Source organism: Pseudorasbora parva, chromosome 12, assembly GCF_024679245.1.
Source record: "Pseudorasbora parva isolate DD20220531a chromosome 12, ASM2467924v1, whole genome shotgun sequence".
Classification (NCBI taxonomy): Eukaryota; Metazoa; Chordata; class Actinopteri; order Cypriniformes; family Gobionidae; genus Pseudorasbora; species Pseudorasbora parva.
In genome coordinates, this window is record NC_090183.1 from 30,702,565 (window position 1) to 30,846,743 (window position 144,179).

Consider the following 144,179-nt stretch of genomic DNA (forward strand, 5'->3'; position numbering starts at 1 on the left):
ATTGACGAGAACTTTTTGAAGGAATTTGGTTTACTTATTTGGTTTTATCTTTTTGTGCACTTAAGCTTAACTGAGACATTGTAGATGCTTAAGGATGCTTTGTAGAGGCTGTTTCGTCGACCTTGATTTATTGCAATATTGCAATTTTTAGAAAATAAACTTGATTTCTCATCTTACAAATCAATAGTTTCTTATTTTCACTAGTATATCTGTCAGGTGTCTAGGTTTAGTGCATCGTTGAGCCTATATTTAGTGCAGGTAAAATACTTAAGTACTGTTAAAATCAGATACTTGGAATTGGTGACTTATAAATTGTAATGGAGTCATTTTCTCTGTAAGGAATCTGTACTTTTACTCAAGTATGATTTTCAGGTACTTTTTAAACCTCTGAACACAGGATGTTTCAGCAACGAGGGAGACAGAAATGTTGTGTTGGATCTAAACACAACGAAAGACATTTGTTAACAAACAGGTAAATCCAGGAAAAAGGAGGATACTTCGGCAAAACCAGAGTAAATCCAGAAAATACATAGTTGTCCTTTAACACAAAACACGGAAATGAGACAGGATTTTTTAACAAAGCAGGAGAGAGAGAGAGAGAGAGAGAGAGAGAGAGAGAGAGAGAGAGAGAGAGAGAGAGAGAGAGAGAGAGAGAGAGAGAGAGAGAGAGAGAGAGAGAGAGAGAGAGAGAGAGAGAGAGAGAGAGAGAGAGAGAGAGAGAGAGAGAGCTTGTTTTTGTATAAGAACTTCAGGGATAGCTTTAGGGCTGTGACGGGTCATGGAAAGTTCAGAGACACCCTTTCACTATGTAGGCAGAGGGTTCTGTGGTTTAAATTGGACAGTTCATCAAAATACGATCTGGTATCGATTCTCATTGCCCTTAAGTCACACATGAGATTAGTAATGGTGAAATATTATGATGACATGACAACAGTCAAGAAAGTCTTTCAGGCTTCTGTGCTAAATGTTCAGTGTGTAAAATCTAGTGAAATCCTCATTAGGAAACAACAAAAATGATGTACTCCAGTTGTAGAAAAAAAAAGGGAAAAATAAATATAAAAAGAATATTAAATCGATACCATATAGAGTCTGAATTTTGCCGTGGGTATTACGCATAATTTTACTCATTCTCACAGGTTTTGCGTTTATAAATTGGGAAGTTTCAGCAAATGTTTATTAGTAAAATTTACTAATCAAATTAGTTTTCAGTAATTTAAAAACTTTCTTGTGAGAAGAAATTTCAGCAATACTGCATCTCCCCTCTCTATCTCTGAAAATGAACAAATTACTGCCGGCTTCAAAAGACATTGTGTCTGTACTGTAAGCAGGCTGCGTGCTGTGATGTAACATTTTTGCTTGTTTTTTTTTTTTTGGACAGCTGACAGAAATCACTTGCCCACGTCTTTTTAAACCTTGCCAATTTAACATCCAAGCAATTTTATGTAATTCAGTAGTACTTTGGATCTCTTTGAGAGACGGTTTCCTTTGTGCTCACACCAGCAACAAACAAATAAGTCACCTGTAAAGAACTTGCGCATTGCAAATTCGATTGTTCTTCCTTAATTGGTCAAATATATACAAAATTATGTAAAAATGGGGTTTTTGAACCCAGTGAATGGACCCATTCAAGCGACCCAATTTCTGGGTTTGTCCATTTTTAACCCAACTTGGGTTGTTTTTAAACCAGCATTTTTTAGAGTGTAAGGATTTATTTGCCTGTTACGATAACCATGGTTCCCAGAGAAAAGGAAAGAGAATTGATGGAATTGATAATATGGGAATGCTCCTCATGAGCCAGTGTCAGAGTGCTACAACAGTCAGGTGATGTCACAGGCATCCCAGCAGAGTATATAAGGGCACCTAGAAAGAACATCATCAGCTTCTTTGTCTGAAGAAAGACATACAGGCATGCCGGAAGTATGAAAATGCTACACAGTGTCTTATTCCCCTTCTCTGGGAACCATTGTTACAGTCATAACCTGAGACATTCCCTTTCCAAGTGGAATTATACACTGTGTCTCTGCTCACTGTGCTGTGAAATCACAAGCAAACTAAGCCTTAGCCAAAGATTGCCATACAGCTCAACTAGTGTCCCAGAACTACCAGCCTGAGGCAATGTCTGCAGCTCAACTTAGGTTTCAATGAGAGTGCACACGTTGGTGGTAATGCACAGATGGACAAAGATTTGCAGAGTGTCAAAATAAAGGCTCTTATAGAAGTGTTTTTTTACATGTTGTACGTTGATACATCTTATGTGTTCTTACTGTTAGTCATTTGATTGATCGTATAAATCAGTATCGATGTATTTGTAGCAGGTGACATCTAGCAAGTAAAGTCATGAATTGAGAGGGTGTGGTTAGCGAGGTATAAAGGTCAGTGATAGGAATGAGAAGAGTAGGTGTGTTTGTTTCTGGCCGACAGGAAATGATCGACACTCGGTGGTTCGCATTTGGGTTCTCTTGGATTGCGGAGATAGGTATGAGTTTATGTGAACTCCTAAAAGTGTTTTAATATATGTTGTTTGTTTTAGGAATAACAATAAAGGTGTTTTAATGCGTGCATTTCAGCTCTACGGAGCCCATGGTTCATATTGGAAGAGATTTGCATGTGTTGTCTTTTGGACCTTCTGACATAAGGTACAAGTTGTTTGATGCACTAAAACATTTGAATAGGTGGTGTTTGTTATGATATAAATAATAAAGATATTTTATTGTGTCTCAGTTTTACTGAGCCTATATGTTGCTCTTGTTGTTATTTGAGTTTTTGTTTTTTTGTTTTAAATGTTGTTGTTTTTGTTTTTTTGTATATAGTCTGCTCTGGTAATTGAGCCGAATGAGATCGGAATGGCCCTTTGGGTGGACTAGACTTTTTCCTTTTTTTTCTTGTTGTTTCCCCCATTGCGTTTGAGGGAATTTAAGAATGTAAGGAGGTGTGTGTTTAAGGATGCTATGCTTGGTGTTTAAGCAGAGTTGGGTTATTTTCGCATGAAACACACTTTTTGGTGATTTGTGTGTTTATTTTCTGAATTCTGAATTTATTTAATGGCTTTATTTGTGATTTTTGTTTTGGTTTTGATGGTTTGATGCCCAACTCTTCATTGGTTAACTGGTCTGTAGAGCATCCTGTGTATGTATATCTTTAACTGCTCTGTAAAGCCACCAATAAATCTTGAGGATTTTGTATTTAAAATGAACCTGTGTTGTTTATTTCAAGGAGGGCCTTGTTAAATATTGTTACACCCCAAGTTCAGAGACAGCCTCCATGGCAATGACAGGACAGGCAGAGGGTTCAGAGACGGCCTCTTTAGTCGTAAAAGAGCAGATTCGAGAGTTCAGGAGTGCAAACTGAGCACAGCAGACAGTGGGAAGACCTCCAGGTTCAGACTTGGAACCACAGGACTTGGGAGTGATGAGTGTTTGGGCCACTGGACTAAGCAGCAAATACTCACAACACAACCGGTCCGAAACCTTTGCTGCTGGTACCAATTTTCTTGGTTTCCCATGCTGTGTTGGTGCATGATCCCAGACCCTGGGCTAAAGTGTGCTGAGACTGCCGGGCTTGAGCATTCATTCTGTTCAACCATTTTTCATCTTCGAAATAAAATGCTATTTTTGAAGCCCTTTCATTTTTTTTGTATCAACCATTGGAATAAAACCATTTATATTATTTTGAATCAGTCCAACTACTGGGGTTTTGCACAGCTTTTCATAGGGGTAGAAGACCCCTGCTCAGAGGCCATATGTACAGTTCTGGAGTGTGGTCGAGTGCTCACTGTTGGTGGCACTGTTTGAAACATAACTGGATGAGGGGAGACCAAAGCATGATGAAATTAAAGTCTATAATGTACTGACATCAGCATGTTCATACAGTATATACCTTCATTCACTCAATTGCTCAGTGCGTAGATCACTATGGCAACTTCAGCAAGGTCTCCTGTCTGTTGACTTGATTGTGAATGTGAACAGAATGCCCTTAAATGGAGAACTCATCATGCAATAGCTGTTCTTTATATTTGATACCAACATCTTTTTTTTATTAAAGGTAAGGATAAAAGAAACATTTTCTAGAGCATTTGATGCTCCAAGAGACTTGTCCATTTTTTAAACATCAATACACTATCATTTATACAAGCTTCTGTTTTGCTTGTTATAAAATCACAATACGAATTTCCAATTGCTGTAAAGTCAACATGAATTCAAAATGTATTCCATCGTATTGGTGCATTATTCATCAGTGCATGTTAAAAAAAGAAAGACAAATTACTTATTTTTAGGTATTACCTAGGTATTGAGCTGTCTAATACATTTTCACACACACACACGCATGCACGCATTCACGCACGCACATGTCGCACGCACACACACACACAAAAGGTCTCTTGACTGGCAATCATGGTTGAAATGTAGAAACTGTAAAGTGCCTCAGGGGAGGAATTATGTGAAAGTGACTCCACATTTCAGCCTAGTTTAAATGTCCTCAGAGGTTGGTATATTTGTGTAATTGCATTTGCACAAATGACTCCTTGTCCAAAGACATTTAAAAATTAGTGTTGTGGTAGCCCAATTATAGTATCTTGTCTGGCTATCACCAGACCAAGCTCAATTTAAGATTAAACATTGGTCTGGGGAGTCTGCTATGTATTTTTTTACTGCACAAGAGGCAACCCCCGTGGTCAGTTGATGTGTTTTGGAGACCTCTCCTTTCCAGGCAACCTTAAAAGACCTACCTGTGAGATAAGACTCAAACCAGTGTAGTGGAGTCACTGTGATGCCCAGTGATGAGAGGGTGGACAGAAGAAAGAGGGTGGCAGATAGATCAAGGAGGATGAGGACTGATGATTTGGATGCAGCTTTAGCCAGCCGCAGGGCTTCAGTAACTGACAATAATGCCGTCTCCCGACTGTTTTACGTCCAGTTGATTAGACTGTGAGAGGAAAGATGAGAACTGGTTGAAAAAACCTCTTTCAAGTGTTTTCGCAATTAATGGTAGGAGAGAAACAGGTCTAGTTCTCTACAAGTGATGTGTCTAATGTGTTTTTTTATGCAGTGGGGTTACCCGAGCCTGCTTGAATGTGGTAGGGAAGATGCCGGTGCAGTGAGATGTGTTGATAATGTGTGTGAGTGCTGGTAAGAGTGTAGGGGAGATGGCTTGTAGAAAGTGTGAGGGGATGGGATCTAGAGGGCAGGTAGTGGGATGGCGGGAGAGGAGAAGTTTAGATACTTCAGCCTCAGTGAGTGTAGAGAACGAGGAGAGAAAATGTTTGGCTGTGAATGGGGCTGATTATATCAGTTGATCATGATAAATTTGCAGTTTTGTTTTAGTACACTGTAAAAAAATATATATTTTAAAAATAACTTACCTGGTTGCCCTAAAATTTTGAGTTAATTGAAATTAAAAATTTGAGTTAATACAATGAACATTTTTGTGATTCGACAACCTTTATTCAAATATTATTCAAATATTTTGTAGGCATATTGGGTAATTGTGTGAGGACAGAGACGGAGGGAATCTTATGCAAGTAAAAGTTTATTAAAATAAATAGCGAGAAAGAGAGGGAAAGAGTCAAAATCCACAATGGGTCTCAGGAACTGTGATGTTGATGCTCAATCCAGACGGATCTCAGGAACACAGATGATGCTCAATCCAGAACGGATCTCAGATGTTGATGCTCAGTAAGAACAAATCTCAGGTACTCAGATGTAGATGCTCAGTCAGAACAAATCTCAGGAACTCAGATGTTCATGCTCAGTCAGAACGGATCTTCAGGAACTCAGATGTTGATACATAATCCAGAACAGGTCTCAGGAATTCAGATGTTGATGAACAGTCCAGAACGGTGAGGAGCACCGTAATCGCCCAAACGGATCTTGTCTAAAAACGAGACACACCGAAGAGCAGAGGAAAAACATCAATAGTTCACAGATGAGTACAGTACCAAGTTCAAGGTGTAGTCAGCCCCAGTCTAAAAACGAGACTCGTTGACAGTAGAAGAATCCGACTAGTCCACAAGGAAATAATCCACAAGAAAGCGTTGCACAGTGTACTCACAAAAATACCGGGAGAGGGAGCAGAAGCCAAAGGAATTAACAAATTCCCACCGAGTCCTGGAGGAAAAACACAGTGGAAAACAAGAAAACCCGATCAAAGACCAACAATGGTCACACACAGCATGGCAGCAAACACCCAGGAGAAACACAACGAACGCGCACAGAACACAGCACACCTGGACCTTAAATAGAGGGAAACACACAACAGCTGTGGAAAACAATCAGGGATAACGAGAAGGGAGGAGACAGAGAGTGCACACAGGAACACAAAAGGTAAACACACAAAAAGAACAACCAATCACACTGGGATCCTGACAGTACCCCCCTCCCCACGGCCGGCACTGGACGGGCCAGGGAGGGACTCACCCTGTCGTCGACGGAGATCCTCGATCAAACCGGGGTCCAGAATGTCCCGAGCCGGTACCCAACACCTCTCCTCCGGACCGTACCCCTCCCAGTCCACAAGATACTGAAAACCTCTACCCCTGCGGCGAACATCTAGTAATCTCCTGACTGAGTAGGCAGGAGAACCATCCACTAGTTGGGGGGCGGGGGGTTTGGGGGTAGAGACAGGGGGATTAATGGAGGCAAAAATCACTGGTTTAACCCTGGATACATGAAAAACAGGGTGAACCCGACCAAGAGAAAGAGGTAACTTAAGCTTAACTGCCACTGGGCTGACGACCTTGACAATACTGAATGGCCCAAGGAATCTCGGAGCCAGCTTACGAGATGACTCGCGAAGAGGCAGATCCCTGGAAGAAAGCCAAACCTTTTGTCCACAGATATAAAGAGGAGGAGGTCGCCGGTGACGGTCAGCCGCAGCCTTGGTTCGTCTGGAGCTTTGTAATAATAGGGTTCTAGCTCTTTTCCAAGTGCGTTTGCACCTTCGGACAAAAGCTAAAGCAGACGGAACCGCTGCATCGGGTTCTTGTGATGGAAATAAGGGAGGCTGAAAACCGGTAGCGGCTTCAAACGGAGACAGATTGGTCGAGGAAACGGGAAGAGAGTTATGGGAGTACTCGACCCAGGGGAGCTGTTGGCACCAGGAGTTCGGATAGCGAGACGACAGACAGCGGAGCGTACGACCGAGATCCTGATTAGCCCGTTCACATTGACCGTTGGTCTGCGGATGATAACCAGAAGACAAGCTGGCGGTGGCGCCGATCTGTCTACAAAACTCCTGCCAGAAACGGGAGATGAACTGAGGACCCCTATCTGAAACCACGTCAGTAGGAAGACCATGTAACCTAAAAACGTGGTTAATCAGAACCTGAGCCATCTCTTTGGCAGAAGGGAGTTTGGGCAGGGGAATGAAATGGACCGCTTTAGAAAAGCGATCCACCACCGTCAGTATAACAGTGTTACCATCAGACGCCGGTAAGCCAGTGACAAAATCAAGAGCTATATGTGACCAGGGGCGGGAGGGCACGGGCAAAGGTTTAAGCAGACCAAAGGGTGGTTGATGAGAGGCCTTATTACAAGCACAAACCTGACAGGCTAATACAAACTGTCTGACGTCAGGACCCATAGCGGGCCACCAAAAACGTTGACGGACGGCTGCCAACGTTCTCCGAACACCAGGATGGCCGACAAACTTAGATTCATGACACCACCGGATGACATCAGAACGCAATGCCTCGGGAACCCACAGACGACCCACCGGGCACCCCTCTGGGACCTCCACCCCTCGTCCTGCCTCCCTCACCCGCTGCTCGATGCCCCAGGTGACCGCTCCGACCACCGTCCCTTCCGGGAGAACGGTCTCGGGCCGATCGGGTTCCGAGCCGCCGAACAGACGGGAGAGAGCATCTGGCTTAACGTTCTTAGAACCCGGCCGGTACGAAAGGGTGAAGTTAAGACGGTCAAAGAAGAGCGCCCAGCGAGCCTGCCTGGATGTTAACCTCCTGGCCGAACGGATGTACTCTAAGTTTTTGTGATCCGTCCAGACCAGGAAGGGCTCCGAGGCTCCCTCCAACCAGTGACGCCACTCACCCAAAGCAAGTCTAACCGCCAGCAACTCCCGGTTACCTATGTCGTAATTACGTTCTGCTGGGTTTAACCGGTGAGAAAAAAAGGCGCACGGGTGCACTTTCCCGTCAATGGGTGACCGCTGGGACAAAACGGCGCCTACCCCGACATCAGAAGCATCTACCTCAACTATAAACTGGTAAGCCGGATCAGGAATAGAAAGAACAGGCGCAGAGATGAAACGGGACTTTAATTCATCAAAGGCTTTCTGAGCTTCGTTATTCCAACGGAAACCTACTTTAGTGGAGGTAAGAGCAGTAAGAGGTTTAGCGATTTGACCAAAATTTCTGATAAAACGCCGATAAAAATTGGCGAATCCCAGAAAACGCTGTAACTCCTTACGTGTGTCGGGTACTGGCCAATCAGCGACCGCTCTGATCTTAGCGGAATCGGGGGAAATCTTCCCAGCGGCTATAACAAAACCCAAGAACGTAACCGACTGTTTGTGGAATTCGCACTTCTCCGCCTTGACAAATAACTGATTCTCTAATAGCCGTTGTAAGACTAGGCGAACATGCTGGGTGTGTATCTGCATAGAAGGGGAGAAGATGAGAATGTCATCTAGATACACAAAGACAAATTTGTTGATCATGTCTCCCAACACTTCATTAACCATAGTCTGGAAGACAGCGGGTGCGTTCGCAAGACCGAACGGTAGAACGGAATATTCCCAGTGCCCCGAAGGTGTATTAAATGCTGTCTTCCACTCATCGCCCTCCCTTATGCGAACCAAGTGATAAGCGTTGCGCAGATCTAACTTGGTGAAGACACAAGCTCCCTGTAATAATTCAAAGGCAGTCGACATTAAAGGTAAGGGGTATTTATTCTTAACAGTAATGTCGTTTAAACCTCTATAATCAATACACGGGCGGAGGGAGCCGTCTTTCTTCTTAACAAAGAAAAAACCTGCCCCAGCAGGGGAGGTGGAGCGGCGAATGAGACCGGCGGCAAGGGCTTCATTAATGTATTTGTCCATGGCCTCTCTTTCTGGACCCGAAAGGGAAAAAACGCGACCCTTCGGCGGAAAAGTACCTGGGAGGAGATCGATGGCACAATCATACGACCGGTGAGGAGGCAGGGACGTAGCTCGAGCCTTACTGAACACCCGATCCAGATCAGAATACTCCGCCGGGACCCCCGAGAGATCGGCCGCAGGAATCTGTAAAACGGAACAAACGGGATCAGAAGGAGCAGGACCAAGACAAAACACATGACAAGACGGTGACCAAGACAATACGAGACTATTCTGCCAATCAACGTGAGGATTATGTTTAATCAACCAGTCATGCCCTAAAATGATGGGTGACTGGGAAGAATGTAACAAGAAAAATTTAAAATCCTCACGATGATTGCCAGAAACAAAAAGACTTACAGAGGGTGTGCAATGAGTGATCTCTGCCATGTGTTGCCCTTTTAAAGTTAAAGCAGACAGATAGTCAGTTAGGGTTACCGCAGGAATTCCCCAAGACTCAGCAAGAGAAGCGTCCATAAAACTCGCCTCAGCACCGGAGTCCAACAAGGCCTGAGAGTGGAACACAGAGTTATTATAGCTGATAGAGACCATCAACATGGTACGAGACCCAGGAGAAGAGCCAAGATGAGAAACGCCCACCGATACTCCCGGGATCACCGGCGGGCGGAACCTTTTGCTGGGCAGGTGAGAGCCTTATGCCCCGGCTTACCACAGTACAGACAGAGACCATTGGTGAAACGATGCTGTTTCTCCTCTGCGGTCAGTCGGAGCCGACCCAGTTGCATAGGCTCCACCGAGGAGGAAGATGGAGAAATATTGTCGCTCACCCTCAGTGACGGATCGGAGAAAAGATGGTGAAACGAGCGGCGAACCCTCCGCTGTCTGTGGCGAGCCTCGACTCTGAGAGCCAAATCGATAACTCCTTCTAGAGATGTGGGAAGATCATGTGACGCAATCTCATCTTGAATGCTTTCATTGAGACCCCTTAAGAACTGTGCTTTCTGGGCTGTATCGTTCCACTCACTGGATACGGCGAGGGTCCTGAACTCAATCGCATAATCAGTAACAGTAGACTTATCTTGAGTGAGACGGGTCAATGCGGCAGCAGCTAGGTCTCCTTGAACACTGCGATCAAAAAGCTTGGTCATCTTGGAGCGCAAGGTCTCAAATGTAACAACAAGGGTCCTTGGCTCCCCAGACCGCCATTCCCCAGTCTCGCGCTCTGCCTGTTAGCAGTGTAAGGACATAAGCAACCTTTGACACCTCAGACGCGAACCTCCGAGGCTGGAGTGCAAAGACTAGTGAGCATTGGTCAAGAAAAGCCTTACAAGACTTAATATCCCCGTCGTAGGTGGGTGGATTAATCACTTGGGGTTCTGGTCCAGAGACGCTCAGAATCTCAGCTGGTGGTATATGAGCTTCTCTTTCTCCGACTGCCTGTGCCACCTGTTCCAACCTGTTGTGGATCTCAGTGAGACGGCCTGAAAGTAACTGAAAGTCATGTGAAGCTGAGTTGAGTAGGGAAGAGTGCTGGTCTAATCTCGCCCCCTGCTGGGCCAAGGCCGCTTGGAAAGAGTCTCCACTCGCCTGACTTGCAGACTCCATTTCTGGCGCGTTCGTCCTGTGAGGACAGAGACGGAGGGAATCTTATGCAAGTAAAAGTTTATTAAAATAAATAGCGAGAAAGAGAGGGAAAGAGTCAAAATCCACAATGGGTCTCAGGAACTGTGATGTTGATGCTCAATCCAGACGGATCTCAGGAACACAGATGATGCTCAATCCAGAACGGATCTCAGATGTTGATGCTCAGTAAGAACAAATCTCAGGTACTCAGATGTAGATGCTCAGTCAGAACAAATCTCAGGAACTCAGATGTTCATGCTCAGTCAGAACGGATCTTCAGGAACTCAGATGTTGATACATAATCCAGAACAGGTCTCAGGAATTCAGATGTTGATGAACAGTCCAGAACGGTGAGGAGCACCGTAATCGCCCAAACGGATCTTGTCTAAAAACGAGACACACCGAAGAGCAGAGGAAAAACATCAATAGTTCACAGATGAGTACAGTACCAAGTTCAAGGTGTAGTCAGCCCCAGTCTAAAAACGAGACTCGTTGACAGTAGAAGAATCCGACTAGTCCACAAGGAAATAATCCACAAGAAAGCGTTGCACAGTGTACTCACAAAAATACCGGGAGAGGGAGCAGAAGCCAAAGGAATTAACAAATTCCCACCGAGTCCTGGAGGAAAAACACAGTGGAAAACAAGAAAACCCGATCAAAGACCAACAATGGTCACACACAGCATGGCAGCAAACACCCAGGAGAAACACAACGAACGCGCACAGAACACAGCACACCTGGACCTTAAATAGAGGGAAACACACAACAGCTGTGGAAAACAATCAGGGATAACGAGAACGGAGGAGACAGAGAGTGCACACAGGAACACAAAAGGTAAACACACAAAAAGAACAACCAATCACACTGGGATCCTGACAAATTGTGTGTTTTATTTGTGGTGATGCAGTGAAACATATATATATATAGGCCTATATATATATATATATATATATATATATATATATATATATATATATATATATATATATATATATATATATAATGATTATCTCTTCTATTGTAGCTCAAACTATATATATATATACATAAAAAAATAAAAATAAAAATAAGGGACATATTAGTAAGTGGTCAAATTAAAATTGTTAGTTGACTAATGTAATAAACTTAAAGTTCACCCAAAAATGAAAGTTATGTGATTAATGACTCCCCTTAATGTTGTTCCCGTAAGACCTCCGTTCATCTTCGGAACACAGTTTAAGATATTTTATATTTACTCCAAGAGCGTATGCAAGTGTATGCACTATACTGTCCATCTCCAGAAAGGGAATAAAAACATCATCAAAGTAGATATGTGACATCAGTTAGTTGGTTAGAATCTGTTGAAGCATCGAAACTACAATTTGGTCCAAAAATAACAAAAAATACGACTTTATTCAGCATTTTCATCTCTGTTTGTTTTCAATCTGTTTGTTATTTGTTTTCAAGCCTCAAATAAAGATTCAAACAGTTATGAATCAGCGTATTGATCCATGATTCGGATCGCGTGTCAAACTGCTGAAATCACGTGACATTAGCAATCTAAATCATGAATATATACATTGGTTTTTATGAGAAAGCATATTTAGAGAGCAAATGCTTTTGTAAACACTTATTCTGCTTTTAGCCATAGTGTCAGTATGGCAGCATTTTGCCCTTCGACATGTGTCTCCAAGTGGCCCCTCTCAAACTGCCAGTCACTAGCAGGAAAAGCCAGGCAGGGCAATGTAGCAGTCAGACCCCCTCTCTCACCGGCAGCTGATCGTCTGTCAGCCAGCAGCATGCTAACACGAGGGAGGGAGGGAGGGAGGGAGGGAGAGAGAGAGAGAGAGAGAGAGAGAGAGAGAGAGAGAGAGAGAGAGAGAGAGAGAGAGAGAGAGAGAGAGAGAGAGAGAGAGAGAGAGAGAGAGAGAGAGAGAGAGAGAGAGAGAGACTGATAAATCCATGCACACAAAAATACAGATTATTTCAAACATGTGTAAAAGCAATGGATGGCATTTTAAATAAATATTGCATACCTTATTATTAAATACTATCAATGTTTGCACTGCGATAAATAAATAAAAAATAAAAAACTGCAGGACTCATTAGGTTTCTATAGAAACCTACAATATAATGCAAGAATATAATACAAACCACAGATATATATACATATCTATGATACAGACTCCATACAAATTCAAAAATAAATAAATTTAAAAAATCACTTTTCTTTATTTTAATTTTGTTTTAACCAACAGCACCAAATTCCAACTCTCACACTCAGGCTAAGCAGTTTACTTTAGTGTTTCTTTTTTTAAACGGTGATGTTTAAGATTTTTTTATTATTATTATTTTTATTATTGACTGTTTTATTTTATTTATTTACTATTTTATATTAAGAAATATATTGAACAATGCAAAGACATGCTGCCCTCTAGTGTTACTTTGGGTAATATTTGACTCCTGGTAACAGGCATGTTAAAGGCACATATGAACCACTAAAACAATGTTATATAATTTGTTGACTTGTGTACTTACATTATCCCAATTCCAAGAATGTTTAAATCCAGAGAAAGAATACAATTTAACCAGGACACAGACAATATCCATGTGTCGCCTATCAGAATCAGTGACATCATGCGGATTACCCTTGATTTCCATAGTTTTGTAGAAACCATAGAAAAACCAAAGACGCTTTAATATATTATGCGTTTTATTTGACAGGTGAGAAACTGTTTGGATACATTTATTGACAGGAAACTAATCATTGTTATATAGCTCAAGTCTTGTTATTAAAAAAAAAAAAAATCTTGATTTACTGCAATTTTACCGATGTAGCTTACTGCAGTGTGCAACAAGTGTTTCATGTTAGCATTAGAATGTAACTTCAACACACTCAAATATGTCTAATATGTTAAACAGCGCTCCGTTACCCCACATACGCATGACCGGAAGAAGTGGAAATGGTCATCTGCACCATAAAAACATACAATAAAAGCTCTGCTAAATCAAGGTGTCATCAAGCTACCCCTTTGTTTTGAATAAGTGACCTCTGTGTAATTTTGTCTGTTAAAATGCTATCTAATCTACTACTTATCATATCCTAATATCCCAGCTTAAATCTACACTATGTATGTCTTTTCCGTCTGCTATAGGGTGCGCCTATTCAAAACAAAGGCATAGCTTGACGACGCCAAGTTTGAGCTCAGAATATTGGGACATGTGGTCTTCGCTTCACAGCCGGTGGAAAAGAATCGGGATAGGACTTGGGCAGAAATCATGTTCTTTGACGTGATTATTAACATTACTGTATGAAGCAGAGCAGGACCGAGTGTTGAGGGAGCTGAGCAAGGCCGCTGCACCTTTAATAAGCACAGTCACTGTATGGATTTATATAAACTTTAGGTGACTATATTGGCCCCCGTTTATGTATTTATTTGTTATTTTATTGCCTCCAATTCACTCCATTCACATTTTTTTTTTTTTTTTTTTTTTTGTGTATGTGCTTCAAATCTGGATTCCAGGTCACTTTAAGAGGTACACAACTTTATTTTCCTTCCACCTCACCAGTATAGTAAACCAGCCAAGTATAGCATAGAAATGCACTTCTGTGTCAGGTCCTTCAAGGTCTGGAGAATGTACACTAGAAAGTCTGTTTGTGATAGGCCAGACACAAACCAGGACATGCGATCCTTGAGGCGACAGCTCCAAGGACCCAACATTATGAGATGCCATTTTCACTTAATTTTCCCTTGGCCAGGAGTTGCTCTGGAGAACAGTGTCTGTGATGCCTATGACAATATGTTAAAAAAAAAAAAACTACCCACTGCATTTAAACAAAAGGTCATATAATATACAGAGACTAAATAAATAAATAAATAAATAAATAAATAAATAAATAAATAAATAAATAAATAAATAAATAAATACAGAATTGACCTTTGAGTAATACACTTTACGGGAATGCCATTCTATCTACCAGGTTGGACATTTAACTTTTGGTCATCTTGGATTACAAAGATATTTTTTCCATGTTTTGGGTGCATTATTTGTTTATACAGAGAAATGCTTAGCATTTGTAAAAGTGTGCAGCATTCTGAAATATCAATATGCCTATTTATTGTTGTTGACTACTTTAATGTTAAATTAGTTGCATTATTTCACGGCATGTCCATAAAATGTTTCTCAGGTAGATGCTTGTAAAAGCTACTTAAATGTCTTAATTGAACTAAGGCCTAATCTGTGAAACCAGGCCTATATGTGTATTACGAACTAGCATTAAACATTTTTCATACCTTTATTACCTTTTATTGAGCATTTAGTATCTTGGTTAATGATGGTTTAAAAATATCCTATTGTTCATTGATCTGAATGGAGCCTCCCCAGCATAGCCTGTTGAGTTAGCATCATTTACTGAGAAGCAAAGGGAAAAGTGCTCACCCCTGAAGTGCTGTCTGCTGTTAAGCCAGATCTCCAGACAGGCAGGGGGCATGTCTGAGTGAGAGGACAGAAGGTTAGAGGTGGGGGAGCAGGAATGAATTATTCTAAATAGCTGTCCATGCTGGGGGAATCTCTATTTGGAAACTAATCCTACATACTGTACTGTCACATTAGATTTAGCACCCCAAACATCATTAATACCAAACCACATTGCGTCCCTTTGTGATCTAGTGAGATGTGACACATTTTGCTGCGAGTTAAATTCAAGCTTTGAAAGACTTTAAATCAAGTGCACGAGTTGTATGGACTACTTCTTGCAGTATGAATCACTGTCCAGTTTTATTATTTATAAAGGAAAACACCAATGTTTTGTGACTTTAGCTTATTCACCATATCCCCCAGAGTTAGATAAGTCTACATCAGGTGCAATGATATTACGCAGTGCCTGAAAATAATCCCCAGCATGACAGGTTGTCATGTTGTTACGTTGATGGAAGTTAGCCTATTTTCAGGCACTGCGTAATATCATTGTGCCACTGCACCCATGGTACGACAGCAAAGTTCCCCTGATTATTACACAGGAATATAGTATAGTATAGTTACTAGACATATCGGTCTAGAAAATCGCAACTTTTCATTTTCCGTAGGTCTTAGTACACAGTGTGACTATACACATCACAACATGTAAATAGAACAATATTGGTGTTATTTTGTCACTCATTGAGCAGTAGGCTAGAAGGAGCTGTTTACCTCCCGTTTTTGTGTTAATCTAGGTTAGCACTTGGTGCGTCAAACAGAGTTATGGCACGCACTGAGCTGAAAATGGTATACAGACTTCTCTAACTCTGGGGAATACGAATAGTCCCAAAAAGTCAGTGTGTTCTTTTAAGAGGTTTAGCCAAATATACTTTGAAAGTAAAACTTTACAATTTGCATAGGTCTAAGATGTTGAGTCTGAGAAGTTTAAAAATCAGTTATTGTTTAAAAATGGCCATGTATAATCTTTGAACTGAAAACAGACTGAAGTACATATTAAAATGCATTTATTTATAATACAATTTCATGTAACACATTTTACAATTATAACTTAAAACACTCCAATACAGTCTTTATTCATCTATCATATTGCCCATGACTCACTTTATGAAGCACAGTGACTGTTTTCTGTCTTTAAAAATATTGTGTGTATCTGATAACATCCACATTTAGAATGTGGAATGTTCAGCTGCCAGGATTTTGTTGCTTGTTTAACAAATTGTCCATCTCCATCCAGGGTAGATCCCACTGGATTTCAGTCACGTCCTGCTTGGTTTCAGGCATTTCCTGCTGGACCCTTTCTCTTCTAAATGCCCCATTTGGACAGACACACAATTTCTCCCTGAAAAGCATTGGTAAACATGGTAGATATTTGATACAGAGAGCAATGCGCCACATAAGAGGTCAATGAAATGAATTGACTTGAAGAATGAATTGAAGAAAAAAATACACTAAGTCATCATTATTGAGTAACTCACAAGGGAATAAGGTTGAATAAATATTGACACAATTTTTCATTGAACTGTTCCCATAAGAGAACAACATTTTTAGTTATTGTATGAGTTCATATGATTTGATTTGTCCTAAAACATAAAAAAAAACTATGCATGAAGGTCCACCACTAAACCCTAAACCTACCCCCCCCCCCCCCCACCGATGGTTTTAAGCAGATACAAACATGTAAGAATTCATACAAATTCACCACCAATTCGCCAAAATAGTAAATATTAAATAGCAAATAGTAAATAGCCTTACCTGAAACTTGGACACATCAGCCAGAGCATAGGAAGAAGCACCAGAAGAACCAAGATGATACAGAGCCCCGACACCCAGGCCAAAAATCCTGCATTATAGAGTTTATAAGGACAGCTATATCATAGAATCCCAAATTCAATCACAGATACTCTGGATCTCATTCCTGTATATTGGTCTTTATCTTCTGAATAAGCTGTAGAGTTCTCTAAAGACACAAAGTGACTGAACTGATAATATTATGCACAGTATGTATAAAAAGACATAGACTGACACATCTAACTGAAAACTTAACAGCCAGTTAAGTTACTGAGTTACTGACTCACCCTTAATTCCTGGATGAACTGTGCTCACTTTACCATCTGGGAACAGAGATTATATAAACATATGCTTATACATCATATATATATATATATATATATATATATATATATATATATATATATATATATATATATATATATATATATATATATATATATATATATATATATATATATATATATATATATGCACCCTGTTTACGTAGGTGAGATTTACAAAAGTAAAAAAGTCTAAATACAATTATGTTGATATATATCCATCAGACATAACATTGTGACAGGTGAAGTGAATAACACTGATTATCTCTTCTATTGTAGTTCAAACTGCCCAAAAGTCATAATCATAATGTAATGCCTGATTAGTGTGTGTGTGTGTGTGTGTGTGTGTGTGTGTGTGTGTGTGTGTGTGTGTGTGTGTGTGTGTGTGTGTATATCCCAGCAATTAATACAATTATATTACACATAGTCCTATTAATAAAAAATAAAAAAATATTTAAAAACAGTGATTTGAATCATTTTGCCACTGATATTCTTACAGACCACGGTGATATTAATGGTGTTGCTTCTCTTGTTTTCAGCAGTATTCTCACACCAGTAAAGTCCACTGTTCTTATGGTCAATGTCAATGAAATGACATTCTTCAGGTTTGTCTATAGATTCTGTGCCATTTAACTGCAAACATCCAGACTTAATTTCAGCTTCTTGAAGCCTCTTCAGTATCCAGCCTGTTGAATTTCCACCATTTAATTTGCAGCGAAGGGTGAACTCTTCCCCGCTGTGGTGTTGTCCGTTGTCAGGCCAGACCACTAGAGAAGTGTTAAAATTTTTGGCTGATTTATGCTGATTCACACTTTCAAATGCTCCATGTGTGAACAAGGAGGAAAGCAGCACTGAAAAGTTATATAATACAACAACATGTTAATATTTGTTTCTCCATATAAATGAGAGTTTTGTTGACTTTATTAAACCACTAGGACGTATATGAAATAAACATTGACAAAACAGATCTGTGGGTCTAGTAATTATTGAGCAGTCAATTGTTTTATATTAAAAAGAGTTCATAAAAATTATATTAAGAAGAAAAGCTCACCAAAGTAACCAGCATCTGACAGAAGTCCCATGTTTTCCTTTAGTGCTGGGTATTTTTGAAGATAAAACGTTTGCAAGAGAGACATAATAACAGTGCATCAACCATGCAAGCATTTATTTACCCCACCTTTTCCGCTATAGAGGCGATCTGATAAATCTGTTCACACGGGTTGTAAACTGGGAACTGGACATTTCTTCTTTGCACATTAACCAGCAAAATAATAGTAATGAAAAAAGAACATCTGTTTGAATCTGTTTGCACATCTGTTTGAATAAAATACAACCTATAAAATAAAATAAAATAAAATAAAATAAAATAAAATAAAATAAAATAAAATAAAATAAAATAAAATAAAATAAAATAAAATAAAATAAAATAAAATAAAATAAAATAAGGCAAGACAAGACAAGGTCCTGCTGACATTGTGAAAACACAAATATCCTATATGTTCACTTCTGGCATATGTCAATAATTCTCAAAATAATATTTTTGTTATGCACTTTCAACCCCAAATCAGGCAAATCAGACCCTGCAAATCAACCCCCCTCTATATGAGTTTAGAAACATTATTTGTTCAATTGTTTCTTGCTTAGTACGTTTTGTACTGTTAATTAAATCATGAAAGTGCATGTCAGGTCTACATTAGTCATTTTGTTTAGTCGATATGTTCTTTAAAAGGCTATTTTAAGACAAATGACACTGTTTTCAGCTAATTCTCATCATTTATTTAATATTTTTAAAACTTTTGTGGTTACTTCCATATTTTAGTTTTTAGTGATTTATTTTTTATCAGGAACAACAACTAAATAAGAAAAGGGGGCTTTTATTTTGAAAAGCGAACAAGTGGCGCTGTCCTGCAATCTGGCTTCACATTCACAATGCTCATTACCTGCAGATGGCCAAACGTTACTAGACCCGACATAAACTAAATTACAGACATTTATTCTGGAGAGGTGGGATGTTGTTTCCGTTCAACATAACATGCTGCTGAGGTAAATGGACAGTGACATTTATTCTGTGAAGCGTTGCAATCAACAGAAATACCAATGTCAACAGAAATGCTTTTTGCCATAATTTCAGCTGTTGTGGTCAGATAGCTAAGGTTACCATCTGCAATAGTCACTATTAATAATTCGATTCATATTACCAACTCAAGAAATGTTACTAATGCAATTTAGCAGTGCTTGTTTTAGCTGCTCATCCAGCATTTGTGATAACCGACATTAAAGTTGTGTCACCTGCATTATATTTTAACAATGCAAAGAAGATTTGAGCAGTATTTATGTTCATTATTTATTTGATTAATTAAGATTGCACCGTGCTGTGTAGATGATGAGGACGTGACGCAGGGTTTGTCATAGGTGTTGTGGTCAGGAGCAGTGGGCAGGACTGCAGGTATGGACGCGTGGACACCCAATCCAAGAGCCAAACCCTTCATCCCCCGCCAGCAGCGCAGCCTCTACCTCACCTGGAAATACAGACTCACCAACAAAAGAGCAGTTCGACGAATCTGTCAGGTCAGCATTCATTTTATTGCCTATACAACCTAATTTAATAATAATTAACAATTATATCCAACGTATAAAGCGGTATGTTTAAAAATAGTATTAATAAATATAATTCATTTTTTTCATTGTTGTATTTTTCCCAATAAACTGAATTTATTATGCATTTAAATTAGTGTTGTGCAAATGAACAAAAGTTCAAAAGGCACAATGTGTAAGATTTTTGGTTTAAGATATCCACATTCCACAAGCCACTAGAACAATGCTATATCTTTTTGTGGACTTGTGTAATGTTTCCAAGAATGTTTAAATCGAGAGAAATAAGCAATTTTAACCAAAATACTGATGTCGCCTGTCAATGACATCATACCCGTGTTACCCTCGATTTCCAGTTTTATTTTGTAGAAACCTTGGAAACACCAAATACGCTTTAATATATTATGTGTTTTATTAGACAGGTCAGCAACTGTTTGGATACATTCATCGACAAAATATCACCTTTGTTATGTAGCTCAACACAATTAGTCTTATTGTTTAAATCTCATTTTCTTGATTTACAGCGAGTACCATGTTTTACCATGCCTAATATCCAGTGTTGGGAACGTTACTTTAAAAAAGTAATTAGTTATAGGTACTCACTACTTGTTCCAAAAAGTAACTGAGTTAGTAACTGAATTACTCTATAATAAAAGTAACTCGTTACCAGGGAAAGTAACTATTTTTGTTACTGTACAAAAAAAAGTTGCTATAAGTCATATAATTTTGATTTTTTTTAACCAGTTTTCACAAGTCAGTTGAAATGAGTAGAACAAGTGTTTATAACTTTTTTTAAATGTTCAAATATGTAAAATAACTTGGATGCCCCAATATTAAATGTTAAATGAATGAAATGGACACTAAATAGAATAAATTATTATTATAAAACATTGTACACTAATCTACACTATTTTAATGCTGCTGTGGGACAATGTGGGGACACCTATCAAATTCAATACATTATTGTAAATATCAGTACAATAGTAGCGTAGAAATCTAGACGCACCCTAGCGGCAGCAAATTTAATCTGCCCGCAAGTGTCGTACCCTTCTGAATACCCTTCTGAGCTGTATTCCCCTCACTCTGGACGGGCCAATCACATCGTGTATAGAGTCGGCGGGCGGGGCCATAATGACGACGGCCGAATTGCGTTTGCGTGCTTCTAGTAAACACAGAAACTGGCGAACGGCGGCGGTCTTTTTTCCAATCAGCTTTGACCGCGACTCTGGAAGACTTGTCTCTGAGAAAAGAACAAAGAACGGCACTGAAGTCATTCTTAAAAAGGGAAGATGTGTTCGGAGTTTAGCCGACCGGATATGGTGACTGTTTAATCTATCAACAAGCTTTGTTTCACCTTCGTTGCTCTGGTTGGTTGTAGCGCTATCCTATCGCGTGCAGAGGGAGTTTCAAAGACAAGCGTTTATCCCGCCCCTCGGATTGAGCCCTGTCTATGGTGAGTTTCCAGACCAAACATCTTGATGTGGGTCTGGCTTGTCAGGCTAGTACAATAGTGGAACAATAAAACAAAATAGATTGTTTAGAACTGTAATATTTATTGCACAGACCCCAACTGGCCATCAAATAAATCTAAAAATAAATTATGCTCCTTAATTATTAGTGAGCTAAATATAACAAAATCTCCTTTTGGAGTCATCATGTAATTTGTGGTAATATTACTCAAAAATGAAAATGGTATAAAAATAAAGATTTTTTTTAAACTTGTAAAAATACAGAAAGATGTCTGCTAGTGTTTGATTATAGTATTTATATCTAGCTGAGCTGTATATAAAAACCATAGAAGTCTATGAAATGTTCTCATTTAGATAGTGATGTGTGTGTGTGTGTATGTGTGTGTGTGTGTGTGTGTGTGTGTGTGTGTGTGTGTGTGTGTGTGTGTGTGTGTGTGTGTGTGTGTGTATTTGCAGGCCAGTGCTGTCCTGTTTCTACTGATCACAGTGATTGTGAATATCAAACTCATTCTTGATACAAGGAGAGTTGCCAGTGAGGATGCAGCTCAAGAGTATGGTAATGTTGATAAATGTCTTTGTGAATGCTAAATACTTTACAATTCCTGATTGCCCAATTCTCATGTTAGAAATATTAGTATTATTAGTTGTGTGGAATTATATCAGCACGTGGCTCAAATAAATACACTTGTGGAATCTTTTTATTTTATTTTATTGTTTTATTTTTACACTTATTTCAGTTTTGAATAAGTAGCATTTGTTTTTGTTTGTTTTTTTCCTTTCATTTAACATTTTTCACAGATGATGCCCTGCCTAACATGGAAACACCACGCAGGCCAGCCAGTGGGAGAAAGGTTTTGGATATCGAGGTGTACTCTAGTCGCTCTAAGGTGTATGTGGCAGTGGACGGCACCACTGTAAGTTATTCTGAGCCTGTTTTATGATTCAATTGTCTGGCTATCACCAGACCAAGCTCAACTTAAAATTGAACATTGGTCTGGGGACTCTGCTCTTTATGTTCTACTGCACAAGAGGCATGATCAACTGGCATTATTCAAATGACTCTATGCAATTTTATAGTCACTCAACCAATCAGATCACAAGAGACGTGATCAGCGGTAGGGCTGCACGATATGAGGAAAAGTTGTGATGTGCGATAACATTGTTTAATATTGCGATGTCGATATGACTTGCGATAAATATTCAAATGTGAATGTTAGCTATACTGTTCCCATGTCTTAGTACTTTAAATGGTTCTTTGCGAACATAGAACCTAAACATTGAATAGCCTACTGAATAAAGAAATCAAATAGAATTTTATTTACAAAAAAAAAAAAATTATTGAACAAATTGCACATAAAAGGGCCGGCACAGGCTCAACTGCCGCTCTAGGCAAAACACCGTCACGCACTCACAATTAAAGACGATCTTTGAGATGCATGCGAAAGACTGGAGATTTTGTTAATTGATAAAATTGCACTAAAATAAAAGCTTACAGAAGCATGTTTTCAGATTTTCTTTTTTAATTCTTAAAAACAAATCAGCACCACCTATGCAAAAGCAAATTCTGTTTTAAATAATAAAATAATTAGCTTACAGGACCAGCGATTCTGGATGTGGGGGTGCACCCCCCTGGCTTCACAGGTTGGAAATGCAATTAAATTTTTTGTTCATTTACATTTATTAATCTTTGGCATTTAGTAATTTATTCATAATAAACACTGTAAGTGGCCCATTAACAGTATTATTTATATGTTGAATTAGCCTATGTTTTTAAAACAAACATGAGGTCATATTGTGACCAGTTCCGTAAAGAGCGGTAATATTTAGTGCCTTTCTGAAGATTCCGTTAATTTCTAAAGCTCATTCCACTCAGTGCTGCGCGCTCAACCCACAATGCCCTTTGTGACATGCTGGTTCGAAAAAAGGCATAGCCTATCCGAAATAAATAGCTAAGGCTTCCCCTGACTAAAGTCTTTTTTTCCCCTATTAGTTGTTCTTTTAAGCCTTTGTTCACGCGGCCCGGCGCCTCAGTGTCATATTCTGCTATATTGCTTATTAAAATCCAGGCAATTTGATTGATTAAAATTAAGATACAATTTAAATAAAACGAAATTGACTTTAATTGACTAACAAAACTTAGCCTAAAGTGATTAAAATCATTTATTTTGACATTGCGCATCTTAGGTGTCATTTTCACTTTTCATAATCAACGTAGATTAAATAAATAAAATAAAATAAAAACATTATTATATTTAAAAATATGAAACTAAACAGGTTTATGTGTTATAATGGCTACAACAAGTATAATAGGCTCCAGAGAAATTTTTTCGGGGCGGGATTATAGCGCGGGGTTTACCGGTGAGCGGTTCATAAGTGGAGCTTCGCTCACATGCTCTGGTAAGGTAGGCGAGTTTTTTGCGTTTTATATCCTGTCGCTATGCAGGCTCTTTTATTGTATATGACAGTGTAAACAGCTCAATAGCCCCTTTTTAAAAGGTTTAATACAGACTCTAGTCCATTGCATTGCGATTGCAAGAAGGATCAATAATGTGAAAACTGTGATGTGCAGTCAACTGTCCCGGCGTGTATGCTGTTTAAACGAGTGTCCTCACCGATATGATTGTTGTATTTGAGTGATAACTTGATGATAGTAGTGCAATAATTTAAACAAATGTCAACAACAAAATTTAATAATAAATTAAATAGGCTATATTAAATGGGGATTTTATTATTCTTCTTGCTGCCCTAGGCTGCCTAGTCAGGCCCTGATTATAAGAAATTAACGTTCAATTTCCCCTTCTTCTTTTAAAATATTTTCTCAACAAAAACATCTCTCTTTGAATAAAACAAATGTGGGGAAAATAGCTCTTATAATTAAATAAATAAATAAATAGAAATAAAAATGGCCATTTTAAATAACTGTACATTGGTCTTACTGCTAAATGCTTAAGGGCTCATAAAACCAGTAAAAAAATATCTGCCCTCTTGAAGCTGCTACCACTGTTTTACACAATACCTGTGTTTGCAATGTGTCATTTCTCCTAAATCCAAAATAATTCTATATAGCTGAAGTTTCCTCACTCTTCTTTCCTTCCTTCGCCATCGTATTTGATAACGGTGCAGTGTCGCAACTAAATTTACACCTCACAAATCAATCTGAGCGTAGCTGACACTTCCTGTGGCTTCACCTGATTGGGCAAATAGTATGAACGTGCCAGCCATGTCTTCAGGGCTAAACGTAATAGGTCAAATGTTTATTAGGCTATTTGTCGCATGTAATAAACTGTTTTCAGTTATTCATCGCGTCAGGCTGTCTGTTGCGATGTGTTCATATAGCGATGACAATGAAAATTAGATGTATCATTCAGCCCTAATCAACGGGCAAATGACCCATTGGTTCTCTATCAGTCATCGTGTTAAACCCACCAATAGTACGTCAGGTGGATAAGCCAGTCTGTGATTGGTTCCCGCCAAAGTGTAATAGAAGCAGTAGAAATAAATGTAAAGGTTTCTATTCTGAGCTTCAAAACATTTGCCACACTGTTCAGATAAATGTATCAACAGTTGATGTGTTTTGCAGGTGCTGGAGGATGAGATGAGGGAGCAGGGCCGAGGAATACATGTTATAGTATTAAATCAGGCCACTGTAAGCCCACACAGTCACACCTCATAATCTACTGTATCTACTTGTGTTATTACTATCACTTTTCGATGTCCACTCCATCATTATTTTTAGATTATTTATATGGTTGTATGATTAAATGTTGCTGTATCGTCTTCCTTTAGGGTCATGTCATGGCCAAAAGAGTGTTTGATACTTATTCTCCCCACGAGGATGAAGCCATGATCCTCTTCCTGAACATGGTCACACGTGGCAGAATCCTCATCTTCACTGTTAAGGTTAAAGTAGTGTCTCTCTCATCTACTCTCTTGATTTCAGATTTGTGTTTTGTTTGTCTGTAAGTGTATTTCTTATTGGTCTCTTCAGGATGAGGGGACCTTCCATTTGAAGGATGCTGCGAAGAATCTTCTGAAAGGTTTGGGTAGTCAGGTAGCAGTTACCTTAGGCTGGAGGGATATGTGGACTCTGGTCGTGAAGAAGGGAGGTAAGGACAATGCTTTATTATGTTAGGTATGTTTATTGTCTCATGTCTAATTATTGATATAAATGTAGTGTTTAAAGGATGTACAGCTGAGCCAACATCTGTATCTTTTATAGTCTCAAAATTTGTATCCATTTCTGTATTCCGAAACAATTGGAAGTGAGCGGAGCTTTAACCAGAAGTTTGTGAAATTACATGAGAAGGCGGTTTTAATTTACTTCTCTTTATAGTTTTCATTTTAAGTGTTTGTATAATGTGATTTTAAAGTTTCTTAATTTAGTTTTGGAGGTCTCCAACAACAGGTTCACATGCATCAAAGATTTAATTTTCTCATAATATACATTGCACATCACCACAATGTTCAATGGTTCTTAAACGACTCAATGGATGAATCAGTCTCTAAATCCCTCCTTTCCGCAAGCCTACTCTGCTCTGATTGGTCAGACGGCCCAGTCTGTTGTGATTGGTCTACCGCGTACACCACGTGTTTCGGAAACAAATGGCCATTTACTGTAATGTAACTCCAGCTCTGTTCAGGAGTTTTCCTATTCCTAAAGCTCAGCGATTGTGCACACTGTGAAGCAATGAAGTACTGATGAAGTTAATTTGACATAAATCCCAGTGCTAGTCCGAATCGATGATGAAACATTGGAAAAACTATTTTTTCAACCCTTAACTTGAGCAGGACGTTTCTCAGTGATGCTACTCAGTTTGAGGTGAACACTGATGAACACTTTGACACATAAGTACGTGTATTTAACTGTTCAAGCCTAATTAGGAAGCAAAACCCGCTCAGCTCTGTGCAGAGGCTTTGTGTGCGTTTCAAAAAGCGTTCAATGGTTTAAAATCACCTGTTTTCATACTACAATGCTTAAAAACGCATGCAAATTATAAGTTTCTGTGACCAGCACATCAATGTCACGTGTTTCCAGACTTTTTCCCCAATTCAGTTTTCTGAAAAATATATTTCTAAAAAATAAGTGTATAGTAAAAGCAGAGGGTTTTCATGACAAGTTTGGTGTTTGTCGAATACTAAATTCATTCAAGGCAAACCATTTCATTATGCGGAACTGTTTGTCTTAACTATAAGAGAGTCTCTTTTGAAGGAATGTGCATGTGCTACTCAAACCAGCAAAAGATAAAAGGGTAACCGATCATCTTAATCAGACTGTACTTTACTGTTTGGTGATCATGACATCAGGCCTGTATCAAACTGTTGTGTCAGAGGTGAATATACACAGGTTTTAAAGTGTCTGATGTTTCATCTCAACATTTAGGTGCATGTTATTACTTTGAGAAAACCAATGAAGAAACAAAAAAACAGAAAAAAATATTTAGCAATTATTATATAACAAATATAATGCTGTAAGAATCATTTGATGTGGTCTGAAAAGTCTACTGAGAGCTCTGGAACTGGAAAAGTATGGAATTTTGAAATGGAACCCTGCTGTTTATTTTCTCAGGTCAAGTGTATGGGGAGAAACACTCGAAGTCTCCTGCTCTGTCTACATGGGGTGATCCTGTGCTGCTGAAGACTGAGGTCCAGCTGACAGCTTCTGAAGGTATTTTTGCATCTACATTAGATTACATTTTGCAATTATGTTATGGATTATATCAGAGCTGTCTGTTTATGTCATGACTTATTTCAGAGGCTGAGTGCCATTGGGCAGACACTGATCTGAACCGCCGGAGGAAACTCTTCTGCAGTAAAGTGGAAGGATATGGGAGCATTTGTAGTTGCAAAGATCCAGCACCCATAGAGTTTAATCCTGATCCAGTAAGACACATCCTATTCCTGAAATACATTTTATACACTACCGTTCAAAAGTTTGTGGTCTGTAAATCTTTACTACTTTTATTCAGCAAGGATGCATTAAATTGATAATTTTTTCAATTTAATTTGCATTGTTTCAAATACAAATATTTATATTATAAATGCTGTTCAGAATCCTGAAGTTTACAAAAATATTAAGCTGCACTACTGTTTTCAACTGAAAATGTTTCTTGAGCACCAAGTCAGACTCATCATATTGATTTCTGAAGGATTATGTGAAACTAAAGACTGGAGTAATGACTGTTCAAAATGTAGCGTTGCCATCACATTACACTTTAAAATATATTAAAATATAAACCCTTTTATTTTAAATTGTAATATTTCATATTTATTTATATTTTTTTGTCAAATAAATGCAGCCTTGATGAGCAAAAAAACTTTAAGTATCATAATATCTTACTGACCTCAAACTTTTGAACAGTAGTATATCTTAAGGTGGGATTGATATGAAAATCACAGTGTAACATGAATGTTGAAACTAACAAAAAACATATTTCATGCAACATTTCATACTTGAAATATACTTTAAATGACAATGAAATTCCATAAAGTGTAAATTACTTTTGCTTTATACTGTAAATGCTTTAAAAGCAGATTTATTGAATCTTATGTATCAATACATTCCATTTTTATATCACACCATCTGAATTGTTAAACTGTGGTAAATATTAGCATTAAAAAAAAAATCCGAGTCAGATGCTGAAATTTTACAGTGATAAACTTTTAGTACTGTGATGTTCTTTATGATGTTTTACATTACACAACAAAATGCATGATACCAAGACAGGCTTTACAAGTTTCCTTGTTTACCGCTGTGTTTTAAACAGAAGTCTTCATTCTGTGATAACTTTACACTTATAAGCATCTAGACAGCAGACCAAAGTTTTTGTCTGTGTTGTTGACTAAACCTTTCCATGTCCTGTTTAGCTGCCTAACAACAATGTCTACAACATCCCAGTAGCTGTTATAGCTGGAAATAGACCAAACTATCTCTATAGGTCAGTGAACTTACAGTTCTTTGTACTTTACCACACTACCAAACCATATGTGCAGTTGAATGTATTAGTTGCATATATATATATATATATATATATATATATATATATATATATGCATTATGAATATATATATATATATATATATATATATATATATATATATATATATATATATATATATATATATATATATATATAATGCAAAACAGGGCTTGACATTGACAAATGCCATCCCTACAAATGCGAGTGGGTTTTAGCAGTGGTGTGTAATACAGTCACTCCTACTAGCCACTTTGGATGGTTGATTTTTATATATATGTTTTTCAATTGTCTTTTAAAAAGGCTAATAAACCAAGTCCTATGTAGTGTTGTCATAAATATAGATTTTTCAATACATATCGAATATTATTTTTTTGCAAAATAGATACACATCACCAGGTTCTTTCCAATCTCCTACAATGAGTTGACACACAAAGACATCCCCTCACTCGTTTCCTCGAATTTCACATTTACATAAATTTCGGCGTGGGATTGTGCAGTTTTACTCATTCCTGCAGATTTTGTGCTTGCACCCAAAGTGTGCGCACAGTCTGAGCGTCTCTCAGTACTAAATAGAATTGTTCTGCTGCCTATTGTGCTTAAAGGGTTAGTTCACCCAAAAATGAAAATTCTGTCATTAATTACTCAATGTCTAATGACACCTAATGTTGTTTGACACCCGGCCGCAAGATCTCCGTTCATCTTTGAAACAAAAATGACCAATGTCATTTCCTCTCTCATGACCCATAAAAGGCACTAAAGACGTTGTTAAAAGTCCATCTCACTACAGTGGTTCTACAATAATTTTTATGAAGCGACGAAAATAGTTTTTGTGTGCAAAAAAACAAAATAACAGCCCATTTTTGATGGGCTGATTTCAAAGCAAAGTTTCGAACCGTTATGAATTGGTGTATTGATTCATGATTCGGATCGCTTGTCAAACTGCTGAAATCACATGACATTGGCGATCCGAATCACTGATTCATAAAGGTTTGAAACTTTGTTTTGAAATTGGTCCATCTCTATACAAGTCATTATTTAGTTTTTTTGTGCACAAAAACTATTCTCGTTGCTTCATAAAATTATTGTAGAACCACTGTAGTGGTTTCTAACAATGTCTTTAGTGCCTTTTATGGGTCTTGAGAGAGGAAATGACACTGGTGTCAATGAAAGCCTTTCTGAGCCATTGGATTTTAACAAAAATATCTTCATCTGTGTGCCGAAGATGAATGGAGGTCTTACGGGTGCTGAACGACATGAGGGTAAGTAATTATTGACAGATTTTTCATTTTTGGATGAACTCTAACCCTTTAAGCAAGCAAATGCACACAGTGCATATAGTGCACAGTGCACAGTGCAAATAGTGTCAAAACGCTGGTCTTGGCGAATATTCACGTAAACACAGTCAGTTATGTTTGAAGTGTTTTAATGTAAACAGCTGAGAAAGAAAGTGGATATGCAACAGTATTATGAATTCATGTGCCAGGTCTTAAGGTGACAGCAGCCTAATTTACCTGCTGCCAAATTATGACATAATATTAAAAATATCTATATGGCAGTTTTCCCCTATGGCATCGAGGTCAAAATTGTGGCCAGAGAAAATTCTGAGTGGTTAGTAACTTTGGAAAACCACTAGCCACAGTAAATGTCAGTAAAAAAGTAAATGTCAATCCCTGTTTTATATACACGTACACACATGCATACATGAGGACCAGATCAGCATATTAGATATTTCTGAAAGATCATGTGGAATGATCTCACATATTTTTTTTTCTTTCTATACTGTTATGTTTTGGCTTCAGTAGAGAAACAAATCCTGTATATAAACAAAGCATACCTTGAATACCAGACTGAAGTATAAGCCATTTTGTTTCTCTAGAATGCTGCGCTCTCTTCTTTCCTCCCATGGTGTCAATCCACAGATGATCACTGTTTTCATTGATGGATACTATGAGGTGCCATTTCCGTTTTACCTTTTTCCCCCAAACTCCTCTTCAATGTATTGTTTTTCTTCTCCGCTTTTGTAAGATAATTTATACATATTTATAGAATTAACAACTTTTTCTGGTTAGGAACCCATGGATGTGGTGGATCTCTTTGGTCTTAAAGGAGTTCAGCATACGCCTATCAGTATTAAAAATGCTAGAGTGTCACAGGTGATACTTTTTTTTTTCTCTTCTTAGAAAGATAAATAATTACCATAGAAAGGTCAATGAATGGCCAATTACAGCTGAATGCTGTGGGCTTCTTTAGTTTCAAAGCATGTGATGGTACTAACCTAGCCAAAAGATGGTACTAATGTTCTGATATTCTTTTTGTCTCAGCATTATAAAGCCAGCTTGACTGCAACCTTCAGTCTGCATCCAGTGAGTAAATGTTCACCTGCACTAAAACTTGGTATACCGTTACGTTGTAAAACAGCTTGCAAGTGTCTGACTTATAATAATGTAAATAAATAATGTTTTAGGATGCAGATTTTGCCATCGTCCTAGAGGAGGACCTGGACATTTCCATAGATTTTTTCAGGTATGGATATATCATATATTTCATAATAATTTTACTGAATTGCACATGTAATACTAAATGATATCCACTAGATGGTAACACACTTCCATATTATTTATCACAGGATAATTTAGAAATGTGTCCGTGCAGAATCAGTTAGCTCAATGTTAGCTTTTCTTAATAGAAAAGATTGAGCAACAACATTTGACAGATTGTCTGCAAATATCTATAAATGTTTGATTCTTTCTTCTCCTACATTTGTCATAGCTTTCTCAGTCAGACCCTCCATTTGTTGCTTGAGGATGACAGTCTATACTGTATCTCAGCCTGGAATGACCAAGTAAGTGAAAAAAGTTTCTTTTCAATTTGTTTGTCTTAAAAAATAGGCTGTTTTCATTTTAATGTTAATAACATCTAGGGGGTAAATGCTTCCATATCCTCTTTCTGTTGGTATATATTTCTTCTGCTAAACAGTGGTTTGTGTATCCTCAGCCTAAATTACTCTAAGTCTTTAAAGGCCTCCAAGCAGTGCACTTAATCTTGGTGCTGTGCTGTTTTTAGGGCTATGAGCACACGGCAGAGGACCCATCTTTGTTGTACAGAGTGGAAAGTATGCCTGGTCTTGGTTGGGTGCTTAAAAAAAGCCTTTACAAGGATGAACTGGAGCCCAAATGGCCAACTCCTGAGAAGGTGAGGCAGCTATTTCCCATATTTAGCCGATAAATTATGTCTAAATAAGAAATGTTTATATATTTAAAATTTACATGCAAAACCCCTTAAAAGTGATGTCTCATTTGGCACAATTTTCCGCTCCATTTGCCCGCATGGGAAAACTTCTAACAGTGATTAATCCTCCTTTCACCAGTGGGAAATGCTGTTCTCACTGTGGAATTTAGCATTTTGTTCTCTGATTTGAATAACATTGCTAACCTTTGAAGAGTCAGTCTGGTGTGTAATGTATAGTGTCTAGAAAAGACCAGAACATCTATTTATTTAAATGGGAGCATATAGTAACTTCATTTTGAAACTATGAGAAGAAAATTGGTGTTTCTGCATACACTACCATTCATAGGTTTGGGGTCGGTACGATTTGTTTTGTTTTAGAAATCTCTTATGCATTAATTTAACAATACTATTAGCAAATATTATTACATTTAAAATAACTGTTTTTTATTTTAATATGTTTTAAAATTTAATTTATTTCTGTTATGGCAAAGCTAAATGTTCAGCTGCTATTACTCCAGTCTTCAGGGTCACATGATCCTTCAGAAATCATTTTAATATGCTGATAAGAAACATTTTCTATTATCAGTTTTAAAAACAAACAGTTGCTGCTTAATATTTTTGTGGAAACCGATTTATTTGTTTTTATAAGGAACTTTTTACTATTACGAATGTCTTTTACTGTCGCTTTTGATCAATGTAATGCCTTTGCTGTATAAAAGTATTAATTTCGTTCAAGAAGGGAAAAATTACAGATCAGATTAATATATTAAACCTGTCTATGGTATCTTATCTTCTTTTTTCCATTCCTATTGTTGCCATCCCTTAGCTATGGGATTGGGACATGTGGATGCGGATGCCGGAACAGAGGAAGGGGAGAGAGTGTGTCATTCCTGATGTCTCCCGCTCTTATCACTTTGGCATCATTGGCTTAAACATGAATGGTTACTTCCATGTAAGTAAATTGGTGATTTGTTAACTTCTGTTGTTTACTTGTAAGTAAGTTTACTTGTAACAGTTCTTTTATTATTTTAACTATTCTTTAATTAACTATTAAAGTATTTTTTTCAATGGAGAACTGAATCTAGGACACTGAATCAAGTGATTTATGGTGTTTATGTAAAATGTGGAAATAGTATAAATAGACAATGTTTTATACCAAATTTGAATTCAATACATTTTTCTCTACAGGAAGTATACTTTAAAAAGCACAAGTTCAACACTATTCCGAATGTTCCAATGAAAAATGTAGATAGGTATGTATAGTTCCCGTTGTCTCCAAATTTGCCTCTTTGCCTATTATTTTTTTTATCCTATTCAATCTTTTTTTTGTGATATTCTCTCCATGTTTATAGCTTGAAGAAAGATCCTTATGAGATTGAAATCCAAAACTTACTCAGGTAATTTTATCTGAAGATAAAGAATCAAAAATGTATGTTTATATAGGTAATGTACGCCTTAAAATTGCCTCATTACAACAATCATTTGTGTGTTTGCAGTGAGGCTGAGGTTCTGGACCACAGTAAAAACCCATGTGACGACTCATTTATTCCAGACACTGAGGGAAAGACCTTTGTAATGTTCATCAAAATGGAGCAAGAGACCGATACAAACACCTGGACAGAACTGGCAAAGGTATGTTGAATTTAACTGAGGATGCTTCTTGAATAATCTTTTTTTTTTTATATATATAAAGAGTTTTTATTTTGGGCATCTCAAGGACCAAATGGCTGCAATTCAGAGCAGGTTAGCCGGTCGTTACCCTGCATTTTTTGTTACAGTGGGTTGCAATGAATATGTGGCCTGTTTATATGTTAGCTAAAGGTTAAAATTATGGCTGGCTATTTATTGTTTGAAGAGACTGCAAGGGTAGATAAATGGCTTATAAACACTGAGAACTGTAAGGAAATAAATATATAAATACTGAGGTGAGAGTAATATTATGTTATGGCCTTATCTTGTTTATTGCCTATAGTGCCTGCACGTGTGGGACCTGGATGTACGAGGTTATCACAAAGGACTCTGGAGGCTCTTCAGAAAGAAGAACCATGTTCTGGTAGTTGCTGTTCCAATCTCCCCGTACTCGTGAGTATACATTAACGATGGATTTATCTCTGGTCTACGCATTGGAACAATATTATATGTACGTCATTCTGCTCGGTTAGAAATGTTCTAGCAAAAAATACAACATTACATCAATAAAAAACACTCAAGACACACAATATTACAGTTTTTTGATTTGATTGAATTTAGTTGGATTTAGATTAGCTGAAACTGGGCTATTATATGGCCTATTACATCATTTTTTCATGTTTTTTATCTATAATCTCAGCAGTTCTTGTGTCACAGTTCTTTACTGTTATCACCAATACTTAAAGAAATAGTTCACCCAACAATTCTGCCATCATTTATTCACTGTCAAGTTCCAAACTGTATCTTCTTTTATTCTGCCGAACAAAAAAGCAATCATTTTGAAGAATATGGGTAACCAAACAGTTGACAGACCCCATTGACTTCCATAGTATTTTTTTCCCTACTATGGAAGTCAGTGAGGTCCATCAACTGTTTAATTCCCCATAGCAGAAGAAAGAAATTCATAAAGGTTTAGAACAACTTGAGGGGTCAGTAAATGATTACAGTATTTTCATTTTGGGTAAACCATCCCTTTAACTATTTCTAAATGTCAGATTTGGTGGTTTAAAAAATATAGGATGTGTAAATCAGTTAATTACATAATATAAATGATTGTTATTATATTAATTATATTTAATTTGATTTATTACCATTTATTTATTTACATATATGTGTACTGTGTATAATTATACATACATACACACACATGCAAGAATATATTTGAGAAAAATGTTATATTTATTTCTGATATAAACATATCATACATATATACATATATATACAGTATATACATGCAAATATTTCTTGTATGCATGCGTGTGTGTATTCAAATATATAAGGCATAATTTTGGAGGCATTTTAATTGATTTGACTATAATTGATATATATATAGTGATGAAACTAAGTATTTGAACACCCTGCTATTTTGCACGATCTCCCACTTGGAAATCATGGAGGGGTCTAAAATTGTCATCGTAGGTGCATGTCCACTGAGAGACATAATCTAAAAAAAATCCAGAAATCACAATATATAATGTTTTAACTATTTATTTGCATGATACAGCTGCAAATAAGTATTTGAACACCTGTCTATCAGCTAGAATTCTGACCCTCAAAGACCTGTTATTCTGCTTTTAAAATGTCCACCTTCACTCCATTTATTATCCTAAATTAGATGTACCTGTTTGAGGATGTTAGCTGCATAAAGACACCTGTCGACCCCATACAATCAGTAAGAATCTAACTACTAAAATGGCCAAGACCAAAGAGCTGTCCAAAGACACTAGAGACAAAATTGTACACCTCCACGAGGCTGGAAAGGGCTACGAGGAAATTGCCAAGCAGCTTGGTGAAAAAAGGTCCACTGTTGGAGCAATCATTAGAAAATGGAAGAAGCTAAACATGACTGTCAATCTCCCTCGGACTGGGGCTCCATGCAAGATCTCACCTTGTGGGGTCTCAATGATACTAAGAAAGGTGAGAAATCAGCCCAGAACTACACGGGAGGAGCTGGTCAATGACCTGAAAAGAGCTGGGACCACTGTTTCCAAGGTTACTGTTGGTAAAACACTAAGACACCATGGTTTGAAATCATGCATGGCACGGAAGGTTCCCCTGCTTAAACCAGCACATGTCCATGCCCGTTTTAAGTTTGCCAATGACCATTCGGATGATCCAGATGAGGCCAAAATATAACTTTTTGGTCATAATTCCACTAAACGTGTTTGGAGGAAGAAGAATGATGAGTACCATCCCAAGAACACCATCCCTACTGTAAAGCATCATGCTTTTGGGGTGTTTTTCTGCACATGAGACATGCATTCTGCACTCTGCCTCCCGCTCTTACACACACACTGTCCTGGCGCCACAGCCTCTCTTCCACTCACGTCACGTTTTTAAAATCCCCTACAGCGCGAAACATGAGTCCTGCAAACGTGGCACCGAGGAGCTTGTTTGTAATCGGAGGACAAATGGCTCCTTAGTTTCGAAATGGTTTGGGTACAAGATCGCGTTGATAATAAAGGCATTTGTCTAGCATTAGAAGCTCATTTGAAACATTGCCGCCGCTCATTTAAGAAATGACAGCTCCGAATAGACGCCGCTTTAGTTCGAGGTAGTGCTAACAATAATAAAGAAAGATGATGATCAACACCTTATGTTACCACTGAAATGTAGATATAATATATTTCCAAATGTAAGCCTATCTTATGCAAAATGCACGCTTCATACTGTCCTCTGCCCTGGCTCTAATCTTGAATGTTTTAGCCTGTTTACTTTTTGCAAACCATGACCGCGCAAATCCAAACGCTGTGACCTCGCGCCAAATGTTTTTATTAGTTTATTAAGTACAAACAAACGAGTTATGAAAAATGGAGTGTGAGGGATTTGTTCACTTCAAAAATATTTTAGAATGAGATGGCTAACTGTAGTAGCGTTTAGTCCACTGTCTATAATAGCCTAATTTAGAGATCACTTTTATTTTTATTTTTTTTAAACGACAACTTTGATCAGTTAACGTTGATACGGTCCACCATCGGTCAAACGGTCATTGGTTAACATCCCCACTAGCCAGTCTCAATACCTAAACCCAATAGAGAATCTTTGGAGGGAGCTCAAACTCTGTGTTTCTCAGTGACAGGCCAGAAACCTGACTGATCTAGAGAAGATCTGTGTGGAGGAGTGGGCCAAAATCCCTCCTGCAGTGTATGCAAACCTGGTGAAAAACTAAAGGAAACATTTGACCTCTGTAATTGCAAACAAAGGCTACTGTACCAAATATTAACATTGATTTCCGCAGGTGTTTAAATACTTATTTGAAGCTGTATCATACAAATAAAGAAATAAAAAATCATACATAGTGATTTCTAGATATTTTTTTTTTTTTTTTTGGTCTCTCACAGTGGTCATGCACCTACGATGACGATTTCAGACCCCTCCACGATTTCTAAGTGGGAGAATTTGGAAAATAGCAGGGTGTTCTAATATATAAAATACACATAAACTATTTATTATACTATATTAAGCACTCTTAAAGGGAATAAAAGCAAAACGTATTGTCAGTAATACCCATTTTAAAATTTAATTTAATTTGTTTAATTTTAATTTAATTTAAATGAATTACTTCATTTAAAATGTGTGCATGTGTGTTTTTGTATTTGATTTTCTGCTTCTTTCCCTCCAGTGTTAAGAAGCCCAACAATGTCACTCCCATTCACCTGGAGCCAGCACCTAAAGAGGAGGGTCCTCCTGTGGAACAGATTTAAGACACTCCTAATCCCACCCAAAGGGCCTTTCCTAACCACTAACTGACAAGGCCTATGTGAGGCCGATAATGGGCCTTATGTTACTCTCTAAGGCTATTGCAAGACAAAGTATAGGATGAACCGTCCTGTGCTGGTAGCCTCTAGGAACTACAGGCTTTTTGAAACTAGAACGATATGAGTGTGGATTTCTAAAAACGTGTGACGTGACCTTCTCGTTGTTGGTATGCATTTTGCATTGGGAGCTTTTCCTGAGGTCACGAAATTTCATATGTGTTTATGCTGAAAGGTTTGAGCAAAGAATTGATAGATGTTTTAAAGTATTACCAGTGCTGGTTTGAGTTACTGAATGTAACCGCAGATTACGTCAAATTAGAATGCTGCAAAAAGGGATTAAGAGGATATGGCATACATAAAATCCTTTTTTTTTTTAACACTACTGAGTGCTTTGGGCCGTCCTGCACATACATTTTAACTTATGTCTATTTATTTTGTCAATATCGAGATAACTAGGTTTATTTTTACCTAATGAATTCACTTTTACACAAGAAAACTGCATAAAGAAACAAAAGGCTTAAATTTGTTTACAAATAAACTATGTACAGACATATATATATTTTTAGAACAAAAGATTATCATATTTTGGAGGTTTTTTTAGTGGCTGAAAACATACAAGCAGTATTCCTCAACAACACACATTGACATTTATTGGACTGCACAGTTGGAAACTGACAGGTTTTTAAACTATATTATTGATTTTTTTTAAATGTTGTGCTAAGATGCCCCTCCAGCAGCCGATTTAAGAGTCCTCTTTCCCAGAGAATGATAGTTGATGCTGCTTAGGTGAGATCTATGCGTCCACACAGCCACTAAAGAGCCTTACAGGAGCAGAGTGGAGGATTAACACTTGAAATCAATGCAATCTCTGCTGCATCATAGATCTGCCCTGTGTTTACGTTTTCTGTTAGTGAAGATATGGTGAAAAATTGATTTCTCACGCAATAATGTCCAAATCATTTCATGGAGGAGATTCCAGATTAGATTGCTGTGGGGTTTCAGTGATCAGTGCTAAAATCGCTTTGGACATTTTATTTGTGGTACCACTAAATATTTTCATAGTATCTGGAACATGTGCAATACCAAAATAATAAATTTCTCATCTCAACATATTATTTTGTATTCAAGTTTGCTGAGGTTGTGTCTAATATGTCAGATTCTCCAACAGTTTTGTATTTTAAGTAGTTTTAATTGATTGGTTTTCTTATATAAAATAAAACTGTTTTCTAACATTTCCCCCCTCTGTCCATTTATGTCTTTGCTGAATTTTTATCAAAGTGTTATGTAGCTATTTGTTTCTTAATATTTACAGGATGCATCAGGGCTGTAACCACCATAGACATAGAGGGGGACAAGTTCCCCTGAATAATTAGAAATGGCCAACTTGTCTCCCAATATTTTATATTCTTGATGCTGCTCTGCTATATTCCATTACACACCGCTCTGTTTGTTGCTAGCATGACTAAAGTAAATGTTATATTTTTAGGTTGGTCTGCTGTCAGAATGAGTGAGCTGGCCAATCAAATCAAAGAGAGCGGGGCTCACTGTTAGTGCGAATTCCAGTGTGTTGAAGATGCAAGTAGCTTAAAAAAAACTGTTTTACGATAAAAGTTCAGCGAACAGCAGTAATATTAAGTGTTGCAAACTACTTGAATTTTTTAAAGAAGTTTCACCATTTTTTTATTGAAAATTTGACATAAGAAACGTTAGGTAAATGAAAAAAATAGTTAATGTGTGCATAGACCTATTTATAAACTCTTTGTATAAACACAAAAAGACCAATAAGCTCAATACGCTGTCTTACCTTGATTCACTTTTTAAAGTGTTTTTTTCAGGGTGGTTTTGGCGGGAAATTGCGTACACGCATCACTCTCCTTTGCGCTGTCGTCATATCCGTAAATCGAGAGAAGTTTCTTCGTATCTGTTTGACTAGTTATCTCAACGAGCGAGGTTGACATGGAGCACGCAAAAAGCTCCATTGAACCTCTAATAACCGGTTTAAAAAAAAAAAACAATCAACAATAGGGGAGGCGCTCTTAATAAACGGACAACAACATGGCCTTTTTTCGGACATGTCGAGAACTGAGAAATGTCAAAGTGACGCGGACATGGTGTTCAACTGGTAAGTAAGGTATTTTATCAAACAAATAAATAGTCATATCCATAGATACGTATACATATTTATGGTCATATCTAGCTCCCTAACAAACAACCTTTTAAAATAGTTATGTGACATATTTTAAAAGGTTGTTTCTTATGTGCATGATACTCATATTCATCCGCACACACGCAGAGCCGAATCACAACCAAAACAATGTTCTTTAGCACGACGATGCACGTTTAGTTATTTAACCGCTAGAGGGCCAAAAATGACACGTAGTCGTGTATCTTACTTTTTACAGTTAATTTCTAAGCATTTAAGCTGTGCTCGTTTATATTTAAAGATTGAATATTGAAAGGTTATAATAAATATAAATTCTAAATATATAAAAAAAATCAAACTTCTCAATAGAAATATAATTGTTTCCTGTTAGATAAGCAGACAGCACAGCATGCAAATTATGTGGAAAACTGAAGCAGCCACAGAGGAAATGGTGTGCCTATTGAAATCAATGCAAATGTTGTGTGGTTGATGGCTGCGTAAATGTGATTCGACTATATTTGCCAAAGTTGTGGAAGTGTTTGCATCATTATGCAGGCTACCAGCTATAGTTGTTGTTTTAGTAGACCGAGATCTAGTGTGTGTAAATCTTACTAGTTAAAAACCCTGTATTTGTATTTTGAATTTATTCATTCATTTTGATTTCACACTAATGAAATCAAGGATGTATGTCGTCACACTATTTTACCTGTTTGCCTGTCATTACAAGGCAAAGTCTTAGAGGAACTGGATTGATTGGTTTCATGTACTGTTAAATTGTATTTATTTAATACTGTTCACAAAAAGAGCAAATTATCATCCTCCTCAGCCAGTCTCGTATATTCAATGGGGTGGGAATAGTTTTGTGTGGTGCAAAAAATGCATTATTTATGACGCATTCTCCATGAACACATCTCTCCCTAAACTAATTTTTCATGTATAAGAACAGCTTTTGTGACATTAAGTGTTTCAGTGCAAAACAATTATTGCTCCTCTATGTAAATGAACTTGATCTCTGTATATAAAATTACTTTCTCCTGTACAAAGGGATACATCAACATTTTTATTTCATTACTTTGAGTTATATTCTCAGAGAAAAAACGAGAGAGAAAAAAAACAAGACTGATTGCTTTTATGTAACATCCCATTTCAATATCAGATAACAGACAATTTCATCATCCTTGTAAACCTACTATCTACATTTAAAGTGTTATCTAAGCTTATCCAGTTTGTGGCATAACCAAAAGATGACATATACATAATTGTAAACAAATAAGATGAGACTTTTAGGTTGCTGCTTTGTCCAGGTAGCAATAGAGATACATAGACACCCCCATCGCTGCCAACTAGAAAACAAAATACATTGTCAGTTCTAGGTGGGGGTAAATAATTTGTCTGTGGCAAATGATTGAAGTGCCTAACATGCATAAGAACATTTAAATGCATTTGGAAGCAGTGAAGATAATGATGCCTGTCACTACAGCTTGTGCTGGACATGCAAAGTGGTAGATTGTTCCAAACTAGGCTTAACCAATCATGATGAGGGCTACAGTCAAAACATGAGAGCTGCTAAATGTAGTAACATAAACCTAATATAATTATTTCAATACATTTGTTATGGTAACTGCATGATGGATGTGTTGTGTTTACCTCAATGGCAGTGACTCCAGCAGCTATTCCTCCCACAATGTCAACGTTCCTCTGGGTGACCTTAACAATTTGTTTAAAACAGCCCTGGGAAGAGAAACCAATATCAGATGAAAGGGCCCAAATCACATAAACGCACTTCTGTAATACACAGGGGTTTAGGAACGATCTAAAAAATGGTGTAGGGGGTGGGGTCACATTTATACCTTATCAGCTTGGTTCATGAATATTAATAAGGTTACATTATCATTTTGCCTAGTAATTCCTGCAGAATGGATGGTAAGTGGGCAGTACCTGTTCCCTGCATCCCAGTGTCCATACTAAATAGCATGTAAAATTAGAATAAGTGTGTCCCAAAGTATAGTATGTTCTTAAAGTGTGTCCCAGAGAGTATGTCAAAAGTCCCCGGATGGTCTACTATTTCTAGTAGATTTTCGAAGTGTGGATCCATGCACACTATAATGGCTAATATTGCCTACAACCCATTGCCCTTTGGAGGAGGATTCGGTTCAGGACTACAAATATGAGTACTAAGTGTTGAAAACGACAAAATGAATACTCACCTTTCCATGGTAATTTGTGCGTATTGCGCAGTGTCTTTGCTTAGACTTTGCTTGGGTAGCCTGAAGTTGTCATACTCAGATTCTACTCAAAATGAGTCTGATACTGCTCCATTGGGTTGTGATTATGGGGCGTGTTTTAAACTAACCAGGAAAGAAAATGGTGCTGCACTCAATTGGATAGACCTACAACCATTGATCACATTACTGTTGATGATCTGTCAGTCATCATATAAAGCCCGTCCTGACAATTTGATTGGTCCGAACTCCCCGACCTCAAATGTTGTGACCGGTGCTAAGTTTGGCTGGCATCCAGGGAGTTATTTCACCAAAAGATGAAAATTACCCTATTATTTACTCACCCTCAAGCCATCCTAGCTGTGTGTATGACATTCTTCTTTCAGACGAATACAATCTGAGATATATTTAAAAAGGTCCTGGATAATCCAAGCATTATAATGGCAGAGAATGACAGCTCAAAATTTGAATCCCAAAAAAGTGGGGGTTAATAAAAGCCCCCTTAAGCACATATCCATAATGAACATGTTATAAAGTAAAATATCTAGCTTCCAGCAGACCGCCTTCCGTATTCAATTTATGAATAATACTGTTCGAATAACACTTTTAAGAGTCGGGACAACAATATTCTTCTTTTGGTTTGCTGCGCAATATTGAATTACTAAACTCTCTAAACACAGGTCTTTTGGACAATGAACATAACTAACCCAAAATTAATCTCTAGAGTGGTCAAACAGTGCTTATTCCACAACTCAAAACACTACAGCTCCCTTTACGTGCTTCCCTTGGTTCACTTTATTTCGACATTATCTAATAATCTAAAATGTTAATATTATACAAATCAAAGGATGTGCAATGATTTTTGGGCTATATGCCAGAAATAATGCTTGTCTCTTGTGTGTTTGTTGCAAAGGTATCTAATTATGATAATAATAACAATTTAAAATCAATATTGTACTGTTGTTTTATAGGCTATATATGATACGAAGTAACTAGCTACTGAGTAGTTTTTTTTTTTTTTTTGATTTTTTACTTTTACTCCAGTAACTATTAAGACTAGTACTTTAACTCTAAAGTAAATATTTCTATAAGTATTTATAGTTTTACTTGAGTACAGTTCTCGAATACTCTACTGTTGACAGGCCAGTTTACAGTAACATGATACATGTCAGGATGCGACAGTTTATCGGTTTATATGAGCAACCATTAAAGACGCAGTTGTATGACGTGATGGTATGTCCCAAAGCTTGTCTACTCTTTTACTGCATACTCAAGTATGTACATTTTCTTCACAAAAAGAGTATTTTAGGGCATAGTACAAGTAGGCGAATTGGGATGCAGCTATAGTTGGTTTTGATGCCTTCAGCCAATCATAGCTGTCATGACACCATTTTCCTGTGACTGCATAGTGGATAGTCCATAGTGATTGGATGATTTTGGAACCACATACTCTTACTATCTCTGCCATGTATTTCTAGTACAGAACTAAGAAGAGTAGTATGCTAGAAAGCAGTTTAAAATTAAGGACTAATGTTCCCTTCAAGTAGACTCAAGTAGATTTAGTGATTACGAGTTCCAAGCACATGAATGTGAGAGTGAATTTTTATATGCGAGTGGGAAACATTGGAGAAACACTGATCTATCCACCTTATTTTTCGCAAAGCCTATACTTCAGATTTATTAGATGCATACTACATTAAGTTAATAACTAGTTAAATAGCAAAGTGCAGTAAATGGTAACTATTTGTGCTTCAAACGAGTGTGTTTATAATTGCTTTAATTAATTAAAATAATGTGACAACAAAATACTATTTTACAATATCAAGTAGCATTACAGACAAATAAAATAACTGGAAGCTACTGACACCGAAAGCCTTGCACATTCAAGTAAAAATGGTTTTAATCTACACTGCTCACAAAAGGGAACACTTAAATCACACATTGAAGCTCAATGAATTAAATATTTAATTTGAATAGGGATTTAATATTACATTTTTATTTATAAACATTCTATAATTTGTTAAGAACAAAATAATTTGACAGTCAATAGAAGCCAAGTTGCAGGCTGATCCAACTTGCATAAAGTTCATCACAGAAACTCATATGTAAGTCAGTTGTGTGTATGCCCCCCACATGCCTGTATGCACTCACGACAACATCTGGGCTATTCCTGATCAGATGGCGAATGGTGTCCTGGGGATCTCCTCCCAGACCTAGATTAGGACATCAGTGAGCTCCTGGACCGTCTGTGGTAGAAAACTGCAGCACTCCCACGGGACCCGATGCAAGAGTGCGGCGCGGGACTAGATTTCATGACGGGGTGAGGGCAGTAAGGTACTCGTGTGTGTGTGTGTGTGTGTTTGTGTCTGTGTGTGTGTGCGGGTTGAGGGAGAATAAAATTATTCGCCGGACTCCCGTAATATAGAAAAATCTAAAAAATTAAACATCTAAAAACAAATAAATTGCTATTCATATATGCACAAAAGCAACAAGAACTACTGAAACAAAATAAAAAAAGATTTACAGGCGCAATCATGGGAAGAGTTTCGGTTTATAACATGTTTTTGAGTGTTGTGCAGTGTAGCCAATCACATACATATGTGTTGATTTCTAAAACTCAATGGCCAAACTGATGCAGTTTTTGCTCATGCTGAATCCCGTGTGCTGGCAAATCCTCTGATTATAACAAAGAAAGACATTATGGAATTCATTGTGCAGTCATTTTCATTGATAACAGAGCTTTGTGAGATCGCACTGAACTGAAATGTCAGCTTTTTAGGAATTATTAAGGGAGCGCACTTTGCACACAATCTGCAATGGCAAACCATGCACGCTTGCTTTTACGTTAAATAATTTGAAACTGTTTCATGGAAGTACAGAAAAAAAATCTATTTATACTTTTATGTGGGTGGGAGCAGGAGAAGGTTGCGTATATTTTTGCGGGAGCATAGGAGTGGGACATTATCTAGCGTCCATAAATTTTGCGTCCAAGTTTGTGGTGCTACTGGGGGCTTCAGATGCTCCGATATATAGTGTCCCAAAGGTTCTCCATTGGATTTAAGTTTGGGGAACGTGAGGGCCAGACAATGGCATCAATGATTTCATTATCTAAAAACTGCCTACACACTCTATCCACGTGAGGCCGGGCATTGTCATGCACCAGGAGGAACCAAGGGCCCGCTGCTCTTACAGCAGAAAGGAAACAATTGGCTAGGTGGAGCCTCGTATTTTGAAAAAGGGTCTATTCGACCCTCCAAGGATATTTCTCCCCAGACCATTACGAACCCACTGCCAAACTGGTCATGCTGGATGATGTTGCGAGCAGCATAACGTTCCACGTTGCATCACCAGAATATTTCTTGTGCTCACTGTGATCTTGCTTTCATTCGTGAAGAGAACGGGGCGCCAAAGGTGGACTTGAATTCTGGTGTTCTCTGACACATGCCAATCGAGCTACACGGTGCTGAGCTGTGAGCACTGGTCCCACTAGAGGATGTCAGGCCCTCATGCCACCCGTTTGATCAGAAACATGTACACCAGTAGCCTGCTGGGGGTCATTTTTAGGGCTCTGGAAGTGCTCCTCATGTTCCTACTTGCAAAAAGAAGCAGATCTTGGTCTTGCTGCTGGATTGTGGCCCTTCTACATCCCTGTCCAGCTTTCCTGTCTACCGGGATCTCCTCCATGCTCTTGAAACTATGCTGGGAGACAAACTGTACCTCTTTGCGACGGCACACATGGATGTGCCGTCCTGGAGGAGCAGGACTGAATGTGCTACAGCTGATTGGGTTGCAGGTACAGTGACACGGACCCTAACAAAACACAAAACTAAAAACAAATCAGTCAGAAAGAATAAGGAGAGAATCATTGTTTATGGCCACCACCTGCAAAATCATTCTCTTTTGGGGGGTTGCCTTGCTGTTGCCTCTCCAGTGGAACTGTTGTCACTTAATTTGCGCCAAAGAAAGTGAAACTGGTTCATAATGACGCATGCTTCCTAATTGGGCAGATTGAAATCCCTAAAGTTTAATTTACTTGGTGTTATATTTTGATGATTAAGTGTACCCTTCATTTTATTGAGCAGTGTACAGAGAACAGTGTGAGAGAAGCAATTGTGCAGTGAATTATAATGACTGATAATGGCTGATTTTGCATGTTATTTTTATTTTACATGCTGTATTTCAGTCCTTTTCATCATTTAAAATTTAGATGTTTGGCTACTTTAGTGGTACGTTCCGGACTTCAATACATGACATGTCTAGGTACGAATTTCCAAGGCGTTCCTGAATGTAGCATTGATCAAATGTTATTTATGGCTCAGATGATTGGCTCAAAAGGAATTGTGCTGCTATCAGAATTATACTAAATACAAGTTGCAGACTTTATATTTCCAACTGGGAAACAGATTATTTTTAAACCGGAGAGTTGGGTTGACCCAAAACCTTTAAATTACTTGAATGTAGCAATTTATGCTCAGTCAGCAACATTATCATTTTTTTCACACAGCAGCAAAAACTTTTAGAATATATAATGAATATTTGCCACAAAGAAGCTAGTTTTTATTCCCCTGGTCATAAAGCACCTAATGTACTGGCCGCTTTAAACATGTTCAATCCCTTTGCTAGCCTTTGCAGTGGAATTATTCGATATAACTACATGATCTGTATGTTTCTCACCACCACATGGCTGAAATCTGCATTGTCTTCATCACAGGGAAAGAGCTCAGGACCTGCACAACAGGTCGGAGGGTAAAGGGCTCCGTTATGCTTATAGTAGTAGGATTCAGAGAAGTCTGTGTAGTTGCTGAAGCCACAACACTGCAACTGTTACACAAAATGGAAGGGCACTAACAGTCAGTTCCATATTCACAAATATGTTCCCATGTTATACATGTGATTATTGATCTGTAAAGCTCTTAAAGGGTTTTCATTTGCCTGTCAAACTGCAGGCAGTCTGTTTAGTATTCTCATTTTCACATTTACTGTTCACTTCCCCATATTGGGTTTAAGGGCACTTTTGGCCAGGAAATTTGACATGATGGATTAATCTTACTGGAGCACATACTGAAAAGCTTGAGGCTCAGATCAATACTCATCTATGCATGCATTTGGTTGATTGTGGCTTACTGTTGTCATGGTTGAGTTCCACAAGTCCGTGAGGATTTGATCTTTCCCATACTGCTCCTTCAGCCCAGGTGTGGCCCACGCTTTTAGAATGCTCTCAGTCTTTCAAAATCACAGACAAAAGGGACAAATTAAAAGGTACACATGAGAATTCAGAAAGAAATGGAAACTCTCTGTCGCTGTACACAAACATACTTCTTTTTTTTCCATTTCTTTTTTTCAGCAAACTGCTTTCACCACTGTGACTCCACAAGGCCTCTAGCAATCACATTTATCATGACTAAATGAATAAAAGGCTTTAGGCAGTACAGTCATTGCTTTGCAATGCATTTTTTCTTTTTCTTTTTTGCTAGTCATCATTTTAAGGTTGAAATTTCTTCATATATTTATACCTTTGGCTTTCAAAGATTTAGATTAAAGCTGCAGTCTGTAGTTTTTCCTATTTGTCGCCATCTCTGTTCGAAAACTGCAATTGCAGTTATTCGCGGAATTATCAACTCTACGTGAGTAGTGCCCCGGTCGGCACAGTGCAGAGGAATCAAATGTGCAGCTGTTAGGAGAAGCACTGTCAGTCATCCGGTGTGGATACTGTCATTCACAATCTCAGACTGTACTGTTTGAAAGTATGACCGACATAAGAATGTCATCTGAACAAGTAAGTAGCTCATCTTCTTTTGTTCTGACCAAATAAGGAGAAAATCGCGATGATTAATCTAATGATCGTTTATCATATCACGTCAAACTGCAAATTATATTTTTTCAAACTGTTAATGTTGTTAGGATTGCGTGACTACATTTAATGTGTATTAGGGCTACCTGTAGTACAGTTTCCATTTTTGTGCAGTCTAATTTCTTATCGTCATATACCAACACGTTACCAACACTCTCATAGCAAGCACAAAATAACTGATGTTACCATAATGCACATATAGTAAAACGAGAACTGCACAACAAAGGAAAACTCCTTAACTGCATGAATTAAGCGAACAGGTGTGGTACTGCTACATAGCCTAATTCAACCATTGAAATGTATTACCTGTTCAGCAGAAAAAAGCTGAAAAAACCCTTCAAAAAACAGAGTTCACGCCACCTTTAATTATCCTTGTTTTCGCGTTGCCCGGGTGAACTCTCTTTTTTTTCACTCCGAAGTCCGAAGACTTTTGCATTTTACAACGGATGAATCTCCAGTTGTCAGTGGTGACTGTCGTTTGAACCTTTGTTGATCCACCATCAAATTGATAAGTTTAATTATATCAAGTGGTGTGAGAAAAGGCTATCTCCCCTTCAAACATCCTCACATGCGATAGCGTGCTAACCGGGACTCCTTCTTTACATGTACAGATGTGAAGTAATGACGCAAACATATGCTTGAATTTCCCGGGGAAATCCACCAGTACCACTGGTATTAAAAATATTATTACAAGCTTACTGCTGTAAATCGAGCTACGGTAAGCAGATAGTTTTGAACACTGGCTGGTTATGTACTTGCTCAAATTTATTTTGGATAATTTTTAACCCAAAGTTACGGAGTGCATCTTTGATTTACAACAAGCATATGTTAAATGGATAAATATATGGGCTGTCAAAGTTGCATTCACATTATTTTTTTTTTACCATTTTTACAATAAGCTTCACAATGCACTTTACAATAGTTCCATTTGTTAAATTGTTAATATTAATCCAATTAGTTAACATAATATGAATAATATATACTTACACTCTAAAAAATGCTGGGTTAAAAACAACCCAAGTTGGGTTGAAACTGCACCGACCCAACAATTGGGTTGTTTTAACCCAATGGTTGAGTTGTTCTTACCCAGCAATTGGGTTGTCTTAAGCAACATTTAACCCAACCACTGGGTTAAAACAACTCAACCATTGGGTTAAAACAACCCAATTGTTGGGTCGGTGCAGTTTCAACCCAACTTGGGTTGTTTTTAACTCAGCATTTTTTAGAGTGTATACTGATAATTTATCAACCAAATATACTGATAATTTATCAATTTATCAACTTGTCATTTCAGAATTTACTAATCAAAAATCAATCTGTATCTGTTAAGACTATTCAATGCATCCATCCATCATAAATGTATACCTTGAAAAAAAACGTTACTGACGCAACATGACTAGCACGTAGTGTAAGCTTTTTGAACTGCGAAAGGCATTACACTTTCTTTGTAAGTTGAATATGGAAGGTGGTCTGGCGGAAGCTAGATATTTGACTTTATATATTTTTAAATATGGATTTTTTTTTTTTACAAATAAAACATCAATCTGCTTCAGAAGGCCTTTAATTATAAAGTATGTTTATGATGGATGGATGGATGGATGGATGGATGGATTCACTTTTTTGAGCTTCAACCAACCCCCCCCCCCCATTTTATATGAAAGTTAAGCTTCCAAAGGCATGAACTGAAAAAGCACCAGACTGAACACGTGTTGTGAATGTATGCGGCGAATGTGGTCGCGATTAACGTTACATCAGCTCATCACGAGAGCTCATCAGCTCATTTATTACATTAAATGTAATCTGACTCCTGCATCGTTAGTGATGTGAGACTCACGCGGCGACTCGGTCATTATATTAAACAGACACGTTCAGTATTTAATTGTAGTGTCTGTTCTCTAACTCAGTCACTGCAATCCAGTAGTGGTGGCTTTGGGAATGGCCTCACAGGGCAGCAAAGCATTCTGGGAATTGTCGTCTTTCAGCTCCGAGACAAAAAACATTTTCTGTCTTTTCTCAGTCTAGAAGGCACCAAATTCAAAAATAATTTCACATTTATACTACATTAATAACCCAGTTTAAATACAGATTCATCTTTCCAGCGCTAATGTACCACTTTAATTTTGTAACATTGCCATTTATCAGTAAACCATTATGTATTTACTGGTTAATAATCATACTAAAGATGTTTAGCAAAAACAGCCATTTGTATTTTGAACTTCAATCATTATCAAAACTCAACAGGTCAAATATTACCCAAGTTGGAAATGTGCAGTGCAGTAAAGTTGTCCTACATGACAAAATTTGGTAAAATCAAATTTTACACATTTTACGCAAGATTAAGACCTAAATGTTGGGACATAACTTTTCTGTATTCTGTATTATTAATTACACATATGCCTATTATTTAGTGATGTTTATGCTGCATTGTAAAATCTCCTTTGTGGTTCATGCTCGCATTTGCTTTCTCTCTATTCTCTTACTTTCTCCCTTCTGTCTTATTAGTTGGAATTTGATTAATAAACCTAGATGAGTTTAAGCCACACAAGGACTCTGTTGCTAAGTGTTACTTGTGTATGTGTGTTTGTTGGGAAAAGTGGGGTCAGCAAGAGTGGTCTTCAGCACAGCATGCCTGTGGGGATGTGCAGACAAAACACAATTAAAAGCACTCCCCCTCCCACCTATGAAGCCGTAGAAGCTACACAGATCAGTAGACTTATTACATGCAAGCTAATCCATCAATGTCTGCTGGAATTCCCTCTCAATCTAGACAGGACAAAGCGCTGTAAGGCATGGGAGCGATTGCTAATTGCTGATCTGAGACCAGCACGTATGGCACTGAATACCATTTATAACGTCAACTGCAGGTAATGCAATATAAGAAGGAAAATTTAATGTGTTTTTTCTTATCATAATAACAATCTTTAATTTAAACAGAGAAAATGTTATTGCCAAACGACACCACATCAGCTTAGTTATTGAAATGGGAGTGATTACATTTGGGATCACACAATAAACAGCTCTGACCAATTGAACATTAAAAAAAAGTAATCTCCGCAACGATTTGGCTTATTCTATAACAATTGTACATGTTAATGTAAACATGTAATGCTATTCAAATTCATATTGTATGATTCTTATGACTTTGTGAAGCCTATTTCTTATCAAAACTACAACAGGCAGCTGCTCATAGACTTGCACATGAATTATTAAAACGGCAATTTCTTCTGTCATGATAATAAATAAATAAATAAATGAATGAATGGATAAAAGTGTGATGGTGACAAACAGCACATTAAATGGGTATTTGCATGCTTAATGTTCCTCTGAATGATTTAGCCGATCTATAATTCACAAGAATGTCCTGCACTCTTCCTTTCTGGTGACTCCAGTAGCATTAACCGCTCTGGCTTGTTGATGAAGTACTGCGCTTTATCCAGTTAGCTGTATAAATGATGTTTCTTGAACAAACTGATTCTACGCTTGCATAAATGCCTAGAATACCATTTCAAATACCAAGGGTGTAGAACTACAATTACCAGACCCCACATATGTACAGTGTGGTCCAAAATCAGGGTTAATTGGGGCTAAAGTGCTTCTGTTTTGGCATTTCTTTTTGATTTTATCCTTTTTTCATTACAAATTATGGCATAACAATGAGTGAAACTAAACTACACTTAGTATTGTTATTAATATTTTGTAGGGTATGGTAAGTTGTGTAAAGCCTGATGATCATGTACCCCATAGATATCCATAATAAAGGCTAAATGTCTTACGGCGGAGTCACCATCATCATCACCGGCGGCCATCTTGTCACAGGCAAGATTTCTGTCGGGCTCTGTGGAACCTGATGTAAGGTGATTGATCTGTACGAACATAAATACTTTAATCTCGCTGAAATCTTGATGTATTTACAAATGGTTTGGTTTCTTACAAACATTATTAACATGGCTACAAATCTGGATGCCTAACACGTTGAAATTCCAGCTTTCCGTTTTCGATAAACGACTTAATCGTGCAGCTTGTGTAAAAAAACAACAAAAAAACAATATTCTAGCCGCTATAACTCTGTGCCAGTACTTCACATAATTATTCTGCTCGTTTCCTAAGAAACTACAGGGTTTCAGCTTTCTAAAGAGGTAAGGCATTTGATGAAAATTAGGTGGGAAAAGTGATCTGTGAAGTAGGCACAGGGCAATGTAGGGGGGAAAATCCTAGTAACTTGCATTTTTTTTTGCATGTTTTTTTTTTGTGTTCTTATTAAATACAAATAATTTTATTATATATATATATATATATATATATATATATATATATATATATATATATATATATATATATATATATACAGCTCTGATTTTTTTTTCCAGAGCTAGCTATATAACTATATATACTGTGTAAAATATTATTTATAATATAATATTTTACACAGTTTTAGTAGCCTATATATTGATTTAACATAAATACCTTGTGTGTGTGTGTATATTCATTGCACCTATCTTTTCTTTCAATGTTACTTTCATATTGAAGTCCATGGTTAGAATTATTCATAAGTATGTAGTGCCATAACTACATCTCTGATGTTTATAACAAACAAAACAGTTTGAAAATCGGTTGAAATTTTAGCAAGTTATGGTTATTTAAAAATACAGTCTTGTTCAAAATAATAGCAGTACAATGTGACTAACCAGAATAATCAAGGTTTTTCGTATATTTTTTTATTGCTACGTGGCAAACAAGTTACCAGTAGGTTCAGTAGATTCTCAGAAAACAAATGAGACCCAGCATTCATGATATGCACGCTCTTAAGGCTGTGCAATTGGGCAATTAGTTGAATTAGTTGAAAGGGGTGTGTTCAAAAAAATAGCAGTGTGGCATTCAATCACTGAGGTCATCAATTTTGTGAAGAAACAGGTGTGAATCAGGTGGCCCCTATTTAAGGATGAAGCCAACACTTGTTGAACATGCATTTGAAAGCTGAGGAAAATGGGTCGTTCAAGACATTGTTCAGAAGAACAGCATACTTTGATTAAAAAGTTGATTAGAGAGGGGAAAACCTATGAAGAGGTGCAAAAAATGATAGGCTGTTCAGCTAAAATGATCTCCAATGCCTTAAAATGGAGAGCAAAACCAGAGAGACGTGGAAGAAAACGGAAGACAACCATCAAAATGGATAGAAGAATAACCAGAATGGCAAAGGCTCAGCCAATGATCACCTCCAGTATGATCAAAGACAGTCTGGAGTTACCTGTAAGTACTGTGACAGTTAGAAGACGTCTGTGTGAAGCTAATCTATTTTCAAGAATCCCCCGCAAAGTCCCTCTGTTAAAAAAAAGGCATGTGCAGAAGAGGTTACAATTTGCCAAAGAACACATCAACTGGCCTAAAGAGAAATGGAGGAACATTTTGTGGACTGATGAGAGTAAAATTGTTCTTTTTGGGTCCAAGGGCCACAGGCAGTTTGTGAGACGACCCCCAAACTCTGAATTCAAGCCACAGTACACAGTGAAGACAGTGAAGCATGGAGGTGCAAGCATCATGATATGGGCATGTTTCTCCTACTATGGTGTTGGGCCTATTTATCGCATACCAGGGATCATGGATCAGTTTGCATATGTTAAAATACTTGAAGAGGTCATGTTGCCCTATGCTGAAGAGGACATGCCCTTGAAATGGTTGTTTCAACAAGACAATGACCCAAAACACACTAGTAAACGGGCAAAGTCTTGGTTCCAAACCAACAAAATTAATGTTATGGAGTGGCCAGCCCAATCTCCAGACCTTAATCCAATTGAGAACTTGTGGGGTGATATCAAAAATGCTGTTTCTGAAGCAAAACCAAGAAATGTGAATGAATTGTGGAATGTTGTTAAAGAATCATGGAGTGGAATAACAGCTGAGAGGTGCCACAAGTTGGTTGACTCCATGCCACACAGATGTCAAGCAGTTTTAAAAAACTGTGGTCATACAACTAAATATTAGTTTAGTGATTCACAGGATTGCTAAATCTCAGAAAAAAAAAATGTTTGTACAAAATAGTTTTGAGTTTGTACAGTCAAAGGTAGACACTGCTATTTTTTTGAACACACCCCTTTCAACTAATTGCCCAATTGCACAGCCTTAAGAGTGTGCATATCATGAATGCTGGGTCTTGTTTGTTTTCTGACAATCTACTGAACCTGAACCTACTGGTAACTTGTTTGCCACGTAGCAATAAAAAATATACTAAAAACCTTGATTATTCTGGTTAGTCACATTGTACTGCTATTATTTTGAACAAGACTGTACATGCACCATTAAAAAACACTGTTACGAGTGAGCGAGCTGCCTGTGACAAGATAGCCGCCAGTTGCAGACGGCGACCTCCATTGGCCAACAAGACATCTAGCCTTTATTATGGATATCTATCCAATCCAATCCAATCCACCTTTATTTATAAAGCACCTTAAAAACAACACTGTTGACCAAAGTGCTGAACACAATTCACAAAACAAAAACAGCAAAATAGCAATAAAATAAATACAACAATAACAAAGTCAACCCTCAAACTGATCCAAAAGCCAAAGAAAATAAATGAGTCTTGAGACAGGATTTAAAAACAGGGAGAGACTCAGCCAGTCTAATGTGCAGAGGCAGCTCATTCCATAGTCTCGGAGCTGCCACGGCAAACGCACGATCACCTCTAATTTTACGTTTCGTCTTTGGGACGACTAACAGAGCCTGATCTGCCGACCGGATCTGCCGACCGGAGCCTGATCTGCCGATCTATGTGTTACCCAGCATGATTTGAGCAGGTTCTAACGAGTATGCAATTTATAGCATATTTGTTTCTTTTAACTTTTTTTAGTCCTATGTAGTTTCAGACCCTAATATATTATTCTATATATTCTTAAATATATATACATCTTAAATTAACTTTAAGATGTGTGTTGTGAGAAAATGAGATGCGCATCATATTTACCAGTGGCAGATCTTAAAGTGACAGCAGCCTAATAAACCAACTGCTGTGATGTTAATAAAAGAAAGAAGTTAATAGAGAAAGTTGTAGCTTTAATAAGGATTTATCTATATTTATTTTATAATTTATGCAGTTAATAAAAGGTGTTTGATAACTTTATTAAGGCCACAGAATGACATTTATTATCTTTAAAACTATTATTATTTTTTATTTTATTTTATTTTTTACTTTTATAAGCCTAATAAATGTTGAAATTGATAGATTTCAATCATACTGTAATTCTGAATGTCTGTCATTAATGTTTTAAAAAAAACAATTCAGAGACATCAGTAAGTATTAGTGATATTGGCTGTCATTCATAAACAGATGCCATTACAACAAAATTAATATATATATATATATATATATATATATATATATATATATATATATATATATATATATATATATATATATATATATATATATATATATATATATATATATATATATATATATATATTAATTATGTATATGTATATTTAATTATGTATATATATGTATGTATGTATGTATGTGTGTGTGTCTGTATGTATATATATATATAATTTATTTATTTTATATTTATTATATATTATATATAGTCTTTTAAGTAAAATAAAGAAAGAGTATTGCAAATTTCTCCTTAACCTCTTTCTGTTCCTGTTGCCTTAGAATAGAATAGCAAAAAACTGAACCAAACCGAACCGAAAACCGTTAAGATCCGAGGTATGTACTGAACCGCATGTGTGTGTGTGTGTGTGTGTGTGTGTTTATTCTTCTTTATATATAGGTTTAACTATTCATATGCATTAAATGAGATTTCTGTCTGTTAAATAGAATTCAATTTTTCAATTTGCCCTAAAAGGTCTTTGTGTTTTTTAATTAAATGGCATTATTCTCTTAACATACCCTCCATAACTCATTTAAAGTTGTTGTAATTATTATACATTTCACTAAATGGGTGAAGCTCTGTATGTAAATCGCCTGTTTTGCATATAAAATGCCTAAACGTCAATATTGTAGTGCGATAAATTGCTCAAAGTGAGAGTGCTGGCATAGCGCCTGAGGCAATCTGGGAGTTATTAAGTGGCTGAATGTGCTGGAGCCATTTCAAACCCCCTAATTTAATGATGGCCAGAGTATGATGGGAATTTACATGCAGCTAAAATGAAAAGAGAGACAAAGAGTGAGTGGGGGGATGGGGAGGCCTGGCAGAGAGGTCAGTGGTTTAGAGCAAGACTCACATATGAAGAATAAACCAATGATACTACTGCAGCCGCCGTCTCAGCAATGCAAATGATCAGGATGATGGAGAAGAACTGGTTGCACAGAGCAGAAGAGAGTGAACAACAAAACTTGAGTGTAAAAACATTATATTCATATGGCACTTGATATCAGGTAATAAAAGGATTGAGATTTACCATTATAAGAAGGCATTTGCTCTCTTTCTGAGCACCGCAGCACCCCATCATTCCGAGGAGAATCATAACTGCTCCAATAGTGATGCTGAAGATTCCCACATTGACATGACTCAGGAACTGCTCAGTAAAGGGTGGCAAATTTTTGATAAAGGAATCTTTATTCACAGTCACCCATATCCCTGCAGCTGCCATACACATGCCCGCTAGCTGTCAAAAAAAGTTCCACTTTTTACTTTCACAAATACACCATTGCATTTCAATAGTAATATGTTAATGGTTAATAGATACATATTTGGTAATGTATACGTATACAGTTACCCTGTCATCAGAGCCATAACCACCATAGACAATGAGGGAAGCAATTAAATATAGACAAATTGATCACTGTAACCACTGTAAAAATCACTGGAACCTATGGCTTTATTTGATTTGCTGCTACAGATAGCTGACTAGGTTCCAGAATATAACACACACAACAAGCGGTAAAAGTGCGTGTCCGTTGGTGCAGAGCAGGTGTTTTAAATTAATTTCTATGGCTGTTAAAGACAGCATGAAATGGAAGTTGCGATAGTCTTTTCTTCCTTTTTGTGACATAGGAGTCAGGCATAACACTATGGCCACTGACAGGTGACAGGATTAACACTGGTTATCTCTTCATTACTCTTCATTACGGCACCTGTTTGTGGGTGGGATATATTAGGCAGCAAGTGAACATTGTGTCCTCAAAGCTGATGTGTTAGATGCAGGAAAAATGGGCTTAAGGATTTGAGCGAGTTTGAGAAGGGCCAAACTGTGATGGTTAGATGACTAGATGAGTAAGATGAGTCAGAGCATCTCCAAAACTCCAGCTCTTGTGGGCTGTTTCCAGTCTGCAGGGGTCAGTATCTATCAAAAGTGGCCCCAGGAAGGAACAGTGGTGAACCGGCAACAGGGTCATTGGCAGCCAAGGCTCATTGATGCACGTGGGGAGAGAAGGCTGGCCCACATGGTCAGTGCATCGCAATTTGTTGCATATGGGGCTGCATAGCTGCAGACCAGTCAGGGCTCTTTCAGCAGGATAATGCGCCCTGCCACTAGTGCTGGGCAGTATGACCAAAAATGTATATCGCAGTATTTTTCTAAATTATATCGGTTTCGTGGTATATGAATGTATTTTTATTCCTATGCATGACCGGGTGTTAACCACATTTTCTATTGATTGAGAAAGGAAATACTGCAGCAGATTGACTAGAATGCCCTATTTTACTGTCATGGGTGAATATTGTAGAAAAAATCCACACTGGAGTTAATACAGAGTTTACACAAAAAAAAAAAAAAAAAAAAAATGCTGTAGGGAGACAACCAATAAAACACTGACCTGCAACGCAATAATTACAGATGCATGAATATTAAAATATGACCACGGAGAGAGAAAAAAAAAACAGAGTTAAGGGCACCTTAAGCCTTATAAAATTCTAACCCTAGGCCTTATAACAACAAACTGCCAAAACGAAGGAGAAACGCGAAAAAAAACATTTACAAGGTTTCAGGATATTTTCAATATATTTAAGAACACTACAGTCTCTGAACAAATGCCAGTGACAGTCAAACACATGACAGTTTAAAGGAACTGTATGTAAGAAATGTATCTCAATTCATCATAAAATGGCCCTGATATGTCACTAGACATAAAGAAATCATTTTAATTTCAAACACTTATATCACTGACAACAGTAGTCCGGCCAGGATATTGTCATTTAAAAATTGTTGTTGCAGCCCTCAACTGATGTTGATGTTGACATGTTGTGTTTTGGACATTTTGAAGTCATTATATGTTGAAGTCAACTATATAACTACAAATACTAACTAAAACTAAACATATTTAAAAAAAAAAACAACTTGAAAGGAACACTTGAAAGGAAATCATTGTGATACTAACTTTGGGGAAAAAAATATTTGAAGTATATTTAGATTGTTTAGTTTGCCTTGCGTCCATTAGAAAACACAAAGGTGCGGCTATCTTGGGACCGGTCATCTGGAGGGCGATCGAGGCGCGAAAGCTTCAGTTTCTGAGAGGGGTGCTGCAGGCTTGGTATGAACCAGTATACCACCCAGCACTACCTGCCACAAAGCAAAAATGCTTTTTTCAGGAATGTTCAAGAATGGTTTGAGGAGCACATCAATGAGTTTGAGGTGTTGACTTGGCCTCCAAATTCCCCAGATCTCAATGGAGCATCTGTGGGATGTACAGAACAAGCAAGTCCAATCCATTTACTGGACTTAAAGGATATGCTGCTAACACCGTGGTGCCATATACCACAGCACATCTTTAGGAGTCTAGTGGAGTCCATGCCTCGACGGATCAGGGCTGTTATGGCAGTAAAAGGGGACCAACAATATTGGCATATAATGTTTTGCCTGATCTGTGTGAAATGGCTTCTTGAATAAGAAAAAAAATGTAGGAAGGGACTTTGACTTTGAAAAACGTCTTTGTTTAGAGAATTTGCGGGTGCATAAATAGTATTTTGCAGTTGTTGTAAATGTTAAATACTGCAGTTTGGATGCTCTTATTCTGAACAGACTGTGTTTACAAATGTTAATTAAATTGACACTTTATCTTTACTTTGGGGATCCGGAAATAAGCTTGCATCTTACCAACTGTAATTGTGTGTATATATGATGATTCTATTGCCCGTGTGCTGAAAAAGGCATGGATTAAACACTGGCTACAGACACACACCAAAGCAGAGGTGTTACTATTCAAATATCATATCATATATCAAATGCAGACCTATTTTATCTCAGCGTAAGGAGATTCACTGGTGAATAAGTGAATTTTTACTGTTGTTAATCACATTAATCATGTAGTCTTCAAAATCCTCTCATAAGTAGAGTAAATTAATTATGAAAATACACTATATTGCCCAAAGTTAATATGCACATGAACTTTAATGTCATCCCATTCTAAATCCCCCCCCATCCCCTCCATCAGTTTGCCAGACAGAGAACCATGATTCGTCACTCCAGAGAACTCCACTGCTCTAGAGTCTAGTGGCGTTGTGCTTACACCACTGCATCCCACGCTTTGCATTGCACTTGGTTATGCAATAGGGCAAAAGGGTCCATGGGGCATCCAAGCACCGTGATGCATTTGCTCGGCCATGGAAACCCATTCCATGAAGCTAAATGTTCTTGAGCTGATCTGAAAGCCACCCAAAATTTGGAGGTCCGTAGCTATCTGCAGAACGTTGCCGACTTCTGGGCACCTCAGCATGTGCTGACCCCGCTCTGTGATAGTACATGGCCTACTACTTTGTCACCAATTGCTTCCACATTTGTTGTAATACCACTAAGAGTTGACCGTGCATTATTTAGAAGTGAGAAAATTTCACAAATGGACTTATTGCACAGGTGGCAATCTATCAAACCACGCTTGAATTCACTAAGGTCCTGAGGGCGACCCATTCCTTTACAAATGTTTCTGGGACAGTCTGCATGCCTAGGTGCTTGATTTTATACACATCTGGCCATGGAAGTGATTGGCACACCTGAATTCAATGAATTGGATGGGTGTCCTAATACTTTTGGCAATATATTGTCATTTCTTTATATCTTAAAAGAAAATGTTTGCATATGTACAGTATCAAGGAGAGTAATGTGAATAACTAGGTTAAAAAACGTTTATATATGTCAAAACAAAATGAAATCTGATACTAAGTAACATATATGTATTTTAGGTCATGAAACATTACTATATCTCATTCTCAAGTTATTTTGCTACAGTATAAGCTCTAGTTTCCACAAAAGCTTTATGACCAGAGGCATGTATCAGTTATAGTCATGTGGATTTGGCTCCTTTATCGTTTGCATTTTCCCATGACCTTTTATTCTCACCATTACGTTGTACGATAAGAGGCCCTGCATGGATTTCCCATTATTGCCAGAGTGTACCTGAGTTATGTGTGTTCTCCCATAGAGGTAGGTCATTCAACAATGGCAATGGCTCAATAGAAAACTAAAGGGTACCCTTAATGGCCACAAGCCTGCAGGATTAGGTGCTCGACTGCTCATTTATGTCACTTCCAGGATACTTCGCAGACAATAGGTCTGACACATTACCAGGTCTGTTGGATCTCCTGGGGTAATGATGGAAACAGTGTTGTTGTGATTCTGTGTCTTCTGATGTATCAAGAGCTAGAAGCAATAACACGGTTGCCTTATTTAACTGTAAAGTTAGAAGAGGTTTATTCATCAGCTCTGTCTATTTCAAGTGATGTCTCCAAGTAGAATGATATGCATACAATTGGATATCAAAAGGTCGAAGCCCCAGAGCACATTTGGTGGTAGTTTGGGTTAATGAGTGGGTTGGTGTCAGCATGTTAATTCACAGTTGGTGTCATAACCATCTCTGAAACCTGATATGCTCTGTCAGACTCAATCACGGCTGTCAGGGCTGCTCACATTCAACTCAGCTGGCCGACAGCTGAACATGAAACACTCAATACGCCTTTCTGTCAATGTTTATTTTTGCGCTCATATAGCTTTGGGAATCGTTTGAGTTTTTTAGCAGTTTAACGGTGAGATTTTGATAATGGGCACATCTGTAAGCAAATAGAATGCGACAAACATATTACCTTTAACTTATTTTCTTCATAGTTTCTTTCTTTCTGCTATAAATATTACCGGTGTTGTTGTTTTTGTGAGTAATGCTTCGATAAAATGCCACCATGCAAGGCTTAATGTTGGAAATGTCACGTCAAAGGAAGATGCACATGGAGAGATTACATGGAAATCAGTTTGTGTGTAAGGGAAGGAATTGGCATACTGTATAGAAGGGCAGGAAAATAAGTTGACTGTCCATACACGGGTGAGTTATGAAGACCACTGTGCATGGGGATTCTACATGTAAAAAAGACACATCTAGAGGGCTGTCTTGCTGAATGTATGACACAATTAGTTAAATATTTTATAGGCAGCCTCAATTGAGTTGTCTCATTATGATCTGTTGCTTTGTTGGACTGTTGTTTTCTTGGCTCACATTGGCTGACACCCTGATATTTAACCCTAAAACAGGAATTAAAACTAGTTGTTGTGAGTTGTGACTATTTGAGTAATTTTCGATGGTAGCATTTGCTCTTGGACACTTAATGTGTTTTTGATACAGCATCTTTGATTTTATTGATATCTATCCAAGTGTAAATACTCTCCATGGTGCATTTGAAATGCATAGCAATCCGAACACAGCTCAAGAGGTGGTTTCAGACACAACTTAGCCAAATGTAAATGCATTTAGTGGTGGTTTAATCTGCATGTAAAGCCTCACCCCGGGTTGCAAATACTCCTTACAGCATTTAACACTAAACATCCAAACCTGAACACCTGCAGAATTTGACAGTCTTGTGGCGCTAATTCCTATTTAACAGAAAACCATTTAATGACATATAATATGGTTATCATCCACCACACAAAGTCAGCATTATTTACAGCATATTTGACAAAGACCAGTTCACATCAAGAATGATAACTTTCTGTTTATAATAAACAATTGCTGCAGTTCTATGGTCGGTGGATTCCGATTGGCTGTCAATGTTTGTCATCGTTCATCAACTGGAGAAAAAAGTTCTGAAAGTGATTTAAACGATACAGTTATAGTTATCATCATAGTTATCGTCCTTTGTGTGAACGGCCCTTAAATACTTTATGCAGGAAATAAACATTTCACATAATGCCAATGCGTACATAGCATTACTAACCTATGAATATGCTAAAAAGTCTAAACCTCAAAGATGTGTTTATCTTTTGTTGACCCTTCATTGCTCTCGAATCAATATGTCAGACTTAAGACTGAATGACTGACTGATTGGTTTATGTTGAATTATGACAAAAAGAACAGCAAAAAGCACCTAGTTATAAATCTCTCTCTCTCTCTCTCTCTCTCTCTCTCTCTCTCTCTCTGTGTGTGTCTTTGTCTTGTTCTTGTTTTTGTTCTTGTTTTGTTTTTAAATTGACAGATAATTAAATATTTGCAGAAAACCTTGACCTAGTATTCGGTATAACCTATGTAATGCCATTTTTTGTCCTCTACAAGTCTTGGCAAGTATTATGACTGATAAGTCAGATCAGATAAATTGTTCACCAAATGGAAACCAACAGTGTGCTGTCCTAGCGATGCTTTGAATGAAATATGGCACACTTAGATATATATAAAATATGCTTTCCTTTGTTCTAGTATCTACAGCCTTAACAATCTCCTGTCCAACCGAGCAACCCAGCATACCCATCATTTCAGGCACTTGCAGGCTTTAACTCTCAAACAAAGAGGCTGTGAACAATAATGAGATGAAAATTGTTGCATGTGAGCAAGTGTGACCGCTTTACTCACATTCACACTTTGGCTGTGATCATCAAGACTTCACCATGGAGCAATGAAACATTTTGTAATGGATTCGTGTTATCGGTTTGCATTAGTACAATTTATGTGTGTTTATGTGCGTTTGTTGTAAAGAGAAGAGGATAAATTATTTATTGCTCATTCGGAGGCAGGCTGAATCTATTTCATTCTTTACACCACACATAAAAGTCTCAGTCAATGAATAAAGAAATGCGATTATTCTTCTAAACACCCTTCTCCCCGCACTCAAATGTAAACATTTAATGAGAAAATAAAGCATACTTACGCAGATAAGCAAGTTGAACACAACCATCACAACTTTGACAAATGTGAAGCAGCCCATTTTAATCTGTAATGAAGCAATAAACATAAATCAGAGCTGCATTTGATAGTTTGATTGTTTTTCATACACATACTTGCGCACAGCGTACATGTTTTTAAGTGACTCCTTTTTCACTTATATCCATTCAAATCAAATTTTGTTTAGCTTATGTAAAAGCAACTCACCTTTTTGATCTAATGTCCAGTAATAGTCGTTGAGTGAGTTGTTAAGTGAGGAACAGACAGATAGAAAAGAGACAAAATGAGAGGGAAAGAGTGGAAGAGACCTGAACAGGTGAGATGGGTGTGGTTTGGATATAAAATAGCTGGTTAGAGTGGCTTTAATGTGGCTTGTGTGTCATGACTAGCATTGCCCTGCAGTCAAAGTGGTTTCCAGTGTAGATAAACTACATGAGGTCCAAAATCTCCCACACACATAATGATCATTTTACTGCTCTCCTTGCTTCCGAATGGTAATGATTAACTAAAGTCATTTGAAATTTACTCATAACACCAATTCAAAAATAAAATGTATAATTTAATCGGATTTGTATTTATTTTTTGGTTTTGGCATGATAAATTGTTCAAAGGTCAAATAGTAGCCACAGAGAAAATGTCAAGGTGAAAGTCTTTAAGGTTGACTTTGATTACTACCTACCAGGTGTTGTACATTCCTTAATTTCCTTTGTGTACTTTTATGTGTGGGTTCCTTTGTTCTTTTGTACCAAAGCAAATATTTCTGCCAGTAGAGGGCAGTATTGCAGTGGCTCTCAGCTTGCCTGGCTTTACTGCTTCACCATTGTGGTATCGTAGATACTTGGAGATGATTGATGGTCCCTTAGAGGAGGAAAATGTCTTTGTCCAGTTTTATCCATAGAAAAACAAAACAAAGAGATATAAAATCCCCTCAGCATATGATTTTGAAGATTTTTTTGAGTCAGAATCACACTCTAAAAAATGCCCAGCAGCCCAGCGATTGGGTTCTTCCATTTGGGTTTTTGTAACCCAGCGTCTTTGTGTGTGTGTATATATGTGTACACACACAATGTTACACATGTACACACACACAATGTTTTATATATATATATATATATATATATATATATATATATATATATATATGTGTGTGTGTGTATGTATGTATGTAACATTTTATATAATCCTATTTGCCTTGTGCATGTCTCATCTTCCATATACCTCTCTCTACCTGTACTTTCCTGCACCTTCTCTCGTATAAATGTACTTTTTTCCTGCATGTTGTTGCATCTTTCACAACTCTCTCTTTATCCCTATACTTTTTTCCTTTACCATCACCGAATCTCATTTCCTCCTATTCGCCTTCTGATCTTCATGGCCAGCATTATTTGACATTCCTGACACATCTATGACTGGACCCTGCAGGCGAGAAAATCCCATAAAGAAAAAAAAAAATTGATAGATTGCCTGGTGCCACCTTGCCAGAGTTAAACACATATCAGCAGCAGCCCTCTTCGTAATATCACGTTAATGGTCCTATTGTGAGTTATGACAATCTCGCCAATCCCATCATTAACTCATCCAGTCCTTAATCTCACCAAGAAGAGCACCTGTCAGGCATCATTAGGAATTAAGGCAGTTAATAACCTCCACACGGTCCTGTATTTTTTGGAGAGGAGAGAAAAAAATATTAGGTGGACACTTTTTCATCATAAGTGAGGCAAGTGTCTCAAGCGAAAGAAAATGTAGCCATATCTGCGGAGCCAGTAAAACATGGACAGCCGTAATGAGGTTGGCTAGATTAAGTATTATCTGTTCTCTCCAGGGTAGGAACTCAGGTGATGCATGGTTGGTTTCTCGTAGTTGCTGTGATGATCCAGAGGGGCATTTCGTCATTAAGGATCTCCTCCCAGGACAGGACCCTTGTCATAGGCTGGCCAATAATATGACCCGCGAACCTGCAAAACAAGCAGCTCTGCTCTAATGAGGAAGTATGTGACCACGACAAAAGAGGGTTACCATAATGGCTCGTAAGAATCTCAGGACCATTTTATTTGATTAGACAAAGCTAAGATCAGGCGAGTGAAAACTCTGATTTATTATATCATTAACGACAAAAACGCGGTGGTTCCAGTCTTCCAAAACAAATCCTTTGTCAAGTTCACCATCTGGAGAAAACAAATACCCTTAAAACCGTATGCGAATAGTCATAGGGGAAAAAACACATCAGGCATTCCTATTACTTTATTAAGACCACAAGAGAACCCTCCCTGACAGCAGTCAGTATAATCACATTGTAAACACAGCCTGTAAATCCCTCTGTGAGACTTTCCTTTTCATCATTGTGAAGGATTACGAAATGCGCAGAGCAGCAAACAGAGGCAGTAGTGACTGTGCCTAAACACAGACTCCCCTGTGACCTCTATTGTCTCCCCTAGTATTAATTTATCACAGGAAGCCATAAGCAAATGCATATTAATTCAAGTTGGTCCGTCATGCCATAGGCGACTAGGCCTATAAATCAGATCAAGGAGAAGTGCCTAACACAGTTTATGGAAAAAGAGAGAGAGGAATTGCTGCACATCATATTCCTTTGTTCTATACATTTTCCACCAGACTGTGGACTGTGAGTAAAATGATTTTTGTGAAGGTGTAGTGCAAACAAGAGTTTTAGCTTGCCAGCAATGGTCACTATGAACTACTATTTTATAGCATAAACTGAATAAAGATTGTTAAAGTCAGAAAAGGAGTTTGACTCCAGTGTAATCCAGCTGTTAGAGGCATCTCCCCAAGAGATTTGGTAAATGGAAAATACCCAGTGCTAAAGGTCTCAAATAGTGCTCCAAGCCCCGGTAAATTGTTTTCAGATAGAATAGAGAAGTATTTGGGGACGGAAAAAGGTCTGACTATGAGCCTCTGTGGTGGCATGGACCCTCTTGGTTCTTTCCAGGGGGTTGATCATGATATGGAGGCTCTCATGCAATAAATGGCTTCAGGGAGAGCTGGAGATGAGCATCCCCGGAGCGTGGCTCCCCTTAACGACGCCTCCCCTTTCACCTACGGAAATGTTAAGTACGGGCTCGGGAGCACTGAAGCGGAGCGGCGTCCGCCTGGCCGTATTTCATGCAGATGGGCAGGTTAAATATGCTTGCCATGCATCCGATGCCGGGCCATCTTTTTCTCTTCTCTTACCTTAATCTCACTCTTGTGTCACCCCTTCAATGCATTTTGTACTCTCTTTTCAGCTTTTTCAGGCATGCATTATAAGTGTCTTCTTAAAGGGATAGTTCACACTCAAATTAAAATTAAGTAATATTTCACTCATCCTGGTGTTGTTCTGCAGTATGCAGTTCTTTATTTTTCAGACCACAAAAGAATAAAGCACCAGGCTTAAAAGTATCACAGAATGGTCCAATGCAACACAGATCGTATTATATTCCAAGTGTTCTGGTTGAATACGATATAGGTGAAAAGTTTGGTAAAAAGCTTTGAAGTATTATTTAACAAAAACCCTGACCTTGGCTGACCTCTAGTTGAATATCTAGCATGGACCTGAACTCCATTTGTCTAATGACAGTCAGAATGACAGTTGACTGATGTGAATGCAATAACTTTTTATTGTGATGAACACAACGGATATACACCTCAGAGAAGAAAGGACATTTTTATTACTCTTGATTTCTTACAACTTCTGTGCTTTTTATGGACCAGTCTGAGTGAATTGTAGCACTAAGAGTCTCATGAACGCGCAGCCATGCATAGAAGATCGACGGCCAAGACAGGATTTTCATTAAATAATACATTACATTTTGGTTTGGTTTGGTATAGCACCAGAAAATTATATTAATATATGACACATGTCAAATGGGACCGTTCTGTGATACTTTTGCGTCTTTTTAAAAAAAGCTTGATGCCGGTCACTATTCACTGCCATTATACAGTTGTGGCCAGAATCAGCTGCACCCTTGGAATATATAATCAAAAAAATAAATCTGCATTTTTTTTATCCTTATCCCCATCATAAGGACAATAAGAAGTTCAAATCAAATAAAGATAAAGTTACAAATCTGCCTGGAAGAGAACGGCCTAATGCACGGTGAGGAGAAGAGTTTTAGTGACCAAAGACTCTCCAATGATCACAGCAGGGGAATTGCAGAGATTAGTTGAGTATTGGCGTCAGAAAAAAATCAAACAACCCCTACATTGTTTGGGAGGGTTTCAAGAAAAATCCCCTTCACTCATCCAAAAATAAACACCAGTATATTCAGTTGTCAGACACAATTTGAACTTCAAAAGGGACCTGGTTCTGTGGTCAGGTGAAACTAAAAAAGAGCTTTTTGGCAGCAAAACCACCAGATGGGGTTTGGTGCAAATGGGGCTAAAAAAGTACCCCATGCCCACGGGTAAATATAATGCTGGTAATTTAATGTTGTGGGCCTATTTTTTGCTGGAGGTCCTGGACATCTTGTTCAGATGTCTCGGATTCTAGCAAATACCAACAGATAAAAAATCAAAAACCGACAGCCTCTGCTACAACTCTTATAATAGGCCATGGTTGGATCTTCCATCAGGACAATGATCCAAAAGAAACATCAAAATCAACACATAAATGTGTCACTGAACACAAAATGAAGATTCTGCCATAGCCATCCCAGTCTTCTGACCTGAAACCCTATAGAAAATGAGTGGGATGAACTGAAGAGAAGCACCGCCATCATAGAGCTGGGAATCTAAAGAATCTGGAGAGATTCTGTATGGAGGAATGGTCTCTGATCTCTTGTCAGGTGTTCTCTAAACTTATCAGGCATCATGAAAGAAGACTCAGAGCTGTTACCTTGGCAAAAGGAGGTTACAAAAAAGGATGCCAATAATTATGGCAAATGTGTTTTGTAGAAAAGCATTTACTTCATAATGTGACCCCCACCCCACCCCATTTTCAATTCTTTGATTTCAATGAAAGGTGAGAATTATTATTTTATGCAGTATAGATTTTTTTTTCATTCTTTAAAAAAATATATATTCTCCTTTTGTAGTCCAAAAAAGAAAGAAGGTCATATGTTAACACCAGGGTGAACCCAATTTTTGGGTGAACTAACCCCTTAAAGCATTAAGAATGATGACTCACTGTTGCCTGCTAAAAGTTAATGAATTGGATGATTGTAAATTGTTTGGCTAGTTCAAAGGGGGAAAAGGGGAAGCACTCAATCTTAAAATTCGATGAGCCACAGAATCCATGGAGATCTCTCTCCATATGTTTTCCTAATGTGTCTTTGAGTGTGAAGTCCAGACCCATAAAGCAGACTTGAACAGTCTCACAGGAATTTGCTTTAGTGCAGTGGCTTCCTTGTTTTTTCACTTTGGGACCCATATTTCACATTAGGGTCCAGTGGCAACGAATAGAATAGAATAGAATAGAATAGAATAGAATAGAATAGAATAGAATAGAATAGAATAGAATAGAATAGAAATAATATTTGTTAATGCATACATTTTGATGTTTGTTTGTTTTTTGTGTGGGTTTTTTTTATCGATTGCACAAAACTGTGCTTGGCACCGTTTGTCCTTGTTACAGGCGAAACTGTATTTAATGTAATCTGGGTCATGTTTTCTTTTACCTTGTGTAGTTTCTTTCATGGGTTTTTGAGAACATTTTACTCAGCCTGTCCATGTTGGTATCTGAATAACAGGGCCGGCGCTAGCCATTTGGGTGCCCTAAGCACATTACAATAGGCACCAGAGGGAGACTGGCACAGAGATTCACCTTTTTCTCGACTAATTTGGTCTAGGCCTATATTACTTTTGTATTTCTTTTGTATATTTGTTATTTATACTAGCCTATTGTGATGATTTTTTCACGACCCAGATTTTTTGGTGCCCCCCCAAGCACTTGGTGCTCTACGCGCAGTGCGTGATGTGCGTGTGCGGAGCGCCATTCCTGCTGAATAATTTAGCTGGCTTTACTACTAGACAGATGAATGAATGCATGATCACTTCCACATTAGCCTCAGTGGCCACCACAACTTCCATTGAAGGATAGTGTATGGAAATTGAAGGATGAGTCACACAACATGACATAGCAATACTGATCTGATTCACCTTTAAAGTATTCAAACCTTCTGGAATTCATTAAGAAGAAGTTGTTTAATATACTGTATATAAAATGTACATTTCTTTCTTTAAAATAAAATAGGTAATTCTATTTATTTAGCTAACTATGATTATATGGCCATATGCATGTTATTTATTTGTATTTAGCATATTTTGGTCACAAACCACTTGTTTTAAGGAATAGTACCTTATTCCACTATTCAAGGAATTCATTCAGCAGACCTGTAAAACTGTGGTTACATAATTCAGTAGTTCAGACACGCTCATGTGGGCTCATCTGGAAGCTGTTACACGAAAGGAACGGGGTGTGACTACTCCACTTTGCCTAGTTAGATGGGATTGTTGAATGTTATTAGTTCACTACAAAAAACTAGTTCTTGCATGGATAGATCATCAAAAAAGATATATATATAGTCGCAAGAAGCAATTATCGGGCCATGCAAGCACAAATAATATGATAATTCATGCCAACATGTGTGACAGCATCAGGCCAAATGGAATGATGACCAATAAAAGAGATTTTTAGATGATTTGAGGCAAAATGGCTGAAAATTAATAAATATAGTAACTGGTAAAATTATTTAACGTTTATCACTTTCGACCAAAAAGTGGCACTGTGACCAAATTGAAGTTTGGTGTCATTATGCAGAAGACACATACCGAGTTTTGTAACGATATGCCAATGCATTCATAAAATACAGCATTTTTTGACAAAAATGGCCGATATGGAAAACTTGGCTAAAAAATCATGCGGTTGTACTGTCGGAATTTTCTAAAGATAAACAACAGATATTAGGAATGTGGTATATTAGCAGCAGTATTTTACTTTTTTTATGGTAAAGTTCTGCAAACCACGGCTCTTTTGTTTCATTTAGTTTTTTAAACTGTATATTGTGCGTTCTGTTACAGGACTCGCTGTCCCAGGGTACTACCAACAATCTTCACACACTTCTTTCGGATCTACTTTATATTAGGTGGCCTTAAGTACTGTGTACTTAGATCAAAAAATAAGTACAATGTACTTACTGCGTCAAATTGTATTGCAAAGCACTTTTGCTGATATTGAGGTGGGATACGGGTAGAGTTAGGGACAGGTGTGGTGGTGTGGGTCAGTTTAAGGGTAGGGTTGGGGTAAGGGAAGTGCCAACTGTGTAATTACAAATGTAACTACAGAAATGAATTACAGACTTAATTACATACAGGTATTTTTAAAAATGTAAGTATAATGTAAAAACATGTATGTACACAATAAGTGCATTGTATTAAATTATTAATTACAATGTTAGTACATAGTAGTTAAGGCCACCTAATATAAAGTGAATCCCTTCTTTCTTGTCCAAGCAGTCAGAGTGGGATGGGTAAAGATCCAAAGGATACATTTATCTATTGAGCCTTTCTGCCTTGTTTTCATCTTCCACTTTTTCTCTTCCATTAGCACACGCATCCATATGCTTGCAAGTGCAGACACACGCACGGAGAAACATAAACCATGAGGCTGAGTTGAAATCTTTCTCTTTGATAAACCGCAGGGGGGTGAAACCACAACAAAGCAATGAGAGAGAGAGTGATATAGATTTGCGCAGTCCACAATGGCATCTACACCACTGCGGCCACCATCACCTCGATTAAAATTTAATCGAGAGCAAAACACAGTGTGTGCATCAGTAAAATTTAGATTTATTATTTATTAGACATACTGAGCTGTTCAGGCCCTGTGAATCATTCATTGTGTCATACTTCCCTTATATAGACTCATATAGCTGATATATGAAACTCGTAAAAATGCATGAGAGACGAATTGAATGATCATCACAGAGCGATGTGAGGTAATCTCGAAGCTGCGTTATGGATCCCGCTCAACAAAACAGCTCTTTGTCTTGTTGCATGCCGTCAAAACCACCGTCCTTGCTGCATTATGCTCGCACTCGCCCTATCAATGACAATCCCCTCTCCGCTTCCTCACGCAACAGATGGACCGCTGCCTCATTAACTTTAATACGTCCAACATCAATTAGAAGGGAGTTAATTGGGATGCTCGAAAGGTGACTGCCGGCAAGCGCGGCGCATACGCAAGCCCTCCACTTAATAAATGGAAGTCGTCAAGCCAAAATATGCCAACAGCGGAGCTGATGGGCCTCATTGTGAGCAGGGAGCGCGCTGTCGTTTCACCAGCTCATTTTTCTCACATCACATACCTGAGGAGTTGACCTTGAAGGGGCACTGCCGTTCTGCCTCCCCATCCTTTGTTGTTTCCACACTGTCACTCTTTTTTCGGAGAGTGATTACTTTCTCTCACACCCGGGCTCGTTCTCTCTCGCGCACTCATTGGCCCTCCCTCCTCTTCACACTCTTTATCTCTCAACAGGTTCATTATCTTGTGACTCTGCCACAGCCTGTGAGAGATGAGTGTCCCACTTCGTGTTGTTGTTGTTGTTGTCGTTGTCTAGCTGCTGTGGTCTCAAGGGACATCTTTTTGGATGAGACAGAGCACCATGTTTCTGTCAGGAGGGTTTGCTGACTCAGCGCCTCTCATGCCATGTGTCTTCCTGGAACAGGTGCCGCTTGCCGCCAGACGAAAAGATGGGACACGCTGCTTTCAAAAAGCAAGCACAACACGCACTTTGTTATGAAGACAAATGGGTTACTGGTGCTGTGTGGCACATCTAGACGCTCAATGCACAGCGATACAGTGGAGACCTCAGTACAGAGAGCCAGGAGCACTAGTCCAAAGAAAGTTAGCACAACAGTGATTAGCAATTACTCATCCAGATCTGGAACTGTAATTTTCACTGAAATATGGTAAACAAATTTTGAGAATTTTAGTCTGAGCATTTAGTCTGTTCCATCTTGCTTGGGCCAAAACAAATTATGTGGCAAGCTGTAATACTTAACACTTCTTTGAAAACATGCATACTCTGTACATGATGGAGACTTTTATTAATGTCTATATTTCTACTGAATATCTGTCTATCTGTCTATCTGAATATCTATCTATCTATCTATCTATCTATCTATCTATCTATCTATCTATCTATCTATCTATCTATCTATCTATCTATCTATCTATCTATCTATCTATCTATCTATCTATCTATCTATCTATCTATCTATCTATCTATCTATCTATCTATCTATCTATCTATCTATCTCCATCTGTTGTTCAGTCATTCTTTTTTGTCACTCTGTATCTATTGTTAATTTGTTAGTTCTATCTGTCATTTTATGTATCTATTGTTTAATCATTCTATCTGTCACTCTGTATCTATTGATTAAATCGTTCTATCTGTCATTCTATGTATCAACTGTTCAGTTGTTCTAGCCATCTATCTATTGTTCAATCATTCTATATGCCACTCTGTGTCTATTGTTCAGTTGTTCTATCTTTCGTTCTCTCTCTAATGTTCAATCGTTCTATCTGTTGTTCTATGTATCTATTGTTCAATCATTCTTTGTTGTTCTATGTATTCATTGTTCAATCATTCTACCTCTTGTTCTATGTATCTATTGTTTAGTCATTCTATATGTTGTTCTATGTATCTGTTGCTCAATCGTTCTATGTCGTTCTATGTATCTGTTGTTCAATCATTCTATCTATCTATTGTTCAGTTGTTCTATCTGTCGTTCTATGTATCTATTGTTCAATCATTCTATCTGTCGTTCTATGTATCTATTGTTCAATCATTCTATCTGTCGTTCTATGTATCTATTGTTCAATCATTCTATCTGTCGTTCTGTATCTATTGTTCAATCATTCTATTTCTTGTTCTATGTATCTATTGTTCAATCATTCTATTTGTCGTTCTATGTATCCATTGTTCAGTCGTTCTATTTGTCGTTCTATGTATCAATTGTTCAATTACTCTCTGTCGTTCTATGTATCTTTTTTCCAATCATTCTATCTGTTGTTCTATGTATATATTTTTCATTCATTCTATCTGTCTTTCTATTTTTTAATCGTTCTATCTGTCATTCTATGTATCTATTATTCAATTGTTCTATTTGTCATTCTTTGTATTTGTTGTTCAGTCGTTCTGTCTGACTTTCTATCTATTGTTCAATCGTTCTATCTGTCGTTCTATGTATCTATTGTTCAATCGTTCTATCTGTCGTTCTGTGTATCTATTGTTCAATCATTCTCTTTATATTTCCTTCTTTGGGTCCATCTACTGTTTTATCTGTCATTCTGTCATTCTTTCTAAAGTTCTATTGCTCTTGATGTTCTCTCTGTCATTCTATTGTTCAATCTGTAGTTCTAGCATTCTATTAATCTGTAGTTCTGGCATTCTATCAATCTATAGTTCTATCAATCTACAGTTCTAACATTCTATCAATCTGTAGTCCTAGCATTCTATCAATCTTTCAATTTGTCCAGAGAAAGCTTTTTAAGTTTTGTAAAGTCAATATTTAAAGTTTACCTTGACAAAGTTTACATTTGTATAATGAAAAATTTAAAAAAAGTTAAATAAATATATTTGAATTTGTTTTACATTTTAAGTTCAAAATGCAAACCTATTTATTACCTCAATTTAAACTCATGACTTTGAGTGGATTTAAAAAGCATTCTCAATTCATTTTTGAATGGTGCTCAACCCTGGTTTGCTGGCCCTACAATGTATGTGATTTAATATTTTGCTATTCTTTTGGGGACATGACCCTGAACCATGCATATGCACTAACACAAGGTGATGAAGTGCTTTGTGTTTGTGCACCACACACCAGTGACTACAAACACTATTAATCTTATGGTTTTCCCTACTATTCATTTTCTGCATCATTCTGAACCCCATATCCAAAATTGGTTTTATCCAAATAAGGAAATCTAAATTTTCTTTCCTAATATTTTCAGCCTCAGGGAATGTTGCTACTGTCGCTAACACTGAGCCTTTACTCTCCTCTGTGACAGTTTAAAAATGAGGAGTTTACTATAATAATTATAGAATAATGATGAGAGCAGTGTCTTTGCAAGGAGATGTGGCTGTACATTCATTATAAGGTCTGCAAGGGCTAAAGTGGAACAAACTCAACTGATAGATACTTTTTAACATTCTTCTGAGGCTATTTAGGTATGCGAAAATGGTATTTATCTTTGCTTGTGTCCGTCATATCCAGAAATGCCCAATTAAATCACCTTATGATATTGAAATTAAGATTTTATAAAGGAAACCATTAATCTGTGGAAATGAAAGAATAAACAGTGTTGTTAGAGTGTATGCCCCGGATCATCCCCAGGGCTTCAGTTGTGGTTCTGGGTGGCTGACTCATTAGAATCCCATTTTCTCTCTCTCCCTCTTTGTTTCTCTGTCCCTCTCTCACTTTCTCTCGTTCTTTCTCCCAGTGTCGTACGGTTATGATGAGCGTGTTGTACCATACCAACAGGGCAGACTCGTTTCCCACCGCTTTGCCATGGGGAAATTTGCATGTGCATTGACTGTAAAATTGAGCGCTCCTACAGAATCAAGTCTTAATCAAGCAACTCTAATGATCTTACATTTGGCTGAGGTGAATTTGTTCGCTCTTTCTATGTGTGTGTGTGTATATATATATATATATATATATATATATATATAATGTAATATAATATATATACACACACACACACACACACACACACACACACACACACATATATATATATATATATATATATATATATATATATATATATATATATATATATATATATACATATATATATACACACATATATATATAGAGAGAGCGAGAGAGAGATTTCAAATTTAGCAATTCAATGAGCAATTTTGTAAATGTATGAAGTATTACTAGTGCAATGGCTTTGAATTCCATAAGAAATGTATTTTTTGATTAAGACAAAATTCTTACATCTAACAATATTGGTTAAGGAATATTCTATAGTACATAAGATATAAAGACTATAAAGGGAACAATAGAAGAGTAGTGTTTATAGTTTTGACCACTGAGGGGCAGTGTTTCTTGTGATACAAGGACAAAAATGTATTACATATATGAAGTAAATGCCTATATGTAATATTCCACATGCAAAGATGCAACACAATAAAAGGTTCTGTAAAGTGAACACACAATTAGACGATTTAGTTTCATTCTTCCAGTTTTGTTCTATTTAAAATAAAAGAGTGAACATCCTTGAGGGAAAATTGTATATTACTTAAGTCTGTAGTCATAAAAAGATCTTTCCTGCACACTTAAAGAGCAGAATTCCTGTATTGTCCTTAGTCTGTAGCATAACATCAACAAAAAAAAAAAAATATATATATATATATATTTTGATGATGGGACTCTGAAAAGGCAAAGGATGCTTATTTGCTCATCACAAGGAAGAGTGTCCTGGGTCAGTACATAAACTACATTGAGTCTTTCAGAATGTAACAAACAAAATATAATTTGCTGCTATTGTAAGCAGCAGGCACATTGTGAAAGAGCAGGTGGGATTTTTTGATGCTGTATCATTTTTTTCCCTATGCAGAACAATGAGCCCTGCTCACCCACTGGCACATAAACAGGCATGCACATATATATTCACATGCATATTGGGCATATTTTTTGTACTCACTTAGTACATAGGCAGTTTGGAGTCTGAGCGAAAGTGGAACACTCGAGTGCAGAGAAGAGCCGCAGTGTTACGCAATGTCTGTGTGAGGGACAGGAAAGAAGAGCTAATGTGATGGTGGTGAATGTGGGTCAGTGCCATGCTCAATGAACCAGCACAGTGAGCCTGAGAGACAGTATCATCCCTCTGCCCATACCGAACTCACACAAACGAGCACAGACAGAAGCACATGCCTGCACACGGTTTCAAACACATGTAAGCAAAACTGCCAGGATGATGTGTGCTTCCATGACAGATGGAGCAAAGCAGGAGTTTAAAGAAATAGTTTACCCAAATATGAAATGTCTGTCTTATTTACTCATGCTCATGCTTATTCACTTGTTGTTTCAAACCTCTTTGATTTGATCTCTTTTGTGTAACACAAGGGGAGTTTTTGGAGAATACCCTGGCCACTGTTTTCAGTATAATATAAGTGAATGAAAACTGGGACTGTCAAGCTCCAAAATTACAAAAATAAAAGCACTATAAGTCTCATAAATGTGGCTCATATGACTTGTTCTTACTGGCATGATATTTTATTTATTTTTTAATTGTATTTTATAACTACACAAAGGGGTTTTTGGAGTGTCCCTTGGTCACTCTGTAGTAGGCTATAATAAAATGGAATGAAGACTGGGACTGTCAAGTTAAAAAAAAATTAAAAATCCTCATTTATAAAACTTTCCGTAGAGTTCATCCTAAAAGTTTGTGTATGCACAAAAGCTAGATTTTGCAGATCCTCCTCCAAAAATATCCATATAAGGAGCTACAATGCCTTTTTATTCTATTGCTTTTTACCATTTCATCTGCATATCATTTGCATATGTATATTCATCCATATGATCCCATGTTTAACAGTACAAGACATTTGGAAAATATGAGCCATGGATGTACCGTCAGTGAAGGATGAGAGAGTACCAGACCTGGATTTTATTTTAAAAAATTTTATGTTCAAAAGACTTTAATCAAATAAATTAAAGGTAAAAGCAGCAGCCCCTCACGGACGACTGCCACGCATAACAAAATATCCCATAAAATCCAGGCCTGTTCCTCTCGTACTTCACTGTCATCGCTCATCTGTGAGACACGACCGGTGCGCAGGTGGCGCTCATTATCACTCACCAACGGCTTTGCCCCATTCTCACAGTTCTCGCAAGTCCTTCATGCCACAGACTTATTTTATCTAAATGTGCATATCGGATGTAAAACCGAGTTTAAATCATTATTTTATTTATTTAAACTGGCACTGTATTGTGAACATGCACTATATATATTTATGATTAGGACTCATAATGAGGGTTTAGGTTTTGTGTCCACCAAAGCGTTTTTTTCATGTGGCTGGCAGGCGTATTCAATTGTTTTCAATGGGAGAGCTGCGTTTTTAGAATGCCATGAGCATAACGAGGCGCTGAGCGAGTATTTCACGCTCAAGTGCTGAGCTTTGGATGTTTTTAACTGGTCGCCGAGAGTTAAATAATGTTCAACTTTGAGTAAAATGCAGCGCAGCTCATCACTGTCACTTTTTACTCAGCCGTCCAATCACAGTGGAGGAGGGGCGAGACAAATACAACACCAACCAACCGCCACATTCTGCTTGTACTGTACAACGTCAACATATTAAAACAACGAGCATAACAGAACAAAATAATTAAAAACAAAAGCCAGAGCAAATGCTTTACATTGTATCTTAAGTAACAAACTACCTTTGAAATGAGATACTTGTAACCCTAGTGTAACACTAGTAACCGCGGATATTTTGTAGAATCTCAACTGACAAAAAAGTAGAGTCTCAACTGACAAAAAACGCTGTCCTGACAAAACGCTTTCAAACACCAACAGCAAAGCATTTTCAGCAGAGTTTCTAGCATTTTCAGCTAGCTAAAAACGCTTTGGTGGACACGCGGCCTTAAATTGGTTTTCCTTAATCTGCGTCAGTCCCTCAGCTCACCTTCAGAATCACCAAAGTGTGTCAAAACTTGTCACCAAACAGTATCAATTTGTCTCCAAAATGTTTGTACACATAGGTCAGCATTTGTGTACAGGTGTGCAATTTTTCCTGTCAAGATTTTTTTTATAAATCAAAAAGTTGTGTGTAGGAAGTGGCCTATTTCAGGGCCTGTTTTGTGCATATACAAAGGTTATAAATGAGGCCCCATGTCCATATAACTTATGGCAGTGGCTATTTGCTTAGTGATATATAGTGATAAATAGTGATAGATCTTATTTACACTAAGTGAAAATAGCAGCATTTTCTTAGTGATGATATTAACAATATATAAGTGAAAATAGTGATATTTTTTTACAACATGTAAAAGTGGCAGTTTTTGCAAAATGGGAAAAGGGAGAAGATGTGATGGGAAAAGGGGGAAGAGTGAGCCTGGCAAAAGGCGGATTTGAACCCAGGTTGTTCTTGTCAAAACCTAGTTCCATGTGCCTTACTCCGTGTCAACGCCGGACGTGACCGTTGATGCATTGTGCCGCACCACAACAGCTAGAAGCTGTCTGCACTGGACACAGCAAAGCGACCATCATTCCTGCACGTCATAGAGCGAGGCATCAATTTACTGTGTGGGATTGGTTGTCACATCGCGCTGCGCCACATCTAATGTAGACAACATCACTGATTATAAGGGGTTAAATTATATTTTGTAGACACAGTGTTACGCTCTACTCACTACGCCACTTAAGACATTACAACACTATCTATCTATCTATATCTATCTATCTATCTATATATATATGTATGTATGTATGTATATATGTATATATATATATATATATATATATATATATATATATATATATATATATATATATATATATATATATATATATATATATAAATTTATACAATTCGGACTATTATTTCATGTCAGGCTTACATACAAAACATACAGCCCTCGTACAGTAATGATTTGCTGTAGTGATATAGATGAGAAGAGGTGGATGCAGGCACTAGAGATGAGAGAAGACAGGACAGGGCGCCACTGAGATGTAGGGTAAAATGCAAAGGTCAACCCACCATCGAAGACATTAGCTCCTTCTCTTTACCTGATAAAATAGGACTTGACAATGAAGCTGCTGCATGGGGCACAGAACTTGTTAGTGCAGTGACCTCTTTATCAATCAGTAAGCAATAAGTCACATCTAGTGAGCAGAATATCCAGATGAGCTGCCTTACCATTCCATTATATTGTGCTCACTGCCATATACTGTATTTTACTTTATTATCATACCACTACATTAGCCATATTGTCATGTCATGTGACCTACTAGCATTACTGCCAATTAACAAATCTTCTCCCGTAACCTCATAGTAATGTGTCTATTGGATGCAAACCTCAGAATCTCACTGTAAGTAGTAGTTGTTTTTTTTCACCTACTTTTTTATGAATACTGTGAAATCAAACATGCACTGTTAAAAAAAAAAAAGGTTGCATAAAGGGTTTGCAGCATTGCCATAGAAGAACCATTGGCTTCCCCAGATAACCTGTCGGTAAAAAGTTCTTCAAAAAACTTTTTTTTCTTAGTGCAAATAATATTAAAATAATCGTAAGAAAAAAAATTCCCCTATAACGAACCTTTTGTGCAATGAAAAGGTTCCATGAAAGTTGAAGGTTATTTATGAAACTTTATTTTTAAGAGTGTACTACTCTTTCCACATGCTGTTGTCGCCTACTATGGAGTAGCCTGGCTCCACTCTCCTATGTAGTTCAACTCAATTTTTATTTTCCTTCAGCACTCCGTCTGGGATTGTGGTATAGTCTCTTGTTTTCTCCGGTCAAACTTTAACCGGTCCAATCAGCAGACAGAGGAAGTGGCTGAGAACGATAATGTCAATGTCGTGCGCTAGTTTGAGATGACATACGTCATGACCAAACATTAGTGATTGGTTTTGGCAGTGTGGCTATGGGCAGTTCCAATAGTTTTAAACTTCAACAGAGTAATCAGCTTCAAGGAAGTTAACGCTTGTCAGTGGAGAGTAGCTAGACTCTCTGTACAAATGAAATGTACAAGAGTCTGTTAGGACCAGGCTAACTATAGAGTAGGTAGTGTGCGATTTTGTATGACATTTTAAGTGGGGCTTAAAGGGATAGTTCACCCAAACATTTAATTCTGTCATCATTTACTCACCCACATGTCATTCCAAACATGTATCACTTTCTTCTTTGAAACACAAAGGTTGTAACCAAAGCCACTGGAAGGCAAGCCTGCAACCTTTAGCAAAGAAAGAGTAATGGTTAATGCTTTGGCGGCACACAGGGAAGGAGATGAGACCTTTTTTTATGGATGGCAATAGAGGAGAGGCTTCACTATATGCTGAATAAACAGCTTTTGTGAAGAAAGAGCTTATCATTAAAAGGGTTAGTTCGCCCAAAAATGAACTTACCCTCATGTCGTTTGACACCCCTAAGACCTCCGTTCATCTTCGGAACACAAATTAAAATATTTTTGTTGAAATCCGATGACTTTTAACGACGTCTTTAGTGACTTTATGGGTCTTGGGAGAGGAAATGACATTAGTGTCAATGAAGGCCTTTCTGAGCCATCAGATTTCAACAAAAATATCTTCATTGAACGGAGGTGAAGATGAACGGAGGTCTTACGGGTGTGGAACGACATAAGGGTAAGTAATTCATGACAGAATTTTCATTTTTGGGTGAACTAACCCTTTGAATTGACAGGCTGTTCGCTAATCTTCAAAATATGTGCCTGGAATATCCTGTTTTCTACCTGGATTTACTTCTGTTTGGTTTAAATAAATGCAGTGCTCCCTTGTTAGTAAAGCAGCCATTTTACGTAATGAAAAAATTCTCAATTTGGGTGAAATATAATGCATTTTAAATGGTGTCCAAATTCTTTCTTGGTCCACTGTGTATTACATCCATTATTTTACATTTGAAATTCTATGTGCTCACTGTGCTGAATAATACAACTCACTGAGCATCATCTTTTATTGATACAGCAATGGCTTCTACAGTATGTCTTCACCACTGAACGCTCAATACATATATATATATATATATATATATATATATATATATATATATATATATATATATATATATATATATATATATATATATATATATAAAGCTTTTCCTGAAAAGGGCCAATCAAGGCCTTTATATAAGCTCTGTTAGGGTCTACTGGGGTTTATTGCCATTTAGTGCCATTTAAAGAGGTGTTCGCTACTTTGAGACCTTCTTATAAAGCCTACATGTCTTGCTTAAAATACAGGCAGGCCTGGAACATGACTCCAGGTGCTTAAATGCACCGTAAAAACCACTGCTTACTGTTATACGCATCAATAAAATAAAATAAAAAGGACTCCTTAGGCCAAATCTTAATTGGCATTGAAACCACACTGAATTTAAATGCAAATTGCTCATGGAGGACGTCTCATGTAAATCCTTTTACATTGACTAAACCCTTAAGTGGACTTGATAACCATACCTCTAAGTGATCCTAAGTCCTTTACACACCACGTTATTAAACTTCTACCCCGATGGCCGTCTTTCATTCATGCCCCAAGCCAAAAAGTATTGGATGTCATTAATTTCATTTAAGCAGGGGGACTAACAAGAGAACCGATCACCCTAAGGGTGTGGGGCTCATGGGAAAACTCCTGGGGTCAACAATGAATATTTCAAATTACCTCCATAGCGAATTAGACTTGAACTTGAATGTGTGAATCTGCCTGAAGAACCCTAAAAGGGTCATCATTTGCCATCACATCAGCCACAATTTAGTGACCTGGGTGGACAAAGTCACTATAATTCTTTTTCTTGTCCGCCTTTGTGAGAACAAAGAGTGTTTCAATGATGTATGGCAAGGCTTTCACTGGAGAGAGACTGCATCAATCAAAAAGGCTAATTAAGGAATAGGATGTTTTGTATTTGCTAAACTGTTTTAACCGACAAACACAAGCACAAGCCATCCGTCCTTTGCATGAACACACAACCTCGAGGGCCATAACGAACTACCAATGCCTCCTTGACAAGCCAATAGCTTGTAATGAGCAGAAAGTGATGGGAGACCGAACATTCAGGATGTTAATGGAAAAAGATGGTATTGATTCACAGATGACCCTTTATAGTCTGCCTACAAATCAGGACTGGTCTGTCCCATTTGCCCTTTATGTTTTCAGACACACAAAGTGACAGAGTCTTGCATTCATGCAGATTTGATTTCTCCAGCGGCTGTCTTTCTGTTCAGCCCCACTGAGAAGCGCTTTCCATTAAACTACTGCAGACCTTGGTTAAATGGACTTGATCCTCTTGTGCAGAACACACTGGAGTAGGCCTCGGGGATATGCAATGTACATAAACCCTGATGCATGCTGCATGCAACTACAAAGGTTAAGAGGAGCAATTGTTTAATTTGGGGAGCTTTTGAATGTGAACTTGACTCTTATGGTTCGCAAGGCCACATAAACAGATGACACAGTGTGCCTCTGGGCCTCTTGCAGGCGGCCGCCACAGTCATGGCTAGATCAATCCACATGTCTCCTTAACGGCTTGCCGAGGGGTGAGTGCGGTGGAATTGATTGCACATCCCTTCAGCCTCTCATAGCTTGCTCTTATGAGATTTGGTTAATGCTCTCTGTGTCCCCATGGTGGGCCTTTCCCCTCCTTTTTCCTTGATCTCTTCATTCTGCTGTTATAGTCACCACTTAAGAAGATGCATTTGCTGCTTCAGTTGTGATCTTGTAATTATGCCTTTAATTTTAATTCACATATAATAACGAAGCTAGTACTTAATTGTTGTGTTCTTTCATAGGAGGAGTTTCAATTTTGAGTTGGGGGTTATTATTTATTACAATTTTTAATTTATTAAAGGATTAAAAAGGGCTTTAAGGGAATAAATATGAATGGTAAAATATGTTCTAAGTCTAATGAAGTAATCTATCTAAACTACAAACCCGATTCCAAAAAATATGGGACACTGTACTAACTATGAATAAAAACAGAATGCAATGATGTGGAAGTTTCAAATTGCAATATTTAATACAGAATACAACATACATGACATATCAAATGCTTAAACTGAGAAAATATGTAATTTTAAGGGGAAAATAAGTTGGTTTTAAATTTCATGGCATTAATACATCTCAAAAAAGTTGTGACAAAGCCATGTTTTACCACTATGTGGCATCTCCTCTTCTTTTTATAACAGTCTGCAAACATCTGGAGACTGAGAAGACAAGTTACTCAAGTTTAGGAATAGGAGTGTTGTCCCATTCTTGTCTAATAGAGGGTTCTAGTTGCTCAACTGTCTTGCGTCTTCTTTGTCGCATCTTCCTCTTTATGATGCGCCAAATGTTTTCTATGGGTGAAAGATCTGGACTGCAGGCTGGCCATTTCAGTACCCGGATCCTCCTCCTCCGCAGCCATGATGTTGTACTTGATGCAGTATGTGGTCTGCCATTGTCATTTTGGAAATTGCAAGGTCTTCCCTTAAACAGACGATGTCTGGATGGGAGTATGTTGTTCTAGATTTTGAATATACCTTTCAGCATTGATGGTGCCTTTCCAGATGTGTAAGCTGCCCATGCCACATGCACTCATGCAACCTCATACCATCAAAGATGCAGGCTTCTGAACTGAGCACTAATAGCTGATTCTTTGATTTGCCATTACAACACTATCTATCCATCTTTATGGATAGGCCATCTTTATAATTTTGACATTGCCAAGTGCATTTAGACCGCTGAAGCAGGGCAGCCTAAAAATTAAACTTTTAATGACCTACAGCCAATGAGAGAGCACGATACAGGGCAGCGGGAAGTTTGGGGAGTTATAGACCAGAATATCAGAATTCATTATTGTACACAGCTTTAAAATTATATAAAACTGAAACAAAACACAAATATTTTTTTTACCAGTTGCAATATCAGCACATTGTACAAGTATTTGCCTCCAACTCTTGCAGAACACAGAATCCTTGCTTCCCACATCTCCCCAAACATTTCCTCCTCCATAATCTTTTTTCTCCTTTTCACTGCAAATCAGCGCACAGACAATTTGGACTGCAAGCTTCCTGCATGCTATCATTTTTAATAACAATTCCAGTCTTGTGCGAGTACTCCGGTTTCATGCACGCGTGATCTTGCATTTTATCCTTATCACTTGGTTGTGTAATGTAGTTTGTGGACCAGACAGAGTTGTCAGCGATTCATCCTATTGTAAAGGCATGCAACGTGTAACCCCCATCACTGATCCATTGTGCAGTGTGCACACAGCAGCAACTAAATGCTACCACAGATAGTCGTGCAATGTGAAAAGAACAGTGATCTGACGACTTTGAAAATCATGCAATGTGAACTTTGCATAAATGAATCACAATTTATTTTTCAAGAATTAACACTGACAATAGCGTAGCAATAGCGCTCCACTCACATTGCTGGAATAATATTGCAAGAACATTTGAAGGAACCAAACTTAATTTGTTCAGTTTTTTATGATACATTTATATGATGAAAGATAAACTTGAATCATAAAATTATTTTGTGTACTTATATATATTCAGTTACACAAAATTGTATGTGATTTAGTTTTTTTTCTTTTTTTCTTTTCTTTTTTTATATCTAAATAATGAACCCAATGCTTTATTTGTAGCCATCAAATCTTACTTGATACTATATGGAAAACAGGGAAACAACTACTGGATTTCATATGATAATTATTGCCCTTATCTGAATGTTCCCACATGCAAGGTATAAAACCCTGTTCACCTCTCTGTGCTTTTAAGTCAATCTCTCAGTTTCATTACATACCTTGTGCGGAGGTCAAAGGTCCAGATGCATTGTGAGTGAACCAACCCACAAACCCAATCTTGGAAAGAAACTCCATAATCAGTCTAACTGGTTTGACAAACCTGTTTTCTGAGCAGAGGATGAGTTACAGCTCAATTTTCTCCCCGGCTGTTGCGGAATAGCCTAGAGGAGGAACTGTGGCAGATATGAAGGTGAACAGGTTTGGATATAAGCGAATACTGTATCCCTCCCCAAGGACAAGATCCACGCTGCACCCTGATGATGATGAAGAAGGCTATTTCTCACTCTGAAAAGGATATTTGGGTTACAGTGATTAGAATGTCACTGGAATGTAGAACTGTGTACTTCTAGGAAATGGTGGGAGCATTCTGAGAACCTTCTGATTCCATATAATACAGCTTTGAATTGCGGTTTTAGGATTACAGCTGGTTGACCAATATGGGCATGATGGCCAAGGGCTTTAAAATTAAGATTTCAATTTCATGAACAGTCAAACAAGAACATGTACTTTCATGGTTATTAAAAAAATGTAAGCCTCTGCACTTAATGTACAACCGCCATATTTACTATGACCTAGGTGTGCCATGAAATGTATATAATCAGTTTTCAAATTTAACATTTCTCAAATTCAGTTAAACTAATTGTTTTTGTAATAACTTGTTTTTACATATTTCAGATGTTGTACTACAAGTGTGTGCGTTACTTCCCATCAGCTACAGAAATAATGATGCATTGACATGGAACTGATTAAGGAGCCACGTTTATTCATAAAGCATTTATCAGAGAGTTTCAAACCAGTAACTCTGAGTCTTTTTAACAATTTGTTAAAAGAACCCATAAGAGCAATTTATGAATTTGTGCATTTCGTTTTTGAGTGATTCATGAATGTATGAATCAATTCAAGATGCCAATTTATTGCCACCTGCTGGTTTAAACATGTAATTTGAATAAATGTTTACAGATCTTTTTGATTTATGAATTCCACAAAGACATGGGTCACTGCAATAGATTAAAAATCCCACCACTATTAAGTTACAGCTGAAGGGTGTTATTAAAGGGTAAGTTCACCCAAAAATTAAAATTCTGTCAATAATTACTTACCCTAATGCCGTTCGACACCCCGTAAGACCTCCGTTCATCTTCAGAACACAAATGAAGATATTTTTGTTGAAATCTGATGGCTCAGAAAGGCCGCCATCGTCACCAATGCCATTTCCTCTCTTAAGACCCATAAAGGCACTAAAGACGTCGTAAAAAATGTCCACACTAAAAGTCCTACAAAAATTTTATGCAGTGACGAGAATAGTTTTTGTGCGCAAAAAAATAAATAACAACTTATATAGTGATGGGCCGATTTCAAAACAAAGATTTGACGGTTATAAATCACCGTATGGATTCAGGATTTGCATTGCCATTGTCACGTGATTTCAGCAGTTTGGCGGTTTGACACGGAATCCAAATTATAATAAATTATAATTCCGTATGCTGATTCATAATGGTTCGAAAGTTTTAAAATTGTTTTGAAATTGTCCTATCATTATATAAGTCATTTTTTGGGGGTTTTTTTGTGCACAAAAACTATTCTCATCACTTTATAAAATTATTGTAGAGCCACCTTAGTGAGATGGGCTTTGTAACGACGTCTTTAGTGCCTTTATGGGTCTTGAGAGGAAATGAAGGCCTTTCTGAGTCATCAGATTTTAACAAAAATATCTTCTTTTGTGTTCTGAAGATGAACGGAGGTCTTACCGGTGTCAAACGACATGAGGGAAAGTAATTAATGATAGAATTTTAATTTTTGGGTGAACTAACCCTTTAAGCACAACATGAAGTGCAAAAAGCCAAAAAATATGCATCAATCAAAATTTCATGAACTAAAAGCCTTCCTTTCACTGGAAAAAATAGTCCCTGACTGTGAACAGAAACAGAAGTTACATCATACTTCATTATATGGCAGCAAAGACTTTAGTGAGTCAGTCAGTAGCAAAGACTTTTATATTGAAAGGACTGAAACTTGTTGTGAACACGAACCACAACTGACAAGAGCTTTGCTGTTAAAAATGTTAAATGTTAAAAATGTTAAAAAACTGTTAAAAATACACTATAATGCAGATGACATTCAGACATTCGCCTACTCAATTTCTCTTACAGTAAGCAGAATCAAGGACTGGAAGTAACCTTTTTATAACTTGTATTATATCATGGTCTGTCTGAATACTCTATTCTGATTGGCTAGAAGGTGTGCATTAAAACAATTTATTACACAGGTAGTTCCAAGTCAGTTTAATTACCATTCTATATTAATGTTTTCATTGAAGCGCACACACCATAGGCCTACATCACTCACACAGAGAGCGGAGATCGCACCGAGCACACAGAAACGTTTAGGTGCACAGGAACATATCAAGGCTGTCCCAGGACTTTTAGTTCTAAAATTGATTCGCTACTGAATCGCTTTATATTTATATACATTATATTTCTCTGCTACAAGGGTGTAGCTTTGTTGTTATGGAGAGAGGGGTGCTGACACACACATTTCTCTCTCTAGCTCTCTCAACAAATCTCTCAACAATTAATTCAAATAAATGCATTCATATATTCAGATAAATGTAATCTTACACACTACATTATCTCTGTGTCTGATTCAAACATCAATAACAGCTTTATGTTGTCAATTTTGTTAAATGACCATGTTATAAGCGGAATAATTCATGGCCAGCTGTGCATTAAACAATTTTAATGCATGATGTGAGCCACCTGAAGTGCATTAAATCGTGGATTATCATTTACTTATCAACTGTAATAATAGGACAGGGGAAAATAGACCTAATATTTTTTATGTGGGTCTCAAGATTAGCATAAGCTGTTTCTAGAACCCCTGCTCTAGAAAATACTAGAACAACAGGGTTTGTGCGAAAAGGTGATTGAATAGTATTGACTTGACCCTCACAGCTATTCATCTCCTAATCACTTCCTATTGGCTACAGCATTCATAGAGCAATTATGAAATATACAGATTCAAGCATATCTAAGCACAAAGGGTTTGCCCCTTAATTTCTGCAATTATTGCGTCCCCTAACCAATTAAAGTGAGTGACGGATGCTGATGATGTTGGAGATGGGGAAGATAAATTATATTTGAGCATTTCTGGAGTTAGACAACAATTGTCAACAACTGCCTAGAGCAGAAAAGAATACTGAATAATGAGGTAGTCTATGGGCAGCATTGAACAGCAGACAATTGTCCTTGACCTCTCTCCTGTATTGCTGTCTTTCATTTGTCTGTTTTCAACCGGCAATCATTTTTACTTTACACCATCAGCAGATTTAAAGCCCTTTCACCTTTATCATTACTTTGAAACAGCTCAGTGCAAAAGTAGGTAACTGAATCTGAGTGTTTTGTGAGGTAATGACATTACGAGCCAACACAAGTACAAAAAAACAAAAACAAAAAAACCATGGGCCATGTATTGCTGTTTTAGTGTGTGATGGTATAGTGTTTCAGGGGTCAAGAAATGAGTTTTTGCACAGTCTACATTCTTCATCTGTCTGTCACAAGTATTATTGTCACACGTGACACATTTCGAAATATAGGTTCAGACAAAAAAAAATCTTTTTTTGACATATTGCCTATACAAAACAAGTCTTTGACATCCGTATTGTTGTTATTTTTTATTTATTTCTGTGTCAGTAGGAATAATTTCCTATTGGCTACAGTAATAATTTCCTATTTTTCAGCAATAGGAATCATAATCTTTTGTCTTTTTGTGTGAGATGTGTGAGAGCCATGTCTGCAAAAATTACAGCTAGTGCAAATAGTAAGCAAAAAAAATGGCATAAGAAACTTATCAACACATTAATTATAACTTTACAGTTCTATACTAATGTGTGTGTGTGTGTGTGTGTGTGTGTGTGTGTGTGTATATATATATATATATATATATATATATATATATATATATATATATATATATATATATATATATATATATATATATATATATATACATACAGCAATGGCTTCTACAGTATGTCTTCACCACTGAACGTTCAATATATATATATATATATATAATATTATATAATATAAAGAACACTCACTTTCAAGCTTATCTTACAGTAGCAGTCCCTACAATTCTGGGTTGCGTTTCCCAAAAGCATTGTTAGCGAACTATGGTCGCAAGTTCCTTCATTATCAACATATAGTTCAAAGTGTCTGTGTTTCCCTAAACCATCGTTCCAACAAACATTCGCAAACAGCATCACAACTTGTGTGTTTGCAACGACAGCTCTTGAGCTGTGGTTAGAAGCAGAGTTTTTTTTGTTTGCATATCATGTGGACTTAATAAATCCTAATCTTGAGCAAAATAAGCAAGCTGACATTTAGTACAATATCAATATTAGTGTATATCTTTTATTTTGAATTTATACAAATGTAATTTATGTCTTTTAGTTTGCCAAGAGATTTAAACCACCTTTTTTTGAAGAGTTTGCATGTCCGGACATGAGCCTATGATTGAATCTTAAAACAAAGCAAAATAACTGCGAAAAATAAGAATTAGTCAGATGCCATGTCCATAATTTATAGCAAAAAAGCATGAATTGGTTAAAAGCAGTTATTACTCCACCTGCATGACATCATTAACGTGGTTGAACGACAGATTTGCAACAATACGGTTTCAGGAAAGAGCAATAACTAGCTGATTTCTTCAACGATTCAACTCACTATAGTTAAGGATTGAGTTACATCGTTGTACAGGAAACGCACGCCTGGATGATTCACAAGGAGTCTGGCTTTTGGATTGGTTCACATAATAATTCAGCCAAGATTATGTAACCCCCTGAGAAAGATGACAAATGCACCATGTAAAAGAGTCAAATGAGCAGTCACACAGGCTGAAAATACCCCGCTAATTTGGTTAGTTACCAACCTCATACTTTCTTCCTTTGGCTACTTTAAAAGTCGTACATGTCGGCCAATCTCTCACTCACACCTTGCTTGTGAATTAACCTGAGACTGCACATTAATCATCTGCCTTAACCTCTATAACACCTACATTTCCCCTGTTCTCTTTCTGTGCTCCTAAATCTCCCAGCTGATACAATCCATGGCAGTGAATTATAGTTCAATTAACCTTTTTCACCAATACTCACCATCATTGTCACCTACTACCTGAAAAAGGTCTGACAGACACATGGCTTCAATTCTCTCATTTTTAATTTGATTACACTACAGATAAATTGTGTTCACACACTTCACTATGGGCAAGCCACAGTGGAACCCAGGCGTGTGCTTGTTTTTTTTTTTTTGTGTGTGTTTTTTGTTTTTTGTGTGTGTTATTTGTGGCCTGCTGCTAGAGTTTTCCCTATATAATCCAATAGTAATATGCTAATATGAGCCTCATTAGCCTTTCACTGACTGTCTGATGTATATGCACACAAATATTGCTGCTATAGGCTACACATACTGGAGCCAGTTTCTTCAAAGCTCCTATTAGCAAGTGGACCAGAGAGACTTTATGCTCAGAAAACTGCAACACTGCAAGTTTTCTGCCATTGAACTTTGTCCTTTGAGTTTTAAGTGCATCATGAGTGTTATGTTGAGTTAGTGTGGTAGATGGGGAATATATATTAAGGCTTTTTTTTTTTAGACAGCCAATTGTGGTGTGGCATAAGCTTGCTCACTGCATGCATGGCTGGCCTCTAGCTCTGCAGCTCTAATGAATGCTAACATCTGCATGTTATATAACTATAGACAGGGCTTTTTGGAGGCTAGGAGATATTTTTAGAGATCTGTCTCTGTCATCATGGCCCGATGTGCTTCTTTACTTTTTAATCCATCTTTCTTTCTGTTTGGAAGCCCCTTTTATGTCTTTGAGAGAAAAATGTAAAGATAATTACATAACATACATAACGTAACAACGTTTTGACTGAATATTCAACCCAGTCTCACAGAAATTCATGCATATTTTATGAGGTGGCAAATTTTTTGCTAAATCATACTGTAGCGAGGTGAACGAGCGAGGGACATGGGAGGAGCGAGTGAGACCGGGGACGTGATTGTGAAGGTGCGTCACCTGCGAGCCACACCGGTCTCGAATCCAATCATGAGGGAGCTCGGAGGCATTTAAGGACGAGTGACACCAGTCAAGGACGAGAGAGGACCAGGCCTGGACTTTACGTTAAGTTTCGTAGATGAGAAGGAAGGAGGCGGGAACTGGCGAACATTCAACAACTTTTATTAAATATACAAAATGAAAGTAAACCGCGGGCAGCACCTCACAGACGACTGCCCGCACACACATAACAAAACATAAACAAAACTCAACGTAAAGTCCAGGCCTGGTCCTCTCTTGTCCTTGACTGGTGTCGCCCGTCCTTAAATGCCTCCAAGCACCCTCATGAGAGGACTCGAGACCGGTGTGGCTCACAGGTGACGCTCCTTCGCAATCACGTCCCCGGTCTCACTCGCTCCTCTCATGTCCCTCGCTCGTTCACCTCGCCACACATATATATTTGACAAGTTTCCCAATTTGTATGTAATTTATATCTCACAATAGGTATGTTTACCTGCATTCATTTTTGTCAGTCCCGATGAATGAAAATTATGTTTATATGGACCCTAGACCCTAGGCAACCTAAGCAACCCATTCACATATATTCAGTCATCACATTCAGAACCAGATTAAGAATCAAATTTCAATATTTTATTCAGAATGCAACATAGATGACAAATCAAATGTTTAAACTGAGAAAATGTATCATTTTAAGGGAAAAATAAGTTAATTTTAAATTTCATGGCATCAACACATCTCAAAAAAGTTGGGACAAGGCCATGTTTAACACTGTGTGGCATCCCCTCTACTTTTTATAACAGTCTGTAAATGTCTGCGGACTGACAAGTTGGTCAAGTTTAGGAATACGAATGTTATCATATTCTTGTCTAATACAGGCTTCTAGCTGCTCAACTGTCTTAGGTCTTCTTTGTCACATCTTCCTCTTTATGATGGGTCAAATGTTTTCTATGGGTGAAAGATCTGGACTGTAGGCTGGCCATTTTAGTACCCGGATCCTCCTTTTACGCAGCCATGATGTTGTAATTGATGCAGTATGTGGTCTGCCATTGTCATGTTGGAAATTACAAGGTCTTCCCTGAAACAGACGATGTCTGGATGGGAGCATATGTTGTTCTAGAACTTAGATATACCTTTCAGCATTGATGGTACCTTTCCAGATGTGTAAGCTGCCCGTGCCACACACACTCATGCAACCCCATACTATCAGAGATGCAGGGTTATAAGATGACATTGCGTCCCAGTTTTCAAAAAAGAACTTAAAATTTTGATTTGTCTGACCACAGAACAGCTTTCCACTTTGCCACAGTCCATTTAAAAAAAAAAGCCTTGGCCCAGAGAAAATGCCTGCGCTTCTGGATTATGTTTAGATATGGCTTCTTTTTTACCTATAGAGTTTTAGCCGGCAATGGCAGATGGCATGGTGGATTGTGTTCACCGACAATGGAAGTGTTCCTGAGCCCATGTTGTGATTTTCCATTACAGTAGCATTCCTGTATGTGATGCAGTGCTGTCTAAGTTCCTGAAGATCATGAGCATCCAGTATTGTTTTTCAGCCTTGACCCTTACGCACAGAGATTGTTCCGGATTCTCTGAATCTTTGGATGATATTATGCACTGTAGATGATGATAACTTTAAACTCTTTGCAATTTTTTTCTGAGAAACTCCTTTCTGATGTTGCCCAACTATTTTTCGCTGCAGCATTGGAGAAATTGGTGATCCTCTGCCCATCTTGACTTCTGAGAGACACTGCCACTCTGAGAGGCTCTTTTTATACCCAGTCATTTTGCCAATTGACCTAATAAGTTGCAAATTGGTCATTCAGCTGTGCTTTATATGTACATTCATTTTTTTCCGGCCTCCCGGCCTCTTATTGCTACCTGTCCCAACTTTTTTTGGAATGTGTAGCTCTCATGAAATCCAAAATGAGCCAATATTTGGCATGACATTTCAAAATGTCTCACTTTCAACGTGCTATCTATATTCTATTGTGAATAAAATTCATTTTTCAAATTCAAAATTCAAATTCAAAATTCAAATTCAAACACAATTTGTACAGTGTCACAACTTTTTTGGAATTGGGTTTGTAGATTATGGGACTTGAGTGATCAATTGATCAAACAGTGATCAAACATTTCTCTCTGATAACGCATAAAATTAAATTGAATGTGGAGGATTTGGGCTGTGACGATGATTATCAGGGCTATTTAAGCAGGTGACAGGATGCATGCAACTAAGCAACAGAGTCTGTTAAAGATGGCAAAGTAGCATGTTCCAAAGCTTGCACAACCTACTCTTCTGCTACACACTTGAAAAGTGTGTATTTTTTCTTTTCAAAAAGAGTACATAATTTTAGGTCGTAGTATAAGTAGACAAATTGGGATGCAGTTATTTAACCTAACTTCACCCTCACACTCCATCATTTTAGTCGACCCTGAGAAGGCTGTCATTTTTGACTTTCATAGCTTCTCTTGCTGTTCTCTCTATTGGCCTTGGCCTCGACTGCTTGCCACAAAGACATTTCAGTCTGATAGAGCCATAAGTCCAAAAACTAACATATTATTTGGTTGCATGAAAACATAATGTGTTTATTGCTTATTTTACATTTACATTGTCACTTATGCATTTGCCAGAAACTTTTATTTGAAGTGACTTAGATTGCATTCACGGTGTTCAATTCATGCGATTTGTGAATTGAACCAATGGCGTTAACTTGCACCATGCTTCAAGCTACTGGAAAACTAATTTTAAACTTAATCGCACAATTACAAGTTTCAGTTATTACTCTGATATGAGGCCATACAGATACCAGATTTGTCCATATCAGTCTACTTTTTCTTTCTCAATCCACTTATTTTCCCTGATGTGCTTTGTCAGTCGCAGTATTGCATAGTTTATAACTGTACTCTCACTTTACTGTGCTTCTGCAAAACTGCTCAGTATCGAAACCAGATTGCTTTCTGACAAGTCACTGTGCTATCATACAATGCAATCATTAGGCAGGATTTGGGGAATATTATTATGATTCTGGAATTTCCTAAAATTGTATAATTGCAGTATAATCCACACATGTCTTCATGACTTTTTCTGAATACTCACTTGTAATTGTTCCTATAATAAGCATCAGTGCCAGGGCTAGATTTATCTGTGTGCCAGACTGTTTGATGTTGGTGCCTGCAGTGTTTTCCCAGCTCTTATGGCAGGGATGGCAGCCTGAGCTATTGTTTGATGGGTTTTTAGTCTCGGTGCATGAAAGCAAATTCAGATCCGAATTTGATTGATTGATTCGTTTTCAAGCATGTATGTTATGTAGGTATGCAGGTGTGTGTTAAAAATAAATTCTAATTTACTATATCTGCAATGGTATCATTGTCCTTTTTTCAACATTTTGAATATGAGTTTCTATCTGCATCCCCAACTTTCTAAGGTATCATGGGATGGGAAGGTGTCCACTGGTTGCACACTTAAGAATCAGTCAGTTCACAGTCACACTGTAGGTCTTCTAGGTGTTGTATTAAAAGTAGTCATTTTGGACATCCAATTTATTTAACACACTGCTTTTTTGTGTGAATACTATAGTATAGGTCATAATATAGAAGAAAAAAAATTTGTTATCTACCATAATCCTATAAGTGTTTCAAGTAAATGATATTTATATATTTAAAAACTCAACTCAAAATAATATAACAAACATATGGGGAGTCTTCCTCATTTCCCTTAAGAATAAAAACTGGGGTTGCTTATTTTATCAGACAAAGTGTCTTGTTTTTATAATGAATATCTGGCTATCTGGAGCTTTATGTAACAAGGATGTGTGTAAGAAAAAACGGTAACATTTTATTTTACAATGCCCTTGTTACTCATTGTATACATGTAGTTACCGTAGCACTAACTATAAATTACATGCAACTAACCCAAAAATCAAACCCCAGTCTTAACCTTATATTAAATACATGGAGTTAATTATTGTTACTGAAAACTTAAATGTTAAATTAGACTATAACGCAGACACTTTAAAATAAAGTAACTGAAAAAATGTGCCTCTTATCTACTCTTTTTATAATATTCTCAAATTCTTAGCACAAAAATGCTACTTATACATTGTTTATGGACCGTTTTTCTGAATGGTACTACTCTAAATATTACTACTGTGGAAGAACTTTCATAGAATATTTAATGTTTTTAGACTTACGTATATGGAATGTTTCCTTAATATTTTTTTAAAAATTTACTGGACATTTAAACATTCAGGAAACATTTAAATATAAAGTTTTCGTAATTGAAAGGTGTAGTGTGTAAATTGTATCAGCATCTTTCAGTTAGAATGTGAGTTGCAATCACCCACCGCTGGAGAGAGCAGAGAGTGCCTAGCGCTCAGTAGAGAAGTGTGTCCGTTTAAGGCTACTGTATAAACTTGACGGTGCAAAAGGCCGATTTCACTGTAAGGGGTGTATGAAGATTGAAATGGCTCATTCTAAGGTGATTAAAACATAACAGTACATTATGTAAGGTCTTCATACACCACTGAAAACAGTTATGTGTATTATATAGCATTTCTGTCAATAGAACATCATAAATACTACACACTGCACCTTTAATGGGAATGTTAGCAAAATGCTTTCAGAATACATTTTTGATAGCTGGGATATTCGGACACAGGGTGCCTGTTGATGTTATGTTTGTTCAAGTATTTGTGTAACCCTATATGGATGTCGGCTCATTCCAAATGGATACAGGTCATTAGGAGAAATGTTCAGTTCCATTTCTTGAGAAAGAGATGTTATCTAAGGCAGTTCATTTCTGTTCATTTAGCTGTTTGTAAATCACAAAATACTTTGGAAATTGCTATGGTTATGCTCATGTTGCCAAGACACATGATGTTCGTTTCACTGAATGCCATATTAAGCTTTGTGATTACAGCTCAGTACAACTCATGTCATATTTTTTCATATAAGGTTTATTATGTACATAGTTCGTTTTTCTTGCAGACCTTTATGATGGGCATTCATGCCACTCAGCATGCTACATCAAATGTTGATTTTAACTGGTTTTAATAATGTGCATTAACCACTTATAGCCTGCGTAACTCTGCGTTTATGACTGCTCATTTGACTACACATGGCCATCATCCATGAAAGAACATCCAGTTCTTGGTCCTTTTATGATAATTCTGTTGGGTATAAAAGCATATAATTTTTTCCAGAATACTCGTAGATGATTTGTAAGATCTGATGAGTGGTTCTTTGAAATTTGCGTTTTCTTTCAACAGCATGTTCCTTCAATCTTAGTCACTTTGCTTTTTGTTCATTTATCCTCTTGAGTAAGGTTAGCAATTTTTACATTCATCAAAAACATAAACATAAGACATGGGAAAATGTAAGATCCCCTGTGTCGGACATTTAGTGTGGTCACTCAAAGTTTGAGTGTTTTCGGGAAACCATCTGCCTAATCTGCCACTGGTTGCTTTGCTCTCAGAGTTAGGTTTGGCACAAAGGGCCTGAGGGTTTTCTCAAGCGCCGAAGACCTTGTCGGATAATACTCATGTATACCTAGACATTCCCATGAGGCCATGCGCATCTTATGGTCCAGGTTTTCACAAGCATTTCACTTCTCTCCAGTCTGATATTTAATAATCCATTAAGGGAGTTTATGTAACACTAGCCATGCTAATGTGTTCCTTTTGACATTGGGTGGGCCCATTAAGCTTGCAGCGATTCCCAGGGCTGCTAGATTGATGGATTTGACCCATTCGCTGACGTCCTCTCTGTGAATATTGCATTACAGTCAGCTGGCCTTGGAGAACGGTGCTCTCCTGTTTGTTTGCATGTCGGTTGTCCAGACGCCAGGCCCTGTATTGGATTGAGTGTGCGAGCCGCAAGCAATTATTTGTCCGCTAATGCCTGCGCATCGATATGGGAGCGCTTTACTGAAATGATAAACAGACCGTTTGTATCCATGGCATTTCTCATAGACATCTCCTGAGTGTGTGACATCATTTCTCTGAGGCAGCTGTGCATCAGAGGAGCTTGTGGACCGTGAGCAGTGTAAGTTCCTTTGTCTTCCGACCACGGCAGTGTTTGGAATAATACAACTGTCAAAGCTTAATTGTGCCTGGGATTTTTCAGGAATAGACTTTTGTACTTTCCGCCCGCCTGCAGATAAGGTGGCACTTGATACAGCAGGGGAGAATGGTTATCCTCTGGAAATTAAGCGGGGAATTAAGTGACAAAATGAGCCGCCTGTCGTGCTTTAGCTTGACGGAGATGCAAATCTCCACCTGCTCCACAGCACGTTTCACTGTACCTGCACGGATTCATGCTGTCCGATCTGATCCGTCACCTCCACCCTCCCACCAATGCCCCTCTCTCAATCCAAACTCCAGCTTTAATCATGTGAAATTCATGAGAGTGGCAGCAGGGAGGTTAACGAGATGTTGTATAAAAACCTGAGTGCTCGCAATATGCTCCGTTCTTTATCTACTGAGCCAGATGCTGCAGGCTTATTTCTCTTTTGTTATACATAAATTTGATTAATTTGACTATTTTGAATATTAAATTGTGCTGTTGTGCTGACATTTACTGATGTCAGTCATCGGAATGCTTAATCCTTCAAAAGCCCTGCTTCTGTAATTCCCATTCTACTGTTTGGTCCGTCATTACTGAATCTCATTGAGATGGAAATGACACTAAGGAGGAGGAAAGCCGAATGAGGATAAATGGTAGCATTGTTCCTACTGTTGGAACGGGTACCGTGTGATAGTTGTGGAATATGTCTGGCCAACTAGTTGGAATGATTCCACCATTTTTTTTGTTGGTTTCATTATTGTTGGTGCACCAATCAAACCACACAATACATAGTAAAAAGAATGGTTCATCCCAAATTACAATTTTGTCATTATTTACCCCCATGTTGTCCCAAACCCAAATTACTTTCTTTCTTCCATCAAACACAAAGGTGATTTTTTTTTTTTTAGACTATTTTGGCTGCTCTTCTTAATTCAATCAAAGTGTTGTCAATCTACAAATTACCATAATAATAATAATTTTAATAAAATTAATGAAAATAAAAGTGGCTTCAATGTGGTCAGTAAAATATATTTTTGGAAGAAATTAATACTTTAATTCATTAATGATGCATCCAATTGACAATATACACCAATCAGGCATAACACTATTACCACTGACAGGTGAACATAGCTCTTCATCACAGCACCTGTTAGTGGGTAGGATATATTAGGCAGCAAGTGAACATTTTGTCCTTAAAGTTAATGTGTTTGAAGAAGGAAAAGGGAGTTTGACAAGAACCAGATGGGTGATGGTTAGATGACTGGGTCAGAGCATCTCTTGTGGAGTGTTCCCGGTCTGCAGTGGTCAGTATCTATTGAAAGTCCAAGGAAAGAACAGTGGTGAACCGGCGACAGGGTCATGGGTGGCCAAGGCTCTACTGTAGCTCAAATTGCTCAAGAAGTTAATACTGGTTCTGATAGAAAGGTGTCAAAATACGCAGTGCATCGCAGATTGTGCGATGCAGATTGTTGTGCTAAACAAACAATTCCGATCCATGGAGGCCCCACCTCGCAATTTACAGGACTCTGCTGCTAATGCCTTGGTGCCAGATACCACAGCACACCTTTAAGGGTCTAGTGGAGTCTATCCATGCCTCGACAGATCAGGGCTGTTGTGGCAGCAAAAGGGGGACCAACACAATGTTAGGTCATAATGTTATGCCTGATCGTTGTAAATTGTCAATTTAATAGGGCCATGATGTGTTTTCTATGGTTGTTTAAGAAATGAAAAGCTACACACTCCATCAATTATGATTAAAAGAACTGTTGCCAAACATTTAACACAATGAATTGGGAGCATAAGAGAATAATTGAAGTACATAAAAAATATATTCAGAAGTCTTAGAATATAGCATGTCATATTGTTTTTTTTTTTTTTGGTTTGTTTTTTACTTTTGTGGTGCAATTTTTTATTTTTTCAAAGCTTAACAGCACCAGTCTTTATTAAATGTAATGAAAATAAATGTGTGTAACAAAGTTTGTGAATAAGGGAAGGAGGAGACTGAAACTGGTGAACAAGAAGCGACGTGAAGTTAAATCATAAAATAAACAAACAACAAAACAAAAGTAAAATGGCAGCCCCTCACGGACAATTGCTGCATATACAGCGGTGGCCAAAATTATTAGAACACCTGACAGATTGGAATATATTGACCTTTTTTGCCTCTGAAATATGATTTAATTTCATAATGTTAATGAAACATGCAGATGGTTGTTGTAACAATCAACAAACATCAGATGATCATACTTTTTTTATCCACTTTTACCTTTAATATTTGGTATGTCCAACTTCTTTCAGCAATTACAGCAAAACATCTTTCTGGCATAGTGTCAATATATTTCCTCTGAGAACTTCAACACTAATGTTATCCCATGCCTTCCGCAACTGAAGCCAAAGGCTTTCCTTTGAATGTATAATAGATCTGTCTAGTTTGAAGTCTAGACTTTGAGGGGGCTTGTCCATCATATTCAATGTTCCAGCAGATTCCTTCCATCGCAGGTAGTTCTGGTAATAGTTGAAGAATGCTTGGTCAGGAAAGGTCATTATCCTCAGAAAATAAATCCAGGCCCAAGAAGATTACTCCCAGATGCCAAGTGTTCTAATAATTTTGGCCAGCACTGCAAAAGTCCTGGCATGGTCTTTTTTTTGTCTTTCACTGTCGTCTCTCCTCCTTTTATCCTTCTGAAGCTCCTCTGTGTGATTCAAGACCAGTGTGAAGCGCAGGTTATGCTCATTAGCACTTGCACTATCCTTCACAAGTCAGTCCTCCACCAGCTGAGTGAACTCTCCTGTGATGCCTGGTGGTGGCGCTGAATCATCTGCTCCTTGCTCATTGCAGATGGCTCTTTCCGCTTAGGGGCATCTGGAAATGAGTCCTCCCCTGTTCCCTGCTCATCCCCATCATGAATGACAGCAGGAAATCAGGTTCGTAACAAGCCTCGTTCAGGCAAGAAGGAGACGGGAACTTTCGAAAGCTAAACATAACTTTTAATGGCAAAATAAGCGAACAACAAAATAAGAATAAAGCGTAGGCCCCTAATGGAAGACTGCCACATACTAAAAAAAACAAAACACCAACATAAGTGCTCCAGTCCTGGTTCTCTCGTCACTCCTTCTTTTGTCCTTTCAGAGCTACTTCATGGGACTCAAGAACCTGTGGCGGGCAGGTGATGCTCATTAGCACTTGCGCCACAGGCCTCGCTCTGTTCCCACAGATCTCGCCCCCACCCTGCTTTCCACAGTGCAGCCTAAAAAAATAATCTTTTGTGTTCCACAGAAGAAAGGCATACAGGTTTGGAAGACTTTTGAACCACACTTCTTTTAAACAACTTAGGGATAGGGATATAATAAAGGGAAAGAGCCAATTAGCTGACAAAACCGATGGCTACAGTATTTTCAGCACATTCAGTTGCTCTTGATTTCATCTCACTGGCTTTAATCTGCACCTTCAAACACAACACCAGATAGTGTAATCTTCAGTCATCTCCTACCAAGACTTATGTAAGGCCTTCAGATATCTGGGGCCACTCTGAAACGAGACATTTCACCCATCTCTCCACAGCTCACAAGGGCTTTGCAACTGCAGATAAAATATTGGGTGGAAAAAGGCCAACAGCCTTGAACAGGACATTAAAGTAGACAATAAATGATTCCTAAATCGATCTGACCTTTTCGGCAAATATATTCAGCTCTACAGAAATCGTCTGCTTTGGTTAACTTGGTGCAAGTATCCATCTGGGACGGCCGGCAGAACAGATGCCATCCCCAACTTGGCCTCTCCATCATGGAATTTAATAGGCCATAACAATAAAAGCGGGAACACTGGGTGTGCCCGAGGGAAATCAACAGTGTGCTGGTCCAGGCAGTTAGAAACTAGAGAGAGAGAGAGACCAAAAGAGACAGAGAGAGAGAGAGAGAGACCGAGTAAAAGAATGAGAAGAGAAGAGTGAGAAAGAAGCTTGAATAAAAGACATTCTCTTTGCTGCTCTTCTCAAATGATTCCATACTGCTCAGGAGTCTTTTGTAATTCTGGTTTAACTGGTTCAGTTTCAACTGACAGTAAAATCAGCTAATTTATATCATAATGTTTTTTTCTCAGCATACACCTGCCACTAAGTCATTGTGTTGTTTGGCTCTTTGATCCATTTGGTGTTGTACTGCCTTCAAAAGCATGAACATGGTAATTGAGTTACTGACTGATGGAGGTCTAATTAGTCTCAGTCCAGCACTTACGCTGAGTGATTTTTACCCATGTAATAAATGGAATTTGTTAAGTAGGAACATGTTTCTAATAGAGCAGTACAGCCAATTTCGGTAGGCTTTCTATCATAGTTAAACAATAATTTTGTAAAAAAAAAAAAATTCACCCAGCTATGAATTATACTCACAATGTCACACATGCTCATGTACATGCAAAATCTTGATCCTTCATAATTCAGTGGCTTTGCTTTTTTCCACATTATGCATTTGTGTCAGTGAAAGCACACACACACATAAGCCCCGTTTCCACCAAAATTACCCGGAATAATTTGTACCAGGAACTTTTTTACAGGAACTTTTCTCCCCCCCAGACCTGCAACTGTCTGCGTTTCCACCGTGATCTAAAGTTCACAAATTAGTCCGGTGATGTAGGACTGTGCGTGACTGCTCCTCCAAGTCAGTGACGGACAGTAATCATTTTTGCGTGACCGCAAAAAAGAATTAGAAATGATGACATTTTTTGTACCGATTTAAAGATTTAGTGGACTGTTTAGTGTACGTTATCTGAACTGATCTGGTGTTTACATGTGATGACTTACAATCGCAATCATTTTGTCACATGCAGTTTGTCTGCCGCATCAAAAATGTCAACGCTGTTTTCTCCAGCAGCTGGAATGTGTTAACTGTAGCCATAGCAACTCTTAACGGCCACCAGGACTAATACAGCATTATATAATAAGCTATTTATTTGTTGTAAAGTGTAATAATCATCTCAGAAAAAATAATAATATTTTGTCAGGCGCAGTTAAAGTAAAAACTGCCTGGGGCAATATACGCTGTGTCATTATTCCAACATTATCTTCATAATTTACGAAATAAAAAGTTTACCCCTCAGAAAAATGAGCTTTCCTCTCTTGTCAACATGAGCGCGGCGCGCGCTGTCACGTCATGTAAGGACGCACACTTATAGTAATCGGTCAGGTCATTTACATGGTGAAAAATAGACTGTAAAAAATGAATAACGAGTATGGAAGAGATTCAAGCTGTGCTGGTTATGTATAGGTTTACTAAAGAGGTAATTAACAACGAAAGAAAAGAGCAGCATTCAGAAAGTTTGTAAAGCTAGATTTAAAATGATAATGTATATTATTATCAGCTATTACGGACATTGAAGATGAACGCGCGCCATCAGACAGAGAGCAAGACTGATATTTACTGAACGCAGAACGAACCTCACAAAATACTTTTAAAAATGCCTGTTGAAATAAAATGCTGCGTGAGCTAAACCAATTGGCATGTTCAGCGCCCAAGCCCCGCCCTTGAAAGTTCCTGAACTTTGAAAAAGTACTACCTCGCGAGCAGGGCCGTTTGGAGGGGGAAATATTTACCCGGAACTTCATTTAGACCCTGGTTCCTGCGGTCTAAACACACCGAGTACCACCCCAAAGTTCCTGGTTCCTGGGTAAAGTTCCTGCGGTGGAAACGTGGCTATTGTTCCCTATCAACTTCTAGTTTCACCTGCTCACTCCTATGGCCCTGTCCCAAATGGCATATTTTACAGACAATGAATGCCAGGAGCCAAATCCGCCCACTTTGCGCCCACTATGCACCCTTGATGTACTTGAAATTCAAAGTGGCATTACTTCATGAGAAGTAATCTGCGTCCATTAATGTTAATTAACTTTTTAAATTTAATTAATTTAAAATTATTAATTTATTAATTTCAATTAATTAAATTTTTTTATTCCATTTTATCTACCAATAAATGTGATCATTTGTTGTGCTTTGTTTTTGATTAATAGAAAACCAAGAAAACTCTTATAATGATGCTTAATGGAACAACAGTTATACAAAAAACTAAATATGTTATTCATTATTAATCAAACACAGGCAGGTTTAGTGATTTGCAAAAACCAAATCTGTACTCACATTTTTTCCCATTGATTGCATACTCACAGATCATAAACACAAAGGAAGTAATAAGCTCTCTCACCTTGAACACAAATGAGGATTCTTTTGTCATATTCTGGGCTCATCTGCTTTTCTGTGCATATTATGATTTATTAGTATTGTGTATGCTGAGTTTGGTCTTTTAATATCACTTTCTTAGTACATTAAGCCACATTAAGCAGTGTACATTGTACATATACCTAGAATATCAAAAAGTTGATTTATTTCACTAATTTCCTTAAAAAGGTCTTGTATATTATATTCATTCATTACAACCAGACTGATATTTCAAATGTATATTTCTTTTAATTCTGATGATTATAATTCCAAATTCAGTATCTTAGAACATTTGAATATTGTGAAAAGGTACAATATTGAAGACACCTGGTGCCGCACTCTAATCAGCTAATTCACTTAAAACACATGCAAAGGCCTTAAATGGTGTCTCAGTTTAGTTCTGTAAATCAACTTGATGATATTCTAATTATATGACCAGCAGGCTTGTGCACAATTCAGAACTGAGTTGAGAATAACTCCCAAATTCCAATTAAATTCTTGAATTTGAATTTGAATGTGAATTGTTGTTTAATGTGTTTTTGAGTGAAGGGAATTGTCTGTTAATGTATAATGTTCATTTGACATTTGTAAGAATTTCTGTTATGTTGAAGTTTTATAGACTATCACTGTTACCATTGTGCAGAAGAGTAGAGCTTATGGTTAGGTTGTGATGTGAATTGCAAATTGTATTATTATTATTATTATTATTATTATTATTATTATTATTATTATTATTAAGAATGTTGCTTTGTTCAATAAGCTATAACTTTGCTAATCCTATACCCTATAAAATAAAGGTGCCAGGAAAAACCAAAAAAGGGGTTTTCACAGTGATGAAGAACCCATTTTTCGTTCCCCAAAGAATCGTTTTGTGAAAGGTTCTTTAAAGAACCTTTTTTTTGTAATCCTTTTATAGTCTAAAAAATCTTTTTGCACTACAAAGAACCTTTTGTGCAATGGAAAGGTTCTTTGGATATTAAAGATTCTTCATGGAACCATGCACCCTGCCAAAGAACCATTTAAGAACCTTTATTTTTAAGAGTGTAGTGCAATAACAAGTTTTTTTTTCTACTTGTGCCATCATCAAACAGACTTAATTGAATAACATAACTGAAAGTCAAATATAAACAGGTTATTTCCATTCACTCTCACTTATATATATTTTTCAAAGTCAATTTAAAATTAAAAAAGCACATTTCAGTAATAATATTTAATTAATCATAAAAACAACTTTAATATTGTTACCATATTTTTTAAAGTAGATACTGTGTCGGTACGTGTGATGAAATTGTGTTATCAAATTACAAAATGAATGTGAGTTACATTACTGAGGTAAAATGTGTAATTTAATTAGTTACTAATCATGTTAAAAGTAAATAGATTTGTCATTGATAAAGTAAGCAAAAAAAAGCAATCCAAACCACATTTATAATGAGTAACCTGTCATTCAAATTCAACTTCGTGTGGGGTGGAGTCAACTCATTTCAAATTCCAATTCATGGCCAATTCTGAAATTCTGAATTTTGCACAAGTCTGATGACCAGCACCTGTATATGTCCCCATTAGGGGAAACAGATGATTAGTCTTAGGGTTTAATGTTTGCCACTTCAGAATTTATTCGGCAATTGTGTTTATTATTCATATTAACTCTTTTTCGCAAAAGGTCACCTGAAGTGAGAATCAATGTTTTTTGAATTAAGGGATAAAAGGGGATTGAAAAGGGATTTTTTGCGCAATTTGGCATTTTCATCACTCGTGAATCGTGATGCTTTAAAATGCACATAAAACGGGGTGATGGAAACATAGCTACTGGTACACTGTAAAAAATTATTTAGAAAAAAAAGTTACCTGGTTGCCTCAAAATTTTCAGTTCATTTTTTGAGATTCAACAACCTTTATTAAAATATTATTAAAAGATTTTGTAAGCATGTTGGGTAATTGTGTGTTTTGTTTCTGATGACGCAGTGAAACATGCCAAATAGTGCTATTTTCATGATTTATAAAAAAATTTATGTGGTTCAGATACTTTGTTTTAATACAGATATTTTGATGATTTATTAAACAAATTTCCTTCATTGTATTAACTAAAAATTTTAATTTCAATAAACTCAAAATTTGAAGGCAACCAGGTTACTTACTTTTTTAACTTAAACAAAACTTAACTTAAACTTTTTTTTTTCTTTTTTTTTTTTACAGTGTAGCACTTTGTTTTTGATTCCCTAAAAATAACTGGTTTGTAAAAGTCAGAATTGAGTATTCATGCTGTAGATTCAATGGTGGTGTTACAGCTCTGCTTAATAGTAGTACAGGAAACACTGTCAAGATATTTGGGCACTTTTTTTTTCTCTTCGCAGCAGCAGAATCAGGCTCATGAGTAAACTGTTAACAGAACCTGCGTTTTGTACCATTCCATTGCGTCTGGGAAGAATATGTCCTTTGTGAACACCCCATCAAATGATTCTGTCCTTTCATCAAAAGATTCTTTTAAATAAATTCTATTCTATTAATATAGACCCCACATAGACATGTCTAAAAAACATTTGTACAAGTGTCCTTTACATGCTTCTCATAAGCCGAGGTATTTTTTGCACTTTAACCCCACCCTGCTGAAGAATTCAAATCGCATCGAAGGCCATGGCTGCAAACTATTTATGGCTTAGTGTGAGAGGTGATACTCTCATCTGATACTGTCAATCAAGCATGGATGATTGACAGATGGAAAATTCAGCGCCAGCCGTACTCCTGAACATGATCATATGTGTGGCATGTTTGACGATGGAAACGAAAAGGCCACCTCTGGACTGTGTTCCTATTTGTGAGCATATTATGATGCATCATTCTGCTACAGGTCATCTCATTATAGGCTCACACAAACTGCCATTAATACTCAGGAATCCCTTATTCCAAACCACCCACCAGACATGGAATTGCTGCTTGCTTCTGGCTTATATGGATATAAGTCTTTCAAGAATGTCCCTCATGAATTTGCTATTATGGGGGGCACATGTCAGTTTGGGTAATCGCGGCGTGGGTATAGACGGGGGATGGGGTGCTGAATGAGGGCTGACCCGCAGTCCTCATTAGAGAGCAACAGAGTGGGCCAGAGGTTGCAGATTGAGATGGATTACAGCAATTGGCCACGATGAGATTGCGCAGAACACAGTGAAAAGTCAGGCTGCTATGTTTATGGGGGTGAGGAGATGTGCATGTGTGTTAGATAATGTATGGATGTATATGAATCCATAGTGTGCTGAATGAATATCCGGGGGAGGCCTTCCTTACCAACAACACAAATAATTTCCTAGAATGGTTGGCGAAAGTGGTGTCAAACTGGATTAGATTTAGCAGCTTTGTTTTACAATCAACTGCATGCTGCTTTTTCTTATATGTGTGTTGTGTGTGTGTGTGTGTGTGTGTGTGTAGTTCCCAATATCAAGCCTTTGTGGTTTCATTACGGTTGGACACTTCAAATTCATCCACTCCTCTGCCATAAAGAATTCTCATTAAGATGATAGAGGCCATGGTATGAAATAGGTAGGAAAAGGGCAGGAGGGGATTAAATAGGTTTTTAGCCCATCCGGCACTGATAGCAGGATAGATAAACAGTAAGCTATATAACAAATTCATCAGATGGTGGCCTATACTTAAGTACTGACCTGAATTCTTCCTTCATATGTTCTCATTTTGAACTGCAGAAGAGCTTTGGCGGCTAGATACCGAAGTTTAAACTGAATCTTGCTTGTACTGCCATTATCTTATTGTGTAGTAAATAATGGAAATTGAACTTTTAACTTAATTATTATGGTAAATGAATTTAGTGTCCATGATCAAGGAAAAATTAATAATGTCTTTACTATTGTTAACAAACCCTATGAAATTAACATTTTCTTATATCTTGACCACATGAATATACACACCTCTCAAAAGTATATACATGTATAAATGTAAATATATTTGACCTTTGACCCCATATGACCTTCATATGACCTTTTGCATGACTTGTCATTAAAAGGACAAAGGTCTGCAGGGATCCTTTATGATATAATTTCCTGTTATTATTTATATATTTAATTTTTTGCACCAGGTTTTTTTCAGGAAAATGTTTCTCTGTATGAACAATCAAGTAAAGCAGTTTTCAAATATTTAAAGTGATTTTAAAATGGGTAAAATAATTTTCTCAAGAATTTCTTTATATTTTTTCTTTATATTACTACATATTTATCGTTCTGACATTTTTGAATTCATGTGCCAAAATAATAACAAAATGAATGTTAATTTGGGAATTAAAACATGCTTACGGTCAAATTCATTTTATGTATGAACTGCATTTTTAATGTATTTTTAATTAAACTAATACATCCATATGAGCGTCATGTCATTGACCCTAATGCCAGTTTTTAATGCAGTGGGCTATCAATGTTAAATTACGTTTCATTATGGTTCATTAAAGATGAGGTTATGTAATGCATAATTCATAACTGCATTCAGTGTCCTAAATAAATGATACAGGTATTCCAATGCAATCTCACAACAATACGTAAGTACTTGGCGAGGTGGCTAATTCATACTAATTCGTTTTCGTACAATTTGTTTAGACCCCAGTGGCGGGTAAGTTTAGAGGCAAGGTTATTGGTGGCCCTTCCTTGTGACTTTTTTTTTTTTTTAATTTATATTAATTTATACGATTAAAATTCTTATAAATTAGCCACCCCGTAAAATAAATTCTGGATATTCTGATTTAAAAGAGAAAAAGGTTTTTACTTTGCCTATTTAACAGTGGATAAAATATCTGTCTGTATATGCGTGCATGTCTTTTTCTGTGTGTATCACCCCATGTGCCAAGTGTGCTAAGCGCCAGCTGTTTTCTTGTGGGTGCACACTGCTCTTTTGTTCTGTACTCCTGAATCCAGTCTGCGAGAACCAGCCAAGCAGAAAACTTTACCAGTCTGGCTCCACCGCTTGCATTTTACAAGCCACTAAAACCTCTTACTACCTCTGCATACTCAACAACCACCTTCATTACACATAAAGGCAGAGCCAAACCCTTCCCTTCACCTCTCTTTGGATGACTACTTTGTGGATTGAACTATTTCATACCATTGATTTCAGAAAAAAATCTGCCTGGAAATCTAACCAAGTTAGACAGAAAGCCAGTTAGACGCTAACGTTTCATATTGATGGCACTGAAGGGATGCTGACTAATTCGTCAAGCATTAAGGCCCAATCCCATTTCTTCCCCCTAGCCCTTAACTTTCCCCTACCCCTTTGCTTTGCGTGTCCACGTGAAGGGGTAGGGGTGTCTCGATTCTCTTTTGGCTAAAGAGTTAGGGGTAAGGGGAAGGGCCAGATAGCCCTTAATTCAAACAAAGATTTTTTAGGACCACACTTTGAATGAAGGGGTATGACAGGGTCCCCGCGGAGTCTTAAAAAGTCTTAAAAAGTATTAAATTTCAGAATCAAAATATAAGGCCTTAAAAAGTCTTAAATTCGCGGAAGCACTGCGTTCTAGGTCTTAAATAGTCTTAATTTTCCTGCGTCCATGTAACGCTACCTCATTGAAACGCTCTCACCTCCCGCAGCACGCGCGCACGTGTGTGTGTGTGTGTGTGTGTTTGTTCCGTGGTGTTTGTAGTTCTTTCTTTCGCTAGACCAACTATTGTTCGCTCTATTACAACTACAAATTAGGCAAGCATGCCACTTATATTGCAGCCAATCAGCTTTCGTGTTATTGGCACGAGCCTCTTTCTGATCATACCCCACAGACGCATAAAACAGATTTTATTCTTCAGCTGAATCTGACGGTTCTTGCAGTTCCGCGATCATGAACGCGAAGGCGAATCTTTCTCACCATCTTGCATAATGACAACATAAAAGTATAATATACCCGATTGCACTAAATAGAGTTAATAACAGTGATGTAAACGCCGAACTCCGATGTCAGACTGTAACGTTATGTGTTTGCTGCCTGTCAGCGCTCGCGCGAGTGTATTGAATGTGTTATTTTTAGGCTCATTAGCCTAACGTTACTCTTGAACGATCAAATATACACATTATGCATATGTCTATATCCTGATTTGAGTTAAAACGTTTGGGAACTGTCAGTAAGTACTGGATCTGGGCATTAAGCTCACAAAGTGAAAGCAAACTAATATAGCTTAACAACAACACAAACGGGGAAAACAGCACTTACACTTAAAGGAACACTCAAACTTTTTTAGAAATCGGGCTTATTCTACTTTGCTACATTTAGATATGTGGGGAAATGCATTTTAAGCTAAGCTAGCGGCGACCCTGCCAAACTAAAACAATGCATGCACTGAGACAAATGCATTTGCCAAAATATCTAAATGGGGTTTATCCAAAAGAAGTTGAATAAGCCCTATTTCTAAAAACAGTGCAGTGTTCCTCTTTGTATGCATCTTTATGTTGTATTTATTTTTCCTATTGTCATTTGTTTATAAGTATATATTTTATTACTGACCGATTACTTGATTACGTAATTACAACATTTTACTTATATTAAGCAATTGCTTATTGCTCTGGTTTACTTTTAAGATGTTGGTCATATTTCCCACCCCAAGCGATCGTGTTATTAAAGATAGATAGTGCACTACTGGAACAGCCTTTTTGTTTTTGTAATAGGCCTACCAAACAAGATTTATGCATTTTGTTAGTTTTATTGCCATGTGTGATCATTGTGCATCTAACATAATAATATGGTTAATGTTGCATCCTAATTATGAAAAAAGAAAAATGTATGAAAGTGACCACCACAAAAAAATAATATATATATATATATATATATATATATATATATATATATATATATATATATATATATATATTAGGGCTGCAGCTATCGATTCTTTTTGTAATCGATTAATCTACCACTTAATCGATCGATTAATCGATTAATCGGATAATAATTACTTTTTCTTTATTAAAGAGCAATAAGAGACAATAAGACTGGTATCTTAAAATTAACATCTAATTTGTTTTCTTTTTAGAAAAATTTAGTTTTATTGCTGAAATTGCATACATTAATAACTGTGAAACTAAACAATTTTAATGCATACAATTGCCATATTATATTAAATACAAATCTATTTCAAATTACTTTAAAAAGGTAAACATGGTTCAATCTAAAACTAAACCTACAACCAATAAATCTAAATAGTAGTAATATAAATAACAATAATGCCAATATAAATAATATAAATATTCTATACATTCTAAATAATATAAATATTCTAATATTCTATAAATATTCTATAAATAATATAAATAACTAAACATTGTATTTATGTTGTGCAACTTAACTTTCATGTTTCAGCTTCAGCTCAGGCATGACATAAGCATTTACTGTCTTATTTACTCCTTTACTGGAGCAACATATTGGACAGGTTAACTTGGAGCAAGAGCTGTGCGGATCAGCTCTATCGTCACCGAATCAGCTGTTAGAAGCAAACCATCCACCCGCACCCGGTAGTCACAACTTAAAATCCTCCGTGTTAAGCGCGATGCTATCGTCACATATTAGCTACACTGAAGTAGGTTGCTAAACAAAACAAAAACACTTATTTACATAAACCAGGGTCGACAACCTATACATCACACGGAGGAATAACCGCTAGAACGTGATCAAACGCGAGATATGTTTAATTCAGTTAAAGTACATCACACATGCTGATCTTTTGAGCTAATCATTCATCATTGTAACACAGCTTGTTTTAAGTTAGTAGCTATAAATATGATTAAAGTGTGATATTTAAATTACACAAATCAATGAAAGCACGCAGCTCTGAGCTCTGAAAGCACGAGCGCTAGTGCTTATCACACACACACACACACACACACACACGTGCGTGCAGCTTCTGATGTTTAATGCGCCTAGTATTGAGAACATCTAATGGTGCATTTTTAGATATTATCAAGTAGGATATATAAAGTCTCATTAAAGATTTCACACACATCACAATGACGGTGATCCATGTGCAAAGCTGCAAACTCCATCGAGTTCATGTGTTTGGAGTTGCTAGTATCTCCTCAGCTGACGCGTGAACTGCCGCAAATGAAACTTAAATGTTCAGCGTCGCATCCTGAAGCTCAACACACAGTTTTCTTCATTTAAAAACAGCGATATTAAATGATATTACCAGTGCTGATGCCCGCCCGCTCTCTCTCTCTCGCATTGCGGTCTTTGATCTCGACATGAGCTGAAAACGAAAGTTAAAGAACGACACGCATTCATTGCGTTTTAGCGTGATATGAGAGTTCCGCGTCTTTATTAAAATCAACATATTAACGATTTCTCTCATCCACCTGCAATGTTTGGAATGTTTATGCACCTGAACCGCGGATATAACCGCAATCCGCTCATACTCCGAGTCCTTACACAAAAAAATGTCTTTCTGCAATATCTGTGTGTAGTTAAATGGACTAAGCGAAGCATCGAGGCAGATGATTTTGCCTCGAGGATTTTTTTGATTCGATTAACTCGAGTTACTCGATGAATCGTTGCAGCCCTAATATATATATATATATATATATATATTAGGGCTGGGTATCGATTCAGATGTTCAGATTCGATTCGATTTTGATTCGCAAGTCCTCAAATTGATTCAATTTCGATTCTCAATTCGATTTTTGATTCAACTCAAATGAATATAGATTTAATACAAATACTATAGGTATTTATAAAAAAGAACAGTGAACATAAATGTGTAATTAAAAAGAAATGAAGAGCCACAATCATGTATGTTAAACTTTTTATTTTAGGTACACCTGAGTACATTAAAACAGAACGCATCTCTATATTTCAAATCCATACAATTGTTAAATACAATTTTGATTCAACTTTATTTAGAAAATTTATCTGAGAAGTATTTTATGGATGTTTTGATATATTTATTCTAAAACATAAAAAGCTAGGATATTGGATGTTTTTTTTATAGCAATTTTCAGTACACGACAAGCTTTTCTTGCAATTTTGCTGCTCATGTGTGCAAATGTACTTTTCATACATGAGAAATGCGTTCATTATTTTTTTAGTCTATGGGTGAGTAGTTGTCGTGGTAATGGACAACAATACCTTAACTGACTTAAGCTGACTGTGGACTAACTATTATTAGAGGAAATCTGTTTATAATATAAGCTAATAGGGTTTGAATTATTGATCCTGCGCTGTATATGGACTATAATTTGAATATGTCTATAATGGCTAACGTACGTGCTTAAGTGACTGCTCAAGTTTGATCCTAATGCAAGGCAAGCATTCGCGTGTATTTAATTATTTTTAGCGGTTGTGTGATTGGCTGTGTGTGTGTGTGTGTGTGCTCGGCTGTGTGAGTGTTGTCACATAAAATGGTTCCGCAGATTTTTAGTATTACTACAGCATTTCACCTCAGCTTTATAAAAGGCGACAACGCACCGGATGCTGCCATTTAAACACTGAATGGATAAATGATGTGCGCCTCTTGCTCCTTTGTAAGATCACGCAAGGCAAATGGGTGACATCTAGTGGAGAAGACTTAGATTTACGTTAAGCTTATGTTCAATGTTAGCGGAAATAAATATTTTAACAAATCAATTCATGGCATTTGAGAATTGATTCTGAATCGACCAGATTTTAAAAATCGATTAATCGAAAAATCGATTTTTTTTTGCCCAGCCCTAATATATATATATATGCTAATCCTGGTGGGATTGAGCTATGAATAATAAGTTCACTAATACTTTGTTCAATTTAAAATAAATTAAATAATATAAGTTTAAGTAATTGAGTGATTCTGGATTTCTTATGCATGTTTTTTTATTGCGCAATATAGGTCTTAAATTTTATTCATAATGGTCTTAAAAAGGTCTTAAAAAGTCTTAAATTTGACTTGGTAAAACCTGCAGATACCCTGGTATGATGAATTTCTCTGGATTCACAGACTACCATGCTGCTAGAATGTGAGTAGTGATGTTACACAACTGACTTGTTTGTATTACATTGCAAAGAGCTCTGTTATCACAGTTCAACTCTAGAAAATGAACCCATATCCAGCTCGGATCGGCACAGATCGGTTAATAAACAAAGAGAACAATTTGGGTCAATGGATAAGCGGCTCCACCGGTCTTGTATATCCTGTGTCATCTTAAAAACCTTGAAGGCTTGTACGTTTTTTAACTGAAAACGGCCGCCATTTTATTTAATCCAAATACAGTGCAAAACAATGTTGGAAGTGGGTCATTTGTTAAACATGCTCATACCTGATTTCTGTAAGATATAGCCTACGCACTTAACTGCTATTCATGCAACACTAATAAAAGAAACGGGGTATGATGTGTAATGGTGTAGTAGTGGTGTCTCATTTCTTAGGGGGATATTTTCAGCCCTGCACCTTGCCACTTTGTTTCAAGGGGAAGGGAAAGGCGAGGGCATAGGTGTATATAATTAAAATGTATATCGCATATAAAATGTATGATGTAGATCGCACTCACAGCTCAGCTCGCAGCTGCAGACATTCATGTAAACGGAGTGGCAGAGTAAAGTGAGTGTTTCAAATTCTCAAATTAATTCATATGAAAGTTAAGCTTCTAAATGCATGAACTGAAACCGCGCCAGACTGAACACGTGCTTTGAACGACTACCACGAGCGCGGATGCGTTTACCTCAGCTCTTGTAACGTGAGCTCATTCAGCTCATTCATGACGGTAAATGTAATCCTGCTGCGTTTGTGCTTGTACATTCCCTCGGCAGCTAAATCACATTATATTGAACAGACACGTTCAGTTTTTAATTGTAGTGTCTGTTCTCTAACTGAACTGATTTTATGAAAATAAACGCAGTGGGAAAGTGATCCAGTGATCCAGTAGCGTTGGCTTTGGGAGTGGCCTCATAGGGCAGCTGTTACAGGTGTTGGATGCAGCAGAGATAAGGAGATCCAGGAGTTCCAAACAAATTGGGCTTTATTCAAATCAGACTCAGAACAAAACACCAAACACCATAAACTTAACGTTAACTCAGAGTAACATAATGTAAGACCGGACAAAGAGGGAATGAACAGGGGAGAACTAAATACACACTGAAGACTGACTAGACCTCTGAAGGTATGCCGTGGTATCAGCCACCAATATGTTAGCAGCAGATCCATTAAGACATGTAAGTTGCAAGGCCTCCATGGATCGGACTTGTTTGTTCAGCATGTCACAGATGCTCGATTGGATTGAGATCTGGGGAATTTGGAGGTCAACACCTCAAACTCGTTGTTCAAACCTCAAACTATTCCTTGACCATTTTTGCTTTGTGACAGGGTGCATGATCCTGCTGAAATAGGCCACAGCCACCAGGGAATACTGTTTCCATGAAAGGGTGTACATGGTCTTCAACAATGCTTAGGTAGTATATGTCAAAGCATCACACTGCCTCCGCCTTCTTCCCATCCTGGTGCCATGTGTTTCCCTAGGTAAGCGACACACGCACCGAGCCATCCACATGGTGTAAATGAAAACGTGATTCATCAGACCAGGCCAGTGGACAGGTTTCAGCATGTACACCCTGACTGGTCTGCAGCTATGCAGCCCCATACACAATCCTGCACTTTTAATAGATACTGACCATTGCAGCTGCAGTTTTGGAGATGCTCTGACCCAGTTGTCTAGCCATCACAATTTGGCCCTTTTCAAACACAAATCCACGCTTGCCCATTTTTCCTGCTTCTAACACATCAGGCTTGTTCGACTTCACTCAGTGGCAGACTTGAAGCAGTGCATGCCGGTTAGAAATTGTGTCCGACTTGAGACAGCGCCGATTGCACGTGACTGTGATGTCAACAAAGTACCACGAGAGCGATTCGAGACTAGCCGGCTGATGCAGCTGGTGTAGATTCTCAAAGGGGACTGCAGCAGACTGCTCGAGCTCTGATGACGACACAGCTGATACACGCCGGATTCACCGCATGACAGCGATCATGTGTGTTTCGTCTAAAACCTTATGTTATGCTAATGCTCACAAATAATTTATTTATAACAGTAAAACCTCTTTTCATGTAGTCGCGATGACTCATAAAAACCGTTGACAGCACTTCATTGATAGTGTAGTTTTATATGTTGAACTTTAATCTTGTCCAAATAGACGCTTTATTAAGCAGTACATAAAGTATTAGATGAAAATATAATTTGAAACATCTGTGTATTTGAGAAATATTGCATTTATTTAACTTCAGCTGTGATAAAGTTTGCAAACACAGCGCAAGCGTCACTGCGGGAGGTAGAAAGTGTCTGACTTTACGTCTCTGTTTGCAGCTCCTCCCTGCCTGCAGTCAGCTACTCTCGCCGATCGCATCTATCCAGCCGTAGCCGATGTCGAACACACCTATCATCTTTGAGGACACAATGTTCACTTGCTGCCTACTATATCCCACCCTCTAACAGGTGCCGTGATGAAGAGATAATCAGTGTTATTCACTTCACCTGTCAGTATATTTTTCTGACCCCCATTGACAGACATCTGTTTTTTTTCCTTGTTTTATACTATAAACTTGTTTGATTTTGATACATTCTTAAAACAAAACATAATATATTAGATAATTTTGCTTCTCATGTAAATGTATCTTGGTTTAGGAATGTTTAGATATTTGTACTGGAAAACAAGACAAAATGTTAAACAAGAAAATATTTTTGTTCCCAAGGCATCATGGGAGAACAACTGACAGAACAAGGCAGAACAACAGATTTTAAACTAGTCTTGCTGGTTGAGCTCGAGAGGCCATTTAAAACGTACAACATGGTACAAAACCCAACATGTTTGTGAGAAACGTAACCTTCATTTTGGTTGATGCGTGATCCGCTTACAATTACAGCACATAACTCAAGAAATCACATTCCAAAAGGTCAACTAAGTACCCACTGGCCTTCCTGTACCCGCGACAGCTGTTAATAAAAACTTTAATTATGAATAGGACTTCAGGGGCTTTTGATGACTTTATTGCAGTACTATCGTTGTTACAGCTCTGCCCAGCTTTGTGTGTGAGCGAGAGAGGAAGCCACTATCACCTCAAGGGTGTTTTCGATGCTCTCAATCCCATCAAGGAAAACGGAATTGGTCTGGTTTTAATTTGGAGCGCTGGGGATTGAACTGGGTATATGGTGCTAAGCCATCTGAGTGAGACAGGAACTCAGTTGTCAGGTTTGATTGACCATTTCAGGGTTTTTTTCATATTGTCAGCATGCTGCCCAAAGGGACAGACTTCCCCAATGGTGGGCATCATCATCAACATCATCATAATCGTCAACACTATCGTCATCATCATCAGTGTCATCTTTGCGCAGTATGGGGCAGGAGTTTGATTAAAAGTGACCTGGTTTGGTCTCTATCATCATCTTCAATCACCATCATCTCTTGTATTTTCTTCCAGCTTCACCTGTTCAGTGGCATTGGTATGGCTCTGAGCTTTCTCCGCCCTGATCGATGGATCCACCAAACAATGTCAAAATGTGTGCAAAGATGATCCCTGGAAGCTACAGTGGATGCATAATGACCTAGTGAGTCTTTTCTTCCATCTTTCTTCATTCCGCTCCTGTCCTGTTCCTTCCTCTCCACTGTCTTAGCTCCTGCTGCTGGGAGGCTATTAACTCTACGCAGCTCAGCAGGGTGTGGGGTTAAAAAATGAGGGCGAGAGCCCCCTTGCTGTATCAAATTGACAGCAGATTAAGTCCTCAGCCTCTCAGTGGCATTAGAATCTATATCGGTGAAGTAATACATAGTGTCGACATGGTACGAACAGGTACAGAGAACTTTCATATTTTATTTTTTTCATATTTCATAAGTCCCTCTCACTTCTTTCACTTGGCGTTTTCTTCACTTCCGTGGCTCTTCAATCTTCTGTCTTGTTCCCTGCCCCTCTCTCTTGGGGGAACGGCGATGACCTGACTTGCATAGCAAATAGAGGTGTCGGTGGACAGCCGGAGAGGAAGCTGTGGCAGGTCCTTACCTTGCTGAGACAAATGGGCCGCATTACCACAGGTGCTCAAACCTGCAGCACCGACAAATCCCAGCCACATTGGGTCCATCAGACTTCGTTTTCCTCCACTCGACTTTCTCCCTTGCTCAGCCCTGTATCCCATCTTTAAATTAAGTTTTTTCTTCCAAGCACACCTTCCATCAGGCTGTAGATCTAGGCCCCTTATCTCGACCTCATCTCTTCACAAGACAAATTTCACACCCCACTGGACACCATTTTCTATCCTACTACAGCAGAAAAGGACCATTATTGTGTCTTCAGATGTATCTTTGTGTATCCTAAGAGCAAAGTAGAATAATTATTGCTTATTCTATTATTGCATTGCTGATTGTCACTATAATCATTCAGTTATTTATTATCTGTTCTTTTCTTATCAACAAACTGACTATAATGTAGATTTGAATATATTTTGGGGGAATTAATTTAATACATATTGTGTGTATAGTGTGTTTTTTTTTATGTTACTCCCTGTCTGGTCTCCATTTTGTTATCTCTTTCTTGTTTAATAGTCTTTTAAATGTTCCCAGATGTGTCTTGTTTGTCTAGAACCCTTTATGTATTTCAATTCCAGTGTTCATTGTTGGGTCTATATATGCACTCCAGATCATGCTTTAGTTCATGTTCCTCTCAAGCCACGTTTGCTTTTGTTTCTTCTCTTCTTACCCTGAACACCATTTATATGATGATGTGGTTGATATAGTTCATCGTCCCAGAAATTGGTGGATTTGGGCTGAAGACTTGTGTAGATGCCCTTTGGATTATGTCCTCTGATACCCAGCGGTGTTGTCTAGAAATTGTACTGGATCAACGAGGCCCCACTTGCCTAAAGGCCACAGTCACTTCCCTGTGCTCCTTCATTCATTTGGCTGACTAGTGATTGTTAGGAGTTAGTGGTGAAGCAGGCTGAAGGATGCGCTTGTTAAGATAAGGATTAGCTGGCCTATAAGCTAACATCACTGATCCTTATTGATTTTTCTCAGTACAACAGCCAAGAGGCACAGCCTCAAACCCAACTGCTTAATCTCCTACACTGTGAAGTTGTGCAGGAGATTGTAGAGAAATCACTGCAGAGGTATCTTCACAGCTTACTGGAAGTTCTGAGCGCTAACATTCTTTTAACCCAGTAGTGCGAGAAAATTGGGTATCGAAAAGCTCACTCTGTGTTATGGTCTGATGCTTTTTATGATCACTTCTGGGGAAGGTGGAATTAACTTGTAGATCTTAAAATTTACAGGCTAGAAAACTAAATACAGCAGAAATGGGTTGAATTAGGTCATGTTAGTCAGCTAATTTAGTCAACTTTTTTTTCTGTCCTTGGTTGTAAAATAATGAGTGGTCATTACATCTCAGCGCTATGATTTTTCTTTTCCCCATTTAGAAAGAGAGAGGGGAAAAAAACAGCAATTACCATAGATAATTGACCATGTACTTCAATATACAGTGCCACATACAAAAACCAATTGGCCAAAGCAATTTCTCTACTTAGCTATTTGTCTTGGGACCGTTAATATGTTTTCCCTATGATGATGATGATGATCTTAATGTCTTGCAGCATTAAGAACCAGTGCAGGTGTCTTCCTGTAAAGCAATTAAAAACCATTTGTGAGAAACCCACGACACGCAGGTGTTTTTGCCCCCTCTGTGTGTACATGTGCTTTGAGTCCTGTGTGAATTTTCTCTATGACATTTACATAAGCTAATCATTGAAGAATCTATAGAGGCTGGATACTTGTCAGTCCTCTACATCCTAAACACATCAATGAGTGAGGCAACATCTATGCCTCCCATGATGGTTTTGGTGGCATGTGTTGAGGTGAGGTAATAATCAGATCGTTAAAATGCCTTGAAAGCTCTATGGTGGAAGGTTTGTCTATAGTCTGGCATTAAATAATTATATTATATTATTCAGAATCAAAAGTTTGAGGTCAATATTTTTAATAGAATGTGATCCTTTTAAATCCAAAGTGACAGTAAAGACAGAATGTTACAAAATATTTATATTTCAAATAAAATGATCATGTTTTGCATAAAGAAACATTAAACAGCACACACTTTTTTTAACATTTCTTATTTGAGCACCAAATCAGCATATTAGAATGATTTCTGAAAGATAACGACAGTAATTGTTACTAAAAATGCAGCTTTGCAATTTTAATACTATTTCTCAATATTACTGTTTTAACTGTATTTTTTACGGAGTGTCTTTTTACACCAAGTGCAAATAGCTCTGAGCAAATAGGCTCAAGGATTCAAGGGTTCAAATCCGCCTTTTGCCAAGCTCACTATTCTCCCTTTTCCCATCACAGATCACATCAGAAAGGCATTTATACTTTCAATAAAAAATAAGAAAATGTTCTAAAAGTTGAAATAAAGTGCCTAACGAAATGTTAAATAACAATACAAATATTTAATGGGTAGGGTTAGGGGTATGTGTAGGGAGGGCTTGAATTGTCCCATTAAGGAAGAATTAATAAATATAATCATTTACACTCTGTTATTATTGCATCCTGTTAATGTACAACAATACTCAGGTGCACATATGTCTCTGTCAAAATAAAGTAAATACCATCTAATTACTATTTACATTGCAAAAAACTGCTATACATGGTGTAAATAGAATATATCCCTATTTTCACTTAGTATGCTATTTCACTTAGTAAATCACATCTACAGCTATTTACACTTAGTGTGACTATCATCTTCGCTAACAAAATGTTATTTTCACTTAGTGTAAATAAAATCTAGTTGCTATTTACAGAGTGTAAATATCTATCTATAATTGCATTTATTCAAATAGCTGCTGCCATTTTTTATCAAATAAATGCAGCCTAGAGACTTTTTTGAAAAAATATTAAAAATCTATTATCAACAAATAAAATTATCAATATCATAATTGGACTGCATGGAACAGTTTAAGTATAAATCTAATAATGTAGAATGATTACAAAATTATTTAAACCTATAAAGGCAAATCATATGCATAATGTGCAGTATTAGTTTGATGAAAACATGTTTAAGTTGTCTGGACTAATTCTCACACCTTAAATTTAAAGGATACATTTAGTTAAGTCTTGGTGTCAGAGCATTAAGGGGATATCCTGGATTAAATGAGCTGTAATTGAAGATGATTGAATGGAGTATAGAGACCTGGCAGAGGGGCTTATAGGACTACAGAAGTGAGCCAAATCAGTGCTGGCTGAATTTAAGTGGGTCACATTTATTTGAGACAAAGACACACTGAAGTAGTATTGAAGTGATTATGTAAGTCACACCACAGTTCAAACTGTCGAAATGATACTGAATCATTGAAGAATTGAATATTGAAGGATTCACATGTTCTCATATAGATGTAAATGTAAGGTCAGCGGGATGTGCCATGTGAGGTCTATGCATCTTTGAGACCACATAAAAGGACAATTGCAGAACAAAAGTGGATCATTTATCCAAAGATCCTTGCTGCTTTCCAATAATAAAATGAATGGAAAAGCTTTCCAAAAGCTTCAAAAAAGACAAAAAGCACCATAAAAGTAGCATAAAATTGGTCCATACAACCCAAATGCTTTATGCAAGCCATCTGCAGTCATACAACATCTTTATTTTATGGGGCTTTTGTGTCCTATGTTGAAGCGAAAGCTTCAGTCTCCATAAAAAACGAATCAGCACAGACCATCTTCAGTCACAAGGGTTTGGAACAAAATGGAGTTTAAATTCTCAGGCAAACTGTTCCTTTAAGTAGCAGACTTTCAGATATTTTTTGTTACTGCATTATAAAAACACTGCTCTTCTATGTTTTTCAGAATGTGTCACCTTCTTTTCGTGATTGAAAAATGAGGTCCATAAACACAGGCACACACTTGAAACATATTTGCCCCAAGGGCCACCACAAAGGCAACATTACCTAACCACATACCCATCCCTTCTCACAATGACCCTTTGTCTGACAGCATAAGTACACTGACCCCAAATCCAAAGATGGATGGGCTTTTTCACCATGTTCATTGCAATACTGAGATTATTAGCTCTGTTGTCTGTGTCTTTCCCTCTTTTTTTACCATTATAGCGCCTCTTATTGCTCCCTGTGTCCTCTTCCGTGGGAATTACGGCAGCTATATGTTTACCTATGGCCTTGACCTGCTCTCTTTATTAGACAGGGTCTAATATTGGACACAAGCCCTCTGTGCTTAGACTGGCCTGGGGAGCTTCTTAGCTTACCTGACATCAACTTCAGTAAATAGTCCTACATTAATAAAACATGAAGCCTAGAGCTCTCATAGCGATTTGGCTTTTACCTTAAAAATAAATCTTATTCAACATTCTGAAGAGAAATAATTCATGTATACTGTCGGGTGGAAATGGTGGAGGCTCTCTCTCTCTCCATTTCTAGTTTTCTTTTTTCTTTCTTCTTTTTGACATTCAGTAACTCCCTTCAGTATCATTTATTTTCCTTTCTATGAGATGTAGAAAGAAATTTGATTCCAACATCTTTGTTATCACTGTTCTATAAAAATATACTGTAACATTTTGAAGCCATTTTTTTTACTCCAAAACACCAAAATAACTAATAATCCTGACAAACCTAGTTCTGTTCTTTTAAAATACATAGCCAGAGTTTATTTTTAACAAAGGGCCCTGATCAATTCAGCCTGATTTAAAAAAGTCTGAAATGTCATATTTAAGTACAGACTTGTCATAAAGAGGCTGTTATTGAAGGATAGAGCAGTTAACAACTATATTTGACCTGATCTGACCCCGGTGTTGACATACCGATGGGGTGCTTTTTAAAAGCACGGCAGTAAAACAAAAACAAATTGTATTCTATCTGAGATGTGCAAAATAGTCATGGAACACCAAAGTTGGACTGTTTTATGTTTGCATAAAATTGACTTGTAATTCAATTTATTACATAATTATTAAACATAAACATATATATATATATATATATATATATATATATATATATATATATATATATGTTTATATATAATGGTCCAATATAGATATATATAGGTCCTTCTCAAAAAATTTGCATATTGTGATAAAGTTCATTATTTTCCATAATGTAATGATAAAAATTAAACTTTCATATATTTTAGATTCATTGCACACCAACTGAAATATTTCAGGTCTTTTATTGTTTTAATACTGATGATTTTGGCATTCAGCTCATGAAAATCTAAAAAAAAATGCATATTTTATCAGACCAATAAAAGAAAAGTGTTTTTAATACAAAAAAAGTCAACCTTCAAATAATTATGTTCAGTTATGCACTCAATACTTGGTCGGGAATCCTTTTGCAGAAATGACTGCTTCAATGCGGCGTGGCATGGAGGCAATCAGCCTGTGGCACTGCTGAGGTGTTATGGAGGCCCAGAATGCTTCGATAGCGGCCTTAAGCTCATCCAGAGTGTTGGGTCTTGAGTCTCTCAAATTTCTCTTCACAATATCCCACAGATTCTCTATGGGGTTCAGGTCAGGAGAGTTGGCAGGCCAATTGAGCACAATAATACCATGGTCAGTAAACCATTTACCAGTGGTTTTGGCACTGTGAGCTGGTGCCAGGTCATGCTGAAAAACAAAATCTTCATCTCCATAAAGCTTTTCAGCAGATGGAAGCATGAAGTGCTCCAAAATCTCCTGATAGCTAGCTGCATTGACCCTGCCCTTGATAAAACACAGTGGACCAACACCAGCAGCTGACATGGCACCCCAGACCATTACTGACTGTGGGTACTTGACACTGGACTTCAGGCATTTTGGCATTTCCTTCTCCCCAGTCTTCCTCCAGACTCTGGCACCTTGATTTCCGAATGACATGCAATGACGTGCAACATTTGAGTAACAGTCCAGTGCTGCTTCTCTGTAGCCCAGGTCGGGTGCTTCTGCCGCTGGGGAATGCGGCACATGTAGCCCATTTCCTGCACAAGCCTGTGCACGGTGGCTCTGGATGTTTCTACTCCAGACTCAGTCCACTGCTTCCGCAGGTCCCCCAAGGTCTGTAATCGGCCCTTCTCCACAATCTTCCTCAGGGTCCGATCACCTCCTCTCGTTGTGCAGCGTTTTTTGCCACACTTTTTCCTTCCCACAGACTTCCCACTAAGGTGCCTTGATACAGCACTCTGGGAACAGCCTATTCGTTCAGAAATTTCTTTCTGTGTCTTACCCTCTCGCTTGAGGGTGTCAATGATGGCCTTCTGGACAGCAGTCGGGTCAGCAGTCTAACCCATGATTGCGGTTTTGAGTAATGAACCAGGCTGGGAGTTTTTAAAAGCCTCAGGAATCTTTTGCAGGTGTTTAGAGTTAATTAGTTGATTCAGATGATTAGGTTAATAGCTCGTTTAGAGAACCTTTTCATGATTTTTTTGAGATAGGAATTTTGGGTTTTCATGAGCTGTATGCTAAAATCATCAGTATTAAAACAATAAAAGACCTGAAATATTTCAGTTGGTGTGAAATGAATCTAAAATATATGAAAGTTTAATTTGTATCATTAAATTATGGAAAATAATGAACTTTTATGACAATATGCTATTTTTTTTAGAAGGACCTCTGTGTGTATATGTGTGTATATATATGTATGTATGTATGTATGTATGTACGTATATATATATATATATATATATATATATATATATATATATATATATATATATATATATATATATATATATATATATATATATATATATATATATATATATGTACAGTATATATAATAATATGAATGACCCATTTAAATATTTTTAGCTGAAAGAAAAAAAAAGTAACACTTATTTACCATAAAATACTAATGGTATATCAAATAGTGATTTAACTGGTTTGACATTTTAAACTCTTACATTATGTAAATTCGATTCAATTTTATTTTCAGGGTGAAAACCTAGAATGCTGAGTGAGGGATCTAAGAGAGCAGTCGCAGACCTAATGCAATATGAGTGTGGAGACAAGCAGCTTAGGCATTATCTAGCTGACAGATTTCACCAGTTTTACAACAGCAATAACACCTGGCATATTAACTACCTCAGGCAAACAGTCAGCAATGACTCCTGACACTGTTGAGGATCTGCTTAGCCGTGGCTGTAATGCATTTGCTTTAACTTCTTAATCCGCACCGGATCGTGGGCGGGGCGTCTGACGCAAGTGGGCGTGTCTCTACTTATAATTACTTTTGTTTTATACAAACTGTTCAATCAACTATCACAAACTATGCATCATTTGAAAGCTAAAACACTCAAGATTCATGTTCTGAACTCGTTTTTGCAATAAATTCACCAGAGAGGAAAGGGTTAAATTAAATGCTAAAGCAGTGGCTATTTAAACATTAGCATAATGAACGCGGTACTCATCTTTCATCTCCTGACGTTCAGATCAGATCGGACGAATCCACGAAACAACAGCATACATGTCTGTGTAAGAGTCCACTCTTCAAAATGCATCCCACTTTTAATCCAAAACAACGAAAAAATAAGGGGAAAAAACTAAAAATCCTCCGTTGTTTGCATAAGCGTTTTGTGTTAAGAGTAATCAATCATGTCCATTTTCAATGAAATAGCGATTGTAAGCCTTATTTTGACAATCTCCCCTGTACTGTGGACTGTTCCGGTCTTGTTAAACCCTCCCAGGTCTCTCTCCTTCAATCAAAAGCTGACTAGGACACATAAATAGAAAGGGAGCGCGTCACTGGGTGATGCATCTGTCAGTCAAACTCGCCGGTTGTTTTAGTTGGATAAGCCATTCAATGCCTAGCCAATGCATAGCCAGCATAGATTTGATTGATGGATGTAGTAACGAATCAAAAGACAATATTTTGCGTAGTTTCTGTAAGAGACGTCGTAAGAAGCATTGGTGAATACCTCATGCTTACTTAGCTGTTACTTAGCGTCGTCTCCACAGTATTCATTCATCGTATCCAGCGCACACACTTACACACAACGCGCAGACTAAATAAGAGACTGTTTTTATCAACTAAATGAGTTTTTTTACACTTGTAAATTCTGTAAATAGTTGTTTTAGTTATCAGGGACTGCAAATGCATTATAATTAGCAGTTTATTGCAGATTTATTTGAATAAAAACTACTCTTTACTATTACACAAATGTTCTAATATAATTGGACTTTATTGAAAGGACGCCCAGTCTTTTTTGACATAAAAGCTTACAGAAGCTACATTTTTGAGAGAATCGTCCTCAAATTTTAATCAAAGCATGATCAGACATTCAGTTTTATATTTAGGTTATTTTCAGGGCATAAAAATTAAAATCTAATATTTTTTTCCATAAGGGAATAATAAAAAAATAAAAACGTGAGTCACTTACATGCATATTTCCCCTTGTTTTAATCTGTCCCTATACTATTTGAGTTATTATGACTTTTGGGTAACATAATTTAAAGTGTCTAGTTTAAAATAAGACCACATTTATGGATATAGACCATAGGGTTTAAGAGCTGCAGACATTTTTATTTGGAGTATGTCATTTTTTTATTTATTTCTCAGCACAGGGCGAGGGTTAAGAGGTTAAAATGTAAGAACATCAGCTAAAGCCATTTTGTTCTCTCCATTTCATTGCACTTCATTTATCAAGTTTGAAAGGCAACCAAATAAATGACTGTGAAAATAATTAACGAGATTCGCCCCAAAGTACCCAACTACACAGCAATTCAATTGTACCCCTTGCCTTGCCTCCACTTTCGTTCTTCCTTTCCTCTTTGGAGTTTGACCTAATTTCTTTGCTTTTGATGTTTTTTTTTCTGGTGAAGAGTGAGTGCATGAGATAAAACAGACTTTAACAGATATCTCTTGTGCAAGTAGTTTATGTAGAATTTTTTTTTTTTTTTTTTTTACCTAGAACCTCAAAGCAACACATCACAGATTCATAATGTATTCCTTGTGGATTGTATGTCACACACATGTGGGAACTCTTCTGTTACTTTATTTAACCTATATAGTCCTGGAGAAGCTAAAAGTTTAGCTTGTTTTTGCTCATTCAAGATTTTGAGTAAAGGAACATTCAAAAATAGGGGTGATAGTGTCAAAATTTACTAGAATGAAGCGGACTGTCCGGCGCTACATTTACCAGACTGGACTGTTCAGGATAAATCGATTCACTTGAGTAAATCAGATTTATGTGGAATTTTTTTTTTTTTAAACTAGCAATGTGTTTGGTCATGCTACTCTGCTACCATTTTTATAAACCAGCCTGTTACTGGAAAAGCTTTACGAAAGTAGCTGAACTACCATTGAACTAATACACACTTCTGAAAAATGTCATGCATTTTGGGGGGAAATGGAAATAAATGATTTTCCTTACAGCTAGACCTTAGCTGAAGGTTCACTGATCAAAGGTTTAGATTAATTAAGATATAATTTTAAAACAATACATTCATTGAGAACTTATTGTGATTTGATAAATATTGTGAATTATTATTGGTGTTTAATTATTATTTCTTCTTATTATCATCCGTGTTGATCCGTATTTGTGGTAAATAATGCATGTTTTTCAGGACGATGAATAAATAGTTCAAAAGAACAGCATTTATTTGCAATAAGAAACTTTTTTAAAAGTCTTATAAAAGTCTTTAGATGTCACTGCTTTAAAAGTGACATTTCTGATCAATCCCAGCAAGCAATGGCTCATTTCACCGTCTCAGTTACCGTAGACCCGATAAAGTTCGGATATGGGTAACCCACGTCTAGTCAAAATAACCTTGGATTTGGTTACATGTCGTTTTTGCCAAAATAACTTATGAGATGTAGTGGACAGTGGTTAAAATGTGTTTGGTTTCATTTCTTTGACATGTTCATTTTCTAGAAGGCTAGTTATAGTTAGGTTATAGTTATAGTTGGGTTATAGTTAGACGTCTAAAAATTTCACTGACCAACCAAATTTTGCTTTGTTTTAGCCTAGATGTCAGGATATCATACTATTTTTGAAGGATTATGTGACACTAAAGACTGCAGAAAATGCTGCTGAAAATATGACTTGTAAATGATGGTGAAATGACAGCTATTGCTTACTGAGTTCTTTTGAAAAACTTTTGACCAGTAGTGTATGATATTCTATAGCCACTGAAGACGAGAAGAAAGAAACGGTCTGTTACATTATGCATGACAGTATGTTTGCTTCTATAGATGATCAAACGTCGCGCCTTTTCATATTTCCCAATTCTACTGTGTGCATGATTAACCTGGCTGTTATGTTCATTTACAGCGGAAATACACATTTACTCTCACGTCTCAGCTGTCTGTTATCTCATCGCTGTTTGACATTCTGTCAGGGATATTGCCCCCATCTCATCCACACAGGACCCGTTTGCATAAGTAAGCTTTATACAGCAAGTTGATTAAAACTAACCCCTTTGCCCCACCCTCCTCCCTGTCCCCTAACCTTCTGCCACCATCTCTCTCTGTCTCGTTCTTTTCATTTCCCTAAGTGGTATGATGAGGTGGTGGCTGCTGTCAGGATCAGCACTCCCAGCATGTAAATGATGAACAACTTAAACCTTCGACCCCCACAAACACTTCATTCAAAGCCACCCTCTCTCTCTCTCTCTCTCTCTCTCTCTCTCTCTCTCTCTCTCTCTCTCTCTCTCTCTCTCTCTCTCTCTCTCTCTCTCTCTCTCTCTCTCTCTCTCTCTCAGACAGACTCACACAAGAGTGCCTGCAGTCACCTAGTTAAATATTTGATGCGGTTGTCGAGGCGGGTTATGCGGCACAGCCTCACGCCACAGATGTAATATTCATAACGCAGACTCGGCTAATGACAATCAGGGCCTTTGAAGTGATGGCGAGACCCAGAACAGAGTGTGAGAAAATGCTTCTTGTAAAAATAAAACAAAAAACAGAGAGAAAAAGAGAGAGAGGAGGATGGTGGCGGCAAGGGAAAAACATCCCTGGAGCATTACAGCGTGAGCTGAGAGTGTAATCTTCGAATGTTAAATGCAAAATCTGAGCTTTAATGCAAGGACTCCTCTGTGTGATCTCATTACAAACGAACACATAATTTACACAGACTTTTCAAAGCGCAGAGGCGGCATAAATGTTCTCGCACAGCGCTCACAATCGTGGGAAACGATTTATCACATGATTGAGGGTTGATTGTTGCTTCTTGTGCACAGTGGACATGAATGAAGAAAGACTGATTGCACTGATAGGTAGAGATATTAAGATATTACAAATGAAAGACAACTATTCATGTATGCATAAAAATGCAATTCATACAACTCACCTTGAATCCACCTTATCTATGATGAACATGTTTCTTAATTAAAGTTTTGATTCTTTCTTTTTTTGGTTCAGGTTGTATAATGCTATTTATGAACTTTTAATGTATGATATAAACTTTTAACCTTGACTTTTTAAATGAACTTGTTTTTAGGAATAATGATTAAGATTTATTGCAACTTGATTCCACATGTGTATTTAAATGTAACTTTTCCTAAAAAATGACATAGGGTGTTTCTCAAAGGGAAGCATATCTCGGCTGCCAAGTCATGAAGGCCATCTCAACTTAAAGGATCCGTGGAAGACAGCCTTTGTTTCACAGCCTTCTTTTGGCCTGTTTCGAAGGATGCATCAGATGTATCCTTCGTGGCCTTAAAGGAATAGTTCAGCCATAAAATGAAAATTCTGTCATCATTTACTCACCCTCATGTTGTTCTCAACCTGTATGACATTCTATTTTTCTGCTGAACAAAAAAGAAGATATTTGAAAGAAGGTGTGTAACCAAGCAGAGAGAGCAAACATTGATTAACATAGTGTTTTTTTCCCGACTATGGTAGTCAATGGTTGCTCTCTCTGCTTGTTTACACACATTCTTCCAAATATCTTCTTTATTTAAACAGAATTTAAATGTTTGGGTGAACTATCCCTTTAAATCACCCACGATCCTTTGCACACATTTAAATTCACAAAAATAAACTAATGGAAAACGAGTTGATACTGAGCTTGTCTGAGTTTATTATGAAATTTAAGACAAAAAAATATATATGTATATAATATATATATATATATATATATATATATATATATATATATATATATATATATATATTCGGACATGAAAGCATAGATGTTATCTTTTGTTTTGCTGTAAATGAATCACTAACACTGAACTGACAATAATCAAAGTCACTTTGAGACTGCAGACGGTTGTTATTCACTGTATTGCATGAATATAAAGCCAGTTAATATAAAGATAAAGTATTTTTCCAAAATTAAGATTTAATAGTACTTTAATAGTAGGGGGCTCGAGCCTAAGCCTCAGAAGGATTGGACTAGGAAGGATGCAGTCTCGATAGAAACACCCATAAAGTTACTGTTGTGATTATTCTATCGTTGACATTCTTATATATAATTTATTTACCCATACAAAATATTTTTTTAAAAGTTATAATTTCCAACCTGGCACACTGTGGTTGCTGTTAAGCAGAGTAACGTTTCCAATGAGCCTGGGTTGGCATCAACACAGATGTCTTATAGTATTTCAAATAACTCAAACCTGCTGATCTTGAACAAAGGAAACTATAGAATCTCCCCATAATGCATCAGTTAAGCAGAGATGGAAGAGAGTTTGCGCTTTTGTGGTGGTCTCCAATGGCTAACTGTACAACCTCCTTTTATCTTTACGTCTTTCTCTGAAGTTGCAAAAGCCGAGAAATCTACTGGGTTTCTGCAGCCTCTCTCCCTGCATTCAGCTCTTATCTGTGTCTCAGATACGTTTTATGGAGAATAAGTGAATTATATCTAACCTTCACATCTTGGTGGAAATAAATAGTGCAGAATATGGTTGAAAATGCCTGCTTATCATCAAAGATTATTTTCTTGGATCTCTGAATGTATAACCGCCCTCACACTGGGAGCAGTGGCAGGCCATTATATAAAAGCCTTGCACCACATTTCTCATTTTAGGGCACAGACCTACTGTTTATTGATGTGTTCTCACTGAATTATGAACATTGACGTATTTGGATCAGTTTTGCATTTTAATACTCTCATACCTCATTATTTTAGTTGATAAAGTCGTTTTGCCGATAACTCGGTTCCTGCAATGCAGCTGTAACAAAATAATTTGTAGTTAAAGAGGCGTATTGAATGTGGAATGCTTTTAAAATAGACAGGGTAATTTAGAGTTTCTCAAGGTGATTATTGTAGATCCTTGAGCAAGTAACGCGATAAATCAGAATTAATTGCTTTGTGAAAACATCAATACATGGCCAAGATTTCATTTTGTGTTAAGTGTAATGCAGTTCGCTGCTTTCTTGGCATGCCATATCTGATAAAAGCCATGAAGCAGCATGGGAGATATGTATGTATTGTTAGTCTGTTTGCTTTTTTCGGTTGACTTTGTGTGTATGAGTGGAAAAGAACCCTTTGTTCTGAGTGTTCTCCTCTCTGGGTCCCTCTAGGAGAGGAGGGAGGTGTGTGCAGTGCAGGAGACAAAGGAGACAAAGAGGCTGACTGCAGTGCTTCCTCTGCAAAACTGCACTTTAGTGAAAGCTGGGGAATGCTAGCAGAAACATAAGTAATGGACATTGTATGGTCAGCTGGTCTTTGACAATAAACAATGACAGGGTGATCAGGGTCTTGGTATCACCCTGAAGGGTTTTATTTTGAGATGCACGGCTACTTTACTAAAATATGCAGAAAAATCTATTTGAATTTAAATGTATTATTATTTTACTTGTAGATCAGCTAAAACCCAGCTAACAAAAATATGCTCTGAGAATGATTGTTAACGTCCCCTTTTAAAGGTGCCCTTGAATGAAAAATTGAATTAACCTTGCCATAGTGAAATAATAAGAGTTCAGTACATTGACATCCCATACTGTGAGTCTCAAACATCATTGCCTCCTACTTCTTATGAAAATCTTGTGAATTCTTAACACAACGGGAAAAAAAGTGCTTCTTAACATAAACCCAACCGTGACGCAAGCATTGGGGATCATTTATATGCACGCCCCCAACATTTGCATCTGTCCAAACATGTTGCATTGTCAGGCGGAAATGGAGCGAATCATCCAAACAAGCTGCTCACATGGACACACTTCATGTTCCACGCTGTGCAGGAGACTTTTCTACCCTTCCCACAGATAAAAAATGTCAACAGTTATGGTTGATGTTTATTATAATTGAATACCACAACAATTTAATTCAAAAAATTTTGCTCAGCCCATTTCAAGCAAGCTTCGCTCAGCGTCTTAAACTGGAGAAAGGGGCAATAGCAACTATATTCCTGCAAGCAGTAAGTAGTGATTTATCCACTTATTAACTGTTTAAACAATTTCTGATTAAATTGAAAGTTTCTTAGAGAGACAGCATTGTCTAGATAATTTTTGCCCTTTGGCCTTTAAGCCACATACCCTATATGTAGATATCAGAGAACAATTTAACATATTGTTTCAAGTCATTCTAGGGAACCTTTAAGTTATAGAAACATTCTTTGTGAATGTTCTTTGAAAAAAAAAAGATTTAAATCTAAAAAAAAACTTTTCTTGGTTAGGTGAACATTAAGGGAGCATCCCATTATGTTTGCAAAATAATACAATGTAAAAAGTAAGAATACAAAGTTTCAAGTATAACATAAAAAAAAAAAAAAAAAAAAAAAAAAAAACTAACTTTAGATGAATGCCAAACAGGGAAAACTCTATGCCAACTCTGCCAAACTCTATGAACGAGAATGATTTTGTGCTACACTAAAAAATGCTGGGTTAAAAACAACCCAAGTTGGGTTGAAAATGGACAAACCCAGAACGTTGTTTGAATGGGTCCATTCACTGGGTTCAAACAACCCAATTTCTGGGTTTGTCCATTTTCAACCCAACTTGGGTTGTTTTTAACCCAGCATTTTTAGAGTGTTAATGATTTGAGGACAGTAAAAAACGGTTCTGTTAATGTTTACTGGAATCTTTTAAAGAGCCTTTTCATGACATTGTTCTAAGGTCTGAGAACATTCTCTGTTAGCTGGGAAACTATACACTAAGAAAAATACTCAACACAGTCACATGAGAATGCATATCAAAAGAGTCTGCAATGTTGTGGAATGTATATGCCAAAATGAGTTTTGGCGTGCATATGAATATGACACGCTATTGGGTAGTTTGCGCCAGTATAATGCGCCACAAAGTACATATCTGCACCCCAAAAACTGCATACTATATTAATAAACTTTATATAGTGTTATGATTACTCAGAAATCCAATTTAAAAAATTTGTTTTTATTATTATTACTGATTGCTTATTTAGCTCCAGTGTAAGACATTTTCCTCCATTTTAAGTTTTCTCAAACTGTTTTCTTTATTTACATTCCAGATGATGCATAGTCACTCTGTGCATGATACATTTTTAAAGTCCCCCTGAAGTCTATAAAAAATGTATCCCTTAAAACTCATCTTTGATCACCAAAATAAACTTCGTTTTTTTTTTTTTTTCCTGTGAAAATGTTTTCCTCATGCCTTAAAATAGGTTGAATGTAATGCTACATCCTTTCTACATCACAGTGGCATCACTCTTTACAACGGCGGACATCTAACGCTAATTAATATGATTAGCCTTTTGCTTAACTGCGTTATCAAACAGCTAACAATGTGTTATACATTATGTGTTACTAATGCTACACAAGCCATGTTGCCATTCACCATCTGAGTCTGCCTTCTATAAATCACCATCCTTAGAAACGCTTTGAACAACAAGGCAGATAGTTAATCATAACTTCGTAATTTACATCATATATATAATTCACATATATATATAATTTTTCATATCAACAAAAATATATGCCGGGATAACCTGGCTTCTCTTGAGACTCCCCTGTCTCGCAGCATATTAATGATGGGCCTGCACATTGATGGGTTTGGTAGCAAGGTAATTTTGTGACGTTTTTGAGACTGGTTCACTGCCGTTTTAAGGAGATAATATTTAGCAATGGTATTGACTTATGAATTAAAAACACAACATAGCCATATAATCAACATTATGGGCTCTATCATACAGGTGCGACACTTTTTTTTTTCTAGTTTCAGCCCGACACGATTATCATTTTCACGTCGAGCACCATGTTGATTTTTGGCTTCTGGACCATGCTCCTGGCGTGCCGAATGATTTTTCTGTCGCTTAACTTGCAAAAACTGGGTTTGCACTGTCCCACGTGAGAAATGATATTTTCTATGTTACTCAGTTAATTCGTTTTCATTTCTGCGCTGTTGTGACTGGAACAACATACAATGTATGAAAAGTGTACATTATGTATGACTAGTGCAGTGAATTTAAAGTGAGTTTGAGTATAATTTTTGTGACCTTTTATAAACACCCTTACTGAAAGCTAAAATGGATAATTCACTTCAGATCTTGAAAATAAATCAAATGAAACAACCATGTTTAAACTGTCAACTCAAGGTGAGCAAACAAGTGTATTCTATGATTTTTTTTAAAAGTCATATTTTAAATCATGCTAAAATGGTGGAAGATTTAGGAATTCGATATTGTAGCTACTTATTCATTTTGTTGTGAATGCAGTCAGTACGCTTGCAGAAATAGCCCATCCACATGCTCTTCTGATTGGCTGTAATTTTTGATCTACTTATCTCGGGTCGAGTCTGGTTGGGACCATAGGTTAGGACACGGCGTTAAGCTCAGGCTGTTTAAAGGGTTAGTTCACCCAAAAATGAAATTTATGTCATGCCCTAATGTCGTTCCAAACCCGTAAGACCTCCGTTCATCTTCAGAACACAGTTTAAGACATTTTCACGTCAAATAAAGATTTAAATGGCCATGAATCAGTGAATCGATCAATGATTCGGATCGCCAATGTCATCTGATTTCAGCAGTTTGGCAGTTTAACCCGGGATCCAAACTGCTGAAATCACATGACATTGGCGATCCGAATCATTGATCGAGTCACTGATTCATGGCCATTTGAATTTTTATTTGAGGTTTAAAAACAAACGTGGAAGAGAAGACTGAAGCTGAATAAAGTCGTATTTTATATTATTTTTGGACCAAAATGTATTTTCGATGCTTCAAGAGATTCTAATCAACCAACTGATGTCACATATGGACATGGATGTTTGTATTAGTTTTCTGGGCATGGACAGTACAGTGTGCATAGATGCTCCGGGACTAAATACAAAATATCTTAAACTGTGTTCTGAAGATGAAACGGAGGTCTTACGGGTATGGAACAACATTAGGGTGAGACATTAATGACATCAATTTCATTTTTGAGTGAATTAAACCCTTTAAATTTGCTTTTCAAAGCTGCAACATAACTAACAAGTGGCATCGTGAGCTGTTTATTTTCCCTGCTTGTCTGAATGCAAGTGTATGGCAACTGCTATACTCTGCCACACGTAAATGCAACCCCTGATAGGAAATGCTTAATGCTTAATTTTTTTTTTTTTTTACTATTTTCATTATGTGGAACAAAAACAGATAAAGTAGCCTGGAATATTTTGTTTAAAATAAAAGTTAATCTACTCAGTATTGACTATAACTATTGACATAAAAGGTATATCACACTAGCAACTATGCTTTTTCTCCAAGTATTCGCACAGCTGTGATTACCTGTTTATTACCAACCTCTGTAAAATCTGATGCTGAAGCTTTTGCGGAATCTTTGACCGCAGATCTGTTGTCTGTTAAACAGAGTTTTCCTTGATTTGAAGTGGAAGCAGGGATAATTGGGATGTTGGCAACAGCCTGTGACATCTCTACTCATTAGTAGCAGCACTAAAGGCAATACCCAACTAGGTCAGAGAGTTCCCTCACTGCAGTATACAGACAGTGAATAGCTCATCAGCTCTGAGACGGCACACACCTCTCCTCCAGTATCACTCTCTCCAGTGATTAGAGCCCCAGTAACCCTCAAGTTCATTGTATGCCTTGTGGGCACACCCTCGATCAGCCTCCGCAAATGTAGACCTTCTCTGGGGGAATCCAAGGGCTCATTTGTGGGCCATTTAAAGCCAAAGCAGCAAGAAGTATTCTTCAACTACATAAATGTACAGGGCAAAGAAATTTAGTTTTAATGATGAACATTTCCATAGGCACTATTGCAAAATGGCAGGAGACATGTTTAAATTGTTATTTCATACAGGGTTTTTTTGTGCAATTTTAATGAACTTCAGAGGAGCATCATATGAGATTTGTCAAATACCGAAGTAGCTAGGGGGAATCTGTCAACGGTTTGACATTGATTATCTCACCAGGGCAATGGTTTATTTATACCAATATATTTGATACTTTAAAAGCTTCATGCACTTTAAAATATGCAAAATTATCACATATTTATTATGTATACATTTCTCCTGTTCCATGTGCATGAAGAGGAAGCTGAGGGAATACCAGATGTAGGCACACATACAAAAAAGAAAAAGTTACAGCTGACATGACCAACTGATAACTTTCTGCCTTAAGGATGTTATGCTGAAGGTGAGTGACAAGAACAACGCTTTTACACTGCTTTCACGGGACTTAGCTTTTGATTAGCAAGCGGATTCCCTGAGTACTAGCATCTGTTTTCCTAACAGAGCGTTTACAGGGAACTCTGTTTTTCTTTAAAGGAACGTAGAGCGATTTATATTAAACAGAAAAGCCTGAAATTAAAAATCTGTCATTGTTTACTCATTATATTCCAAACATTTGGGACTTATTTTCTTTATTATAATACAACTGCATGTACTGGCTTGACTTGATAATTCAGATTCAAAGAGGCTTGACGCAGATAAACGATGATATCACATTTAATAAACATCAGGAAATAAACATGGAAACGCCAGTATGAAACGTTAACACAAGACAATAAACAGAGGACGACTGAGGGTTTAAAAACACTAGATGACAAGGGGCTAATGAGAGACAGGTGATTCATTCATTTTCATGGTAACAAACAAGAGTAACGACAGAAACAAACAATGGCTGCATCTGTAAACCTATCAGCAGTTGACTTGTTGCCTCGCTGCCTTACCAGACAATGACTTGTAAGGCAGCGTTTGCGCACAAAGGCCCCTCACAAAACTGATTTTGGACAGAGTTCTGAGGCAGCGTAACAGTTTAATGATCTACAGCAAAATAAAGCAAGCTTTGGGGCCCCACTTTATATTAGGTGGCCATAAGTTGTATGTACTTACATCAAAAAATAAGTACAATGTATTTACTGTGTTCAGATTGTATTGCAAAACACCTTTGCTTATATTGAGGTGGGATACGGGTAGAATTACGGACAGGTGTGGTGGTGTGGATAAGTTTAAGGGCCCTACGGTGGGGATCCCCTTAGGTGGGGATGTGCCAATAATTACAAATGTAACTACAGACATGAATTACAGATGTAATTACATGCAGGTATTTTTTAAATGTAAGTACAATGTAAAAACATGTATGTACACTATAAGTGCATTGTATCAAATTATTTATTACAATGTTAGTACATAGTAATTAAGGCCACCTAATATAAAGTGGGTCCAGCTTTGGTGAGAACTAAACAAATATGTAATTTAGTAATTTTCAGATGCCATCTTTCTTTTTCTAGCTCAACTGTCACAGAATAGAACGCACAGATTTGTTGGATATCAAAGGCAGTGAAGGATATCTATGCTGTCTTCAAAAATCCATCAGATGAAGGTATCTCAGGAGGCAGGAAGTGAAGCTAACATTGGATTCAGACGTGCCTTGATGCCTTGAAATGTGTCTTTCGAAGGCAGCATTTTCCAGTTTTCAGACGTAGCCCGTATGATAATGGAGACAAGGCAGGAACTAAACAAAGGCACAAGAGGCAGCAAAATAAGATTCCATGAAAAAAGAGACAAGCAATCGTGACAGCAACATGAGGGATTTTAAAGAAATTAACGTTTCACCTTTTGTTCTCATCAGAAAAAAAGAAATCTAGTCATACGGGTTTGGAATGACATTACTCTATGGTGACCAAACATTCTTTTTTTCCAGGACGTGTCCTGTTTTCAAGTCCTGTCCTGGCCCTAAGATAACAATTTTCTGTCCATACAAACCCATATGCTGATCTGTCGGCGATTTGATTTTGCCCTGCAACTCAGTCTGGAAACCTGTACATTAATATCTACTGCTAATGTTACACTTTTGCAGGAACCAATCACAGACTTGGCTTATCCACCTGGCAAGCTATTGGTGGGTTAAAATGGCGACGGACAGAGAAAAGATGGGTCGTTGCCCGTTGATCACGCCTCTTGTGGTTTGATTGGTTGAAGGACCTTCCAATTAGGGCTGGGCGATATGGCCAAAATTTCATATCCCGATATAACTCATTTGATATCCCGATAACGATATACATAACGATATAGCAATTTTTCTGTTAATTCAGTTTATGAATAGTCTATACAAAATTGCAATGTGAAAATGCAGTTTGAAATGATATACAAAACAAATAAAGGTAGTATGGACTACATTTTTATTTTATTTAGAACCTTTTTTTTAAGCAAGACAGTTGGTAAAGTTAACACCTGCCTAGGGATGTTAACCGATGACCATTTGACCGATGGCTGACCGTATTCAATGTTAACCGATCAAAGTTGTAGGTTTAAAAAAGAAGTGATCTCTAAATTAGGCTATTATACAGTGGACTAAACGCTACAGTTAGCCGTCTCATTACAAAATCTTTTTGTGTGAAGTGAACATATCCATCGCACTCAATTTTTCATAACTCGCCTGTTTGTACTTAATAAACCAATAAAAACATTTGACGCGAGGTCACAGCGTTTGGGTTAGCGCGCTAACAAAGGTTTGCAAAAAGTAAACACTCGAGATTAGAGCCAGGGCAGACGACAGTATGAAGCGTCATTCCGCTTAAGATGGGCTTACATTTGTAAATACATTACATCAACTTTCAGTGGTAACACATAAGGTGTTGATCGTCTTTCTTTATTATTGTTAGCACTACCTTGAACTAAAGCAGCGTACTTCGGAGCTGTCATTTTCTTAAACGAGTCGCGGCAATGTTTCAAATGAGCTTCTTACGCCAGACAAATGCCTTTATTTTCAACGCGATCACCTTGTACCCAAACCATTTCGAAAGTAAGGAGCCATTGTCCTCCGATTACAAACAAGCTCCTCGGCGGCGCGTTTGCGGGACTCGTGTTTTGCGCTGTGGGGGATTTAAAAAAAGTGACGTGAGTGGAAGGTAGGCGACAGCGCGTGTGTGTGTGTGTGAGAGAGAGAGAGAGAGAGAGAGAGAGAGAGAGAGAGAGAGAGAGAGAGAGAGAGAGAGAGAGAGAGAGAGAGAGAGAGAGAGAGAGAGTGTGCGGCTGTTATTTCAAATAGCGCAGCATATTTTAAACTAATCGGTTAACCGGTTTCAAACGGCTAATGAGGCTCGGTGGTCGGTCAAGAAAATGTTTAGTTTTCGCCATCCCTACACCTGCCATTAAAATATTTCAACATATGGCTATATGGTGTGCCACGCGTAAAAGCCTGTTGCAGCGTCTGAAGTTTGTTCAGACTCTGGCATAATTACTCTGAGAATTACCCTGGTCTGAACCGCGTCTACTACCGTCTTCCTCCATGTTTGTTTATGTATTGCAGCGTGCATGGGCATGCCGTGGCGTGAGGTGCATCTTGACGTAAAATTCTGCCGTAAACGCCTTATCGTGGCGTAAGCGATAGAGCCTAATATAAAACGATAGACATTTTCTATCGTCCAGACGATATATTTCGTCATATCGCCCAGCCCTACTTCCAATTGCATACAGAGTCATTCGAATAATGCTTGTTTATCACGCCTGTCACGCAGTAGCAAATACAGAGCAGACTCCCCAGACCAATGTTCACATTTTTAAATGAGCTTGGTCTGGTAATAGCCAGACAATGGGGCATACTTTAAATGTATTGAAATTAATAAGGAATCTTAGAGTAAAATTTGAGTTGCTGGGCCGAGTGTCCTGGTTTTCGGTAATCAAAATATGGTCACCCTACATTACTGTGAGTAAATGGTGACACTATTCCAAAGTTTCCAGTTTGAGCTTTTGCAAGGCCAATCAGTGTGTAAACAGTGCATCCAACTTTCCTTCATATGTTCTGTGATAAACACATTTATTTTTGAGTGGTAATCAGAGGTGAGCCAATGTAGAGGACGCCTTCAATGTGAGCCAGTTGGGATGTTACCCAGGCAGACATCTGTGTCCGTCACAGCTTCATCAGAGCAGAAGGACACTACACTGTCTTGTCTTTTCGCTTTCTCTTTCTAAGAGGTGATAATACTGAAGACCAAATGTCCACACAAAGATGGCAATATCCGAAATCCTTGTCCTTGTGGGGACATTTGTTGGTTCCCATGAGGAAAGCATCTTATAAATCACACTGTGATGTTTTTTTGAAAATGTAAAAATGCAGAATGTTTCCTGTGTTTAGTAGGTTTAGGAGCAGGGGCAGTATATGGGGATAGAATTTATACTTCTATCTACAGATACAGTTTATGCAGTATTAAAAAAACATTACACCTATGGAAAGTCCCCATAAAACATGGACACACAACAAGTGTGTATGCGTGCGCATGTGTTTGTGCATGTGCATGTTTTCTTCTTTTCATGGTAAGCATTTGTTTGGATATGTAATTGCACAAGATGAGAGCAAAGAAATGCATATTGAGTGTCACTGCACAAAAGCATGAGAACAAAAGGATAAGGAGAATAAGGAAAAGGGACAATAAAAGAGCTGCTGTTGGAGAGTAAGAGTGAGCGCTCTGTGACAGTGTGCAATCCCACTTGATGAGTGCTCCACTTATCACTGCTAATGAGCAGGTTGTGTATGTGAAGTTCACTCTCCAGTTGTCAGAATCCGGAGACATGTCTTCCACAAGTGATTATTAATTTACAAGTCAACATGTTAACTCAACAGTAGCAGTTTTTTGATGAATTGGGGCTGAAGTGTTGAATGCCTGGATGATTTCTTGAGAACTCTTTAAACAGCTTTGAACTCCTCATAACCTCACCTAGGAACAGTTGAAGTTTTGTTGTTCAGGATCTTCGAAGGCATACGAGAATAGACAGACAGGAAGTGAAAAAATATCGCAATGCTACAGGGTCCTAAAAACAGTTCATCATGGCAGACAAAAAAAAAAAAAAAACAGAGCACCATCTTGACAGAGTGTACACAAAATAAAACTTTCTGACAGAATGTGTCAGAATGATCTCCCCCCCCCCCCCCCACACACACACATATAAAGCGCTTTGAGTACTCAGAAAAGTGCTATATAAATGTAACAAATTGTTCATGTAATAATTTTAATTTGTTTAGAATGAAGGTTTTTTTTCTTTTGCAATCCATCTGTTGACACTTTGTATCATGTATCATGACTAATCAAGTTACAAAAACAAGTTAATACTGTATTAATAATATAAATTCAGTATCTTTGATACATTTGCATGTTTTTTGTGCTTTAAAAAGTGTTTACTTATTCACATGGTTAAGATTGTGTCCTCACTATTCTACTATTGTAGAATAAAAAAAATAAAATAAAAAAAAAAGCTGAAATGTTTAATTATCCAGACTGATCTCATGAAATGGCGTGTGTATGACACACCAATTTGTATGCCATTTTGGCATGCTAGCAAGACGCATAATCGCTTTTTAGCGTTTTTTTATCAAGGCTGTTTCATTCGATCCCTATCTATTCATTCTATAAAAAAGAGCATGATGCTCCTGCTTTGCAAATTTGTTATTTTATTTGTTTGAATTTGACTGCTTATCAGCTTATTTCTATGCTGCTAATGCGTTGGCAATAAAAATGCATGGGTTTTATCATGAAACTATAGAACACTAAATTGAGATGATGGGGATGTCTTTTAATAAACCTGTCCCATGGAACACAGCAAAATGTGCAATTTAAATTTGATGGTAGTTTCAGGGGAATCATGGGAACAAAGAAAATAAGTGTCAATGGTCCAATCAGCAGTTATGTTTTCAACCCGGTGAGGAACCGTGTGTCTTGATGAACACATTTACTAGGTCATGGCGCCAACTCAAAGCCCTTAGGTTCTCTCAGCGCCAGACGAATCCTGTCTGGCCTCTCTCCCACACTGACAACACATATGCTCAACATGTGATGATAACACTGACCTTCTGTAGAATGTGGTGAGGTTATATTTCTCTCATACGCCATATAAATAAGCATGAAATACCAACAAGTCGGGTAATAGATTATGTGGAACATTGGGGTTGGATTTGATGGGTTTTATTTATTTAATTATTTATTGGACTGCGGCAGGTAGCAAATTTACTATTATTAGATTTGTACACCAGAGGAGAAAGCTACATCCACCATTTACTATAATATAATGAAATATCAACATGTTTGAAAAATGGAGAAGATGGTAGGAACCAGATGGTGTAGTTTCAACATTTACCAACAGAGTTTAACAGGGTCAAACTTTAAACCCGTTCTGTTATTGCTTTCTCCTCACACCTCTACCATACCCCATTCATGTCCTTCATGATCTGTTTTTCTTTTGTGGCTTAAGATGACATCATTGCCTTGCTCTGGCTGTCCTCTCTTATCCACTCACCCCTGTGGCGGCCAATCTTGGCAGCAGTCTTCCTTCTCTTTCTATGACTTTCCTTTCAATTCATTGCACCTTATAATGTTTATTTTGGTTGGGTAACAGCTCTTTACAAGTGATGCCGTGGGCGGTAGGTGACCCCTCTTCAGTGCTTTTTTGCCTTTTTTACAGTCACTCTGTCCTCTAGACTAATGTTTTTGTCCTTCGACCTACTCCCTTTAACATTTCCAGCTAAAGATGTAAGAAGCTTCTAGGGCCTCTTTCATACATGAACAAATATACCTTCTATGAATATGAATACTTCACCCCAAATGCTGTTTTGCTAACTATAGATTGTGCCATTTCGGTCCAGCCTTTGCAAAGACATCAGAGGATGCTAACTTTAGATTGACATATAAAACAAATATTATCCAAATGTTTGTTGATCACAAACTTATTCATTATGGTCTCCAATTGAACATTTTCTAGAGAAAATCTAAATTTTTCAGGTGGCAAAATTGAATTTCTGAGAAATAAATTGCATCCGTTCACAGAAATTACTTTTAGCCAACTGAAAAATTTAGATGTGATCAGTCACTAGAAAATGTTCAATTGGGGATATGATTTTTATTTTTATTTGTTTTTACAGTAAATGTGTTAGCCACCTAACACATTTTCCGCTAAGCTGAATACATTGTTTACTTAACACAACCTTTTTATAGCGGTATATTAATGCCATATGGACATTACTTTGATACACTCTTCTCTGTCTAATAACAGAATACTTCCTGATTGCAACTCTTAAACATGCCTTTTCTGTGATGTTACCTTGAATCTAAATGTAGTGTTAAAAGGGCTATACAAATAAACTTGATTTGAATACTTACCCTCATGTTTGTAAAAAACCCATATGACTCTTCTATATTTCCTTTATTGGATGTTTTTTTCTCCTTGAGATGCAATACAGCTTAAAAATTTTCATTAAAAGCACATAAAAGTGACCCATGCACTATACATTACAAGTCTTCTGAAGTCAATCAGATAATGAATAAGTCACTAATAATGCAACTGTATGCAGCTCTAAAATATAAATGCTGTTATGGTGTTTGGCCATGAGAGATGTGAGAATCCAAGACATAACATTTGATGTTATTGACATCCAACCTGTTTTATAGGTACCATGTGAATATATATCCTATGCCTCAGAAGAGATAGAATATACACTATATAGCCAAAAGTTTTAAGACGTGTGTTTTTACGTGCACATGCACTTTAATGACATCCCATTTTTAATCCGTAGGGTTTAATATGGAGTTGGCCCACCCTTTGCTCTCCAACTGATGTTGGACTTGAAAGCCTGGCTCGCAGTCTCTGCTCTTATTCATCCCAACGGTGTCTAATTAAGGTCAGGACTCTGTGCAGGCCAGTCAAGTTCCTCAACATCAAACTCGCTCATTCATGACTTGATGGACCTTGCTTTGTGCATTGGTGAGCAGTCATGTTGGAACAGGAAGTGGCCATCCCCCAGTTCCCACAAAGTTGGGGGCATGAAATTGTCCAAAAATGTCTTGGTATGGTTTAAGAGTTCCTTTCACTGGAATAAAGAGGCCAAGCCCAACCTCTGGAAAACAACCCCACACCATAACCCCCCGTCCACCAAACTTTACAGTCGGCACAATGCAGTCAGGCAAGTAGCCTGGATGCAGCTTTCTCGGCCATGGAAACCCATTCCATGAAGCTCTCTACGCACTGTTCTTGAGCTAATCTGAAGGACACATGAAGTGCCCACACAAAGGCACTGTGCGCCTCTGCATTAGCTGACCCCACTCTATGATTTTATGTGGCCAGCCACTTCGTGGCTGAGTAGCTGTTGTTCCCAATTGCTTTTACTTTTTTATAATACCACTAACTGTTGATCGTGGAATATTTAGAAGTTAGGACATTTCTCGAATGGACTTATTGCAGAGGTGGCAACCTATCATGGTTAGGGGTGTAAGAAAATATCGATACACATGAATATCGCGATATTATGTTTGGCGATACTGTATCAATTCTCAAAAACGCTGTATCGATATTTATATATTTATTTATTTACATCCAAGATTCGTGGCTTTGTGTTCGGTTTAAACCACAGACTGTATAACACCCAACCGCTAGATGGCAGTGTTATCTCAGAATGTAAACCTGACGCGGAGCCGGAGAAGCGCATGGTGAAAGTGCATCACTAGTGTTTACATTAGCAAACCCAGCTCTCAAGACGATAGCATTATTGCGCTCCTGCAGTATACAGAGCTGAAGTGTGGACTCATGTTGGCTTCAGCTAAAAAGAAGCCACTAAGGAAATCGACAAGAATCATTTTGTTTGCAAAATAGGCCAAGTTATAATCTAATACTCGGGAAACACATTGAAACAGAGAGCTCGCTTAACATCCTGACGTCACCCGCGCTGTTGAGAAGTGTTTTGATAGAATGTACTGCACGTTTTCCTCTCAGTAACAGAATAAACACACGCCAAAACTGACAGCGGTGGCAGGAGAACGAAAGATAATAGCGATGTGGAGTTCAGTAGCTCTGCAGTTCAGAACTTGAAATAGCACTTTATACAATAGACTGCTTTATAGAAAACAGCTTTAGGCCCCGATCACACAGAACGCGTTTTTCAGGTTCGAAAACGTGAGACGCACTGCGCTTTAATGTTTCTAGGCAACCCCTGAATCACCTGTACTGTCAGTCAAATCAATGTAACGGTTACTGTCAATCAATCAATGTAACACAACGGAAGGCCCACCTCTCCATTCATTCATTTGGACAACAGAAAATAAGCGCGATGATGTTGCACGCTTTTCTGCTCAGTTGACTTTTTTTCAACTTCATGCGCTCGGAGCGCTCCTTCAAAAACGCGAGGCGCCCAGGGCGCATAAGCAGCGCGCATAACGCTCTCTGCCAACCGAAATCCATTAAGAAAAGGCGCCTCTCGCTGCAAAAACGCGTTTTGTGTGATCGGGGCTACTGTTTTAAATATATAACAAACAGTCATTCAGTCATGAAATGGACTGCACTTTCTGTTACTGCTATACTGTGAACCTTTAAAACATATACACATAAAGGATCCTGCAGTAACTTTACATTTCCCTTAACTTAGAATATTGCACATTGCATATGATTAGTAATATAAATTATACTGTATTAATTAAATAAAATACTTTGTCTCGTGTTTTAGGCTTATGGTTGTGTTCTTTATTCTTTTAAATTATAAAAAAACAAAAACACACAAAAAAGAAATATCGCAATATATTGCCTCTCTTACAACATCGCAATATATTGCAATATATCGTATCATAACCCCTGTAATGTGATACGTATTGTATCGCCAGAGTCTTGGCAATACACAGCCCTAATCATGGTACCACGCTTGAATTTATGGAAATTGAAGAAAAATGCTACATTTTTAATGATTTTGAGGAATTTTGTTTTCTGATTATCATTTACATTACATTTCTTATCATGAAGACAAAATTATTGATAATTTTATAAGCTTTATTATAAAAATTTAATTAACTTAATTTAAACATATAATTTCTAAAACTTTGATCTACTCTGAAACTTTGAAAATGGGTCACTCTCAGGA

The 144,179-nt window shown here is 37.4% G+C and overlaps 3 protein-coding genes and 1 long non-coding RNA gene across 8 annotated transcripts; 2 read left to right on the plus strand and 2 right to left on the minus strand.

The window, feature by feature from the left end:
- Nucleotides 1–12,157: 12,157 nt before the first annotated feature.
- On the minus strand, nt 12,158–18,412 carry LOC137093602 (uncharacterized). Of its 3 annotated transcripts, XR_010908522.1 has the most exons (7): nt 18,295–18,412; nt 17,741–18,094; nt 17,208–17,243; nt 16,885–16,972; nt 16,234–16,471; nt 15,094–15,147; nt 12,158–12,455 (listed from the first exon to the last, which is right to left on the minus strand). XR_010908522.1 is itself a non-coding variant. In XM_067458425.1 (5 exons), exons 1-5 carry the CDS (start codon nt 18,377–18,379, stop codon nt 16,315–16,317), a joined length of 720 nt encoding a protein of 239 aa, XP_067314526.1. In that variant the 5' UTR covers nt 18,380–18,412; the 3' UTR covers nt 16,195–16,314. The 3 variants fall into 3 exon arrangements, 1 of the variants encoding a protein (XP_067314526.1); XR_010908523.1 differs by lacking the exons at nt 12,158–12,455; nt 15,094–15,147 and having other exon boundaries at nt 16,195–16,471; nt 17,745–18,094; XM_067458425.1 differs by lacking the exons at nt 12,158–12,455; nt 15,094–15,147 and having other exon boundaries at nt 16,195–16,471.
- A 735-nt stretch (nt 18,413–19,147) lies between these two features.
- On the plus strand, nt 19,148–38,180 carry pomgnt1 (protein O-linked mannose N-acetylglucosaminyltransferase 1 (beta 1,2-)). Of its 3 annotated transcripts, none has more exons than XM_067459843.1 (22): nt 19,148–19,286; nt 19,605–19,811; nt 21,761–21,860; nt 22,103–22,218; nt 24,885–24,950; nt 25,091–25,204; nt 25,293–25,410; nt 26,871–26,969; nt 27,057–27,184; nt 28,169–28,239; nt 30,158–30,233; nt 30,351–30,434; nt 30,603–30,644; nt 30,746–30,804; nt 31,051–31,123; nt 31,345–31,473; nt 32,336–32,461; nt 32,698–32,762; nt 32,862–32,906; nt 33,006–33,141; nt 33,482–33,591; nt 36,821–38,180. In XM_067459843.1, the coding sequence occupies exons 2-22, from the start codon at nt 19,692–19,694 to the stop codon at nt 36,900–36,902; spliced, it is 1,959 nt and encodes a 652-aa protein (XP_067315944.1). In that variant the 5' UTR covers nt 19,148–19,286; nt 19,605–19,691; the 3' UTR covers nt 36,903–38,180. The 3 variants fall into 3 exon arrangements, with proteins under 3 accessions (XP_067315944.1, XP_067315943.1, XP_067315945.1); XM_067459842.1 differs by having other exon boundaries at nt 19,624–19,811; XM_067459844.1 differs by having other exon boundaries at nt 19,656–19,811.
- A 732-nt stretch (nt 38,181–38,912) lies between these two features.
- LOC137093603 (uncharacterized) lies at nt 38,913–116,254 on the plus strand. The gene is made up of 3 exons (XR_010908524.1): nt 38,913–39,078; nt 115,456–115,582; nt 115,980–116,254. It is a non-coding gene; the product is annotated as an uncharacterized lncRNA (long non-coding RNA).
- Nucleotides 40,337–62,497, minus strand: LOC137093748 (tetraspanin-1). The gene is made up of 8 exons (XM_067458593.1): nt 62,447–62,497; nt 62,226–62,288; nt 55,570–55,776; nt 55,393–55,467; nt 46,446–46,544; nt 45,996–46,142; nt 40,747–40,830; nt 40,337–40,442 (listed from the first exon to the last, which is right to left on the minus strand). Exons 2-8 carry the CDS (start codon nt 62,280–62,282, stop codon nt 40,383–40,385), a joined length of 729 nt encoding a protein of 242 aa, XP_067314694.1. The 5' UTR covers nt 62,283–62,288; nt 62,447–62,497; the 3' UTR covers nt 40,337–40,382.
- Nucleotides 116,255–144,179: the final 27,925 nt, after the last annotated feature.

Bases quoted from the DNA above. Each gene is read 5' to 3' on its own strand.
- LOC137093602 (XM_067458425.1), bottom strand. From the start codon at position 18,379: ATGTCTCTCTTGCAAACGTTTTATCTTCAAAAATACCCAGCACTAAAG. The intron at 17,244-17,740 runs GTAAGAATATCA...CTCTGTTCCCAG, and splicing joins CATTAATATCACCGTGGTCT to ATGGTAAAGTGAGCACAGTT. The intron at 16,472-16,884 runs GTAAGGCTATTT...AATGCTTTTCAG, and splicing joins CTGATGTGTCCAAGTTTCAG to GGAGAAATTGTGTGTCTGTC.
- pomgnt1 (XM_067459843.1), top strand. From the start codon at position 19,692: ATGGACGCGTGGACACCCAATCCAAGAGCCAAACCCTTCATCCCCCGC. The intron at 27,185-28,168 runs GTAAGACACATC...TGTCCTGTTTAG, and splicing joins TAGAGTTTAATCCTGATCCA to CTGCCTAACAACAATGTCTA. The intron at 32,763-32,861 runs GTATGTATAGTT...CCATGTTTATAG, and splicing joins CCAATGAAAAATGTAGATAG to CTTGAAGAAAGATCCTTATG.
- LOC137093748 (XM_067458593.1), bottom strand. From the start codon at position 62,282: ATGGGCTGCTTCACATTTGTCAAAGTTGTGATGGTTGTGTTCAACTTG. The intron at 55,777-62,225 runs GTAAGTATGCTT...TTTTTTTGACAG, and splicing joins TGTTCAACTTGCTTATCTGC to CTAGCGGGCATGTGTATGGC. The intron at 40,443-40,746 runs GTAAACACAACA...TTTGTTTTCTAG, and splicing joins CTGGAGTCACTGCCATTGAG to TTGGCAGCGATGGGGGTGTC.